Source organism: Bactrocera neohumeralis, chromosome 3, assembly GCF_024586455.1.
Source record: "Bactrocera neohumeralis isolate Rockhampton chromosome 3, APGP_CSIRO_Bneo_wtdbg2-racon-allhic-juicebox.fasta_v2, whole genome shotgun sequence".
NCBI classification, from domain to species: Eukaryota; Metazoa; Arthropoda; class Insecta; order Diptera; family Tephritidae; genus Bactrocera; species Bactrocera neohumeralis.
In genome coordinates, this window is record NC_065920.1 from 29,200,760 (window position 1) to 29,344,938 (window position 144,179).

The following is a 144,179-nucleotide window of genomic DNA, read 5'->3' on the forward strand; positions in this document are numbered from 1 at the left end:
CAATCTGCGCCAACTACCGCGGGATAAGCTTCCTCAACATCACACATAAGGTTCTATCGAGCGTACAATCTTCTATAAGAGTGTACAGCTGCTGACGTACGTCGAGGATATTGATATCGTTGGTCATAACCGCGTCGTTAGTTCTTTTTGCTCCAGGTTGGACAAAGAAACGAAGCAAATGGGTCAGGTAGTGAGCGAGGAAAAGACGAAATATCTTCTGACATCAAACAAACAGTCGTCGCATTCGACGACTCTTGTCAACACCTGCTACTTCGGACTGAGTAGGCAATTGAGAAGTGAAGTCCATTCTCGGCGAGCAAAGACCGAACTATACAAGTCAATCATCATCCCCGTCGTACTATATGGTGCAGAGGCATGGACGTTGACAACATCTGATAAGACGGATAAAATCAGGATAAAATTGATATATATGTACATATATGTGTGACGTAAAATATATACATATATACATATATGTTTTAATTTGTTGTTTTCTAAGACAGTGTTGACACTACCACTACCGAATTATAATCGGCTATGTAACTGCATTATTCATGGTTGTTGCGATCATGGTTCCCCTCAGAATCGTTCCGTAATATTTCTTAAGTCGCTGTCAAGTAAGGAAAAGCGAAAATTTCATAGGATCAAAGCCTAGGAAGTACTTTCAGGTGCTGATAGAACTTTATATTAAACAAATAGGAAATCGCTTGGGTGTAAATAAACAAAGCCTTAGGCATACTTTTAGGTGTTGGAACCTCTGTAGCACATCACTGTCATACAAACTGAACGATCAGAGTCAAGCGCGTGCATAGAAATACCTCTCATTTGACGAGATATCTTCACGAAATTCAGCATGGGTTATTGTTTAAGGCAATAATGTAATCTCCGAAAAAATTGTTCGGATTAATGTAGCATACATCAGCTATACAAACTGTACAGTCCGCATCAAGTTCTCGTAAGGAATTTTTTGTATCTGTGAAGGGCCTAGGGCTTCGATGCAACCGAAGGTACCGTTTTTTCTTGTTTATATAATATATTCACTCCAAATAATCGCGTCCGTTTCTATCTCGCTCTCAATTATGTTACTACAATGACAATAAACGACTCTTACCATGGCGTTACCATATTTATTTTCAAAAAGTCTCAATAACGCCAACAAAAATACCAAATAGCCATTCTTATTTCATTCTAAAACGACAACGGCAATAAGGACGATTATATGGACAAACATAAATAAATACTCACCGATCCAAACGGGCTTAGATCGCCGAAAAAACTGCCCTTGGCAGGAAAAATCCGGGTCAATTCCGGTGCGTAGAATCGGCTGTTGTGGGAATTGACATATCCAACATATGTCCTGCGTGCAGTGAGTTTCCGCATGACACTGGCCACCTCTTTGCATGCCGCGCCAACCCTACTCATCTGAAACCCTTTTCCCTTTGGTTCGACCTCGTCGAAACTGCACGTTTCCTGGGCCTCCCGCTAGATGACGTCGACGACAACTTAGATAATCCTTACCATCCTAACGGGGACTAGATAACCGTTAAAACAACAACAACAACAACGATATAAAACTCTACGTTCCTTTAAATTTATTTATTTTGATTTAGATGATTTTCTAGATATATGCAGAAGATATGCGACACTAAACAGGTTTGTACTAACGGGAAATTGATAGGGTGGCAAGAGAACTGTGAAGCATCATCCTACAAATAAACTCCGGAAAAGAGAGAATTCGTATGCCACTGGCTACTTGTAGACAGCTAATACATAAACATATTATAAATTTAACTCAGTCTCCGTTGAGTCAATCTCTGACTTGTTCAACAAGTATGCAAAGATGGCATGATTGTGTAGAAGCCCTGGATGGTTAGAAAGGAGCCTATATAGTGAGGGGACTTTAGTCCAGGTAGATAATAAATAAGGTTTGTACTGGGACTTAAGGTCTATTGTGCCCTCCTCTAAGTCACAACGACTTACATAGCCACTGCACATTGATGAATTCCAATATACTACATGAATCCAAGGACCGTAATCCTGCGTCTTCAGACTACTGTGTAGTCTATCAGGAGGTATTCGGGATTTCAGGCTCTATGTCGTAGAACCGGTAGTTTTCAGAAGAGGCTCGGTCCATGTTAAATAAGTGTTTCTTGAGTTTATAATGATCAGTGTTGCTTTATCTTTAAACTTCCTAGCGAAGTTAACGTCATTCTGTCCCTTGGGAGAAGAGCCACTGGTATTTAATCCTTTCTGCTGTCCTTTGAAGCAATGTATGTTTGGCTTGATTGATTACTAGGTAAAGCGGTGTGAGTTTCAGCATGACTTCAAGTGCTGCTATCGGGCAAGTACGCATTGCATCCTACGCGAATATATAATAATAATATGTAATAAACATCTACCTGATAATCTTGACTCGCAGTCCGAAGATTTCCCGGAAAGCCAATTACACTCCACCAGTGCTTTTGTACCACTTCAATTGTAGAATTCGTGTTAATCACGGGTGATCCTGGGAGTCCTTGACTGTATAAAATCCGAGTCGACGATAAAATCCAGACTTCTTTCGACAACGGTAAATGAAAATAGTTTAGCATAATTTTTATTGTCCTTTATTTAAAAGCAAGTATTACAAATGTGGGTGAATATAAAAAATACAAGTCATAAAATTGATGCTGATGTCATCTATACATTATATTCAGTCAAGATCAATAAAATATTACTAGCAATTTAACTTATAAAGATAAATAGAATTTCATGGAAATACAAATGAACACGCTAAGAAATACATAATGAAAACTGAACTTACATATTTAAATACAAATACTTATAAAATGTGTCGTACATAAGCACTCTTGTTAAAATATATCCACTCATCACTTTCAAAGCATTTCCAAATACTTAAGCTAATTTTGTCATAAAAGTCAACATATTTTGAAATGTATAAATTGTCTTTAACTAAAAATCGGTACTCTTGATTTATCGAATGCTTTGACGAAAAACGCTTTGCTTAGCTTTGCTTGCTGCCTTACTCGCTTTTTTCGCGGTATGTGGATCTGGGGCAAAACAATTCCACAAACGCAATGTTTCATCTGCACCTGCGCTTATTACTGTACTCCCGTCAGGTGACATGGCCATTTGCAAAACTCTCGAAGTGTGCCCACTTAATTCCGCTTGTTTTATCATTGATGGATACTTCCAAATCGTCAGCTGATTGTGTGCGAAACCGTGCGCCGAAATCAACTCCTTGTAATTTCGAGACCATAAAAGTGCACATACTTGAGATTTAGTATCGACCGAATTAACTAAAGAACCATTGTTTACATTCCAGAATTTTATACAACGATCCGCGGTACCACCACCACTAGCTAAGAGGTTTGGCTGCCAGGGGCACCAGGCTAATGCTCGTACCGCTGCTTGATGTTCGTTGAGTACGTGCAAAGGCTCGGTACCACTACCTGTACCACCACTTACTGCTGCCCATACATTAACCAAATTATCATTGCCACCACTAGCAAGATGTTTAAAATCAGTTGACCATTTCAGACCACACACTTCCTGTGTGTGTCCATTTAGGTTAGCTACTTTATGCTCACGCGCCCGTACGTCGTGATGTATGATGGAACCATCCCGACTGCCCGATGATACAAGGAATGAATTCCAAGCCAATGTGCCTACTCGAGCCGAGTGCCCATCCATGACACGAAGACGTTTACTTTTATTGCAGTCCCACAATTCTACTACACCAGTATTATTACCAATTGCTAATATTTGTCCGTCTTGTATCCAAGAGAGGGCGCAGGCATGATCTCCTTCCTCATACTCCACTAATTGATCTATATTTCCCGTTACGGCGTTCCATAAATAAACTGCATTACCCAAAGCTACTGTCACAATATTGTCAGCACTCCAATCCATTAAATTTAAATAATAATCATTTATTATGTCAGGTGCATCTAGAATGCGATCCGATGTGGTTGGTATAAAACGAGAGCCGCTCTTAGTCGATAAAGGTGTATTTATTGAATAAACCACTTTCAACGGATTTTGATGAGATTCTGGAGCCGCAGGTGCTTTATTTTGATAACATAAAATTCGAGTGCTTTTCGTATCACCAACTTGCAATGAATCCGATATAAGCTTTTGACGCTCAACCTTCGAAGGAGTCTTTTTATTAGCATTATTGCTGTTGTCATTATCATCGTTTTCCGATTTGTCCTGCTCTTGTTTTATCTATATTTGAACATATAAATAAAAATAATTTTATCTTCTTAATAAAAAAAAAATACATGTTTAACTTACCAAATAATGTCCAAGTTCGAAGTTGCTAGTTCCACGGTTTGGAATGAAACGATCACCACCACTTGGCGTCTTTGTACCTTTACTTGGTGTAGGTGTTTTCTTGCACTTTATATCTCCACTAACTTTCCTTGGGGTTCTTGCGGGTGGATTTACACCAGAAAAACTGGTATTGTAAGACATAGACAGTACGGAACGTGACGCATTTATACTGCCGTTAAGGCTGTTAGCCATTGCAGAAGCTTCCAATTTTTTTTGCCAGCGAGGTGCTGGTCCCCGTGTAATTTCCCCGTCCAATGTCATTGCACTGGTCAGTTCGTTCAAAAAATTAAATTGAGACATTACGATTAAAAGTGTTTATACTAATATTTACAAATTTGAAATTAAATTTTTATTAAACAGAAATTATTTTCCTTTATTAAAATTTTACGAAGTAATGAAAATGGCGGTTGCAGGTAAATTAAATTTTGCGCTAAGAATTAAAATATGAAAGCAAAACAATGCTGCCAAACTTAAAAAAATATGGTTGCCAGCAGTGTATATTAAACCTACTTGAAGGTTGTATATAGAAACTCAATTATTTGTGCAATCTTCCCTGACCGCAGCTTAAAATTTGCGGCATGGGATAAGGTTGGTAAGAAATTCCAAAAACTCGATTATTTGCATTTTCTAAGTGTATGGTCTTATAAATATTCTCCGAATATGTGAGGTTGATTTTCTAAATAGTGTGCGTCCAAACAGTGGTGATCACTGTAAATCAAAAACTTCTCGATTGATTTCAATGTAATCTATACAGCTTTTTGAAAACATGAAAAACTAGAGTTTGATCGATTTTTTTATTTATTTACTGTTTGGTATTTCCGGCTTCGATCAAGCATTAGGATAATAATAAAACTATGGATTGTTTTTTATGAATTTCCAAAGATAAGTGATGGTCACCGTATAGAGCTTCGTTTGGAACTGAATTAACAGTATATAAAATTGTAAAATTTTGTCTACCAAGTCAAGGTGAAAACGTTTGTACTTTTATCAAAAAAAAATCTATATGTATCGCATTACGTAGTAGGAAATTATCCTATTCTACTACTATTTTGTTTCTTGAACTAAAATTTTGTCTATTTATTTGACTTGGCATCCCTTTAGATCAGCTGTTAGTCGCACAGTGTTCTTTTCGTATTGTTATTTAACTTCTAATAGGGTCTTCAAGTTTTTTTACCGGTTTATTTAGCTATGGGGCTATTTGCAAAAGTTGAAGCCAAAGCAGAAAAGGAACCTTTGGTGGATGCTGCTAAAGAACCAATGGGTAACGCTGAGCAAACAAATGAAAATGGCAATTCAAATGGCTCCCAAACAAAAGAATGGGGTTATGATTTGTATCCAGAAAGAAAGGGTGAAACATATAAACCAAAGTGGTCGAAGATACTTTTGGGTATGGAGGGCCGTGAAAATATTGACAAGGTAAAATGTGAACGCAACGTGTACTGGTGTGTAAAAAACAGCCCCTTGGTCAAACTTATGATGGGAGCCCTTCGAAGTTCCGGCTGTCCAATCGATCTTCGACGCCATATATCTTGTGAAGTTTGTGATACCACCGTAACTGGTGGTTATGATCCTGTCATGAATCAAATAGTTGTGTGCCAAAACATGGCTCGCAATGAAGGCATGGTTCAAGGTGTACTTACACATGAAATGATACATATGTTCGATTATTGCAATAATGAGTTGGACTTTCGAAATATCGACCACTTAGCATGCACTGAAATTAGGGCGGCTAATTTGGCGCATTGCTCCTTTCTCAGCGCTATGATGCAAGGTGATGCTTCAATATTTGACATAAAACAGGCGCACCAGGTTTGTTGAGTATTCATTTATAATAACGATCTATAACACAGGCTTTATGAATTTAGAACTGTGTAAAAACAAAGGCTCTACAATCTGTGTTGGCGGTGCGTAATGTAACAAAACTTGAAGCTATTGAGGCGGTTGAACGTGTATTTCCAAAATGCTACGCAGACCTGGAACCAATCGGTCGGCGTATACGACGGAATTCACCCGATCAACATAGAGCCTACATGGAAGGTCCAATGTATGGCTATGATATTTAGCAGGTATGTATATTTTGATATATATAAAATTTTAAAATTTGCTAATATAAATTGCGTAAATTAGCCATGACCTCATTTTTCCATTTTAGTGAAATATTATTTTTTTTTTCATTAAAAAGCTTATTCACATAATTTATTAAATTACAGAATTTAATTTAAATGTTTAAGTTCTGAACATTCAATTAAATTACCGAATCGCTGCAAATACTTTAGCAGTTGAAGTGAGACTATAAATCCGGCAGCAGCTTCGTTTTAAATTTAGTATAAAAAATAAAATGGAAGATTGTGAATTTCTGCGTATAGTTTTTAGTTTTATAACTGATATGATTTTTCCATATAGTGAGTAATGGAATGAAGTAAAGATTTATATTTCATTTAAATTTTGTTTGGTTAAAGGGGCTAGGGTTAATTCGTGTAGAAATACCCATTTTTATGATTTGTTTTTTATAAAACTGTATTTTTTTTAACCAATGGTACATTAAAATATGTCATTTTAAAAATGTTGTGTTAAATTTTCATGGAGAAATATTAATAAATACGACAGTGACATCAATCACTCGGGACCGTTTTGGAAAAAAGTTGCATTGCAATGCTCTTGTTGTTGTCCTTGTAACGTTGAAAAATATTCCTGAATTAATTTGAAGTAAAGTGCCGAGTTGATAGTCCTTGACCACGACGATGCTCATAACTCGGTCCTCGATAATCGGTTTGCTCAGGTAGGGGGGGAACACTTTGAAGGAAAAAACGCAATATTTTGCAGAAACAATAGGTTAATTTTTTATTGTAAAATAAAAAATATAAACAAATTAAAAAAACTACAGCGTAAATTACTGGTCTAAATTTCAAAACGATCGGTGTAGTAGGTTTGACGTGATGAGGTTCACCGACTTTAAAAAGAAGAGTTGTCGTAAAAAAGCTTTGAACGCGTTTAAATGAAGCCATAATTTGTCAATTGTGATTTAATCGATTTGAAAATTTGACACAATATTTCTGAAGTATGCTTTAATCTAAGACAAAAAAAGTTCGAAAGTTTTAAAAACCAACCTCTTCTTTATTGGCGTAGACATCGTCGTTTTTTCTTTTTGCTACGTGGCGCCAATTGGATATTCCAAAGCCAGGTCCTTTTCCACCTGGTCCTTACAACGGAGTAGAGGTCTTCCTCTTCCTCTGCTTCTCCGGCAGGTAGTGCGTACTTCCAGAGCTGTTTTCGTTCATTCTGACAACATGACCTAGCCAGCAAAGCCGCTGTCTTTTAATTCGCTGAACTTTGTCAATGGCGTCGTATATCTCATTCAGCTCATCGTTCCATCGAATGCGATTTTTGTTCGTCGAGAGAGGACTTTACTTTTTAATTGCCTTCTCAGTCCGAATTACCACCTATTGGCAAGAGTTATCCTGCGTTGGATTTCCAGGCTGACATTGTTGGTGGTGTTTACATTGGTTCCAAGTTAGACGAAATTATCTACAACTTCGAAGTTAGACTGTCAACAGCGACGTGAAAGCCAAGTCGCGAGTGCGACGACCGTTTGTTTGATGACAGGAGATATATCGTCTTGCCCTCGCTCACTGCCAGACCCATTTGCTTTGCTTTCTTGTCCAGTCTTGAGAAAGCAGAACTATCGGCGTGGGTGTTGAGGCCGATGATATCAATATCAGAGGAGAGGTCCTTCCCGATCCTGACGGAGCTTTTGGTGTTGCTCAACGTCAGTTTACACAGCCGTATTAGTTTTGCGGGGATACCAAATTCAGACATCGCGGCATAAAGGCAGCTTCTTTTCGTGCTGTCGAAAGCAGCTTTGAAATCGACGAAGAGGTGGTGTGAGTCGATTCTCCTTTCACGGGTATTTTTCAAAATTTGGCGGATGGTGAATATCTGGTCGGTTGTTGATTTGCCAGGTCTAAAGCCACACTGATAAGGTCCAATCAGTTTGTTGACGGTGGGCTTTAATCTTTCACACAATACGCTCGATAGAAGCTTATACGCGATGTTGAGGAGGCTTATCCCACGGTAGTTGGCGAAAATTGTGGGGTCTCCCTTGTTGTGGACAGAGCACACTTAAATTCCAATCGTTGGGCGTACTTTCGTCCGACCATATTTTACAAAGAAGCTGATGCATGCTCTTTATCAGTTCTTCGCCGCCGTGGCTGAATAGCTCGGCCGGCAAACCATCGGCCCCCGCTGCTTTGTTGTTCTTCCGACAGGTAATTGCTATTCGAACTTCTTCATGGTCGAACAATGGAACGTCTGTTCCATCGTCATCGATTGGGGAATCGGCTTCGCCTTCTCCTGGCGTTGTACTTTCACTGCCATTCAGCAGGTTAGAGAAATGTTCCCTCCATAATTTTAGTATGCTATGGGCATCGGTCACTAGATCACTTTTGGGGGTTCTACAAGAGTTAAAAACCAACTCCTCCACCAAAAATAAAATTGTATTTGCGGCATAATGATTATTTTTCTCTGTATATATTAAATTACTTCCATTTAAAAGTTGCAAGATCATTAAAAATAATAGACCAACTATTTGCAGTAGGGTACTTGTTTCATCAAAACTGATGCTATGATTTAGTTTAGATTGGTAATCTGCAATGATTGGTAGCAATGTTTTTTGATTTTTTGCAAATTATATTCGATTTTATATCGGGATTGTTTTCTTTCGGTGAGCTGTACCTTTTGCAAGATAACAGAATTTATAATTTTCATTGTTTTTTTTAAGGTGGTGGTGACGATGATGACGATTCCGAGGAATCCTAAACTTTTTTTTTATATTTCAAAAAGATGGTGTAGATACATATATTTTTGTGTATAATCATTCAGTTTCAAATCAAATGTAATCGTAAATAATTGTGAATATTTGTAAGTTCATATGCTCTGTGACGACTCATCCGAATAATTACGGTTATTAGAATAAAATAATTACATGGCTCATTGAATGTATATCACTGAAACGTAAACTTATTCTGCGACACATGATCACTTAGTAATAGTTAGTTATCCAGTGCTTAAAGCTGACCAACGCATAAAATTTACTTCTATTTAATATATTAGACATGTTTTTTGATCTGTTAGGCGGCCTCTTTGAATTCATAATAGGTTTATTTTTTCCAAGTATTAAAAGAACATTAACATTTTTCTGGCGTAAAATTTATATTTCAATTTCCTTTATTTCAATACCTAGGCTCTGACGATGAACCGGACTCAGATGAAGTAGAGACGGTCGACGTAACAACGGCAGCGGATGCTGAAATTTTAACCTGAACTAGCCATGTACATACATATATATAAGTAAATTGCAGTTTTAATTCTTTAAAACGCAATACAAAAGTTCTTGTTAAATATTATTGTATTAATTTTTAATTATGAATAATTGAATAATACAATGTTTTTGTTTAAAACTTTAAAAATAAAGGGATGTGATTGATAACTTCAGTACCCAATGAAATTATGCGCACTGACTTATTTGTGGTTTTTGAATGAAGTTGACGTTTCAGTGCACAAAATCAGCAACTTTACAAAAAATATGTATGTATGTATATTTAAAAGAAGAAAAACATTAACTTCGGTTGTGTGGAAGTTAGAATACCCATCATAAACAAACAAATTTTATAAATGTAAAATATAGTAATATAGTAATAGCTTTGTTTTGGACAGCTTTTCGTGCCAAATTTCATGAAGATATCTTGTCAAATAAAAAAGTTTTCCATACAAGAATTCGATTTTGATCGTTCAGTTCGTATCACAGCGTATAAAAACACGGATGGACAAGGCTAAATAAACTCAACTCGTCACATTGATTATTTGCAAATATTGAAAATCTCGATCGAGAAACCCCCCGACTTTATTTCGTTACCCATTCCTACGGACGTAATCGCCGGCGAACGTCATCTCGGCTGGAAGAATTTGAACTCCACCCTAATTTCTCTGCAGACGCAGCTATTTTATCTCAATTTGAGGGTTTGGCAAATGATAAACCAACACAAGTGGATGAAATGAATATAGCACTTGAAGTACTGCACTCTCTCCGCCGGTATGAGTAAGCTTTTTACTACTGTCAAGGCTTTGTGTAATCCGAAGAGACATGGTGACCGAGTTGAAATTCAATTCAATAGCCGTGCCTCTTCGGACCCGAAGAAGTGCGCGAGCTATTTTAGACGGAAATTTACACTACACCCTTCGGTAGACAAAAACAAGCGATGTGTTAGATGTAAGGATGATGTCCATCCTTTACTTTAACCGATGAGGAGGTTCAGAGTGTCCTCAATAAGGCGAAAACGTCCAGATCCATTGGCCCTGATGAAATCAACATGCTAATTCTAAAGCATCTAGGCTTGACGGGAGTAGGTAAATACTCGATGTGTGGAAAGTCGGAAGAGTGGTCCCACTACTGAAACCTGGGAAAGTCGCCAATAGAGGGGAGCCCTAACGTTCGATAACTCTCCTCTTCCTAGTAGGGAAGACACTTGAGGCCTTGCTAGTCCTGACCTTCACTCACCACCCGAGTGTACAGTACCTACAGCACTTAGCGTCATAAACGCCCAGATGGTTCCTGGCCTTAACCAATAACCACCCAACCAAAAGCCTTTAACACAGTCAGTCACACTACGCTACTACAGGACATCGAAAGAACTACGCTCCATCCAGGACTGAAGAGATGGATCATGAACTATTTGAGCGGTCGTTTGTACTGTTTCGAGAAGATTCTAAATTGAGAAGAATTAAACAAGAGTTCAGCAGGGTGGTGTCCTCCCTCCGCTATTTTTTAACTTCCATAACCTCGTACGCTGATGATTGCACGATATTGACATCCGGCAATGGAATCGATGACATGTGTTCAAAGGTAAACGGCTATCTCTCCGACCTTTCTCGCATCCTCTCTGCACGCAACTTAACACTCCCCCCCACCAAATCCACAGCGACCATATATACAAACTGGACGAAGGAGTGCAGACCTTAATATTTCAGTTGATGACGTCAAGACTCCGACTGTCAATAATCCTAAGATATTAGGTGTAACTTTTAATAGTCTATGCTTCTTCACTCCTCATACGACTGCGATTATCGCCAAGTACAGAGCCGGTCGGTAGTTAACTACGCCGCACCAATATGGTCGCCTGGATGCAGTGAAACGAAGACGAGTAAGCTCCAGTCCTGTCAGAGTACTGTGCTCCGGATTACGACAGAATACCACTTGATGTCTTCTATCAAACATCTACATAGTGAGGCATAAGGCCCCAGTTAAAGAGTATAATGAACTCCTCTCTTCGGGCTTTGTAAGCTGACGTTGAGCAACACCAAAAGCTCCGTCAGGAACGGAAGGGTTCTCTTCCAGCCTTTCGATACCAAGCGAGGTTTCAGACAAGGATGCTCCCTGTCGGGTGACTTCTTTAATCTATTGCTGGAGAAAATAATACGAGCAGCAGATCTAAATAGAGAAGGTACAATCTTCATTAACAATGTACAGCTGCTGGCGAACGTCGATGATATTGATATCATTGGCCTCAACAACCGAACCGCTAGTTCTGCTTGATCTGCAAATGGGTCTGGTTGTGAACGAGGACAAGCAAAAATATCTCCTGTCATCAAACAAACATCTTGAAACCATCATCAACACCAACAACAATATCCGCCTTGACTAGCAGGACGGGAATGATGAGGGACTTCTTGAGTTTGGTCTTTGATCGCATTGGCAACGGCGAGTGCCGCAGTCGATGAGCTGTACGAGAAGAGGAAACAGCTGGGCTGGTTAGGTCATGTTGTCCGGATGAAAGAGAACACTCCAGCTTTGAAGGTTTTCAATTCAGTGCCCGTATTTTTAAAAGGAGGACTTCCATTTCAATGGAAAGACCAGGTGTAGAAGGACCTGGCTGCAGTTGGTATCTTTTTTTGGCTCCATATAGCGAAAGCAAGAAACGACTAGTCCGCTTTTGTTAACTTGGCTATAACCGGTTAAGCGAAGTCTACGCCAATCAAGAAGAAAGAAGCTCAATTCCGTATCTATAAATCTTAAAAATTTGTTAACACAAACCATAGTTACATATAGTATTTCAAGCGACAAATTTATTCCATAAAAACGTATTTACATTTACATAGGTTTATATAAGTATGTATGTAATTTTTCAGTACTACAAAAATTCAATTTGTAAATATATAGACATTTAAAATTAATTAGAAACGTAAGGTAAGTTATGCGTATGAAAACTTATTTTTTTATGTTTTCTTCATTCAATACTATTGTAGGGTACATATTTCTCATCGATTATAACAACAACTCAAATGGTTTTTGAGTAGATTCGGATAAGTGACTACACTCGGATTGCCTAAAATAGTTTATATTTTTTCTTCAATTCTTGTTTCTTCCAAACGGGTAGCTCATCGAATTCCCAGAAAGACATGTTGAAAAGCGAGACGAAGTCATCATGTGTTAAATGAACCTAAAATAAAGGCAAAGTATTATGTATATTATATTTTTGGGAGAAATGTATTCAGCAAGATTTTTTATTTATATAAAAAATAAAAATATAAATAATATAATAAACGCCTGTTTTAATTAAATATTAATAACTAACTGAAAATGGTTGCAAAAATATATTGTCCTTAGCTATATAAGTTATTTCCCTTTACGTGATGAAGTAAATATAAAGACTAGGTAAAGTTAATGAGCCTAACACTCTTCCCAACTACATCCACAGTACAAATTTCCGTCCACCCTATGTTTTTAGGCGTTATACCCGATCGTCTAAGCTCCTCTCCGCATACGGCACGATTATTGCTTAAGTGGTAGAGCCGAAACAAAATCCTCAAGTCGCAAGAGGGCAGCACTGGGAAAAGACAAATAAACGTTGTTGGCAACATACCATGCAATCGGCCGGTCGGTCATAAACTAAGCAACACCGATATGGTCCCTGGATGAAGTGAAAGCGGACAAAGAATCTTCAGAATTTCCAAATACTACACTCCGGAAGAATCTTCGCTTAAGGAACATAACGCATACCTCTCCAAACAGGTTCTGTTGGAATGTTTCCGCAAAACTTATCTTTGGAGTCGTCTGTTCGAAGCTGCGCCGCCTCCTAGGGGCATCAAGATGTCAATCCTTTATTAGGTTGACTATATTGAACAATTCACCGACTATACTAATTTCAGACACGCACTGCTTGCCAATTTCGTGTATGGCGCACTTGGAGTTACATAGGTTGCCTTTTATATTTCGGGATTTGGCAACACCAGTGTTGCAATCTGGAAACTCACAATTTTATTGTAAAGATTGACATTTTTGAGAGTATGCATACTCAGCATACGAGCGTTATTTGTGTTGTTTACAGTAACTTAAAATATTCTTCTCGAGCAAAAAATGGAATTAAATCGTGGATTAATTCGTCAAGAGTATATAGTTGAACTTAATTCAATTTTCGAGTTGAAGGTCTATCAAGGACCACTATCTATCGATGGTATGGTGAATTCAATCGAGGATCAGTTCAAGTCCCCCAAACCCGGAAACTTTGATGCTGTGCGTAAACTGATTTTGCAAGATCGTCAAGTAACCTATCGGGAGAGAAAAAATATGACAACGGTGCTTCGAAAAAGTCTATGATCCCACACAATTTATCGATCGCTCAAAAAAAGACTCTTGTCGATTGGTCGAGAGAAATGTTGAAAAAAAATATGCTTCGTCTATGACATCGTGACAGGTGAGGGATCGTGGATTTAGGCGTATGAGCCCGAAAGTAAACAGCAGTTAACTGTATTGGTGTTTTTAGTTGAGCCAAATCCAACAAAAGTTGCTCGCGCACGAATCACTTCCAAGCAAATTGTTGCCTACCAGCTGTCTTTCAAGAAATCAAGAAAACTAACCCCCAAAAACGGATAACACTTCACCACGACAATACTAGCTATCACAAATAGACTGAAACAACTTCAACAACATCGATTGGTTTTAGGGGTAACAAGAAACCGTTATTTCTTGCGTTAATATTTACCTCACGTTTAAGTGGATTCACCTCTGGCGGCAATAGATCGGTTTCCTGTTGTAGCGTGACTATTGGATATTTGTGATGGAGGTCGAAATCCTTCAGATGATTTTTCAACACAGATGGTATGATTCCATTGCCGTTTATACCATTCGTAATTGTATTATTGGTATTTGGCATATTTCCTTGTTTCATAAAAGCCTGTCGCTTGAGTTCATAGCTCACATAGTTCTACAAGGAGTGCAATATTAAACCACCATGGAAACTTCTCAACCAAATCTTAAATAAAAAATTCACTTACATTCCAAAGGTTATGATCCCAATTCTCGAACAGACCTTTAAAAGTATTAGGTTCGTCATCTTGACGAATTACAGCTACCGCTGTCGTTGGTCGACGTGCTATGGGCACCGATTCAAGGTAGAGCTGAGCTATTTTCATATACTTGTCCTTCTCATATGTAGACGCCTGTCTGCCTAGCCAAATATACGAAAGCAGACCTGTGTCAAGCACATATATCGATTCGGGTGAGAGATCACTTTGTTCGTAGCCAATGACTTCTCTCATGAAGAATTTACCACGCTGCAACCAAGCCAAAAAGAGTTGTGGCTGCAGACGCAACTTTGTAACATTATTATTATTGTTGTTGTACACAAAAGAACCATTCAATGGCGATGTGCTACTACCGTTACTGCTACCCGAACTAATGCTACCATTGATCAGCGGCTGTGACATGTACGTGGTAAGTGAACGCCAAAACTCCTTCGGCTCCTTGCCCTCCACCACTAAGGAACATTCGCCCAGGAGACTACCAATGTTCTTTGCCATTTCACGTGCATCGCCCGTCGAACTCTGACCGCACCATACCCAAATGTGACTTGTCTTCACCACATAACACTCTTTACCGCTCATCGTGTTCAAAGGGTACACTTCGGTAGCTTTTGCATTGTAACTCGTATCGCCGTAGACACGCAACACAAAATAGTCCCTATTCATTAACGACAACTCGTTGCTAATATAGTTAACGTTGTTGTTGTGATGCGACAACAAGGTTCGCTCACTCTGTAGTATAATTAGCTTTCCATCGAAAATCTGCAGAAAATGCGGAGTCTCATCATACTCACACATCTGTACAAACATAGCTTTCTTATGGAGTTTCTCGAAAGTGCTCAAAGCGAAGCGTTCACAGTTAGCAATGTCATCAGCATTGGCTTCTGAGCCATTCCATTGATAGATAATAGTGCTGACGCCCACATTTTGTGCATCAGCGAGATTTGTTGTCGGTAGCTGAATGATGAAAAATACCTTAATTCGAATTCGAGTTGTGCGACTGCAGTTAAAACACTCACCATTACCGTATATTCAACGACATAACAATGATTTGTTATAAATATAACTGTCTTCGATTGTGATTTCTCCATAATTTGATCTTTGGTTACATGATAGATCTTCCTCTCACCGGTACCGTCATCAATCAGTTGTGTGTCTGCCGCCATCTTTGGACGTTGGCTAAGCGTAAGTGCATCGAAGCGCTTGAATATGGTCGAGACCGGTTTGATGGCCATTATTGACTCAGTAGCGTCTTGCTGCCAGTTCGGAAATAGACGTATGAATTCTACTGGTTCATGGCCTTGCACCACACGTATAACGGGCGTTGAATAAGGGTACTTTTTCTGTATAAGTAAATAAATAAACAATTCTAAATACTTATGCGCATCTATTCAAGTGAAAATTAACTATTGACTTAGCTTTTTATACACACCTTTTTGACAAAAGCTCGACCATTGCCCATGGCGCTTATTTTATCCTGATGTGGTGCCATATTTCCAACCCACAGCCAGATACCTTGCAAGCAACCATCCAAAACATAAGCTGTGCTCGTGTCGCTCAGGTCTTCTTTGGTTGGTATGACCACATCAAGCTGATCCAAGTGTAAGCGCGTACCCCTATAACCACATTTATATATTTTGATTTTGTTGTTTTGCTGTCTGTCTGGTGTTGCCGAAACTTGACTGACGACACGCTGACTTAGCGGTAGAAAAGAATTCCACTGATTTTTCAGCTTTTCCGGCAACGACTGCTCATAACCATCGTCCACAACAACTACATTGGATGCATTCATGCCAAGTTTTGTAACCCAGTCAAGTGCACTGCGCCGTTCGGCTGTACTGCTCGAACGGCCGATCCAAATGAAAGCATTTGTTTCGGTTTTCAACAGCATAATGTAGTCGGAACCAAAGTAATCCCATGAGATACTGTCCATTTCTATGCAACGCAACCATTTACGACCATGCAGCTGATAGAGACGATTGCTGCTTTTAGTAGCAAGCAAGTTGCTCGAAAGTATGCTATAGTAATGCATATTAATAGGAAACTGTTTTTTCACAATCACCAAAGGAAATGTACTTACGTGAAACCCTTCTTGAAATAGGACAAAAAACGAGCGCTCTCATTGCCCTGTGTCTCACGATATTCGGTGGCAACATTGTTGAAGTAGGAATCGAGCTCTTGTATTTTGTGCGCGACATTAGAACGCTTCTGTTCGGAGACCTTCTCGCCCAGCCAGAAGTGTATGAAGCGTTCTAAGTAAGTTCCAGGCTTTGTTTCACGTGTCTACACAATTAATGGTAAAACATTTTAATGTCATACAATTTACTTAAGCTGATACTAAGCGTCACTTACTATAGTTTCCTGATTAACGTAGATTCCTTTTGGCGCAGCCGCGTAAATAATATATGCGCAGTCGTCGATAAAATTTCCGTACTGTGCTTTGGGCTCGGCTTCCAGACGATCCTCTTCAATTTTCCAAATATGGAAGCAAATTGCATTTTTTGCAATTTTTCGAAAGGACGCATCCACCTTCAAGTCGGATATGGAATTCGAACAGACTTCCTGAAATGTAAGGTAAATTTAAAGTGCACATTATATAATAGTTATGCGTATAAGGCATATTAAAGGAATTGTTGGTAAGTAATGTCTAACAAAAACTATAAGTAGAAGATGTCGTCAAAACAGTATATTTGCCCGCTTTATAAGTTCAATCCTTTACCATTTATGCATAACTAACGCACAGATATCTTCCCATTACAATTTAGTAAAATTTTGTTCAATATTATAATTTATAGACCAACTTATAGGAAATATATGTAGTAATGAATGAATGTAACATTGAGAAGGTAGGGCAGACCAACCCTCCTTATTAGAATTTTAGATTTATTGCTTAGGGAGTTTGCCTCCTGCCTCTGTAGCAACATAGTTTTGTTCACCTAACGGTTGTACGTATCACCTAAACTTAGTCGAGATAGATATAGGGTTATATAATGGGTTGTCAAAAAAGTCTTGCGGTATGTTTATTGATTTTTTTTATTGAAATTGAAATGAATTTTTGATGACTCATGCCCAGCTCTTGACCGATGCTACGGCTGCTATTATGCCGGTCTCTTTCGACCAACTCAGCGATTTTATCGCAATTTTCCACGTCAGGCCTTCCGGAGCGTGGCGGATCTTCGACCACCTCTACACCAGAACGAAAACGTTGAAACCATCGTTGTGCGGTGGAAATCGAAACTGTATCGGGCCCATAAACTGCACATATTTTATTGGCGGCTTGAGATGCATTTTTGCCTTTATCGTAGTAGTGCCGTAAAATATGCATTTTCTCTTTATTTTGCTCCATGTTAACTCACGAACGACTTAAAAGAAACGACAATCAATCAAACACGTGTTAGCGCGTGAAATGAGCTTTCCAAAAGGTATAGCATGACCCGATGCGACGAATAAAACTAGAACTAGCGCTTTCAGCGCCAACTAGCGAAAATACCGCAAGACTTTTTTGACAACCTATTATATATGTATATACATAGTAAATGATCAGGATGGTGAGAAAAGTTGAAATCTGGGTAACTTTCTGTCTGTCTGTCCATCGGTGCAAGCTGTAACTTGAGTAAAAATTGAGATATCTTGATTCAACTTGGTATGTACCACTGCCACGCCCACAAACCGCCATTAACCGAAAACACATAAAGTGCCAAACTAAGCACTAAATTAAGATATACAACTGGGGATTGATTGTAGCAAGGAGTACCTGAGGAAAAAAAACTTTAAAAAAGTGGGCATGGTCTCGTCCCCTAATAAGTTTAATGTGCATATATCCTAAAACAATAAAGCTAGAGCAACGAAATTCACCCAACACAAATAATATAAGAACTCCTGCCAACAGTGTGAAAATAACTCTCCATGCAACGGTACGGTTAAAAACTACTAAAAGAGCAACAAATTCAATAAGTACTATAAATAGACCAGAAATATTTAAGGGGCTATACCAGTGTGAGACTTTCAAAATTTTTTTTTTTTGCTTTTTCAATAGCTTATATTTCCAAAAATATCTTGTGAAATCGGCAAGGTCGTATCTTGAATAGATTTTGAATGGCAGCGCTTTACCGCTCGCAGGTACAAATCGCTAGTTGAAACTTTAAACGCGTTTTTCTCGAAACGACATTTTTCAAAATTGCTGACATCATAACTCAACGAGAAATTGACCGATTGAAAACTGAGTAATGTTAAATAAATTTACTATACAATGACGCACGATCGATTTGATTGGTTGAAAATTGTAAATTTGGCATTGAAAAAACGAAATTTTTTTATAATTCATACGGCCGGAATCATGTCAGCAGTTAGGGCACTTATTTTTTGGTACCTCCGAAGACAGCACATAAGTCCGTTATTTTTCAACATCTTTGTAAAAAAAAATCGTATAATATAGCTGAAAATATACTTTATTATGTCCAAAGAACTTCGATCGAGTACTTTCTTTAAAAAAATTCATGAAAATCGCCTAATTTTCCAGCGGTTACACTGGTATAGCCCTTTAACTTTACTTTTTGGTAAAATCCCATTTCTCAGGATCCGACGATTTCAACAAAATTTGGTACGTGGCATTCTTCTTATATTTTAATATTCTTCTTCTTCTTCTTAAAATAGACACCGCTTACGCGATTATCGCCGAGTAACAACAGCGCGCCAGTCGTTTCTCCTGCTACGTGGCGCCAATTTACAATAAATTGGTCCTTCCAACGGAGTGGAGGTCTTCCTCACCTCTGCTTCCCCCGGCGGCTATCGAAACTTTCAGAGCTGGAATCGAGCAACAATTATGACCTAATGCGTAGCCGCTGTCTTTTAATTCGCTGAACTATGTCAATGTCGTCGTATATCTCGTACAGCTCAATAAAATATTTGGCCAACGCGCAAAGGACCATAAATCTTTCGCAGAACAAAACTCGCAACGTCGACTCATCAGTTGTTGACAACGTCCAAGCCTCTGCACCATATAGCAGGACGGGAATTATGAGCGACTTATAGAGTTTGGCTTTTGTTCGTCGAGAGAGGACTTTACTTTTTTGCCTACTCAGTCCGAAGTAGCACCTGTTGGCAAGAATTATCCTGCGTTGGATTTCTAACATTGTTGGTGGTGTTTACGCTGGTTCCAAGATAGACGAAATTATCTACGACTTCAAAGTTATGACTGTCAACAGTGACGTGAGAGCCAAGTCGCGAGTGCGACGACTGTTTGCCCTCGTTCACTGCCAGACCCATTTTCTGTGCTTCCTTGTCCAGCCTGGAGAAAGCAGAACTAACGGCGCGGGTGTTGAGGCCGATGATATCAATATCGTCGGCATACGCCAGCAGCTCTACACTCTTATAGAAGATGGTACCTTCTCTGTTTAGTTCTGCAGCTCGTACTATTTTCTCCAGAAGCAGGTTGAAGAAGTCGCACGATAGGGAATCGCCTTGTCTGAAACCTCGTTTGGTATCGAACGGCTCGGAGAGGTCCTTCCCGATCCTGACGGAGCTTTTGGTGTTGCTCAACGTCAGTTTACACAGCCGTATTAGTTTTGCGGGGATACCAAATTCAGACATCGCGGCATAAAGGCAGCTCCTTTTCGTGCTGTCGAAAGCAGCTTTGAAATCGACGAAGAGGTGGTGTATGTCGATTTTTCTTTCTCGTCGGTTGTTGATTTGTCAGGCCTAAAGCCACACTGATAAGGTCCAATCAGTTTGTTGACAGTGGGCTTTAATCTTTCACACAATACGCTCGATAGAACCTTATATGCGATGTTGAGGAGGCTAATCCCACGGTACGCATATTGTGGGGTCTCCTAAATTTATGGATTGGGCATAGCACACTTAAATTCCAATCGTTGGGCATGCTTTCGTTCACCATTTTTACAAAGAAGCTGATGCATGCTTGCATGCTCGTTATCAGTTCTTCGCCGCTGTGTTTGAATAGCTGGCCGGTAATCCGTCGGCCCCTGCCGCTTTGTTGGGATTCAGGCGGGCAATTGCTATTCGAACTTCTTCAAATGGTATATATGTCAATTGGGGAAAATCTTCTCCTGGTGTTGTGCGTTCACTGCCATTCAGCAGGTTGGAGATTTTCCATAATTTAAGTATACTCTGGGCATCAGTGACTAGATCACCTTTGGGGGTTCTACAAGAGTATGCTCCGGTCTTGCAACCTTCTGTAAGCCGCCGCATTTTTTCGTAGAATTTTCGAGCATTACCCCTGTCGGCCAGCTTATCAAGCTCTTCATACTCACGCATTTCGGCCTCTTTCTTTTTCTGTCTGCAGATGCGTCTCGCTTCCTTCTTCAATTCTCGGTATCTATCCCATCCCGCACGTGTTGTGGTCGATCGTAACGTTGCGAGGTAGGCAGCCTGTTTTCTCTCCGCTGCGGCGCGGCACTCTTCGTACCTTCTTTTGCACTCAAAACCAAGTTGACTTTTGATCGAAAATATCGGTCAATGTGTGAGATATATAATTGAAATTCAGGTATAATCCAATGGTATGTGTGTATGTCAAAAATGTATTGTATTGGAGCAATACTTCCCTCAGCAACCATATATCTAATATAAAGTTTTTCGAACTTCCTGGTGACTTTGTACCGCATATATCGGCCAAATAATTATCTCAACCAATTGAGAGAACGTGTTTTACTCATAACGGTGAATGTTTGTGCCTAAAATAGATGAATTTGAGCAAACACTTGACCTAGCCCCTATATAACTCATATCAGGATTTTTGAAATTCCGGTTGACTTTACTCTATATGATTGGTTTTTTAGTATGTGGCATGTTAATTGTAGGTGGTATTGGGAAGCAAGATAAAATAGGGTCGTTACTACCCCAACTTCCATATATGTACTACATAAAGTGATTTTCGTTTTTCTAACAAATCTTTTGCCGAATTGACTGGTTGACGTTTTACACTTTAAGGTATTTCCCTGGCTTTGATTCTTGAAAGTTGCAAGAGTATAAAAAAAAATCCGAACTTAGCCTTTCCTTACTTGTTCTAAATTAGGAACATTACAACAAACTCCCTATCTTTGTGGTCGGCAGTTATTCAGAATTTATTTTAAATAAGTTTAACTTTGATGTAATATACATTATTTAATATATATTTTTCTGAAAGTCACATGAAAAAACTTGATGCTTCTGAATTCAAATCCTAGAAAGTTATCTAGTACGAAGTATTACACAATTCTTAACTTTTGTTGTAACTTAATGTTCCTCACATTCTCATATTGTTTTTGGGCAATCTTGCTGAGATAATATGCATTCAAAGATCGGCATCTGCGGTGCCGCCAATAATACAAAACACTTAGTTATTACCGGCAGATGTATTCTGCGAAGGTCGCTTTAAGAACCGGAGAAGCTGGCTATATAAAGAGGTCTAAACACGGCTACTCTGAAAATCTCTCCACCTTTAATTGTATTTTTGAAAACTTGGACCATTATGTCGCAGAAGCTACTTCTGTCGGCTGTTTCTCCAAGAAGTTGTAGCCGAAGAGACGCAGTGAGTTATTTCAGGAAAGGTCGGTGGGTGAGTGTTCTGTAAGGAGCACTCTGTCAAGTTCGGCTTTAAGCTACTGAACTACTGTAGTGTCTTTCAGGTAGAAGTGGCTGCTTTTAAAATAGCAGTAGACTTATTGGTCCGCAGTGCAGGATTGGATTGGATCACCACTGATTTCTTGCGTTCTAGCACTAGACTCTTGGACTTTGCGTGTGCTTAGCAGGCGTTGGTTGATGACTGGCCTTTGCGCGATTGCGTTATTCTTCAGGCCTACAGTAGAACGTAGGTGATCTACTGAAATACTTGCTCTCAATAAAGTTCATCCAGTCGCAAGTGTAGGAGTTCTTACCGGGTATAGTCAAATAGAATTTCATGTTGTTAGGCTATAATTCCAGTTGGACGAAAACTTTTCATTGAATGGAAGAAAGTGAAGTGGAAACCTCATGGCACATTCTCAACCATTGTGCAGCTTATGCAAGACTGAGGTTGAAACATCTCAGCAGTCATACCTTCTGCGAACCTGGAGACATAGCTGAAGTCAACAAAATTGTGATCGGCTAAAAACTCTTCATCGGGGTATGTAGGTCATTATGATCAATTTTACAGCAGTTTTAGGCAACACAAAGGAGCGGCGGTATTAAATATGTCTAAGTGAGATCACTGTTAGAATCGAATTTTTAACATAACCTATCCACTCGATTTATGTGCGTCTTTATGATCAGTTTTATAGGAGCCTTAGGCACCACAACGAACGGGCTATAAGCTGTCTAAGTGAGATCTCTGTTAGAATCGCACTTTTAACCTAACCTATTCTCCTGAGTCGACGAAGCCGAAGCAGAGGGAGAAGAAAGACCTCTCCGTTGGAAGGATCCAATTGGCGCCACGTAGCGAAAAGAAGAAACGACTGGCGCGCTGTTGTTAACTCGGCTATAATCGCGTAAGCGGTGTCTATGCCAATTAAGAAGAAGAAGAATTCTCCTGAGTTCAGAGTCCTTAGCCGGAAAAAACCGTGTCCGTTTCGTTTGCCTATGGTTGTATTCAACTGTTTGCTTGTATTTGTCTTACCAAGTATTTTTTGTATGAACTCATTTAATTTTCACTTTGGTCAATATAAAAAATAGAAACCGGCATACGTTCCAAAGTTAGACCACTGTACATTAACGACTGCGACCATTGTTAAATTCACATGCCATAAATATGCCACAATCTTGTGTCAATAACTTAATAAAGAGGATATAATTGCATTGAAAAGTAGGAATACTAAACGCAGCGGTTGAAAACTGGATTCGTTTGTAAATAAACCGTTAGATTTTGGTCAACACTGACGCACTGACAGATATCGATCAACGGGAACAGACAAGCGACAGGTGAGAGCAAATAGCAGAGCTTCGCGCTGTTTGTAGTAAAAGTGCGAGGAGCATGGAGCCGAACCAGTTTGATTTGCCCCGTTTTAATTGCAAACAATAACTAATAAAAACTAGCTGGTGAGTGAAGTTCGCTAAACTAACGGCCTACTACTCTCAATCTTGTGCATGTGTCCCGTGACGGGTTGGTGCAGCAGCAGCAATAATAATTACCATGTCTTTCGATGATATTTCCATGACTTGCATTGCGCTGCGCGATTGCTTTTGCTCGCTTTGCGATTGAGATTGTGCTATTATTTGGTCGCTTATCACGACAGCCTTGACTTAATTCGTTCAGCCGATTGCTGCCACACAACGGCTTGTGGCAAGGTGGCACAATTCAGTTCAAGTATAGTGATTGTAAAACTTGTTGCTCTTGTGTTTCTGTGGTGCTTTGGTGGAGAAATGCTCACGCGTATCAAAGTTTCAACTTGTGTCCGAAGTCGTTTCGCGCGACTAAGAGTGACCGGCAAAAGTTGCGAGTTGCGAGTTGCGCGTGTGTGTTTTACGGCGCACGATTTAATTTTCTTTGCTTTTCGGTTTGGATTTAATTCGTTTTTATTCCGTTATTCCCGTGCACTACGTGTGAAAGTGAAAATCCTTTCAAATAACGGCGATGAACAGCTGAGCAACAATATTGTTTACGGTAATACGCGATTAGCAGCAAATCGTTTTTATAATTTGGCAATTATTTGTTTAATTCAGTTTTTTGTAAGCAAATATTTTTTGCTGTGAGAAGTTGTCACTGAAAATTTTGAAATTGTTAAATATTTCAAAATTGAAGAAAAAAAAACACAAAACTTTAAAAAATGTTGGAACACAAAAACTACAGTATGTAGCTCGTTCAAATTTCAAAAAAACTGTTATTTTAATTATTCACTTTTGTTAATTGAATATTCCGTTAAGTGCACAAATAAAAATTATACACACTTTCGTTTTTATTAATGAGCCACTGTCTTGACTGCGCTTTGAGTTTGGTACAACACCTTTTTCACTTCTCACAATTATTAAGGCGAATTTTCTCTAACGAAGAAAGCAACCGTTGCGACCGTCAAGCGCGTTTCAGCTTCAAATGCAGACTGTCGTCCGCGAAGAGTTGCAAAGGTGTATATTACTAACCACTAAAGCCTACGCTAGCAACAAGTCTGCACTCGGCTGCCGCCGCTACTACCAACAAGCTGCCTGAAAGCACAATAACACAACGCGAAACTGTTGGGGTCTATCACAGCCGCTGAATGAAATAATCAGTTGACGGTGCGGAAAACTAAACGTAGTTGTACTATACATACATACATTAGTTGGGAGAAAGGCGGGAAAATGCGGTAGCAAGCAGCTGGAAAGTCGGTACAACAACTACATATACATAATGCTTCTTGGCCGCTTCGCATACACTCTGTAACCGTACATACATATGCATACTCGTGAATCATAACTAGGAATTGTGGTACAGTGTCATATTAGAGGTCATAAACCTCTTTTGTTTCTTATTAAATTTGTTGCCATTAAGTTTTAAAGTTCTAACAAAGTTTTAAGTTCAAAGTTCTCTCAAAAGACTCTTAAGCTTCTTCACTTAGCCTATTTTTACTTCCGTTTGGTCTTTGTTTATTTGGAGTACTTTAATTTTATCTAGCTCAAGATCATTTCATAAATGTTGTTTGTCGAGCTGAGCTAAATAGCCATATCCAAAGTCTTTTCTCCACAAGAATCTGCGTATTTGTCGGAATGCCGATATCGGTTCTTCTCCTTCTACTGGCGTAGACATCGCTCACGCGGTTATAGCTGAGGTAACAACAGTGCACCAATCGTTTCTTTTTTCGTTATTTGGTGCCAAAACGAGATACCGAGTGCGACCAGGTACTTCTCCAACTGGTTTTTCCAATGGAGTGGAGGTCTTCCTCTTCCTCGTATCCACCGGCGGCTACTGAATCGAAAACTTTTCTCTCGAGCACTCCTAAGGCCGACTCATCAGATGATGTCATTGTCCATGCCTCCGCACCATATAGCAGAACGGGAATGATCGGGGACTTATACAGTTTGGCTTTTGTTCTTCGAGAGAGGACTAATACCATCAGCGTACACCAGCCGCTGTACTCTCTTATAGAAAATTACACCTTCTCTATTTTGCTCTGCGGCTCGTATTATTTTTCTCTTGCAATAGGTTGAAGAAGCCTCATGATAGGGAGTCCCCTTGTCTGAAACCTCGCTTGGTATCGAACGGCTCGGAGAGGTTCTTCCCGATCCTGATGGAGCTTTTGGTGTTGCTCAATGTCAGCTTACACAGCCGTATTAGCTTTGCCGCGATACCAAGTTCAGAAATAGCGGTATAGAGGCAGTTCCTGTACTTGCTGCCGGAGACTGCTTTAAAATCGATGAAGATATCGCATCACTATAACATATATCTGCCATATAAATTGAACTATCAAATGTTATTGTATGGAAAACTTTTTTGTATTTAGGTAAATATCTTTACGAAATTTGGCTCGAATTATTACTCGTATTTACGCACACGGCACAACCTTTGAAGAAATTGTTCAGATCGAGTCACTGTAGCATATAACTGCCATACAAGCTCATCAAAAAAATCCAAACCTTGTATGGAAATTTTTTTTATTTGACAAGATATCTTGCGGAAATTTGGCATATATTATTCTCCAAGGCAATGTTGCAATTTCCAAAGAAATTGTTTAGATCGAACCACTATAGCATATAGCTGCCATACAAACTGACCGATAAAATTTAAGTGCTTGCAAGAAATTTTTTGTATTTGTGTAGGGTATTATAGTTTCGGTGCAAACAGAAATCAAATAATTCACACCTCCGAATATGGTCCAATAATTAAGTTAAATATTAAATTCCACTGTGATTGCCACGCTGCAGCCTAGTGTCTGCCATTTCCCCAGCAATTTTCTACACAAAGCTAAAACGTTGGTTGCGTTATTGGCTCATTGGCTTGTTGTTGGCTTAAATTGTTACGACTGGTCTATTTGTAGGCTGCTGCTCTTGCAATTCTTCTATTGACAAAAGTCGCTGGTGCAATCTCAACAAACCAAACACATGTTTGTACACATGTAGGTATAGACAAGGCGCTTATTGTTTGCTCTTCAAATGGTGAGCCATAAAAATTGCATGCCACAACTGTTGCACCAACAATGCAACGACATTCAGTTTTTCAAGGCAGACCGTTGGTAGACATACAAACACGTACAAGTGTATTTAAAATAATTTATGTATGTATGCGTGTACATAGGTGTGCTGTAATCAATCAAGCATTTCAAGTCACAAACATTAGCCATTGACGGTCAACTGTTGCATAGCTGCCACTTGATCTTTAAGACTGTGGCTGTTGCGCCGCTTCTTTGTTCCACCAAACGGTGAATTGCATTTCTCATAATTATTGCTTATCTTCTTCTTCGCTTACTTTATGTCACTTCGTGAGGTTTGCGTCTTTCACTATTTTGTGACATTTGGCTATTCAAATAGCATTCACGTGTGTCTGCGCCTGGGCAAATAAGCTTTGCAGCGCGACATTTGTATTTTTGAGCTGAAAAGAGCATGTTTTTTGCTTGCATTTATTGTCTGTCGTATTTATGTGACTTTTTGTTCGTGATTTGTGTGATTTGTGCATTTAACACTTTTACCTTTAACGCTATGCGCTTTTAGCATCATTTCCCCATCGCTTTTTGTTTATGATTTGTACTTGAGTTAAGTTTAACTTTTCACCGCGCATGTTTGTGCATGTCAAGACACAAACGATTGTGTGTTTGTGCTTTAAAGTAACAAAAGCAACGGAGTAGTCACATTCGTCTTGCATTTGAGCCATCCAAGACTGGGTGAGAGGCGCACATAAGCTTATAGTCAGCATAAAACAAGACGCCGGCAAAAGAAAAGTAAACGCGCCCAAAGCAGTTGGTTTTCAATGATTTTAGGAAAATATTACAATCCTTTTCATCCATTGCCGCATGTGGTTAGTATTTTTCCATGATTTAGCAACTCTCTATTTTGTTTTTGTTTTTTTAACTTGCATGTTTTGCATTTACTTTGTTTTTTTGCGAAATTAAACAATTTTCGCGATGTCCCTCATTATCTTCGGGCGCTAACATGTGATATTAATGGAACGCTTCGGCATTTGATCATATTTAGATATTGGTTTTTGTTCGCACGCCGGCATTTCGCTGAAGGTTTGTGGGTGTTTTTCAACTTTTTTTCAATTTTGATGACTAGTAAAATTGTTTGAGTAACTGGTAACCGAGTGCGACGCCAATATGCGCCTAAGCGCAGTTGAATTAGTACTTTAAGGAAATGTTTATATCGTGGAAATTTTATATTATTGCTTCTGGTATTGCATAACAACTCGGTTAGGAGTCTGTGGCATTTGCAATGCGCTGGCAATAATCATTGGTAATTTACATTGCTCATTGGTATGTCGCAAATGCAAATCCAATAATGAAATGATTTACTTGCCGATTTACATAAAGTAATACTAGTGTGGATACTGTATTATGCTTTAAATCTATCAGTTCTGCGTTTGTAGACGGATTATGTAATGCAAGATGGAAATTTAGTGGCGTGGTTCTGCGAACGTACTTCTACTTTTTTATGGGCGTGGACAGCACGTACGCAATTATAGCCGAGTTTGGCTCTAATTGGAGATTCCAAGTATAGCCAAGTTCTTCTCTACCTGGTCTTTCCAACGGAGTGAAGGTCGTCCTCTTCCTCTGCTTCCCCCGGCGAATACTGCTTTGAATATTTTCCCAGCTGGAGTGTTTTCGTCTTTTCGAACGACATGGCCTAGCCAGCGTAGCCGTGGTCTTTTGATTCACTGAACTATGTCAATGTCGTTATACATATATCTTGTACAGTTCATCGTTCTATCGAATGCGATACAGCATAAATCTTCCGCAGAACCTTTCCCTTGAAAACTCGTAACGTCGACTCAGCAGATGTTGTCAACGCCCATCTGTGCACCAAATAGCAGGGCGGGAATAATTAGTGATTTCTAGAGTTTGGACTTGGATCGTAAAGATAGGACTTCTCAATTGCCTACTAAGTCCGAAGTAGGCATCAAAACGTAGGTCTCTCATCCGCGGCTGTTGTTTCCTTCTTTGAGGGCGTTTTTTACTTGGCGGATGCCAAACCCAGCGCACAACCTAAGAAGGGATGGTTCACCTTCTCACTTTAGCATGCCTTAAGATGGATATCCTTTGGCTACGCAGAGAATATTTAGTTTAAGACCGGAAGTAGTGAGCTACTTGAGGCATATATAAAATAATCTTTTCTGGCACAAATGGCGTTCAAAGGACTTTCCTTACTTGCGTGAACTTGTACACATGACTCCTCTCCTCAAAAATATATCAGCAATTTAACCTATCTTAACCTAACTTTTCTTATAGTAGTCTTTATACAGTTTAATATCATGGTGGGAAAATTTCAAATCGACCTTCTAATATCAAATCCTACTAAATTGAAAACACACTGTATACTGTATTGAGGATCTTTCGAGAACTTCTGCAGTGACTTCAATGTCATGATGCGTGTGTAGCAAAGCCATTTAGTCCGTGGGGGTGGGAAATGCCCCCCATTTCCCCCCTCTGAATCCGCTACTGCTTAAGCTCTGTTATAAAATTTCTAAGATTTTAATAAACGAACTTAGTAATGATTTGACATATAGAGGGTGTTCAGACTAGAATGTGCAGATTGAGCTAAATAAATAATAAATTCCGATATCATACTTCGTCAGAAATACGAGGGCTGCTATATATATTCTGGCCTAGGGCAACACTAAGTGTTGCCAGGTGCAATCTGACATTTCCATTGGAAAGTTTGACATTTTTAGCATAACATCACTCAGAACGTTTTGTCATTTAGTCGTGAATTGTTTTATTTACAGGGAATTAAAAAATTCATCTCGGCAAAAAAATGGAATTAACTCGTGAACATTTTCGTGCGATCATTTTTCACAACTTTCGACGTGGATTATCACGACAAGAGTGCATCGATGTACTAAAATCTTTGTATGGCTATGAAGCACCATCCTATAGCACTGTGAAAAACTGGTACAACGAATTCAATCGTGGCCGACGCTCGCTCAAAGACGAATTCCGTGAAGGTCGTCCAAAAACAGCCGTTGTGCCAGAAAACATCGATGCCGTACGTGAACTGATAATGCAAGACCGTCATGTAACATACCTTCAGATAGAGGCATGCCTATGCATTTCTCCCACCAGCATACATTCGATATTGCATGAACACCTGGCCGTAAAAAAGGTTTGTTCTCGTTGGATCCCGCACAATTTGACAATCGCTCAAAAAAAGGCTCGTGTGGATTGGTGTAAAGAAATGCTGAAAAAATACTATCGCGGTGCTTCAAAAGACGTTTATAAGATCGTCACAAGTGACGAATCATGGATCTATGCGTATGAGCCCGAAACAAAACAGCAATCGACAAAAAAAAAAAAAAAAAAAAAAAAAAAAAAAAACATTTTCGTTGATAAATATGCCTATTTACATTATTAGGCCAAGAAATATATATATCAACCTACGTACATATGTTAGAAATAAGGGACAGACTAGAGTACATTAATTAAATTGATTTCCCTACTTTTCACTTATAGCGTAAATCACCGGTTAATTACACAACAACGCCACCAGAGATTGCTGTTAAAGTTCCTATAAGTTTCTTAAGACCCAATCGACAATTCTAACCGAAACTCTAGTGTACAAGTGATCATTCATTTTAGTCTTCCGCAAGGCCTTATGAGTTGCACTGTGTGTCTGTGACTTGCTACGTTAGTTACTCGTAATTAAGGAGGTAACTGTTTAAAGCCGTCAATAATATGGTACAAGCGAATGCATTTACGGCTATATATTTGACAGCATTTACGCATGCGTGCTTCGAATGGTTTCTTTTACTATAACATTTATTTTGCCTTGTTTCACATTCAACCAACATGGGGGATCGGAAGATAGAAGAATGACAAAGGCTCTCAGCAGATTGCTTGGTTTTTCTGTGCTTGCAAACTTGATTCAATTTACTTGTAATTGCGGTTAATTAAAACGGAATAACCCTACAAGAAAAATTACTATCATCGTGATAGTGTAACATAGCTTGGAAATTAGTCAAGCTCTATAGAAGATCATATTCGATCATCCAAACAATAAAATAATTAAATGCGTGGATTATTCTTTTTCTTCTTTACTGGCGTAGAAACCGCTTACGGGGTTATAGCCAAGTTAACAACTGCGCCCCAATCGTTTTTTCTTTTCGCAAGGTGATGCCAATTGTAGATTACAAGCGAAGCCAGGTCCCTCTCCACCTGGTATTTCCAACGGAGTGGAGGTCTTTACTTCTCAAGCACCTGTTGGCAAGAATTATTCTGGGTTGAATTTCGAGGATGACATTATTGTTGGTATTAATGCTGGTTCTAAGATGGACGAAGTTATCTACGACTTCGAAATTATGACTGTCAACAGTGACGTGGGTGCTTAGTCGCGAGTGCGACGTCTGTTTGTTTGATGGCAGGAGATATTTCGTTTGGTGCTCGTTCACAACCAGACTCATACGCTTCGCTTCCTTATCCATTCTGGAGAAAGCAAAACTAACGGCGTGAATGTTGAGGCCAATGATATCAATATCATCGGCGTACGCCAGCAGCTGTACACTCTTATAGAAGATGGTACCTCCTCTGTTTAGTTCTGCAGCTCGACTTATTTTATCCAAAAGTAGGTTGAAGAAGTCTCACGAAATGGAGTCGCCTTGTCATGGATTATTCAGACTAATAAAATAATTAATGATAGGTACTACTTAAAGAGTTTTCTGAGGGGTTTGGTATCAGCGGGTCTTGTAAGAACCCTACCGGAGAATTGTTTACCAAAAAAAAAGGATTCTGGTTGGCCATACTTAAAGGAAAATGATAACAAAATTGCGACCGCGAAACGGAGATCGATGAGGAATCAGACACAGCATTTTAATTCCCAGGAAAAAATAATGGATATAATTAGTCAGTTAGCCAGACCGAACTTGTGTGCATAACAGAAGGTGCCAATTGGGCTTCTGCTTTAACCAGCAAGTCCATAAACCTTACTGTGGATAGCCAAGCGGCAATAAAGGCTTTCCGTACAGCCAACACTCAGTCTATCAGTCTCAGTGCGTTAAGTTATGCAAGCAGGCAGGTAACTCGGTTATTGTAATCTTGGTATTGGAATACGTAGCGAGTTGGCTCAGAGACAGATGAAAACACAATTCCCTTAATCTACCCCAGACCATTCAGCTTCTGCAAGGGTTGTTAGAAGCAATGGATCCTAGACGAACACCTCAGGTCTTGGAACAGAAGCAGCAGAGGGCATACTACAAAGCTATTTAGGGTTGTGTTGATGGTGGATAGACCAAAAGCTCTATCGCAGCGCACCTATCCATGAAATCTCACCTTCAAAAAATGAGAAAAGTAGATTCGGCGGAATTCAGGCAGGGTCACTGAAACTATGAAACTATATTCTTTGCGAATGCCCTGAAGGCTTTCAGCCGGATAAGACGGGATATATTTCACGGTCTCCAATGCTACTACTTAGGATATATCATATTATTTCTTTTTCCGTTTAGTGGCAAAATACTCATACAGAGCTGGAGGTTTCCCTGCAGGGCAAATTGCATGCCTGCATGCCTATGTTTCTTGCGAGTACATAGTTGCTCAATAACAACGCAAAGACGCCAAGGTGTTTATCGTCTTCGCTATTCGCTGCATTTATCCAAATGCATACGGCTGCGCCTAACGGTTGTTGCGTCTCAGCAATTAAGCTTTTGTTGCGTTTCAAATTGAGATGTGGGCTCTGCTCCGTGTGCGGTGCACACGCAACCACCAGCGGCCGCAAGCAACAACAACATGCCTTATATTGGTTATGATGGCGTGTAATTGTTTCTTTCTTTTTGCTGTTTCTTGGTTTATCTTAACCGCAATATTGACGTGTTTTTGATGCGCTGAGCTCTGTGCTCAAACAAAATGCATACAACAACACCAAAAGAAACATCTCAACATCTCAGTGCGTTTCTGTATTGTTTGATTGCTTGTTGGTGTTCGTGGTTTCGTTTGTGCTCTTTGCATAAATCACAAATAAAACGCACAACTTGCCGCATTATTGCACGCAGCTTCATAAAAAGCGCACTTTCAATTTCGATTTTTTTTGTGAGCTGAGAAAGGCTGCGAGAAAAGCGGGCGCCTCGGCCGCGTTGGAATGGCGATATAAAGAAATTTCGAATGCGCGTTTTTCCTCTTTTGTATGCAAAATCATAAAGTGGCTATAGCCGATATGATTGTGCTATTTTTCTGTTTCATCCATCTATCCGTTGTGATAATTATGCGAAGAAATTGCTGGCGATATAATAACCCACCAAGATTTTGACTGAAGCGTGAGATGCCGCAGTGCTCCAACAGCATGGCAAGCTGTTGACAGCTGTGTTTAGAGTGCGCAATCGCCGTTTCGAGTTTATTGAACCTTTCGAAAAAGGCAAAACTTAATTGCAATAATTTGTATAATTTGTAATAGTTAAATCGAAAATTACCAACAAGAAACTGTGTAAATTTGTATGCATATCAGAAAATTATGTATATACGTACACTAGGTACTAATATCGGTTCATCGAAACTTGAGAAATTTAGTAGAGAGCAACTGTCTGTTGGCGGCGCAGAAGACTGCAGGAAATTTTTAGAGCTGGGCACCAGGGAAACAAGTGGAGCATCTCTTGTGCACTTGTCCCACTTTGGCAAGATTACGCTGTAAGCATCTGGAGTCCCCAAGGTATGATACATTGGAGGAGGTATCGATAGTGAGGCCGCAGAGTCTGTTAAAATTCACGTCAAGCGCAGGCATCCTAGAGGATCACTACCGGAACTGAACTCCATCTGGTATCGCAAAGGTCCAAAATTAGTCTATACGTGGCTTATTGGCCTACCAGTTTGACCTAACCTAATACACTTAACTCAAAATTTATAGTAGTTGACGAACTTGAATCCTTTCAGTAATTTCCCTTTGAGCAGCCTTATCGTATATTTGTATGCTTCTCGCGGGTGTTGACTGGGCCTTCGCTGCTGACACCATTAAGACTTGACATATGAATTAGCTTCTGGAGCAAACAAGAGGTACATCTATCAATCTCTTCCTCGCAATTTGCTATGCATACGGCACTTGAGGAGGGATGTGTATGTGATGTATGTGATCCGAAATTGTAAAACGAACAGAGGAAGATATTGAAACAAAAAGATAGTTGTCCTTTGATAGCGAAACAACTGGGCCGATAAAACAACGAAGAAAAGGGACTGCAAGGCCAAATGCCAAGCGCGATCCGCGGAAACCTTCAACCTCTAAGGTGACAGCAACGGCCAGCGAGATAGCTAAGAGGTACTTCATCGTAGCGCTCATAGAACGCAGCAAGCAGTCGCTCTTCGAAAGAATGGATGGAGCCTCGGGTACACCTATGCGAACTTTGCTGGCTTATTGGGGTAAAAATTCTAAAATGTAAACAAAATTCCTCGCTGGTGAGTGTAAAGGAAGTTATTGTGAAGCTTCGAGTCCTGTGAGACGTAACGGTATTTTTGCGTTCTCAAAAGACAAAACTGTGATGTGCAGACGGATATTGGAGGGTGCTGAAGGTCACTAACTCCGGCAAGGAGTATGACAGCTTCCTTCAAATAAACAAGTTGCCCGAGAATATTTTATAAGGAATATTCGGGAAGATGGCGTGTACCTTTGCTCCAATAAATGCAACCCGGCTGAAATTTGAACATTGAAAACACACTGGAGGAGCGACAGGTGAAGAAGAATCTAGGAGAGATCTTAGTTGCAAGACGTTAGTAATGGTGAGTCGAAGACTTAACCCAACTCCGAGAAGAAACCCGAAATTAACAATGAAGGTTCTTGGTAGATGCGGCTGATAAGGCGAAAAGATCCTTATGTTAGGCGCAGACGCTAATGCGCACCACACAGTATGGAGTAGCAGAGATACCAACGACAGAAGTGAGTCTTTACTAAACCAACATATATTGAAATTGCCTCTAAAAAACGTTCTCGGTGTAACACTGCGTACCAGCAAACATGTTTAAAATTTAGTTTTCCAGTTCTGACCATAAGTCTGTGGGATTTCAAGCAAAGTTTTCAGCCTCAATACAAATTAGAGCTTCAGAAACCCTAAGAACATTAAATGACATTTGTTGAGTAAGATATTATTGCGGAATTTAACTAGACTCGGGGAATATGATCAAATCTCTGAACTTGAGAAATTAACAGTCACACTCATAAACATTCTCAAAAAAGGATACTACATGGCGTGCTCTCTTGGTATATGAAAGTATGGTTCGAAGCCAAGCTTGCCAAGATAATGATGAGTCTTGCTGCAGGGAATATAAAGATGTACTAAAGGAGTATAAAAGGAGATTCGTAAAGCTAAGACATTTTGTAAAGCTATGAAAGGAGAGTCGTGATAGTTACGCATATTCCAGACTTAGTGTACATCCCCTCCGATATCGCAGAGTTGACATCGTCCATTTGAGGGTGTGGTTTCCTGACAAATTGCGGTGATTTCGGTGATGACGTTGTGGAAAAGTAAAATTTTTCAGTGGAAGTTTCTGCCGATAGATGTATTTTCCATGGTTTGAACATTTTCACTCCCTGTCGAAAAGTTACAAATCTAACCCTGACATTGGCCTATTTCTTTGGCATAATGAAATATGTATACACATAAGTATGTATGTGTAAGGTACATACGAGTATAATTTGACAATAACTTTGAATGAGCTCGTTAACGCGCTCGCAAAATCTAATTAAGTGGGCTGAAAAGCTTCAAGTTTAAATTGTTTAAATCTGTTTTTTTAAGTGAATTTCAACATTTGAATATTTCAGCTGAGGCAATCAAACTCATTAAAGTTGGCAGCAACTGTTTTCATTTTATTTACACTTCCCTTCCCACATAAAAAGTTAGTAGCACAGTTGAATGTAATTATACTTATGTACATATAGTTATTTATTCTCTGACATTCCAAGCCTTTACATATTTGTTGTTATTAGTATGTAAAGTAAACATTCAGGGGTCAAAACTGTTTTGGTTAGTTGCTGCTGACCCGCAGCATTTTTATCTGGCTCATTGTAAAAGTCTACAAGCAAATGCCTCTCCCCTCGAAGTCGAAGTCAATGGAAAAGTCAAGAGCAGCAGAGTTAGTGATCACATTAATAGTGGTATAGGTGGAGATGTTGTTGCCAAATTTCCATTGGCAAATTCAAAAAAACACGAAATATTTAATTTAGAGTTTGTATGAAAGGTGGCTGAAGTACTATATTAATCTAGGTATATACATATGTATATACATACAAGCATACACACATACGCAACTGTAGCTGCAACTTAAAGTGTTGAAGTCGTTTGCATTTAGAAATTTAGTGTAGAAAAAAGGTTTGCGAAAACATGAACTCATATTTGATATGTAATTAAGGTGCACTCAATCTATAATTTTATGTTTGGGAAACTCTGTACTTTCATTTAAGTTGTTTTTATATATTTTAGCAACGGTTTGTTACATTTTAAATTCCTTATTAACAAAAGTAAGGCGTAATTACAACTGTAATTTTGCGCAAAAATATGGCAAGGCTAATTATTATAATGAGCCCTTCTACAGAAAATGAAAGCTACATATATACTATTTATGCCCTGAACATGGTGAGTTAAGTTTGAGGCGAGGAAACGTCGTAGATCTTGTATATCAGTTTTCGAGATATTGATCTGAAATTTCGCACACGATCTTTTTCCCCAAAAAAGCTACTAATTTTCCTGAACCCCAGATATCGGACTACTATAGCGTATATAGTCACATTGTCACATGTCATACAGCGGAATTCAGTTATTTTATAGCATATACGTAGGTTGCTTTCTATATTTCGGAAATTGGCAACACTAGTAGAAAACTAGAAACTTATAATTTTATCATAAAGTTTCACATTTTTGATGGTATGCATACTCAGAATGCTTTGACATACGAGCGCTATTTGTGTTGTTAACAATCACTTAAAATATTCTTCTCGAGCAAAAATTTTACATAGAATTTACGGCGTGGATTAACTCATCAGGAGTGCATAGATGAATTTAATTCAATTTTTGACAATGGAAGTCCATCAAAGATCTCTGTTTATCGATTTGTGGTGAATTCAAACGAGGTGGTAGATCACTCCAAGTCGAATTTCAGGAAGGTCGTCCAAAATCAGTGGTTGTACTGGAAACTATCGATGCTGTGCGCAAATTGATATTACAAGATTGGCATGTGACCTATCGTTAGATTGAGATAACTATGGCTGTTAATGGAACTACTCTACATTCAATATTTCATGAACGTTTGACTCTGAAAAAAATTTGTTCACGTTCAGTCCCATACAATTTTTCAGTCACTTAAAGAAAAGGCTCCTGTCGATTGGTCGATATAAATGTTAACAATATGCGATAGCGAAACTTCGAAACACGTCTATGACATCGTGACAAGTAATAAATCGTAGATTTTCGCGCATGAACCCGAAAGTAAACAGCAGTCGAATGTATGGGTGTTTCAAGATGAGCCGAATCCAACAAAAGTTGTTCGCGCAAGAACCACTTTCAAGCAAATGGTTGCCCGTTTTTTTAAAAAAAACTGTAGATGTCGCAACCATACTACTGGAACAATACAGAATAGTAAACTGTGAGTGATATACAACCACTTTTTTGCCAGTTGTCGTTCGAGAAATCAGGAAAACCAACCGCCGAATACGGATAACTCTTAACCACGACAATGCTAGCTCTCACACATCGACTGAAACAACTGTATTTTTGAGCACTGCAAACATCTATTTGCCGAGTCATCCTCTGTAATAGTCCTGACTTGGCACCGTATGACTTCTTTTTATTCCCGTTCGTAAAAAATAAATTAAGAGGTCAACGTTCGACACCTAAAGAGGTGATTGATGCGTTCAAAAGGCAAGTTTTGGAGATACCTAAATTAGAGTGGCAAAAGTGCTTCGACAATTGGTTCAAACGCATGAAAAAGTGTATAGATCTAAATGAAGAATATTTTAAAAAATAATAAAGCGATTCTCGAATCCTAGTTGTCATATAAACTGATCGATCAAATTCAAGTCCTTTTTTATTTGACAACGTATCTTCACGAAATTCAATTTCCGAACATATTGTGCTGATTGGACCATTATAGATCGTATTATAGCTTCGGTGCAAATGAACGTTGAACGCTTTTCACAAAGCTCCAAAAGAGCATATTAAGATTATATGAGCAAAATAACTTTTTTAATGAAGACTTACTTAAATACGTGTGGACGGAAAAAATAGCCTCTCCACTGGTAATATAAAAAATAGATCACCTGTGGTAAAAACACGGTACATGGCCGGTGGTGAGTGATCACTACATGAATATTAATTGCGACAATAAAAACTCTGCATTGGGTTGCAAAGGGGTATTATAATAATCTCTGTATTCATCTAGGTTGTAAGTCCATTAGATATTACATAAAATAATTATCAGCCTTGGGTTTTTATCAATTTATCACACTGTATGTATAGTATAAGGCATTGTTGGAATATTCGTGAGTTCAATTCGTTTAAGCAGTTGCTTACGGTTCAGTGACTTTCTTTAGCCATAAACTTAGCTCACGCTGTTGGTAAAAGCATTACTTTCGTAGTCTTAAACCGAAAGTATATGTTTTCCTCTTAATTAACCACCAACTTAAAGACAATAATAAAATATATTATAAAAACGAATGTATTTAAAACTGTTGGAAAATATTTAAAAAGAGTTAAGAAAGAGCTTAATGTTTTTTGAAGACTCTCTTTTAAGCGCGCATTGTTTTATTTGTTGTGGTGAATAATGAAAAGTAAATATGTTGTTGGCTAGAGTTTTTAAAATGCTTAAACATATGCATAGCTATGTGCCAGTATAATTACGAAAAAATAAAATAATAACAGTTCGTATTTGGTGCAATCATCAAAACCCTAAGTTTAATCGTGAGATCTGTAGACTCTAAAATTTGCTTCCCCGGAATACTCCAATGCTGCGATGCATGCAAATTCTTATTCGAAAGACTCTAATACTCCAATGATGCATGCAAATTCTTATTCGAATCATGTTTGTACATTATCAAATGGTTTTCCATACAAGAACTATTCCGATCGGCGGTCCGATATTTTCTTCCATATGTCCAACAGTTTATGTTATAACTGAGGTTGTTTACAGGGTTTGTTCGGAATGTAATAGGACTGAGTCGATTTAAAACAAATTTATTGAACCAATCGTTACAATTCTTTAACAACATTTAAAATAGCCTCCTTCTGCGTCGATGCAGGGTTGCCAGCGCGATTTCCAAGCATTGAAGGCGTCACGGAGGGCATTCTCCGGAATATTCTTGAGAGCCGAGGTGCATGCTGCTTGGATCCCCTTTCATCGTCCTTTTCAGGCAAGGAAACAAAAAAAGTAGGGCAGCTGCGGAAGCGTTGAGATGCCGGCCTTCGTTAGGTAGCTGTTTACGAGAAAGGCGTTGTGAGCCGGGGCGTTGTTGGTACAACTTCCAAATCGGATCCTATTGACCCTTCGCTTGAGTTTCTTGCGGACTTCCACGTAAAATTTGGCGTTGACGGTTTGTCCAGGAGGAGAAAATTCATGGTGGACGATGCCTTTGATGTCAAAAAAGACAATGAGCATCATTTGTCGGTGTTTGTCGAAGTCGCAGGTCTCTTGCCGGCCCTCCAAAAAGGCTTGGTGCCACCGAAACTTTGAATTTTCGGCTTGAACCACTCACAAAAAAAACGTCGCGCGAAAATGTTTGTCCTGACTCTCCAGGTGTTCGGATACAACTGACCAGGCGCTCGTTCGTTAGCTAGGAACGCCCTCTACCGAGTGCAGTCGGTGCGCGCACGCTCTGAAGTAGAGCCGCGGCGGAAGAAAATCAGTTCTATTTACTTTCCGGAAAACCCCTGTTGTTTAATCAATATTTATAAATCCATTTAAGTAACTTTAGCAACGGAGACCTAACCTCAGACTGACTGACTGACCCCTACCATATTGTAATCAGATATTGGATCTGATTTTCCGGTCTTTCTTTATTACTGTACGTATTTAACTCGGTACCCAAGTGTTGTTCACTATGTTTCAAATTAAAACCACATTGAACGCCTCTCTGCATAGTCTAACACAATGAATCATTCCGATCACTTATTGTATGTAGGGTCTTTAGTCCCGCTTGCCTATAAAAATTTAAGTAAAATTGACAGAAGAGTTGACACGTTGTTTCAATTATGACGTTTCGTGTTGTTATCATTCTTCAGGTATATGACATTTCTGGTATTTTATATTATGTATATGCGAACTAGGCCCTGAGTGTTTGAGATATCGATCCGCAATTTGATACAAGTCTGTTTCTCTCCAAGAAGCTGTTTATTTATCGGAAGTGCCGATATCTCACCACTATAGCATACAGCTGCCATACAAACTGAACGATCGTAATAAAGTATTTGAATGGAAAGCTTTTTGAGGAGATATCATCAAGAAATATTGCATGATTTATTCTCCGAAAAAATTGTTCAGATCTGATCACTCTGGCATATAGTAGCCATACAAACTGATCTATCAAAATCACGATCATGTAAGAAATTTTTTATAAATTGTATTATAGCTTCGGTGCAACCGAAGTTAAGATTTTTCTTGTTCTATTATTCACCGATCTGCGTACATGTTCCCATTGATGTATATTTGCTACTGACCTAATTACGTCCACGAAAGCTAGGGATAGCTTGGCCACTGCACAATTGTTGAAGCGTACACATTCTTATTGTGGCTTCCAGATCGCTTGGCGCTCGCGGTTATTTCTGTGCACCACAGTAAATGCTCACATACATTTACTTGTATATGAATATGTATGAAGCTACCTGCCCCGAAGTGAGCTTGTGAGAACTTTGCTGACCAGCGCTGATTATTATTTGATTGCCGGAAGTACGGCGCAACGTCTCCAACTAGACAAAAGTTGCTTCGCATGTACTGCGTATATATACAGACATACATACATATATATATGTATGTATGCAAATATGTATTTTAAAACTACTTTTTGGTTATTTCTACACAGCTTTCTTTGGAAAAGTTTTGTTTACCGTTGCCTTAATTAAAGTTGTTCATCTTCGGTGTGTAGCGTTCTTCTCAGATTTGAGATAAATGCAAATAAATTTGCCCCTCACACTCATTAGTGAAATCATAGCAATTAGTCACGAACGTCTGTTCTTTTTATCTACATATATGTGTGTATGTATGTATTATATATATATATCATATGTACTATACATATATGTGCGTTATGTGTTATGTGCTTCGTTTGCTTGACTTTTATGTGCTTATTGTTTTGTATCGTAAATATTTCAATAAGCCTTGCAATATCATTGTCCTCATGCGGACATCCCTTACACTCTGCACTCCTCTCATGCCAAAAAGATGCGAATAATAATCATAAAAAACACCATCAATGGCGCTGATAAGCAAATTAATGTGTATCCGCACCCAAGACTTTTTATCAATGTCGGCACAATACTCGTATCAGCATGTGTAAATTGATAAAAAATAACAAATTAACTTTCCATTCAGATTGTTTTTACTTTCAGGTACGCAAATGCATTCACACAATTTTGGTCCCCGTATCTTCTATGTTGCATTGCCCCAATCATTTATCTAACTATTGATTTTTTGTTATGCCTCAGTGTTTTTGTTTTTGTTTCGACTCCAGCAATTGTAATTAACGGTTTCATTGATTTCTGACACATAATTCAATAGGAATGCGCGACATACATATTTACATACATTTACGAGTATATACATATGTATTACCGAACTTCATTGATAGTGAATGACGAAACACGATGTTGTTTTACGTGAGCCCTCATAATTATAAATTTACATATGTATGTGATTCATCCTATGATTCCCAAGGTTCATACATATAATGTTTAACCACAAGAGGTAACGTCCTAAAAAAGTGTTTTAATCAAAAGTTTACAATATGCGTGTATTTGAATGAATAGTTGCGACTTAGTAAAAACGTAACTGAAAACTATTTTGAAAATAATGCTCCCAGGATCTGATTGGATCTTCTTTTTCCTTATTGGCGTTGACACAGCTTACGCGGTTATAGCCGAGAAAGCAGTTGTTATGACCAATTATAACAATATCATCGGCGTACGCCAACAGTTGTACACTCTGTAGAAGATTGTACCTTCTCTATTCAGCTCTGCAGCTCGAACTATTTGCTCCACCAGTAGACTGAAGAAGTTGCAAGATAAGGCGTCGTCTCGTCTGAAACCTCGTTTGGTATCGAACGGCAGGGAGAGAGATCCTTCCCGGTCATAACGGAGCTTTTGGTATTACTCAACGTTAGTTTACACAGCCATATTAGTGTTTAGTTCGGCCGGAAATCCATCGGCACCCGCCGCTTTGTTGTTCTTCAGACGAGTAATTGCTATTCGAACTTCTTTATGGTCGGACAATGGAACGTCTGCTCCATCATCTGTGTGTATACTTTTGTATTTTATGGACTACATAATAATGTTTCATTGCTTCTTACACTTAAGATCAAATTTGAAACGGACAGGTCCATATAAACAGCGCGTCATAAACTGAATCGATAAAAAATCTTTTACTAGATTTGTGTAACATTTTTTTGTTCATCAGTTGTCCTCTCGTTCCAAACATGTGCTCAGATGAATCCCATATAAAAGTGCTAAGGCATAGATTGAGGAAAAAGTTTCATTCGAGAATTCCTGTTCTACCAAGTCATGAAAGTGCTTCTTGAAAAATGATACACATAACAGAGATCGTGTACATTATCTTTACCGATTATAAGTCGGTGTCGTTCTGGCTTATTGGTTTTCTTCAAATTAAACAAAAAGTACAATTAAAGGGTCTAAATGAGGTGCTGTGCGAACCAATAGATAAATTAATTTCCCTGAATGTATCTCAAAGCACTGAAACCGATAACTAAGTGAACTTCATAATTCAAAGTAATTCTATTCATTGTTTGTATTACCTAAAACTAATCGAGATAGATACAGGGTTATACATATAAGTTTATATAAATGTTTAGGCTGACGAGACGAGTTGAAATCCGGATGTCTGTCTGTACAAACTGTAACTTGAGAAAAATTTAAATATCGTAATGAAACTTGGTAAACGTGTTCCTTGACATAAAACGGGGGACGAGTTCGTAGATGGGAGTAATCGAACCAATGCCATGCCCACAAAACGCCATTAAACGAAAACCTATAAAGTGCCATAACTAAGCACTAAAATCTAATTGTTACTGGGATAGGGGATTGCAGGTACCAGTGGCACTTGTGGGCTAAAAAATTTAAAAAAAATGGGAGTGGCACCGCCCTCTAAGAGGTATTTCCTAAAGCATTCAAGCTATAATAACTAGATTCGTTCAATACGAGCGCTGCTATATATATTCTGGTCTAGGGCAACACTAAGTGTTGCCAGGTGCAATCTGACATTTCCATTGGAAAGTTTGACATTTTTTAGCATAACATCACTCAAAACGTTTTGTCATTTAATCGTGAATTGTTTTATTTACAGGGAATTAAAAAATTCATCTCGGCCAAAAAATGGAATTAACTCGTGAACATTTTCGTGCGATCATTTTTCACAACTTTCGACGTGGATTATCACGACAAGAGTGCATCGATGAACTAAAATCTTTGTATGGCTATGAAGCACCATCCTATAGCACTGTGAAAAACTGGTACAACGAATTCAATCGTGGCCGACGCTCGCTCAAAGACGAATTCCGTGAAGGTCGTCCAAAAACAGCCGTTGTGCCAGAAAACATCGATCATCGATCGATGCCGTACGTGAACTGATAATGCAAGACCGTCATGCAACATACCTTCAGATAGAGGCATGCCTATGCATTTCTCCCACCAGCATACATTCGATATTGCATGAACACCTGGCCGTAAAAAAGGTTTGTTCTCGTTGGATCTCGCACAATTTGAAAATCGCTCAAAACAAGGCTCGTGTGGCTTGGTGTCAAGAAATGCTGAAAAAAAATATGATAGCGGTGCTTCAAAAGACGTTTATAAGATCATCACAGGTGACGAATCATGGATCTATGCGTATGAGCCCGAAACAAAACAGCAAAACAAAAAAAAAAAAAAAAAAAAAAAAAAAAAAAAAAAAAAAAAAAAAAAACCATTTTCGTTGATAAATATGCCTATTTACATTATTAGGCCAGAAATATATATAGCAACCTACGACTAATCCCTTAAGTACCCCTACCTACAAAGATAAAAATTGTCAATATCAGACCATAATTGTACAAGCCTCTAGATACCGGAAATATGAACCCCTATGACTTGTATGACAGTTTTATTTAACCGAAAATATGTGAGATATATAATAGAATGTCTGTATGTTAAAAATGGGTTATATCGAGTTAATCTTTCCTTAACCACCAAATACCCAACAGGAATATTTTCAAACTTTCGGCTGACTTTATACCGCATATATCGGCAAATATATGTGTTATCTTACCAAAATTGAGAGAGGTTAAACAGCGCCACTACAACTCTATTGTATAGAATTGTCTGGAGTTTTCATTATTTTAATTTTAATTTTTAAGCAATTTTTCGAAATAAAGTTGTTATATGTAAAGATATTTGCTTACTTACCTGCCTGATGAAATTGAATTGCAGCATTGCTAATCGTTGATTCATCGCTTCGTTCTTACAAAAGTTACAGACTTTCCTTTTTAAGTATGTCACAGGAGGAAAAAATTATTTGATTTTTTAACACTGGAGAACAAAAACAAAACAATGAATACTTAATTATTATTTTGCAGCAAAACTGTGAAAATCCAACTGTTAATTATTAATAACAAGGAGTATGTACTTTATATACATATGTATATATATTCCACTGGTTTCATTATTTAAAATACGATTTCTCTAACATAAACTTAATGGTGTTTTGTTAAGCGAAACAAGAAAAAACGTTAACTTCAGCTGCACCGAAGCTAATATACCCTTCACAGATTACATTGGTGCCTTAGAAAATAATTTATACCAAATTTCGTAAATATATCTTGTCAAATGTGAAAGTTTTCCATATAAGAACTTGATTCCGATCGTTCAGTTTGTATGGTAGCTATATGCTATAGTTAACCGATCTGACCAATTTCTTCGGAGATAACATTGTTGCCTTAGAAAATAATCTATACCAAATTTGGAGAAGATACATTGTCAAATGTGAAAGTTTTCCATACAAGAACTTGATTCCGATCGTTCAGTTTATATGGCAGCTATATGTTATAGTGGTCCGATATCGGCCGTTCCGACAAATGAGCAGCCTCTTGAAGAGAAAATGACGTTTGCAAAATTTCAAAAGGATATCTTAAAAACTGAGGGACTAGTTCGTATATATACAGACAGACGGACGGACATGGCTAAATCGACTCAGCTCAACATACTGATCATTTATATATATACTTTATAGGGTCTCCGACGCTTCCTTCTGGGTGTTACAAACTTCGTGACAAACTTAATATACCCTGTTGAGGGTATAAAAATGGAGAAAAGTGTATTTTTACATCCACAACAGGGTGTTTGTAACAGCCAGAAGGAAACATTGGCACCTCAGAAAATATGCCAATAAATGATCAGCGTGGCGAGTTGAGTTTATTTAAACACGACCTTCTGTCTCTCTGTCTGTATATGCGCGAACAAGAGATTAATCGATATGAAAGTTTTACAAGTCAATTTCTCCCGAGAAGCTGCATATTTGTCTGAACCACCGATATCGGTAAATATAGTACTTGGCTATCATACAAAGTGACCGTTCAAACTCACGTCCTTATATGTTGATGTCTTTGATATGGATTTTTGCCCAAGATAATGCTTGCTTGACGATAGACCAGGGGATCCATTGTCTGCCCATGAAGAAGTTCGAATAACAATTACCCGTCTGAAGAACAACAAAGCGACGGCGGGCGATGGATTGCCGGTCCAACTATTCAAATATGGCGGTGAACAACTGATAAGGAACATGCATCAGCTTATGCGTAGAATATGATCAGACGAAAGCATGCCCAACGATTGGAATTTAAGTGTGCTCTGCCCAATCCACAAAAAGTGAGACTCCACAATTTGCGCCAACTACCGTAGGATAAACCTCAACATCGCATTTAAGGTTCTATCGAGCGTACTGTGTGAAAGATTTAAGCCCACCGTCAACAAACTGATTGGACCTTATCAGTGTGGCTTTACGCCTGGAAAATTAACAACTGACCGGATATTGACCATGTGCCAAGTCTTAGAAAAGAGCCGTGAAAAGAGGATCAACACACACCACCTCTTCGTCGATTTCAAAGCTGCTTTCGACAGCACGAAAAGGAGCTGCCTTTATGCCGTGATGTCTGCATTCCCCAAAAAACTAATACGGCTGTGTAAACTGAAGTGGAGCAATACCAAAAGTTCCGTCAAGATCGGAAAAGATCTCTCCGAGACGTTCGATACCAAACGATGTTTCAGAAAAGGCGACTCGTACGACTTCTTCAATCTGCTGCTGGAAAAAAATAATTCGAGTTGCAGAGCTAAACAGCGAAGATATCATCTTCCATAAGAGTGTACAGCTGTTGGCGTACGCCGATGATATTGGTATCAAAAACAAGGATAAGGCAGCTTCAGCTTCGAATCCGAGCTGTCGATTTCCTCGGTTAACTTCGGTTAACCCAAAGCTATAATACTCTATAAATAAAAAAAGAAAAGCAGCGAAGCAAATGGGTCTGGTAGTGAACGAGGACAAGACGAAATATCTCCTGTCATCAAACAAACAGTTATCGCACTCGCGACTGGGCACCCACGTCACTGTTGACAGTCATAACTCGAAGTTGTAGATTATTTCGTCTATCTTGGAACCAGCATCAACACCAACAACAATGTCAGCCTCGAAATCCAACGCAGTATATGTCTTGCTAACAGGTGCTACTTCGGACTAAGTAGGCAATTAAGAAGTAAAGTCCTCTCTCGACGAACAAAAACCAAACTCTATAAGTCACTCATCATCCCGTCCTGCTATATGGTGCAGAGGCATGGACGATGACAACAACTGATGACTCGACGTTACGACTTTTCGAGAGAAAGGTTCTGCGGAATATTTATGGTCCTTTGAGCGTTGGCCACGGCGAATATCGCATTCGATGGAACGATGAGTTATATGAGATATACGACGACATTGACATAGTTCAGCGAATTAAAAGACAGCGACTACGCTGGCTAGGTCTTGTCCTTCGAATGAACGAAAACTTCAGAACTTCACAAAATTTGTTAATATTATTGTCCCAGGCATCGCTATAATATCCGAAGAAGATAGGACCACTTTGGCATAAAATATAAAGCAAAATCAAAATCTTTTTTATACCCTTTTACCCTATAAGAAATACATCTATAAAAGGTATTGCAAGCGCCTATGCTAGTAAATGTATATTATATAATATGTATATTAAATCCCTAGAGTTTTGTTGCCGAAGTAAAACAAATGTTTAATTAGTGCAGGTGGTTTTCCTTATGCGCAATTCTGGCAAAGCATCTGCACTGCTTTAAATATTATTAGCTGAAAGTTTTTTATAATTTTTGTTTTTCAAATTATTTTTTAATATCCATATACATATGTATGTATGTAATTAGTGAAGCTTTCTTTGCATTTTTCACGAGTTTACTTTAAATCTTCTTTCATCTATAATCGATCACTGTCACCGTCAAACACGACATTCGTTGCACTTCATTAACACACCGTTACCGTTTTTATAATTTCTCTCAAATTTCAACTCTAACGAATATTCACCTGCTGCTGTCCTAACTTCGAAGTCCTAAAACATGATTTTTCAGAAATTATTGTATTTTGCCCTTTCGGCCAGCGAAACCGTGGAATTAATGCACAAGCCACTTTATAATAAAACAGGCGTAATTTTTTCGGTTTTGGTTTTAAATTTAAATTAGTGTAATGGTGCGTTTATGCGAGTCCGGCGATGAGTGCGTGAAATCAGAAAATTCATAACTGAGTGCCCGACGAGCAGCGCGCGAACTTTAATTACATATCTGCATATGTTTTTCAAACTCCACTAAACCTAAACAACAATGTGCCATTACGAACAACAACAATTGCAACAAAAAAGTTTTAGAGACCTTTAATGTCCGAAATGAAATGGTTTTGTTATTGTTTATGTTGTTTTTGCTACTGTTATTAAGAGCTAAGTTTTATGATTTTATTGTTGTAATCTTTAAAGCATTTTTCCATTGTTTTGGTGAGCAGAAAAACTGTGTGCTGCTGGTTGCTGGTAGACATTTAGAAATGGAGCTGAAAAAGCGAAGAGTTAGTAAATGTTTTGTTTTTATTGTTGTTGTGGCAGTCACTTTTTGTGGATAATTATTTCGAAACATACACACATACATACATATATACTTATGTATATTTCGTGAAGTGTTGCGTTAAATTTTAGATATACATATGTATATAATTCAAAAAGTATTCGGGTGACCTCTACAAGGACACGTTTTATGACTATTAAAAATATATGTATATACGAAGTTCAGTTTCCTTAAATTTTTGATAAAAATATTTTTTAATATTTGTGTAATGTTTGTATACACATTTTGATGTAAATCAATTTTTTTACAAAATCTAAAAATTAAAATTAATTCTAATAGGAAAATCAAATATTCCCAATTTAATACAATATGACGTAATTGCACTAGCAAGTACAAATCCATGGCTTAGAGGTTACACATAAACATGTTCATACAGTTGGATCCATACGCAAACATGCCGCCATGCGATGCCGTTGAACGCATTTGCCATTGCCCTAGTAGCTGACTAAGCATTCCCCCTTTTGTTCTTTAATTTTATTCTACACACTTATTTTTGGTTATAATCACAGTATTGTGTACTCTTATTATGAATATGTATGTACATATGTATGTAGAAAAACACATAATAGAGAACATTTTAAACTCCCCATAACCTGCATAATTTCTCTCACCTGTTCTGTTGGTCTACCTGTGCACATGCGTTGTTTCAAAGCTTAAAAAAGAGGTCTTTGGTTAAAGGCGCTCATGCGTAGATCCGCCAGCACAGAGTGTGGTTGAACCGTGTATACACATATATACATAAATATACATATGTATATAGTGTGACAACTCTAATCGGTCGAAGGGTTGCTGTTTATTTGCTAGTCGATGTAAATATGCTGTTATATACAAACATACATATGGGTCTATATAAAGTATGTTTGCTTGTACTACCACATATAAATGTATGTACATATGTATGGTGGAACGAACACAATAAACGTATTATTATTTTTGAAATTTATGGAATTGTGAATATTTATTTTTGTTCATATTTCTATAAATTTAAATTTGAAATTTAGCACTGACTAAGTTTAAAACAACAATTCATGGATTATATAACATTACAGATTCGCAAGCATACGGCATTAATTGCTTATTTCAGCCTGTTCCAACCGCTCATTTTTTGTTGCCTCCCCGCATTCGTATCGCTGATAATCGATGATTGTCACGTTATTTTCCTTTAGGACTTCGTTTACTGTGCGATCGGGGTCTAGCAAGTACTCTTGGTGTATGAGACATGTCTCGTCATCTTTATTAGCCACTGGTTTATCCTTTCCTTCTTCGCCAATCTTCACGGGGTTTAGACCAACAATATGCTGGCAAAGATTTTTCTGAAGTTCATCATCGACTTCAGAACCACGGAAAGCCACAATTGTTCCATATTTGCCGATTTGCGTAGTGTTCTCGGCTGCAGCCACATTCGTGGCTGTCGGGTGAGCATACCCGGCTAACTGCAAATCATTGCTGGTCTTAAAGCATATCGCACGTTTAATTGAAGCATTTTCTCCCACAGTACCAATGAGTAATGCCAGGTGGTCCCCTAGTGTTTTGCCATCTGCCATCCGGAGGTTCTTCAGCGCTTCAGCTTCGAATCCGAGCTGTCGGTTAAAAAAAAAATTAAATAATGAAATTAGTAACGATATTGAATTATGTAGTGCTTAATTTAAAGAATCAAAAAATATAAAACTTATGTTTTGTGTACAGAAAACATATTTATAATTTCAGACAGAACCAACTTTAAATAATAAATTTCTTGTGTTAACTTCGGTTGTCAACATCAAAGCTATAATACCCTCAATAATAAAAAGAAACTAAAAAGATTCCATACAACTGTATGCTATAGTGGTCCGATCTGAACAACTTCTTCGGGAATTTAACTGATGCTTTGGACAATAACAGCAAATTTCGGCAAGATACAAGGGCATAATTTTGATAGTTCAGTTTTTATGGCAGCTATATGACATAGTGCTTTGACATCGGCGGATCCGACAAATGAGCAGTTTCTTGAAGAGAAAAGGACGTGCGCAAATTTCCGAATCGATATCTTAAAAATTTATATATTTTTATATATCGATGATATATTTACTATTATATAATATAATTACAGAGGTATTTAAAGCAAAATGAAAAGTGCTTTAATTATATGATCTTAAAAATCTTACTTTAAGCCAGCACCAATAAGCTTTTTGGAAACCCCTTTACCAAAAAACTTAGCCAAAAATTCGAGTTCATTGGCGCCGTGATCTAATTGTGTGGAGGGATTTAGGAGGTGTTATAAAATAATAAAGTTATATGTTGTTGATACTGACGCTGTACTCATTCGACTTCATGGTAAAAATATTACGGTTTCAAAAAAATTAACAACAACAACAACATTTGACGATAAAACAGTACCGCCTAAACACCTATTAAGTGTATAATTAAATTTCGAAAGAACGATGCGGTTATTTTCTATATCTGCTATATTATTTTCAGGAGAACCTGCATTATCCTATATCCTCTAGCAACCCATACCCATATTAACCCCGAATGAGACTGTAACGCCAAATTAATTTCATACGTGCCAAAACTTATACTAGCCCATCATTAAGCTACTCTTTCCATACCTTCCATAAATCTCCATCGAAATCTGTAGTTTCAGTGTACTTGGCACAAATGCGTGACACGTGATCGACAAAATTCTTGAAATGCTCGTTGCGTGCAACAAAGTCGGTTTCACAGTTGACTTCCACCATAGCACCGATGTTGCCATGAATAAGTACACCTACTAAACCCTGAGCTGTTGTTCTTTCAGCAAGTTTTGTGGCTTTTGACCAACCCATACTTTGGGCTTGTTCGTTCAACCATTTTTCAGCCTGTAAATACAAAAATTTCGTAAATAAAGCACTTATAAATTAGTAGCTCATTTATTACTTACTGCATTGATGTCGTTATTATGTTTTTCCAGTGCTTTCTTGCAATTGGCGAATGTGTAGCCGGTCTTCTTGCGCAGCGTGGCCAAAGCACTCTTCTCAACACCGGCTAAGGCTATACGTGTGGTGTGGAATGCGCGGGTGAATTGTTGCAGCAACATCTTTATTTCACTTAAATAATTTAGCTTCCTTATGAGAATATAAACAACTAACTGCACTGCTTCAAACTTGTTGCCTGCCTACTGGAACGACACGTGCAAGAGAGCTGCCAAGGAAACCAAAAGTTACATTGTTTCAATGTTTATTCATAGAAAACAAATGCAAATACAATAAGCAACTAAGAGCCGAAGTGAGTGCATTTTTTGAGTGAATTCGAAAAAATATCATTTGAAATAAACTACACATAATAAAAACACGCAATTTAGTTAGAAATCCAATTTGTTAAAACTGCTATATCCTTAATCAACGAATCACTTGTAAATTTGTTAAAACATTTATCATGATATATTAAGTGGAATTGGTGTGGATACACAAGAACTTTTGAATAAAGTAAATTCAGCCACCGGTAAGGTTCTTGTTATTTTATTTTTATTACTTGTTGTAAAATAGTATAAAATAGCCGGTAATTACATTTTTGCAGTTTTCCAGTTTTTTTGATTGCACAATGAAATGTGTGCGATTATGGCTGTCAAATTGACATTTGTTGTTGTTTTAACACATCGCATTTTATCAGCTGTTTAATTAGCGAAGGCAGAGAACGTAGAATTCTACGTTAAATAAAAAATCAACAAACAGATGTCGCGATTTGGCAGATAGCGGTTTTGGTGAGATTCATACTTTCTAAATTTGGCGGTATTGTTAAAATTCTTAAAGTGGTGAAGTGTATACATTGTGTGGGGTGAATTATTCACTTGCTTTCAGTTCATTCACAAAGCTTTTGAAATAATTTCTGTGCCGATCACAACGTCTATTTGTAGAAAATTTATTTTCTGAAATTTATTGAATTGAACAAAGAAAATATTTTTTTAAATAACAGCTATTACAACATGTCTCAACCGTCTACTTCTACCGGAGCCGTTAAGCGGCCCTGCTCCAATTTGAAATTAGTCTACAATCGTCCCAAACCGGATGTCCTAAACAGCATTTTAAAATCTCGCGCTAATCCGCGCTACCGATCACGACGCCTTTGGTACGAGCTGAATATGCCCGAGTGTACGTCTGCAATATTCGATGGCCGAATGATTTCCACGTCTCTGCCGGATAGTCTCTTGTGCCATACACGAGAAATGCGCTCGAAGAATAAGCAGAAAGTTAGGAAGAAAGAACGTAAGTAAATGTGTTCATTTTGGAAATGGCTTCTAACTCTGATACTTATCCGCTTCACAGGAGTTCGCACTTACATGGAGATGCGCTTGGAACGTGAGAACTTTCGCAAGAAATTAGTGGAACTAATTGCCTGCGAAGACGAGGACGTCGAGATGACACCAAGCGAAGGCGATGATAAGTTTCCGAATAAAGAAGAAAAACAAATGTTGCGTTACTACTATTACATCAAGCATGGCATTGACACAATCCACGTGGCCCCGATGGGCAAACGTTTGCTGAATAGGTGGGTGCTTCTGTGGAATCAATATCTTAAACCGTATCATAAAAATAAATAATATCCTTTTTTAAGAATTACAATGCTCATAAGACCGGAGTTAAATAAATGGCGTACCGAACTCAATGAAACGATTAGTGAAATTAAAGCGGACTACACTTTCGCTATGAAAAAAGCTGTTATTGATTTTGTTTTGAATAATTCATTGCCGAGCTTACGCAAAGGTCAAGAGCTAGCTTTGACGCCAGAAAGGAAGGAAATCAAAATAATGATGAATCGTTGGAGATATCGGTGAGTTTCAAAGTCGATTTTTTTCTTCTAATTTTTAGTGACTAGCATCATAATTCAGCTGTTACTTAAAAATCTTACTTAAACGTTCAACTCGTAATCGAAGTACGCGGCCGTCTTTTATGTACCGTTGTTGTTGTTGGAACGGTTATCTAGCCTCCGTTAGGATGGTAAGGTTCAGATAAGTTGTCATCTAGGTCATACAACGATAGGCCCAAGATCCGTCTTGTTTCGAGGGGGTCAGGCCATAGGGAGAGGGGTGTCAGCTGTGTAGGTTAGCTGTGCATGCAAAGAGGGAGTCTCGTTGAAGGTTGGTTATATATTTGATATGCAGGGATCGATTCTGGATAAGTAGGAGTTTAACCTGCTGCAGTATTCAGAACTCAAGGGGTTTGACTCCAAGTATGCCATTTACTGGGAGGGAGTCGGTGAAGATGTTTATTGAAGTGCATGTCTGAAGTTAGTTGTGTCTGGCCGGCGTATTGTCTTATGTCATCGACGTAGTTGAGGAAAGACCTCTTGATGCTCCTTGGTTCCGCTTCAGGCAAGTGACTGCATGGATGGTTCATACCAAAACAAACACTGTGTAACATCACTGTGTAGGTGTTTGATAGTAGACATCAAGAGGCATCCTGTTATAGTTCGGAGCGCAGTGTTCTGGCATGTACTCTTCTTTAATAATGTGTTATACGAATAATGTAAAGATTTTGCTTTGATTATTAAGGAAGAGTATGGGCTCTCTTCTCTGTCGTTATCACTTCTGCTTTCTAACTGTGCTGTTTATACGGTTCTTTAATTTGAATTGAAAGAGAGTACCTTGTAATCAAAGAACATCAACTCAAGTGACCTTTTGCTAGAATCATGATTAATATTGAAGTCAATGATAAATGTTTTTTTTTAGCGTTTCTTTTTCTAAATTTAAAAAAAAATTGCAAACTTTGGACTTTAGCAAACTCCAATAAAACTAATATTATCGGTTTTTTCCAAAATAGACATAATTGTACTTATAAGAAATAAAAGTGGTTACGGGTAATAGTCAACAGGGATATCGCTGTTCTCTCTTTCTCTCTATCTTTGCTAGTATATTGCGCCACTAGGGTGATGATGAATAATTCAACCTTTAAGAATTTAATAACTTTTTTAAAACAATTAGTACTAAATGTTACCCTACGTTAGGTTGGGTTAGGTCGTCGCATAGATAAAAATTCGATGGATCTGACTTGAACAGCTTACCAATAAATTTCTAAAAGTGGATCACCAGAACCTCATAGCTTGATACGTCTACCGACATATTTTAATCTCAGTCTGGTAAAAGACGAGCAATGGAGGAGAAAGTGACAAAATGAATCCACGCCGTTTTCCTCCATATAGCTGTGGCAAAATGGGCCCCACAAAATGAACCTATTGGATAGTGTCCAGTTCAGTCAGAACACTTAACACTAGTAGTTTGGTGATTAAAGTTGTTATTGTTTACCAGCGCTTGTTCAGCTCACTAGAGGTTCATAAGTCCAACGCCAGAACGCAAACCGATTTTTTCGACCTTTTCAGTCGGATGAAAATAAGGAAAGAGTAGGAAGCTCATCGATTTTGCAGTTTCCAGAGCCCAGCAGTGAACGGGCTCCATTCAAATCTAATAAGGAGAAGCTTGAAGTAAAATTGAGAGCAGATGCGATTTTTGGGAATTGTTGAAAACACCTGTCAATTTTCTCCCGACTCACGGCACTCGTTAACGAGCGAAATTCATGTATTTTTTTTTGTTTTCGGATCATTGTACTCGCTATCGGATACCCACTTTCGAAATTTGATATCTCTTCATTCGATAACGTGTTCTCGTTTGTACGAAATAATCGCAATGTCACTCGTTAGCTATTTGAGAAAAGTTATAGTACGAATTAAAAACCAAAAGTTTTCAATAAATCAGTTACAAATAATCGGAAGCACAGTGTAAGTTATTTTTCTAAGTTATGGGATCCATTGAAACTAAAACTTAACGCTGCCGTGCCATCGATGAAAGATGCTAAAACTTGGCGAAAAGAACCATAAATAACAATAATTAAATACATAAAATAACAAAGAGGTATTTGCTGATCAAAAGCACCATATATTTAAAAGGATAATTTAATTAAACAAAGCTTCGAAGCAAAAGACTGGCGGTGGTCCGTACAAGGAAAAACTCTTAACTGTAGAAGACGAGCAACATCTCCAAGCTAAGGGGATAGATGTTGCAGTAGAAGGGTTGACAACAGTTAAATCTTTTGCAATGTAGTGCCAAAAGAAGGTATAAATGAGTCAGTAGAGATGATCATTAACAGCGTGAAAGAAGATGAAAATCCGACACCATACACCAGTCGCAGTGATACAAAATCAACTAAAACGAAGCCCAGTGTCGAAAGCGAAAAGCTTTCTCTTTTAAAATTAAATTTACGCCCATAAGAAGAAACGCAAACCCATATCAATAAAAATTTTGAGAAATTAATTGCTTTAAAGGAGAGATCCTGCAAATAAGAGAAGAGGAATATAAAGCAGATATGCAAATAAATGCTGCGCAGTAGCAGATTAAAACTCATCAGCTTGATCTTTTAAAGAGAAGAGTTCAGAAATAAGCATCAATATTTCCGACATGTTAATTCCAAGTTCTTGTTTTTATTGAAAATATATTTATTAAAACAAAATATGAATTCAAGATGTTCTTCTACTAAATCAGCTGAACTTGTATAAAAAAACATGTCTGGTTAATTTTTTTGAAGTTTAAAAATCATTATATTAGATATATGAGAGCTAGATGTCATCCATTTTTAGCATCAGGATGTACAATTTCCTTAAGATATCAAATCACAAATATCTTTAGACTTGACATACATCAGAGACATAATTTGTGCTTAGATTTAGGTTGGGTTAGTCTGATAGGCTAATAAGCAACGCATAGATCAGTTTTTGTATTTATTGATGCAAGATGGAGTGCCGTTACGTAGTACGTACTTCCATATTGAGTTTAAAAATGGTGCGCTCTACTCCTCGTGGTATCTAGCATATTAGCTGTTGTATTCTCTAATTCACTTCCTTCTGAGATTGCATATAAACCAGTCCACCATAATGGGGTGAATGGGAAAATACACCAGCCTTCGCTGGATGGCGCCTTCTTGCACTGTCAAGTCTCAGCCAGCCCAGAGGCAGCTTAAGATCACGGCAGCGACAACCAATGCCCAGTCGGCACTGATGACGGTGAATGGCCGTTCCCATAACAGTCGGATTTACGTAATTGGACCCGTATTTTTATATGGCCAAGGAGTGAAGGATATATGAACTACATTAGAGTGATTCAAAAAAATTTTTTTTTTTTTCATTTGGTACTCGGAAAAATAGGTTCCTAGACACCTGTACGAAAGCCTCTCCAAACATGAGTTTTTAATTGTAACGGGAAGGTCCTTCTACAAACAGTTTTCTATTTTTTCTTATTATCAGATAGAAAAATTTATATCTCGCTTCCAACTACTTGAAAAAATATCTTGTTTCTTAGATTTTGTAGTAAATTGAATGCTCTACAAAAAAGGTCTATTATGATTTTTTCGTAAACCCAAACGATTAAAAGATATTAACAGTTAAAGTTTGATTATTTTTGGGAAAATTTTTTATTTCTTATGAATTTTATAATTCAATGAAAAAAATTATTATGTATGATTTTTGAAAATTTTACAATTTTTTTTTAAATAAATAAAAAAAATCGGCCCACTCCGGGATTAGCAGGGATAGTTGTCAAATTAATTGAAGTTTTTTTGAAGAAAAACCAAAAAAAAAATGGAGATCTTCCAAAAAATGACGATTTTACTTAAAAAACCAATTATTTTATATAATTGATCGTGTAAAATTTGTTTCGTGTATTTTTTCGAAAAGTTCATTCAAAAACCAAAATTTAAAAAAAAGGTCCCCAAAAGTAAATTTCTACAAAAGTTATGGCTATTTGAAAATAAAAAAGCCTTTTTTTGAAAAATTCATAACTTTTTTTGAAGTTGGACAAAAAATTTTGAAAAAATTCTCAAAAATGTTTTTCAAAGGGTAGAAAAGGATGGATAAGTTTCAGCAAAATCTAAAGGGGTCGGGTTAAAAAGTGGTCGATTTGGTATGGAATACCCCATATATAGCTAAATGAGTTTTTGCCGATTTCTCTGCTTAGTTTTATACCGATTTTTCTTTGGTGCTTAATTTATCTATAATAACGTAAAAAAAGAAGTCCTGAAAATGTTGCCATGTGGAACGTAATCCGATTTCGCTCATTTTCAAACTCGATGAAGGAGTTTTTTTTATCTGATTTTAGGTGTTACAAGCAACTGTTAGGTGAAGAAAACTATTATACTTGGTCCAAAATGGTGGCAGTGTACAAAAATAAAATCAAAATTAATATTATTTAGCATTTGAAATAAGTAAGTCGTAAAATATGTACGCGTTTAAATTTCCGTCACGATTTCAAACCTTTAACATTTTCCACTGATCGCTGACTAAACCGATTGACTTCATATCTCAAGAATGTGTGAGCCGCGTCGCGAAAACTTATTTAAAGCAGTCGCCAGTAAATCGCTTGTCTAGTCAACTCTTCAAGTCGTGAAGTTCAAATCATAGTCGAAAAGCCAACTATTTAAAAACAAAATGTTGAAATTGAAAGCCGTCATTAAAATAGCCTTGACATTTGGTAAATATTGCATAAATTCAGCCTACTAAAATGTAAAAAGTTTTGAATTTTAGTTGTTGCCGTTATGTTCTTAAGCGTAGGTGCTTATGCCATAAATCGGAAAGCATTGCTAACGGATGGAAAATGAAGCCGAAATGATCATAAACTAAACGGATATTCGTTGATAGACGACTGCAATAAACGAAGGTTATGAGGAACACACATATAGTATCATATTTATATATCGTACTTACAAATATACATACATACATATATACATACCGACATGCTTTTCGCATATTTAGATATAATTTATTTGACCCTGGTTGTTAGGGTTGTTTAAAAATAATATTTGAGCGGATATTAAAAAGTTACAAATTAGCATATATATGTAGATACATATACTATATACATACATACATACAGTCATGGACGGAGGAATAGATTGGTTGCTATTATTATTGTAATAAAACGACTCTTATTATTATATTATATAAACGAAAAACAAATTGATTTTTTTAATTTTTTTCTTTATTGGCGTAGACACCGCTTACCCGGTTATAGCCGAGTTTACAACAGTGCGTCGTTTTCCTTTTCGTTGTTTGGCGCAAATTGGAGATTCCAATTGTAGCCAAGTTCTTCTTCACTTAGTTTTTTCAACGGAGTGGAGGACTTCCTCTGCTTCCTCCGGCGGGTGCTGCGCCGAATACTTTCAGAGCTCAGTCCAAAGTAACACCTGTTAGCAAAGCAACCAAGTTGGCCCATTTGCTTCGCTTCCTTATCCAGTCTTGAGAAAGCAGAACTATAGATTGAAAAAATCGCACGATACGGAGTCGCCTTGTCTGAAAGCTCGTTTCATATCGAACGGCGCTGTTTTTTTTCATTGGTAATGTTTTTTACGTGGCGGGTCCCAAACCCAGCGCACAACCCTGAGGAGAGGATGTCTCGCCTTCTCACTTCAGCTTGCTTTCCAACAGATGCGTTTTGGCTACCCAGAGGGTAATTGGCTTAAGACCGGAAGTCATGAGCTGCTTGAGTCATATGTAAAAGAATCGTTTCTGGCCACTCCTAATGAAAGGTATTAAAAAAACTTTCCTCACTTGCGTGAACTTCTCATACACACATGACTCCATCCGGGAGGAATTTTTTTATTTATTAGCATAGCAAAAATTGAGTAGTATGATATGTACAAAAAATTAACAAGATTTATTCATGTCCTAACCAGTGCATTCGTTGGATTTTTATGCGCTTAACTATATCTACATATGTCGCCGTAGAGCTCACACAGTTCCTGGTTCCATCTTTTTTGATATTCATCGCACACGTGGACGGCTCTAAAGATCTTGTGAAGAACGGCTCACTTGCATGCTCCAAATGCTTTCTCATCTCGGTTTCTTATCGTCAATGTTTCTGCGCCGTGTTATAGAGCGGATATAATAAGAGACTTGTAGAGTATAATGTTTGTTTGTCGAGAGAGGGATACATATGCTTCTCGATTTAGATTATTGCTGGAATTTATGCTGGTTCCGTGATATACAAAGTCCCTAACTTTCTCAAACTTATAGCTGCCAACACTGACGTAGCTCTCAAGACGCGAGGAATCTTTGTGTGTGGCTTCCATGTACTTTGTATTGGCCTGGAAGAGGCTTGACGGCTCTGTTGTTAAGGCCTATGATGTCAATAACATCTATATTATATTTTTAGAGTAGACCCGGTCACTACGGTTCAGATTATCGGCACATATCACAGCATTATATCACCTTACATAATCACCCTGTATAAACCTGGCTAGTATAGAACAGCGGGAAATCCTTCCTGATTTTGTTGGATGATCCATTTCGAGCTTCTTACTTTTTTTAAAGAAAAAATACAGAAACTTCAAATGGTGACCAATCGACCAGCCCGAAAATATGAAGTTAACTGCTCACTCAACTGTGTGGGAAGTGGCGTCGTCTTGCTGAAACCAAATGTGGCCGAAATCACGAGCTTCAATTTTAGATATCAAATAGATGGTTATCATGGCGCGATAACGATCACCACTGACGGTTACGTTCTCACCGGCACATTTTTTCAAGAAATATGGACCGACAAAACCACCGGCCCACAAACCACACCAAACCGTTGTGTTTTCTAAATGAAATGGTAGCTCTTGAATCTCTTTAGGATGTTCTTCGTCTCAAATGCGGCAATTTTGTTTGTTTAAATACCCATTGAGTCAGAAATGAGTCTTTTCGCATATTTTGGCTCAAAAACGTCGGATCTTCTTGGAGCTTTTCCGAAGCCCTTAAAGCAAAGCGATGTCGTTTAGGAAGATCGAGCGGCTTCAGTGCTTGCACAAGCTGCATTTTATTCGCTTTCAACTTAAGATCTCGACGTAAAATGCGACCAGTTCCCAACGGCGCCGAGACGACTCTTCACAGTCTTCGTGTGCATTCTCAGCTACGGCTGCTACATTTTCTTCACTGCTTGCTGGACGTGGTCTATTCGGTCGAATATTAGCCAATAATGAATGCTAGGTCTCAAGATGATGGTGTTGCGAATAGTACGCTCAGTAGGCCGATTATGTTGACCATAAGTTGAGCGAAGCGCGCAAAACACATTCTTTACAGAACGTTAATTTTCGTAATAATATTGAACGATTTATAAACTTTGTTCAGGCGTAAGCGACGTTTCTTTCTTTGTGTTTTAAACTTCATGTCAAACTTATTGTATGTAACCCTTGTAGAATAGATGTAGAAGTACAAAAATATGAAATTTATATTTGTTTGCTTTGTCCTTGCAGATATGACGATAATCGTTGTCGCATTAAGAAGACACTATTTTGCATTCACCGTAGTGTTGCCAGCATTCTTGATTTATGGAGCACCAAATATAAAGATATGCTTTTTGTAGACATTAAAGAGTTGGCACAGGCGAAGACACCTTATGAACTGTACGATTTCACGGTAAGTAATAAAAAAATTCTTCCAAATTATACTTAACTATAATATTTTTGACATTTTACACTTAGTATTTATGTGGACGTCAAATCGACACCGCCAAGGGCTTGCTCGAGAACGAATGGTATGGTGAGATACATCAGATTTTATTGCGTGCCAGTAGACGTGGGCTTCTGCCGAATGTGAGACGTATGAAATTGTTGCAACGCTTTTACAACTGTGTGGCAGCATTGATGACGCAACAACTGGAAGATATCTGCATACGTAGTTTGACGTCTTACGCCAATTTTATTTGCGATTATGGAGTAAGTTAATCATTAATTTGCCATTGATTGCCCCTGTGTAGGGTCTACATTTTCATTATCTACATACATATATGCTATTTCGCTAGACTTACATGGCTTAATGCCACTAAAAACTCCATACATCAACTGTTAAAATTATTCTGTAATTCAGAGATCTATTGGTTCATTTCTGAAGCCGATCTATATACATATGTAAAGCGTTTTTCAATAAGGACGCTACAAAAGTAGACCGATAAGGATAGCAAAGGACGAAATATTTTTTCCGCTCTTTTGACATTTCTCTTCAGTAAGGTTTGTCATTTCATCGTGAAAAGATATACGATCCAATAACGAGTCGAAATTATTAAAATTTACTACCGAAATTCGGAGGTAGTGGCCTCAACTTTAAGAGCTCTACGTTCAATTTATGGTCTTCGTAATCGTCCTGGGGGGTAATTGCAAAGCTGATGAGCTAGCAAGGAAAGGTACCCTAGCGTCACTATCGGTAGAATGGCAACGAGTCGGCTCTCCGGTGTCCTCTTGTGCCCTACTACTGGAAAGCTGGGCCTCGCGGATGCTTGGTCAACGCTGGGCCAGCACTGGTACTTGAGCGGTCGCAAAAGCATTCTGGCCCACGATAGATCACAGAAGATCTAACGATCTCTTCGCCCTCAGTAAGGCAAGCCTCTCTTTAGTAGTGGGGCTCTTGACAGACCATTGCCTTATTGGCACGCATGCTGTAAGACTGAGCAATCAACCGCGAAAAGCTGATCCAGAAGAAGATGCACGAAACTAAGCACTTCATCTTCACTGTCGATTCGGGAGGTTAAGACTTAGATACTGGCTAATACCTGGACATCCTTCGTCAAAATATCAAGCGCATTTGCACATTTACTCCATAAACGTTTTGCCATTGCATTCCGAAAACGGGAGTTCTATTTTCTATGGCATCAGGTTTATGGGTCCACGTGCGATCTTGATCGGCCATCCAACCTTTTTCGTCCTGTGATAATCAATTGAGCGTCTAGTGGAAAAATTTGAATACACAGGCACAGTACAAAATGTTCCCGTGCCAGTGAGACAAAGAAGTGCTCGTAATGTCAGAATATATTGTTGCCAAATTGTCGATGATATGGACGTCGTTGTGAAAATTTGTGGTTTGGGTTGAGCAACAACTCGAAAATGATCCAGATTTTCATCGAAAAATCATCTTCAGCAATGAGGCTCCTTTCTGGCTGAATGGCTTCGTCAAAAAGCAAATCGACACGTACTCCAGGAGTCACAATTGCATTCCGAACAAATTACGTTTTGGTGAGGTTTATGGGTCGGCGGAGTCATTGGGCCGTACTTTTTCCGTGATAATTAAGACCGGCACGATACTGTAAATGGTAATCGCTACCGCTTAATGATAACAGAATATATTTGGCCCAAATTGGATGATATAGACTTGGAAAATATGTGGTTGCAACAAGTAGGCGCCACAAGTCAAACAGTGAACGTGTCAACGTGTAATTTCACGAAATGGCCGAGTCAATTGGCCGTATCGGCCGAGTTATGCGCCGTTGAAAACTACTTTGAAACGTTGGCTTCGTCAAACGTCTGGACTTCTACAAACGTGCCCGTGATGGCCATCCAAAAGAAGCCGAGTTCTATACATAATGCATTGAATGTACTTTCACAAAAATAAATAAATTCATTGATATCCCAAGCCGTTTTTGTTTATAAAAACCTTTGGTAGCGCTCTTATTGAAAGTTATGTCTGGATCTAGTTTATATGAATATTATGAACATATTTGTTACTGACATGCATTTCGTCCAGAAAAAAAACTACGTATACGCATTACTTTAGTATAGATATTATATTTTCCTTTTCTTCTTTCTTTGAACAGAAAAGTAATCCCGGGCTTAAAGTTAGCCTTGTTCTTGAAGAAGAAGATACGATTGCTTTTAATCCGAACTTCCCCAAAGTGCAGCACGAGCTTTTGCGCATTATCGAGTCCATTGTAATGTCTGTCGACCAGATGCCCCGAATTGAAAATAAACTCTACACCGAGCTCAAAATCTCGGATCAATACCATTTGAAACCAACAATACCAGAGTCGATTATAGCTAATGCTCGTAATCGCATATGCGTCATGTTGGAGGATCAACGAATCGGTCCTGAATTGCGCCTGCAAGACTTCGATCAATATATAGACTTGATGAACGGTGTTGATGCAGAGCGTATATCGAAGTTCATCGCATCTGAGCCCACATTTGAGCAGTATTGTGAAATGGTATTGCAGTATCGTCGTAAAGAGGAGCAGATCATTCAAGATATTTGGGGTGAATTACGTATGGGGCTCTACGAGTTCCATCGTGAGAATTTCATAACTAATCTGGAACAGTTAGCACGCTACATGCAACAGGAATTGCTGGAAAAAATGGTTGCCGATCAGCAGTCACAAATTTCTAAATTGGGTAAGGAGTATGAGGGTATAGCCAAGAAGGCGATGACGGTGCCACAAACAACGGCCGAGTTAATGGCGCTCAAAGAATTTGTGATCAATGCGGAGGAAACTGTAATACCGGAAATGGAACAACGCTTGAAAGTGGTGAGTATGAACAAAATGGCGAACTAAAATAAAATACAATATGTAAGTCTAAAAATAAACTCAACTTATTTTAGAATATGAACCATATTTTATGGCTGATGGATAATATAATCTACTCGCCATTGGATATAAAAAATAACAGCAACACATTCCAATGGTATTTGAAAATGCCTTCCGTTTTCGAAGAACACCGCTTGATCATTGCTGATAAAACAATTGAGTATCAGGAACGACTTAAAAAGCGCATTGAAGCGTTCCGACGTGAGCTACAGACATATTATGAACAGGTGCAAGACTACGAGAATTGGGGTGATATTAAGCATTTGGCACGTTATAAGGTAGGGAACACATGTTTCACGAATATCGCATCAAATAATGTAAGAATTTATGAATTTTCTTAACATTTCAGCGTCGAGCAACAGTTTTGGATAGCCGCCTAGTTGCGGCTATGGACACCATCGATCGTATCAATGAAGAGGAGACAGCTTATGGTTGGGACCTCACCCAGTATCCTATACGTAAGAAGACACACGATCAGCTGAAACCATTCAAAACTTTGTTCGACACTGGACAGGAGTTTATGGAAAAGCACGATGCATGGATGCATTCACAAGTTGGCACCTACGATCCAGATGAAATCGAAACAGATCTGGCAAATATATATCGCGTGATTCAGAAGTTGGAAAAGCAGCTGAGCGATAAACCAGCAACTGCACAATTGATTAAAGATGTAAGTGAACATAAGTAGTAATTTATAAAAATATTTATGGGAAGTTAAAATCCTTTACGTTTCCGAACACATCTTTACGGAGAATAAAATAGAATAAGCAATCCGCTCATTCGACCAAAACAAATTTCCCGGTACGGACGGAATCATTCCAGAAATGCTGCAGAATGCGCTCTATCTATTCGTGCCGTGGCTAAAGACGATTTTTAGGGGATATATGAAGTTCAGATATGTACCACATTCTTGGAGAAAGGCTAGGGGTAGTTTTCGTCCCGAAGGCAGGTAGAAACTACCCAACTTACTCAAAAGAATTTAGGCCTATAAGCTTAACTTCCTTTCTGCTGAAAATGCGCATATATGAGGCACAGATCAGTAAGGACTGCACTCCATACACTGTTATTTAATACCGAAAAAGCTCTTGAATATAAGGGATATGCTATTGGAGCATTCCTGGAAATTTCTGGAGCGTTCAACAACGTCTCTACGCAATCTATTCTGAATAGTATCCAGTCAATATGCTGAACGCTTAATCAGAAGCATTTTGAAGGAAGTATGTAGAGGTACTCCGCTTCTATAGACATTAGTGGTGAATTAACTGCTAAAGAACTTGGACGGCAAAGCGCCTAAGAAAATGGCATAACGGGTAGGTTTCTACAGACCATTAGCAGTATTATGACCACCACTCTCAATACAGTCCAGAGAAAACGGATCTGCTCACAAGAAAGCACACGACTCCTCAATGGAGGTCTTTGCTATTGCGAAAGCCGCGGAGCTGGCCTCTAATGCATCTGCGGGCAATTCCAGAGTCAACATCTACGTAGACGCCAAGCAGCAATCAAGGCAGTAACCTCGTATCGCTTATCGGCCTGAAGTGCCTTGAGAAGCAGGGCAGCATTGGAAAGTTTTGCCAGAAGCAAGCAACCTCACTTCTACTGGGTTCCAGGTCACAAAGACACGCGAAACCGTGATTGTCTATACGACTATCTGGGCAGAAGCAGTTTAACGAAAATCAAAACCCGATGAAAAGAGCTACCCGGGTGCAAAACTGTAAAAGTCAAGTGCAAAACGGTAGATCGGAAGTATACAAAATTGGCACTCGATAGAAGAGACTGTAGGAACATGATTGGAATACTATCTGGTTACTGTCTGTTGGCGGCAGAATGGTGCTGACAGATCGAGAAGACTGCAGAAAATGTCTAAAAGGAAACAATGGAGCATCTTTTGCGCACTTGTCACGTATTGGCAAGACTACGCTGTAAACATCTGGTGTTCCCACAATATGATACAAAGGAAGAGGTATCGATAGTGAAGCCGCAGAGTCAGTTCAAATTTGCGTCTAAAGGATGACTACTTTTCATGGACCTAGCAACTGAACTCCATCGGGTATCACAAAGGACCAAAACTGATCTATGCGTGGCTTATTGGCCTACCAGATTAACCTAACCTAACCTTAAATCCTTTATTAATCCGATAATTTTCAAAAGCAAAATTTTGATGAGCTTGATTTAGCAAATTCCTAACTTCGCTTAATTAAAGTCTGACTATCATATCTACAGTACATACAACTGGTTATTATATTAACTGAATTCCCCAGATCGCTTTAATTTATATTTATTGAGGTTCTAAGATATATGTCTGTTTAACTTATCAATAGGTTAGAGAACAAATTGAGGAGCTACGCACACATATGCCTATAATAAGCACGCTCGGCAATCCCGGCATGAAAGCGCGTCACTGGGAGCAAGTATCAGAGATTATTGGTTTCCCTATCAAAGTATCGCCAGAATTGACTTTGGAAAAGATCATTGAGTACGGCTTGGAAGAATATGTGCCTAAATTTGAAGCGATCTCAGAGAGTGCAACCAAAGAGAACAATTTGGAGCGCGCAATGGCGAAAATGGTAGCTGAGTGGCAAGATATGGCATTCACCATTTCGCCATACAGGTTTGAAAAGCAATACGCCGACTATAAGTTAAATAATAAAACAAGCTTTAATTCCATTTGTAACCAGGGATTCCGGCACATTTAAACTTTCTGCAGTGGATGATATACAGATCCTATTAGACGATCAGATAATCAAGACACAGACAATGAAGAGCTCGCCGTACATTAAACCATTTGAGGAGGACATATTGTGAGTACAGACAGCGGCGTAAAAGTGGTAAAACGAAAGTTTTTTAAAATTTTGAAATATTTTCAGAAAATGGGAAGCGAAACTGATGCTGTTGCAAGACATTTTGGATGAGTGGCTGCGTGTGCAAGCGACATGGATGTATTTGGAGCCAATTTTCTCCAGTCCCGATATTCAGCAACAAATGCCAGAAGAAGGACGTAGATTCGCTGCTGTGGATAAGGTGTGTTGAAATACTATGAGGAACCAGAAATGTAAACCACTTATAATTGACCTTTGACCTTCTTCGTAGATATGGAAAGAACTCATGAAGCAGGTGAATTCAGATCCGCGAGTAATGGTTGTGGTTGAGATCGACAAGATGAATGAGAAACTGAAGAAAGCGTACGCACTTCTGGAGATAATACAGAAAGGACTCAATGCCGTATGTATTTCAGGCAAAAGATTTTTTGTTATTCATGTCACATTTTTTTTTTCTTTTTAAGTACTTGGAGAAGAAACGTCTCTACTTCCCACGCTTCTTCTTCCTGTCAAACGATGAACTGCTTGAAATACTGTCCGAAACTAAAGATCCCACGCGCGTACAACCACACTTGAAGAAATGTTTCGAAGGTATTGCCACATTGAACTTCACCGAAGAGTTGGAAGTAACTGCAATGCGTTCATCGGAACGTGAAGAGGTAACCCTTGTCGATATCATTTCCACTGCGAAGGCACGCGGTCAGGTGGAGAAGTGGCTGTTGGAGCTGGAGATTGATATGAAGAAGAGCGTACATTTGAAGATAAGTGAGTCATTCTATAGCTACCGGCAGATGGTACGCGAAACTTGGGTACTCTCTTGGCCTGGCCAGTGTGTACAATCGATTTCGCTTACTTACTGGACACTGGAGATCACTGAGTGCTTCTTTTCGGACGCGCCCGTACCCAATTTGCGCAAGTATTTGACACTTTGCAAATCACAGGTAAGTTATCTGAGGCTACTTTATAGCATTTTACACTTTACTGACACTAATATATTTACATACATATCCGCAGATTGCTAAAATTGTTGATCTTGTGCGAGGTCATTTGAATGCGCAGAATAGGATCACGCTCGGAGCTTTGGTGGTATTAGATGTGCACGCGCGCGATGTGCTGGCCGAAATTGTAGAAAACGAAGTTTCAGACGCTAATGATTTCCAATGGCTATCCCAAGTGAGACGCTTTCTCCTACAGTTTTTATTACATAAAGTCTTCTATATCTTTCCCTGTTTACAGCTTCGCTACTACTGGGAAGACAATAACTTGGACACACGCATGATCAACAGTTCTCTCAAATATGGCTATGAGTACTTGGGGAATACGACACGACTCGTAGTTACACCGCTCACAGATCGCTGTTACCGTACGCTCTTTAGTGCGCTGAATTTGCATTTGGGTGGAGCACCCGAAGGACCTGCGGGTACAGGCAAAACCGAGACCACCAAAGATTTGGCTAAAGCTGTGGCCAAGCAGTGTGTAGTTTTTAACTGTTCTGATGGATTAGATTATCTTGCGCTGGGCAAGTTCTTCAAAGGGTTGGCTTCATGTGGCGCATGGTCGTGCTTTGATGAATTCAATCGTATTGATCTGGAAGTGCTATCCGTTGTGGCCCAACAGATACTCACCATACAACGTGGCATTAATTCGGGCAGCCCTACTTTGGTGTTTGAGGGCACAACACTGACATTGGACCCTACATGTGCGGTCTTTATTACCATGAATCCCGGCTATGCAGGACGTTCAGAATTGCCGGATAATTTGAAGGTAGTTATAAATGTACAGCGTTGCTTTTCACCGTAAACCGTCGTTGAAATGGAATGAATATCATTTTCCTTATACTAAGCTTTAGAAAAGGATATTTATTACAATAGTGATTTTCAACGCAACGACGAACTCTCGCAAAATGTTGCTACAGTTTTGCTTACCTGGAGCTAATAGATATAGGGGTTTGTCATCAGGGTGATAAGACAAGTCTGGGTGACTCTCTAATCGCCCGTCCGCGCGATCGTAGCAATAGTGAGTTTGAACAGTTTTAAAAACGGAGTGTAGTCATGACCTGTAGTATGTTAGGATTAATGAACATATGTCAAAAGCTTTTAAGGCTAAGAATCCTTTCAGTACTACCTTATACGGTGTGAAAGTGAATAAAATCTGATAGTAACCACGCCGACTTAAGATGAAAACTATTAAAAGTGTTATAACTCAATAAATAACTGCGTAAGAGACATTAAATTTTTCACCCGACATGGTACGGAAAGATTTCATCGGAGCCGATTTCAAAATATGACAATGGGCATGGTACCATCTATCTGTGGAATCGGTCCATGAATTACCCCAGCTTATGTATACTGCAACTACCCGTCTAAAATGCAACAAAGTATGCATCACTTTATTTGTAGTGTGATATGTCCAATTCACGAAAAGGGAACCCATAATCTGAGCCAACTACCGTGGGATAAGCCTCTTCAACATCGCATATAAGGTTCTATCGAACGTACTGTGTGACAGATTAAAGCTCACCGTCAACAAACTGATTGGATCTTATCAGTGCGGCTTGAGGCTTGGAAAATCAACAACTGACCATATATTTTCCATCCGCCAAACTTTGAAAAAGACTCGGTGGAAAGATGATCGACACACACCACCTCCTCGTCGATTTTAAAGCTGATTTTGAAAGCACGAATAGGAGCTGCCGTTATATCGCTATGTCTTTATTTGGTATCCCCGCAAAACTAATACGGTACACAGCCCGACTGACGTTGAGAAATACCATAAGCTTCGTCAGAATTGCGACGAACCTCTCCAAGCCGTTCGATAAAAAACATCTGATGAGTCGGCGTTACGAGTTTTCGAGAGAAAGGTTCTGAGGAAGATGTATGATCCTTTGCGTGTTGGCAACAGCGAATACCGCAGTCGATGGAATGATAAGCTGTACGAGATATACATACGATGACCTTAACATAGTTCAGCGAATTAAGAGACAGTGGCTGCGGTCATGTCGTCCGAATTGATGAAAACACTCCAGCTCTGAAAGTATTCGATCCGCCCTGGGGAAGCGGAGGAAGAAGAAGATCTCTACTCCGTTGGAAAGACCAAGTGGAGAACATGGTTACAATTGGCGCCAAAAAGCGAAAAGGAAGAACGACTGGCGCGCTGTTGTAAACTCGGCTATTATCGCGTAAGCGGTGTCTACGACATTAAAGAAAAAGATATACATCTAGTATATTATAGCGAATATATCAGTAAAGGTTTAAGTTATCTTTCTAACATTTTTGGAAGCATGTTCTCGAGTATACTTGAGTAATGCCAAAAGTTATTGGAATTACATTCAATAATACTTTAAACTCTTAGCATTAGTCACGATGAAACTAAGTGTGTCTATAACCGATGATATACATGGAAAGCATACCAAATGTAATTGTAGCCCATTCACGGTTTCGGCCTTACCTTGCTTGTTTTTAGTTAATTTGAAAATGTTTTGATTTCCATCATACACTCTCATCATTTTCATTTCTTGTAGGCACTATTCCGATCTGTTGCCATGATGGTGCCCGATTATGCTCTTATCTCCGAGATAGAATTGTATTCGTATGGCTTCCTCACCGCTAAACCGCTGAGTGTTAAAATAGTGGCCACTTATCGCTTATGTTCAGAGCAATTGAGTACACAATGCCATTACGATTACGGCATGCGTGCTGTTAAATCCGTACTGAAAGCAGCGGGAGCTCTCAAGCTACGTTATCGTGATGAAAATGAAGACATACTAGTGTTGCGTTCTATTAAGGATGTTAATTTACCAAAGTTTCTCAATCAAGATGTGCCGCTGTTTCAAGGTATCACCTCCGATCTGTTTCCTGGTACAGTATTGCCTGAAGCAGATTACGTCGTATTCAACGAATGTACGCGAGAAGCTTGCGAAAAGAATAATAAACAATGTACGGACTTCTTTTTGGAAAAAGTTCAACAGGTGAGTGCTCTTCAAATTAATAGTCCCACTATATTTGAATCTTATTTCCAACCAGCTATATGAAATGATTTGCGTGCGTCACGGACTGATGATTGTAGGCTTGCCTTTCGGTGGCAAGACGACTACATATCGTATACTGGCAGAGGCTTTGGAGGGCATGGAGAAAAGGGTAAGTAGCGCACAGTTAAGGTCATTAACACTTACATTATTGATACCGCGTCCATAGGACGGCAGCGAGAACCGTGCCATATACTCCGTAATGAATCCCAAAGCAATTACAATGGGACAGCTCTATGGACAATTTGATGCCGTATCGCACGAGTGGAGTGATGGCGTATTGGCGGTAAATTATCGCCAGTTCGCTATTTCTGATACGCCCGACCGCAAGTGGTTGATTTTTGATGGCCCCGTAGACGCTATATGGATTGAAAACATGAATACTGTACTAGATGACAATAAGAAGCTTTGTCTCATGTCTGGTGAAATTATACAACTTTCACCGACTACCAACTTAGTATTCGAGCCAATGGACTTGGAAGTCGCCTCGCCCGCAACAGTATCGCGTTGCGGCATGATTTATATGGAACCTAGTTCATTGGGTTGGGAGCCACTCGTCACTTCATGGAAGAACAGCTTACCACCCTCCTTCCACGTTGTGAGTAAACAACTAATCTCTGCGCTTATAATGCGATTTTGCCCGCTTCTGCTGTACATTGTACGCAAGGGTGGTTTAGTTGAAATCGCACCGACATCTGATACCAATCTCATCGTCTCCATGATGAACATTTTCGAATGTTTCATTGATGACTTCAAAGATGAAAAATATGTTACGAACTTATCGGATTTAGATTTTCGCGCGCAGATTGAAGGGGTTTTCGTTTTCTCATGCATTTGGTCGCTAGGCGGCGCCTTGGATTCACGTAGCCGAGAGAAATTTAATGTAGTTTTTCGAGCGTTGATGGAGAAGAATTTCCCAGAGCAATTGTATACAGATTTCGGCGTACCAGAAGAATTGTTTGTGTCTGTGTTGACCAAACCATTCATATTTCCAATACCGAAATCAGGGTCTGTTTTCGATTATCGCTTCATTAAAGAGGGCAAAGGCAAATGGAAGGCATGGCAAGACGATGTCAACAGCGCACCACCGATACCACGTGACATACCCGTCAATCAAATACTCATTACGACTAATGAAAGTGTACGTGTTACTGCGGTGTTAGATCTTTTAGTGCGTCATGGAAAGCCTATAATGCTGGTGGGTCCTACCGGCACGGGCAAAAGCTGTTATGCCTTGGACTACATGCTGAAGCGTATGGATGTGAACACTTACAAGCCATTACTAATCAGTTTCTCAGCGCAAACTTCAGCAAATCAGACACAAGATATTATCATGTCAAAGTTAGATAAACGACGAAAGGGTGTCTTTGGACCGCCTTTGAATAAAAAGTTTCTTATATTTGTGGATGATGTATCAATGCCACTGAAGGAAACCTACGGTGCGCAACCGCCCATAGAGTTGTTACGTATGATGTTAGATCATTGGATGTGGTATGATCGCAAAAATATTGTGCCTATGAAATTGATTGACCTACAGATGATAACCGCGATGGGACCACCTTCTACGGGCAATACAGTTACACCACGTTTTCAGCGGCATTTCAATGTGATCGCTATCGATGAGTTCAACAATGAGATTCTCAACACGATCTTCAGTAAAATAGTGCTCTGGCATTTGGATACTCGGTAGGTAGCGTTGGGCTTTTAAAATATTAAAAACGGGGTCGCATATTTCAAAGTTATTAGATGATGACAGGAACAGGCCCTCTGTATATTAAGTTATAACTTAACTCAATATTTAGTTATCGTAACACAATTAAGTACACTTGCTCCTCGGCATTCTGACAATATTGTTACTGCATAAGGGCGCAATGGAACCGTTACAGATCCTGTGTGAAATTGAGGGGAATCGGTCCACTTAAATACAAACTTTTTGCTTTCTAATATATATACATATATAAATGATCAGGATGACGCGAGGAGTTCAAGTCCGGGTGATTGTCCGTCTGTCCATCCGTATGTTCGTCCGTCTGTGCACGCTGTAACTTGCGTAAAAATTAAGATATCTTGTTGAAACTTGGTACACATGTTCCTTGGCAAAAGAGAAAGGCAGAGTTCGTAGTTGGAGACATTAAATTTTACCCCCGAGGTGGTATGAGAGTGTTTTAAAGGAGTCGTGGTCAAAATTGGACGAGGGTCGTGGCCCTTTGGTATCACCAAATATAAAAATTTTCGAACTTCCGGTGACTTAATACCGGATATATTGGCTAATGTCTGAGTTATCTTATTAAACTTGATAAGCTTTATGTACCTGAAAGTATTTCCCTGGCACCCCTTGCAGGTTGCAAGAGTTTAAAACGTTGGGTTGTACTCGAACTTAGCTCATCCTTACTTGTTTAATATAAAGTTTTACCAGCGTCTGAAGTACTTTCCAGTGGTGTGATTCTTGCGAGTTGCAAGAGTATAAAAATTCGGATAGACCCGAACTTAGTCCTTCCTTACTTGTTCTTAATAAAGTTTTTCAGACTCTCGATATTCAGACTTTTTGATATTCGTACAAATTGCGAGAGTATGGAATATTCGCATACGACCGAACTTAGCACTTCCTTAACTCTTCTTTTCAATTCGCAGTGGTTTCTCCAAGGAGTTTGATCCCTGTATTGATGAAATCGTCACAGCTACTTTGAATATTTACAATGAAGCAAAGAAGAATTTGTTGCCGACGCCTGCTAAATCACATTATCTCTTTAATTTGCGCGATTTCTCGCGTGTTGTACAAGGTGTACTGCTCTCTGTGCCCGAAGCCACGGAAGATTTGGATTCCATGCGTCGTCTGTGGGTACATGAAGTGATGCGTGTTTATGGCGATCGTTTAGTGGAGGATAGTGATCGTCATTGGCTATTCGGTGCTATTTGTGATAAAATCAACAGACATATGAATAGTACACCAGAGATGCTATTTGAGCGACTTATACCAAAGGACAAAAGATTGACCGAGTCAGATCTACGACGTTTAATCTATTGTGATTTCGCCAATCCAAAGGCGGATAATAAAAATTATATTGAGGTTTTAGATCTTGAAAATTTGCGCAACGTAGTGGAAGCGTACTTGGTTGAGTATAATAATATGTCGAAAAAACCGATGAACCTAGTACTCTTCCGCTTCGCGATTGAACACTTATCGAGAATATGTCGCATAATAAAGCAGCCACGTAGTCATGCTCTACTCATCGGAGTCGGTGGCTCCGGACGTCAGAGCTTAACTCGTTTGGCTTCGCATATATGCGACTATGAACTCTTTCAAGTCGAAATTACGCGCTTATATGGACCCAACGAATGGCATGAGGATATTAAGAATATCTTGCGGAGAGTTGGCGCATCGGAGATGCATGCTGTATTCTTGTTCACCGATGTACAGGTGGGCGCATTTAAATATGACTTATAATACAAGTTTGTTTTCTTCGAAATAATGTTCGTTTTTGGGAAAACCATTTTTACTCCGTAGATAAAAGACGAATCCTTCTTGGAGGACGTAAATAATTTGCTGAATTCTGGTGAAGTGCCAAATTTGTTCTCTAATGAGGAAAAGATTGAAGTGGTTGAAAAAATGGCTCAGATCGACAAGCAACGTGACAAGTCTATGCAAACCGACGGAAGTCCAGTGGCACTTTTCAACTTCTTCGTTACGGTAACTGCAATATCGTCAAATTTATACACAAAAACACTTTCTTATTATAACAATTTCTTTTGTGTGTTTGTAGACCTGTCGCGATCAGCTGCACATTGTGCTCGCAATGTCTCCCATTGGTGATGCTTTACGCATGCGCATACGCAAGTTTCCTTCCATCGTCAATTGTTGCACAATCGATTGGTTCCAACCTTGGCCGGAAGATGCTCTATTGGCTGTGTCGACGCGGTTTTTGGCCAGCGAAGACCTCTCCGATTTGGAACGCAAGACGGCTATTGATATGTGTATGGAATTCCACACTTCAACGCAGAATTTGTCAGAAGTATTTGCACTACGTTTAAAACGTTACAACTATGTAACGCCTACATCCTATCTAGAGTTAATACAAACCTTTAAGGCGTTGCTGAATCAAAAGAGAACGTAAGTGAATGTTCAATGTAAATGTTTTTTGGTTTGGAACCCTATTCTATTAGTAATGTTTACTGTCTTTTTTGTCACTCCGCCACGGAACTTATTCCCAGCGGCATCTTCTCAGCGCACATACCACCGAGGGATATATAGGTGGGGCGGATTCGCTGGAAAAAAGGTGCAGTGAGAAGCTAGAGGGGAATATTGGAGGGAGAGTCTTCTGTTGGAAGTTCTCAATAAACTTTTTTCAGACTGCTAGACCACTGTAGTGTCTTTCAGAAGTGGCAGCCACCAAGGTCACAACAGAAGTACTTATCTGAAGTGCGGCTACTTTTAGGGAAGTGTGCATCCACTCCGATAGCAGAGCTGCTAAACAGGCCTTAAACTGATAGTGAGCTTTAAGCTAGTAAGAGAGTGCATAACCTTCCTAGCATTAGCATCAAGCTACTACCATTTCAATCTATGGGTCTCGCTCAGCAAGCGTTGGTCTTGGCAACCAGTCCTTGTAGGGTTGCGAAAGCCTTTTGCCCCCGAGTGGAATGTAAAAGGTCCATGAAACTGCTAGCGTTTAGCAATGTTCACACCACCTTAAAGATAAGCGTCCTAACTGGGAAGTGTGCCATTGGCACTCTCGGTGAGAGAAAATATTTCAGAGGACGCATCTTGTCTCAAAGTTGCAAGGAGAAAACATCTAGATACTTTCTCCTTCACTGTCCAGCTTTCGTCAGACTAAGGTTTGTCATGCTTTTTACGAACCCGGCTTAGTCTACTGACTAAGGTTTATGATCCTGAGCGTATTCGTGGCCGGAGGCCGGAGACAAATCAAAACACCGACAAATCAAAATACCGACAAATCACAATACCGACAAATTAAGAAAAGGTGGCGTTGTTCGTTCGAGGCTCTGTGGCTCAGCACGCTCAGGATCATAACCCTTAGTCAGTAGAATTCTCTTTCTGTGCTTCGATAGAAATAAGGGCGGACAAGGTAAAATATTTTTCACATGTCGGCTTTTTGATTTGTCGGTATTTTGATTTGTTGGTATTTCGACTGTCGGAATTCTAAATTTCGAGATTTTAATTGTCGGCATTACGTTATACACCCACAAGGGACATGTGTCTCTAGCTGGCTAAGTGGGATTATTCGTAGATTCACGATAAATTTTTCTATTTACTTTACCTAACAAAATGACAATAAATTTTATCTCTTGAAGTTTTAAAGTTGAGACATTTGGCAATTCATTCATCGGTTTGAGATCGTAACTTAGCCTATTCGAAATGGAATGAAGAGTAAGAACAGTTAGCTTAAAGGAAATTTGCTCATTTCTGCTTGAAGTACTCAGGTTGCATGGAAAGAGTGAAATGCAAAGTAGAACGTTCATTTCACATGCTATCTATGATTTAAAAATTTCGTTGAGTTCTTCAACTCCGACCCTCAAGCTGATCCCGGCTTATTTCAATTTTATTTGATTTGATTTCTGTTTCTTTACACAGCACCATTTTGACCAATAAAAATCGATATTTAACTGGGATATCTCAGCTTGACATCGCAGCTCAGCAAGTCGGGGTGATGCAAGAAGAGCTGCAAGCCTTGGAACCCAAACTGAAGGAAGCTTCAGAGATAGTAAGTGAAACTTCTAGTTGTAAATGGTTACAGCTTACCAAAGGTCAATCTTTCCTTTTCTTAGGTCGCTGTACAAGTGGCAAAAGTAACCGCCGATAGCAAGATTGCCGCTGAACAGCGTGAACTAGTGAAGGAGGATGAAAAGGTGGCCACTGAGCAAGCAGGCAAAGCGCAAGCGATCAAAGACGAATGTGACGCTAAATTGAGTGAAGCACTACCGATATTGAATGCAGCCTTAGCTGCTCTAAACACCCTAACCACCGCCGACATTGCTGTGGTGAAGACTATGAAGAGTCCGCCGATTGGTGTGCGCATTGTCATGGAGGCTGTCTGTATATTGAAGGAAGTGAAACCTGATAAGGTGCCAAATCCGTCGGGTTTAGGAACGATAGAAGATTACTGGGGCGCATCGAAACGTGTTCTGAGCGACATTAAATTCCTCGACAGTTTAATCAATTTCGATAAAGACAATATACCACCGCAGGTAATGCAAAAATTGGCGCAGCGTGTGTTGAGTAATGAAGCTTTCGATCCGGATAAAGTCAAATCGGCATCCACAGCTTGCGAGGGTCTATGCCGTTGGGTAATTGCATTGACCAAGTACGATGTGGTAGCGAAAGTGGTGGCACCGAAAAAAATCGCTTTGGCAGCAGCCGAAGCGGAGTATAATGTAAGTTCGTCTTGTTTTCACACGGCTCTATAGTAAAAGAGTGAATAATGTTCATTCCGCTTTCATTTATGTTACACGCAGGCCGCCATGAAGTTACTGAATGAAAAATTGGCGCAATTGGCACGTGTTGAAGCCAATTTGGCAGCCATTCAAAAGAAGCTAGACGAAGAGTTGGCGCAATATGCGTAAGTAATCATTTTCTGTGCAGAAAAAAGACCACAAGACTTGCAATGAGCGATTTTAATAGGAATTTATTAACTTTATATGTGCAGCATACTTCAAGGCCAACATGAAGCTTGTACCAAAAAGTTGCAACGTGCGCAAGAATTGATTTCTGGTTTGGGTGGCGAACGCACCCGTTGGTTGGATACGGCCAGAAACTTGGGTCGCGTATACAATTCTTTAACTGGCGATGTGCTGATAGCATCTGGTGTCGTTGCCTATCTGGGCCCCTTCACCATTGACTACCGCGTTGGACAGATTCACAAATGGGTGAATAAGGTTGCCTCGTATGGTGTGGTATGCAGCGCAGATTTCTCCTTGGCCGTCGTTTTGGGCGAAGCTGTTGAGATACGTGAATGGAATATTTGTGGATTGCCCACCGATGCCTTTTCTGTGGAGAGCGCCATCATTTTGAAGTAAGTTCCAATTAAAAATATATGTATGTATATAGCCCAAGTTATTAGAAGGTTAATGTTATAATCGTTATGACTTAAATATTTCAAAAGCCGGATTCATGGCTGTGAAAGTTTTAAACGAACTTTTGATATTTGGTAACTTGTAATTGATGTCTTAACTCTATCTTAAGCCCTATCTAAGTAGGAAGTAAGTTACAATACTTTGAGTATGAAGTACACGTCTCTTAGTGTAATCCCCTGTATTTAACGGAGCGCACGTCTAAACTGAAATGCACAGTACACATGGCTTGGAATTTGCTGTATTCCATGAAAAAGCCTTTATAATGGTTGTTTTTTTAGACGTGTCGTCTTTAATGAAGCAATACTTTTTCGAGGTTGGTCTTTTGACGGCTGTTACTTTATTTATACTCAGTTTGATTTGACCTTTAATATAGACAAGACTTACTCCGGAAAAACATTTATAAATCGTGCAAATTTGTTACCCAAATAATGGTTAGGTTCGCTCGATGCATCGCGCGCTGCGTTTGATATTTGATCTAGTACTCGTACATGATCGTCAGCAAAGTCGGTAACGCGAGCAACCACGTTTACTCTAGTGCATAATGTGTATAACAGTGCGTGCCGAAAAAGCTATTGCTACTATAAAGCAGAGTCTCCAAAGAATACCCGAGTGAGTCCATCCGCCATCTCGCATAACAAATGGAGCTGTGCTCATCCATTTTATGAAGAATTTTGCGGAAGGATCTTGGTTTGCGCGCCTACAAAATCCAACTTGAGCAAGAATTTAAGTCCAGCGACCACCAAGCGCGTCGTACATTATGTCAAAGGGCTCCAAATTTTGTTAAGCTCACTTTTAGTCTAAAAAAAATCCTTTAATCTATCCAAACCCATTTATTTTAAGTTTTACCGGTAATCCATTCTCGAAAAGCCATTAATTTCTTACATAATTTTTTTTTTTTTACAATAGTCTTAAGCTAGTTTATTCTGGTTTTTATTGGTCTCCATTCTTTTTGCTTTCACAATCCAAGTTAATGACCAAATCAGTGTGAGCTGGTTGACTACCATCAACGGGCCAGTCGCAAGGTACTTCTGAACTAGGGTATATCGGTAGAGGTCTAGGTCTAGGTCTTCGCTCTCAGCAAGGTCCACCCTTCAATTACTGTAGGAATTCTAAATGGACACTGTCTTTGAATAATCTACCTTTACAGAATGAGGCAGAAACATCTGGGTTCTCATACTCTTAGACATCCAGGTGAAATAGCGGAAATAGGAAGGAACACCTGATTAAATTTTGTTATAGGTTCAGGGCGTTTTTGCCGATAGCTGAAATCCAACTACACGAGTTCTTCCTTTGGAATCACAAAGCACTGTACATAACAGTTTCCTTCTTTTATCGATGGAAATGTTGCCTCATAATATACATACTCAGTTCGTTTTGACATCCGACCGCTATTTGAGTTGCTTACAGTAACTTGAAATATTTATCTCGGCCAAAAATATAATTAAAACGCGAACATTTTTGAGCGATTATTTGTTACAACTTTCGAGTTGATTAACTCAACAACAGTGCATCGATGAACTGAATTCAGTTTTTATCGATGGTATAGTGAATTCATCCACTATTTGACTGTAAAAAAAAATTGTTCACTTTGGATCACACACAATTTTCAGTCAAGTTTCAGTCGGGAGATAGCTGTGCTTGTTTCGAAGTCTATCAAATCGTGAGAGATGATGAAACGTGAATTTACGGGTATGCGCCCGATAGTAAAGATCAGTCGACTCATTTGGTGTTTCAAGATGAGCCGAATCCAATAAAAGTTGTTCGCTTACGAAGCACTTCCAAGCAAATGGTTGCCTGTTTTTTTGGAAGAACTGAAAATATTGCAACCAAACGTCTAGGGGAACGCAGAGTCTGAGTTATATGAACACTCTGTTGCCAATTGTCTTTCAAGAAATCAAGAAAATCAACTGCCGAAGACGGATAACACTTTATAAAAGATAAACTAATAGGTCACTAATAGATACTTGAAAAGGCGGTTGATGGGTTCAGTGCGCGTTTTTTTGAGATACCTCAATCAGACTGGCAAAAGTGCTTCGAAAATTGATTCAAACGCTTGCAAAAGTATATAAATCTTAATGGAGAATATTTTTAAAAACAATAGAGCGAACGGAATATCTTTCAATAACTAATACCCTCATTTCAATCTATGGCCTTAGAATTTGGAATAATTTTGCTCTCGACGTCCAATCGATCCAATAATCCAATTTAATCATTAATTGTTTTGCCAAGTTTGATGTTGTCAATGAAAATAATTCTACGTGAATCCTGAGAAATATTGCCTAAAACTTTACCAAACGAAAGTTCTGTTTTCGGGTGCTTTGGATAACTTTCACCGGGCAACAATCAGCGTGTTTCTGATTGGATCTAGATGCTTACTCCATGATTCAATTGAACAGTGCCAGATTGTAATTTGATCGTTTGTCTTCGTGATTGAGGTATCCATTGTCTTCAAAACTTATTGATTTATAAAAACATCGTGATTTACTAGGCAATGTTTTGAGAGTCCAATGATGTTAACAAACTCACTCAGTTAAATTTTCCTGGCGCTACTGCCTCTCGCGACCTTCCTGAGCAGGCTGGATCATTTGAGCTGCTCTGAACACCGCATAATTTAGTAAACCAGTACTTGGTCGTTGAATTTGCCGGGACAGATTTGATTTAACAGTTATACAGCTATTTGGTTTGCATCAACGGTGTATTTTCCCCTAAGCGAACAGAAGGAAACAATGTTTTCTCAAAATACGAAATTTTCCTTTCTTTCCTCCTCCTCTTTTTCTACAGTGAACAAGGATATTTGTTTATAGGTAGTGTACAATTTACATACATACAAGTACATACACTCAAATATACACACATATATTTCTGCATGAAAAATGAGGAATTTTATTGAAAATCTTATGGCCAAATACGTGTGTTTTAATGAAATTTTCCTTCCTTTCCAAATTCCAAATTCGAATGAGAAAAGTAATGCGTGTGCTTAATAAAACCGCTTTAATCTAGCGAGACGCATTAATCAATTCGTTTTTGCTGCTACACAAGAACACAATAAATGTGCTACTGCAGAACCTTCGTTTCATATAACTATGCCAGACCGAAGTAAATGAATGAATGTACAAATTCGAGTGGTAATGTCTGGCAGAAGTGTTTAGCCTTACCTACAGCCACTGTAACCACACAGAATCGCTGGGCCTGCTGAACCGTGCTGTCTCGACAATCGCCACCTTACTTCACGAATTATAGGGGAAAGAACGGCATATCCAGCAGATGCGTGGCACGGAAGGAAACATGCGAATTGTGCCACAGGCAATGTGCCTGTGCCTGTTTGTTGCACGCAAGCAGCATCCTCCGAATGCTGAACACATGAATATACAATCCTCACCGTAGCTACACACATTTATGTATTAATATCGACTTTGTTGTAATGCCGGTGCGTTAGCAACCCCCACCAAGTAACCACGCTGCCGCTTCCATTTAGAGCCGCAGCCGTCGAGCGCACGGTTGATGTATCCTAATATGCGTGAACTTTTGTATTGTGTGTTTTGTAATTAGAAAACGCTAGGCAGGAGAAAGAGGCCATATGACGATGTTTTGCAATTACTGAAATAACTGTGTAACTACGAAATCTTCAAGCATGGCAGCTTACATACAGACAATCATGCATATTCTCATTAGTAATTGTTATGTATTCCTATTTGTGTTTCGGCACGAAATTTCCACAGAAGTTTTGAAAAAATTCCCGATCGAGAAAATCGCCATAACGAAGGAAGGAGATATTACGAAAATTCGTTGAGTTCGGTTGAGTTTTCTTTCTAGCAAAACAGCTATACAGTGTAGAGTTGCCAATTAAAATTGTTTTGTAATGTTACCCCTTGCAAATAGTAGTAAATGTGCTGATCAATTGAATTGACGAGTTCAAAATTTATGCAATTTGAAGGTATGCAAACAACACCTTACAAACCTTCTTACGTTGCGGCCTGACCTAATAATGCCTACCAGGGCCTTTGATAAGCGTCTTTTCCAGTCTCACCTTTTTCGCTAGAGTGTTATTATTATTTTGCTCACTAGCTCATTCTCATTCACGTTCCTGCTGATAGCAGTATTACGTTCTGTGCCCCCTGATGAACACCTGCTCTGCGTCAAATAATCTCCATGGCCTGAAACCTCGCCTGGTTCGGAGAGGTTAGTTCTATCTTGATGTCATCGCGGTTGTTGCTTAGCTTCGTTCTGGAAATGCCTTCTAATTTCCAGGTATACAAATCAGAAAATGAGTCATAGACATAATACCTTGTAATCAACGAATAGATGGAAGGTGTCCATTTCATATTCTCGAAGTTTTCCAGGGTTTGGTGCTGTATGTAGTTGTTCAAGCTGTACTGATAGGATCCAATCAGTTTGTGGGGAAGTGGCTTTAATTTTTATACATCTGCGCGAAGGGCACAAGATGGATCTCCCGGTAGTTGGCTCACATAATAGTGTCGCATTTCTCCAAGACAGGACACAGTGTAGTGATGTTCCAATCTTTGGCTTTCGTCTACTAATTTTTTGCAGGTGAGCTGATGTATATTCCCTATCCACATATCACCACCAGCTTAAACAGTGCCGGAAGAAGATCATGGTTCGAGCTTGGTCATGACTATGCAGGTATTGGTACATTAATGCCATCGTTTTTGATTCTTAGCTCTGAGTTCAAAGGTCACATTTCGAACACCTTGGTGACCGTAAATTTTATTTTTTACACACTATCACACGAGATTTTATTGTACAATAGTTTTGTAGACTCTTGCAACATGTTGCAGCAGAGAACAATAGTTTCGTTTACGTAACGGTTGTTTGTATCGCCTGAAAATACTCGAGTTAGATATAGGGTTATATATGTATGTGTAAATGATCAGGATAAGGAAACGTGTTGAAATTCGAGTGACTGTCCTTCCGTCCGTCTGTCCTTGTAAGCTGTAAGCTGTAACTAGAGGTAAATTGAGATATTGTAGTTAAACTTGGTACACGTAATCGGAGGAGGAGTTGACTTTTTGGCAAAACGATCACATATAAGGATAGGAATTTCCACGGCTTTGATGCTGGCAAGTTGCTAGAGTATGAAATGTTTGGTTACACTCAAACTTAGCCTTAGCCCTTGCTTATTTGTTGTATTTCTATTACTTGCACTTCTTCTGTACTGGCGTAGACACCGCTTATACGGCTATAGCCGAGTTAACAACGGCGCGCCATTTAAATCATAGTCCTAATTACGTTTGTTGTGGTCGTCATCAAAAGTGGGGTTTTTCATTCGACGCTGTTATTCGTTTTTCATTGGGAGTGGTTTCTATGTGGCGGGTCTCAAACAAAGCGCACAACCTCGCTAGACGAGTAGTATAGAGTTTTACACACATTTATGTAACGAACCGCTTATTTCAAGACCGATGTTTACACACATTTATATAACGAATGTTGGAGTGTCCGCTTATTTTTAGCACCCCAGACTTCCACACGGGTTATCGCTTCCACAAGGGTTTCCGTTTCCAGAGTGCGCGGCGTGGACCCAAGACTGTAACTGCTTACCCAGAAGCATGACCATACCTCATTACACTCCAATACTACATGCGACAAATAATCGAAATTAATTTATTTTTCATGGTACTAAAATGTGATATCATTTTTGTCATTTTTTTAGGAACTCTCGACGCTGGCCGCTAATGATCGATCCTCAGGGTCAAGCCAACAAATGGGTGAAAAACTTGGAGAAAGGCAATCGTCTCTGTGTAATACGACTTAACCAGCCCGACTACACACGCGTGCTTGAAAACGCGATACAATTTGGTCTTCCAGTCCTTTTGGAAAATGTAGGTGAAGAATTGGATCCATTGCTAGAGGCGATACTGCTTAAACAACTCTTCAAGCAAGGCGGCACACTGTGCATAAAATTGGGTGATTCAGTGATTGAATACAACCATGCCTTTAAGTGCGTAATATCCACACTGAATGTTTGATGTATTTAGGCTTATATCTGTACCATTTATCTTGTTCTCCATTCTCTATTCTCAATTTTCATAGATTTTATATTTCAACAAAGTTGCGTAATCCACATTACCTACCAGAGGTCGCAGTTAAAGTGACGGTTTTGAATTTCATGATCACCACACAAGGCTTGCAAGATCAGCTGTTGGGCATAACAGTTGCGCGCGAGCGTCCCGATTTGGAGGCGGAGAAGAATACGCTTATCGTACAAGGTGCTGAGAATAAGCGTATGCTGAAGGAAACAGAAGATAAAATTCTGGAAGTACTTTCGTCCGCGGAAAATATATTGGAGGACGAAACAGCCGTGCAAATATTGAGTTCATCGAAAGCATTAGCCAACGATATAAATGAAAAGCAAATTGTTACTGAAGCCACGGAACGGCAGATCGATATAGCGCGACTGAGTTATGTACCTATTGCAGCACATTCTACTATACTCTTCTTTACCATAGGTGAGTAGTGATTTATTTCCCGGTATAATATGGTTTGGTTTTTCTCTGCATTTTCGGGAGTACCTGTAAAGGTGAATAAGATTTTTTTTAAACGTCATCATTCTTTGGCATTTATTTTTTGAAGATTATCTCTTTCAAATATCCGTTATGTTAATGTCGACTGGGAACTGGCGACTGACACGCGTATGGACTTTAGACTTTACATATCCCCACAGGTAAAAGTCTACCGGTGTAATATCACACGATCTTGGTGGCCAATCGACCGGCCCAAAACGTGAAAATATCTGCTCACCCATTGATTGATGTGATGTGTGGGAAGTAGCGCCGTCTTTTTGAAACCAAATGTCGCCGAAATCAGGAGCTTCAATGTCACGCATCAAATATGTAGTCTGTTAAAGTCACGACGTAAAATGCACAAAGTCGTTCCGTACGTCAGTCCGAGTTGCTGCGAACGGCGCCGAATTGACTCGCCACAGCTTTCGTGTACATTCTCAGCAACATCTGCTATATTTTCTTCACTCCGTGTTGGACGTGCTTTATTCGGTTGAATATTATTCAAAAACAAGTAAGGAAGGGCTAAGTTCGGGTGTCACCGAACATTTTATACTCTCGCATGATAAAGTGATAATCGAGATTTCATTATCCGTCATTTACATATTTTTCAAATGCCGCATTTGTGTAAAGTTTTATTCCGCTATCATCATTGGTTCCTAATGTATATATTATACAGAGAAGGCATCAGATGGGATTCAAAATAGCGTTATATTGGAAGAAGGCGTGGTTGTGAACCGATTTCACCCATATTTCGTACATGTCATCAGGGTGTCAAGAAAATATTATATACCGAATTTCATTGAAATCGGTCTAGTAGTTCCTGAGGTATGGTTTTTGGTCCATAAGTGGGCGACGCCACACCCATTTTCAATTTTTAAAAAAAGCCTGGGTGCAGCTTCCTTATGCCATTTCTTCCGTAAAATTTAGAGTTTATGACGTTTTTTGTTAGTCGGTTAACACCCTTTTAGTGATTTTCAACATAACCTTTGTATGGGAGGTGGGCGTGGTTATTATCCGATTTCTTCCATTTTTGAACTGTATGTGGAAATGTCTGAAGGAAACGACTCTATAGAGTTTGGTTCACATAGCTATAATAGTTTCCGAGATATGTACAAAAAACTTAGTAGGGGCGGGGCCACGCCCAATTTTCCAAAAACATTACGTCCACATATGCCCCTCCCTAATACGATCCTTTGTGCGAAATAACACTTTAATATCTTTATTTATGGCTTAGTTATGACACTTTATAGTTTTTCGGTTTTCGCCATTTTGTGGGCGTGGCAGTGTGCCGATTTTGCCCATCTTCGAGCTTAGCCTTCTTATGGAGCCAAGGAATACGTGTACCAAGTTTCATCATGATATCTCAATTTTACTCAAGTTACAGTCTGACTCTTTTAGTTTTAGGACTTACAAACAACCGTTATGTGAACAAAACTATAATACTCTCCTTAGCAACTTGTTGCGAGAGTATAATGAATGCTAGGGTTCAAGAAATGTGATAGTGTTGCGAATAGTACGTTCGTAGGTCGCTTTTATGTTGACTTGCAAGTTGAGCGAAGCGCGCGAAGTACATTCTTTACAGAACGTGAATTTTCGTAATAAAGTTGAACAATTTGTAAACGTTGTTCAGGCGTAAGTTTTGATATATGTATATATTAAGTTTGCCACGATTTTTGTAATCCAGAAAAGGAAACGTCGGAGATCTTATAAAATATATATATATGCGAACATACATATGAATTAATCATGTCTCTCTCTATGTACACTCGAACTAGTCCCATAGTTCTTGAGATAACGATTTGAAGTTTTGCACACACCTTTTTCACACCAAGACTCTGCTCATTTGTTGGAATCGCCGATGTCGGGCCACTATAGCATCTAGCTGCCACCAAATTGAAGGGTCAAATATATGTCCTTGTCTGGAAAACCTTTGTATTTGAGAAGATAATGTCACAAAATTTGGCATAACTTGTTATACATGACAATGCTATAATCTCCGAACAAATTGTTCAGATCGGACTACTATTGAATATAGTTGCTGTAAAAATTGACCGATTACACTCAAGTTCTTGTATGGAAAACTTTTTTATTTGTCCAGATATCTTCACGAAATTTGGCGAGTTGAACGAGTTTTTATATATCTACTTTACTTTATAGTCAAGTCAAGTGCATACAACTGAAATACAAGGTCTGTCGCAAAAGAAACAGAACTTTTTAAATATAACTGTTTTTGGTGGCGCCACCTATTGGTGGGTATATGAAATAAAAAGTTTGATCTCTTGTTGACATTTTGTAAAAATTTTAAGACAATTGGATAACTACAATCGATGTTATCGATCAAAAAGTGACAGCAGCTTTTGGTAATCGGTCGTAAAATGCATTTTGAACAAAGAGCAAATATTAAATTTTGTTTTAAACTTGGGAAAACGTTTACTGAAACATTTCAAATGATGAAAAAAGTTTATGGTGATCAGTGCCTATCCCGTAGTAATGTGCATGAGTGGTTTAAGCGATTCCAATAAGGTCGTGAGGACCTCTGTGACGATCAGAAGTCGGTCGTCTTTAGAAGTCAAAAATAAAGAAAATGCTGATTTGTTTTTATGATTCCGAGCGTATTGTATACCGAGAGTTCGTGCCACCTGGCCAAACGATTAATGCTGGCAACCTTTGTGTTATGAAGCGTCTTTTGCCACGCATTCGTCGTGCTCGACCACAATACCGTGAGGCAGGGTCCTGGCGCCTGTTGCACGATAATGCGTCGTTTTCGGTCGACGCTTGTCACTGATTTTTTGACAAAAAACTCCATATTAACCATTAATCACTCACCCTACTCACCTGATCTGGCACCCTGTGATTTTTACATATTTGGAAAACTTCATTTGCCCATGAAAGGACACTGGTTTCAGGACATTTCAGCTATCCAAAAGGCGGCGACCGATATTCTCAAGAGCATTCCGAAAAATGACCTTAAACACCCGGGCTAAACGCTGTATCGAAGCACAAGGAAACTTCTTCTTAATTGGCGTAGACACCGCTTACGCGATTATAGCCAAGTTAACAACAGCGCGCCAGTCGTTTCTTCTTTTCGCTACGTGGCGCCAGTTGGATATTCCAAGCGAAGCCAGGTCCTTCTCCACTTGGTCTTTCCAACGGAGTGGAGGTCTTCCTCTTCCTCTGCTTTCCCCGGCGGGTACTGCGTCAAATACTTTCAGAGCTGGAGTGTTTTCATCCATCCGGACAACATGACCTAGCCAGCGTAGCCGCTGCCTTTTAATTCGCTGAACTATGTCAATGTCGTCGTATATCTCGTACAGCTCATCGTTCCATCGAATGCGATATTCGCCGTGGCCAATGCGCAAAGGACCATAAATCTTTCGCAGAATTTTTCTCTCAAAAACCCGTAACGTCGACTCATCGGTTGCTGTCATCGCCCAAGCCTCTGCACCATATAGCAGGACGGGAATTATGAGCGACTCGAGAGAGGACTTTACTTTTCAATTGCCTACTCATTAGCACCTGTTGGCAAGAGCAATCCTGCGTTGGATTTCCAGGCTGACATTATTGGTGGTGTTAATGCTGGTTCCTAAATAGACGAAATTATCTACAACTTCAAAGTTATGACTGTCAACAGTGACGTGAGAGCGAAGTCGCGAGTGCGACGACTGTTTGTTTGATGACAGGAGATATTTCGTTTTGCCCTCGTTCACTACCAGACCCATTTTCTGTGCTTCCTTGTCCAGCCTAGAGAAAGCAGAACTAACGGCGCGGGTGTTGAGGCCGATGATATCAATATCGTCAGCATACGCCAGCAGCTGTACACTCTTATAGAAGATGGTACCTTCTCTGTTTAGTTCTGCAGCTCGTACTATTTTCTCCAGAAGCAGGTTGAAGAAGTCGCACGATAGGGAGTCGCCTTGTATGAAACCTCGTTTGGTATCGAACGGCTCGGAGAGGTCCTTCCCGATCCTGACGGAGCTTTTCGTATTTCTCAATGCCAGTTTACACAGCTGTACTAGTTTTGCGGGGATACCAAATTCAGACATCACGGCATAAAGGCAGCTCCTTTTCGTGCTGTCGAAAGCAGCTTTGAAATCGACGAAGAGGTGGTGTGTGTCGATTCTCCTTTCACGGGTCTTTTCCAAGATTTGGCGCATGGTGAATATCTGGTCGGTTGTTGATTTTCCAGGTCTGAAGCCACACTGATAAGGTCCAATCAGTTTGTTGACGGTGGGCTTTAATCTTTCACACAATACGCTCGATAGAACCTTATATGCGATGTTGAGGAGGCTGATCCCACGGTAGTTGGCGCAGATTGTGGGGTCACAAGGAAACTACTTTGAATAAAAAAATATCACTTTTGAAAAATATTATTTTTTTGTTGTTTTTTTTAACAGTCCTGTTTCTTTTGCGACAGACCTTGTACATGCCTACATTTTCTGTTGTCAATAACGTTCGACAACAAAGGATAACACTCTGATTTTCTCTACAACTTTCAAATTGTCTTGAGCATGTGTATCACTGTTAATTGAAAATTAAATTAATGACCCAAAAGCTGTTTTCTAAAGTTTAAAAGCATTTAATTAGTTAATGGATGCCATTTACTTTGTGATTTAACTTGGCGAAGTAGTCTTTAGGAATATATTGTATATGTACGACTATTTGTTTGAGCTTTGAGTGGTTTTGTTTTACTAGATTACTGACCGCCATACCATGGCACAGTGGCCAAAATGTGACACTCATTTTGTTTGTTTACGGTAATATCTATAACATTATTATCTTCCAATGTGTCTCCTAAATCTTGTGTGATACATATTTAAATATATATATATGTATATATGTATATATCGACGTGTAACAATATTATAATTAATTTGTAATTTACTTCTCATTTCATTGCAGTCGAATTGGCAAACATTGATCCCATGTATCAGTACAGTCTCCTGTGGTTTGTCTCTCTCTTTACGGCGTCGATTGACAATACCGATAAAGTGGATGACATTGAAGAGCGTTTAAAAGATTTACGTATACACTTTACGTATAGCCTCTATGTAAATATTTGCCGTAGTCTATTTGAACGGGTGAGTGAAATGTATTTTTTAGTACTCACTAAATAGAATTGATTTTACTTGTATTATATTAAGGTCCGCACATGGTTAGTTATTTAGTTATTGTTGTTGGTTGGCAATGCCGGTTGAACTATTTTGCAGAATTTGTTTTTTCACTACTTGTAATATAAATGTGTTAGTTATGTTCAGCTAATTGTTGCTTGTAACACCTTAAAATAAATGAATGATATGAAAGTATAATCGGTATAACTGGACAAACTGATTTCTATCTATCCATCAGTAAAATGATTAAGTCGCTACACTACTACACACGGCTCACTATATGCTATGTTCTCACAATTTCTTACAAAAGTTGGTGCTCTCGTTCTAGATTTCTAGTTCTAGACTACTGTAATCAAAATGTAAGGCAGAATTGTCATTTAAAAATCCCGGGCGTCAGGAAGGCAGGTAAACTTGTTATCCTAGGGTGCCTGGTGTCAAAACTGCAAAAGTCATGTGCAAAACAGTAAATCGGAAATACACAAAATGGGGCTGACAGATCGAGAAGACCGCAGGAAATGTCTAGAGCAAGGGTCATCTCTTGTGCACTTGTACCACATTGGCAAGTCTGCGCTGTAAGAATCTGGGATCCCCCACGTTATGATACACTGGAGGAGGTATCGATCGTGAGCCCACAGAGTCTGTTAAAATATGTGTCAAACGCAAGCATCCAAAAGATGACTACGTCTCATGAACCTAGTAACTGATATGCGTGGCTTATTGACCTACCAGATTAACCTAACCTAATCTAACAATACTTGATTTTGTTGAGCATCAACTTTTTTGCGAAACGAGTATTTTTGTGCGGACACGAGAACACCTCTATCGACGAGAGCCATGTCCAAAAAATCAAAAATTTGATGCCTGAAATTCTTCAGTTGATAATAAGAGACCTCGAAGATCGAGTTGAAATATGATTTATAGGGTTTATAGGGTTAATATTCTCCGCCACTTAGTCGTCCCTTTTTTGTAACGATCATTACTAGTTTGGCATTATTAAACATTGGTTCGAAAATATCTTATATTTGTATTCATATATGTATACACTTGAATATTATAGATACATACATATGTATATGTACATACATAAAATATGTATATGTAAATTGTATATAATTAAATGAATACATAATCCTATTAACTTAATCCCATACTAAAATAATATACACTAAATACTACATATTCTTCAAGATTTGTTTCATTACAACAAGCCTATCAGCGAATCGCTCTATAAATCTTCTTTTACTTCCATATTGCCAAGGCGAACCAACAGAAACGCATGTGTGCAATTGCTCATAAATTACCCTGCAGAGAAATGCATTAGCTCTTAACTGTTTTCAAATTAATTCGTACTGATTCGATAAGCAATTATGGTATTGTGTTAGCCCTTGCAACTCATATATAGAAAAGATTGACCGTTTTGACTGACGTGAGCTAATTGTGTTGTTTACAGTAACTTAAAATATTCATCTCGGCCAAAAAAATCGACTTTCGACGTGGATTAACTAAGCAACAGTGCATTGATGAACTTAATCTAATTTTACGTTGAAGTTTCATCAAAGAATTCAATTGAGACCGCGGATTACACCAAGAGGGATGTCGTGAAGGTCGTAACTGTGCGCAAACTAATATTGCCAGATCGTCATGTGACCTATAGTGTGATTGGTGAGACCAGCCTGCTTTCAGTATTGTTGAATATTTGACTCTGAAAATATTTGTTCACGTTGGATCCCACATAATTTGCTAAAAAATTACTTGTGTCGATATGTTGAGAGAAATGTTAAAAAATAGCATATCGGTAATACGTCTCTGACATCGACACAGATGATGAATCTTGGATTTATGCGTATAAGACCGAAAGTAAACAGCAAACGACTGTATGGGTGTTTCTAGATGAGCAGAATTCAACAAAAGTTGTTCGCGCACGAAGCATTGGACATGTTCCAAGCGTATCACTAGAACAACTCTTGTAAAGTCCTGACTTGGCACAGAATGACTTCTATTTATTCCCGTGCGTTAAGAACAAACTAAGAGGTTAACATTTTTGGTCACTGTAGAAGTGCATGCACAAGTCTATAGATCTTAAAGTAGAATATTCTGAATAAAAATAATCTCCTGAGTGGTTGGTGTGGTGAATTGAAGTATGACAGTGTTGTGACTTTGTGTAGAGCTGTGTTGATGTGGCGGCTCTAGGGGAAGGCTCTTCTCATTTAGCCAATAATTAATATTTGTTTATGTTCTCTAATCTCAAAATATAAAAGACAACCCTCATATTTCATGATCGTTTTCATATTGTTTTCCATAAGCTAATATTACACACCCCCAAATTGTACACATTTTTAATAAAAACCACATTTGTTTTCTTTTCATACTGTTGCTTTGAGAGATAAGTTGACGTTTCCCAAGTCCGTTTGTTTAATTCTTCAAATCTTCTATAAAATAAATCTTTTGGTTACATAATTTATAAATTACTGCGGCTTCTATGGTACATGGCTCGATCTGTGTTTGGACTAACTCCATATTTTTTAATATACATGTCTCTTCGGTAGACAATTGCCAAATTCAGAGAAAGCGTTCATCGCACACGCGAAGAAATGTTAAATTTTCTGGACAGATATTCCCTATAGGGTACATTATCTTACTTATTCACTCCGTGGTTGGTAGTTTTCCTTATTTATTTATATTTTCTTGGTGAAATGTATCTCATTAATTTTCTGCTCTTTATCGACTCGTGCTACATCGGTCTTTGCTGTGCCATTACAATCCATTATCTCGGCCAATGGCGGGGGATATGTTTGGAGGCCTTTGAACTGTTTGTTACTTGATATCATTAGTGTCAGATTGTGCGTAAACAGCAGCCGACAGCATAAGGTGGTGAATGTGTATGTATGGAGACAAATATATATACATCCAAGTATTTATATACATAAATATGTGTCTTTATGGTGCAATTTGACAATTGACTTAACTCTAAGCTTATATGCGTGTACGTACATACATACATACATATGTATACATACGTATTCAGCTCGGTATTTTCTTCTGTATTGTGTTATCTCATATGTACATCTTGTGAACTTAATCAATATTTAATATCCTAAGTACTTCCATATATTTTAAACGAGGCATGTACGCTTATTACTTTGAAAAACTTCCGTTGTATGTACCATACACTCTTCACTCTTTTTATCGCTCTCCGTCTCTTTCGTTTCAATTTATTTCAGGATAAGCTGCTGTTTTCATTGATTTTGAACATAAACCTTATGAAAGCTGAAAACTTGATTGACAATGCGGAATGGATGTTCCTGCTAACTGGTGGAATTGGCTTGGATAATCCCCATGCAAACCCCGCACGCTGGTTAGGCGTTAATAGTTGGAATGAAATTTGCCGCCTCTCGGAATTACCCAATTTCAAGGGATTACGTGAACATGTCACTAGCAATTTAAGTGATTGGAAACTATTCTTTGACTCGAAAACGCCACAAGACAATGCCGCGATACCACAGCCATGGACGGCTAAATTGACTTTGTTCCAGAAGTTACTGTTATTACGCGTCTTCCGCTCGGATAAATTGGTTCCAGCAGTAATGAAATTTGTTGGTGGTAAGTGTTGAGAATATAAAATACAACTGTTTATTGAATATATGTAGTATATGTATAGGTAAATAAGTTTGAAACTTACTAATATTAACATATTTATAAGCTTAATTTGTTGTCCGTAAAGTCCACAATTGACTATAAATATGGACAGATCTTCTTCTTATTTATTGGCGTAAAGACCGCTTTCCCGGTTGTAGCCGAGTTTACAACAGCACCCGGCTTGGCGCCAACTGCAGGTTCCAAATGTAGCCAGGTCCTTCTCCACCTGATCTCTCCAACGGAGTGGAGGTCTTTCTCTTACTCTGCTTCCCGAGGGTACTGCATCGAATACTTTCAGAGCTGGAGTGTTTTCGTTCATTCGGACGACATGACGTAGCCAGCGTAGCGCTGTCTTTTAATTCGCTGAACTATATCAATATCAATACCTCATACAGTTCAGATATTTTGCCTTGCCTTCGTTCACTACCAGACCTATTTGCTTCGCTTCCTTATCCAATCTGGATAAACCAATGGCGTGGTTGTTGAGGCCAATGATATCAATATCATCGGCGTACGCCAGCAGCTGTATACTCTTATAGAAGATGGAGAAGGTACGAGTTCTCTATTTAGTTCGGCAGCTCGAATTAATATTTGTTTTTAAGAGTAAATTAAAGAAGTCGCCGTAAGGGCGACGTCTCAAATCTCGTTTGGTATCGAACAGCAGGAGAGGTCTTTCCCGATCTTAACGCAGCTTTTGGTATTGCTCAACGTCAGTTTACAGAGATTAGTTTTGCGGGGATACCAAGTTCAGATATAGTGGCCATAAAGCCACTTCCTATTCGTGCTGTCAAAAGCAGCTTTGAAATCGACGAATAAATGATGCGTGTCGATTCTCTTTTCACGGCTCTGTTCCAAAATTTGGTGCATAGCTAATATATAGTCAGTTGTTGATTTTCCTGGCCTAAAGCCACACTAATAAGATCCAATCAGTTTGTTGACGGTGGGCTGTAATCTTTCACACAATACGCTCGATAGTTGAGGAGACTTATCCCACGGTAGTTTGCGCAGATTGTGGGGTCCCCGTGTTTGTGGATTGGGCAGAGCACACTTAAATTCCAATTGTCGGACATGCTTTCGTTCGACCATATTCTATAAAGAAGCTGATGCATGCTCCTTATCTTTCTTCGCCGCCGTATTTGAATAGCTGGACCGGCAATTCATCGACCGCCGTCGCTTTGTTGTTCTTCAGACGGGTAATTGTTATTCGAAGTTAATCACGGTCGGGCAATGGAAGTCTGCTCCATCGTCATCGATCTTCTTCACCATCTCCTGGTGTTATGCTTTCAGCAGGCTGGAGAAGTGTTCCCTCCATAATTTTAGTATGCTCTGGATATCAGTCACTAGATCAACTCTGGGGCTTCTACAATTGTATGCTTGAAAATAAAGCTCATGTCTCTGTCAGTTCTACAATTTCAACTTGGTAAAAAGTGTTAAAATTGATTATTTTTAGATATTTATATGAACGCAAACACCTGAATTTAGTTTATGCAACCAAAAAAAGAAAACAACTAAAAAATTTATTTATGTGATATCTCTCTGTTTATTTCAGAACAATTGGGCCTTGAATTCGTCGATCCACCGCAATTTGACCTGATGGCCTCTTTTTCGGATTCTCATTGTTGCATACCACTTATTTTCATCTTAACTCCTGGCTCGGACCCCACAGCGACACTTTTAAAGTTCGCTGACGAACAAGGATTTGGTACAAATCGCTTGTTTTCGCTCTCCCTTGGACAGGGACAGGGGCCTATTGCGACAAAAATGATAGACGACGGAATTAAACTCGGCAATTGGGTAGTGCTACAGAATTGTCATTTGGCCAAGAGTTTTATGCCAACACTGGAAAAAGTGTGCGAAAATTTGGTGCCCGATGCTACACATCCCGACTTTCGTCTCTGGCTCACCTCATACCCAGCCGATCATTTCCCAGTTGTTGTGCTGCAAAACGGCATTAAAATGACCAATGAGCCGCCAAAAGGTTTACGTTCGAATATAACGCGTTCGCTCTTAAGCGATCCCATTAGTGATCCAGAGTGGTTCGAGTCATGTAAACAGACACAGACCTTCAAACAATTGATATATTCGTTGTGCTTCTTCCACGCTGTCATACAAGAGCGACGCTACTTTGGTCCTATCGGCTGGAATATTCCTTATGAATTCAACGAGACCGATTTGCGTATAAGCTTAATGCAGTTGAAAATGTTTCTGGATCAATATGAGGGTGTGAATTATGACGCTTTGCGTTATTTGACCGGCGAATGTAACTACGGTGGACGTGTCACCGATGATTGGGACAGAAGAACCTTGAAAACCATATTGAATATCTATTATAGTCCTATAGTATTGGACTTAGAAAATCGTCATTATTTTGACGATGAAAAAATATACTGTATACCAGTTTTTAAGGAGTTAGAATTGTATTTGAATTATACGCGCGAGTTACCTATACAAACCGCACCGGGTATATTCGGTTTCCATGCAAATGCCGACATAATGAAGGACCAACATGAGACGGATATGCTGCTGAGTCATACGCTGCTGACCCAGGTGAGTCTATAAGAGATTAGATCAGTGAATATCCTATAAGTTATTTGTTTGGTATATTAGTAAGTTTAAGTATTTTTTGTTGTTTCGAAATTTTCAAAAACTTCATTTTTATTGAAACTAAATGCCTTCCCAGGATCGTTTGGTAAGTACATTAATTTCTATTTACTATATTTTCATGAGTTTACACTAAGCTTATAACTGTAACAGGATTTCTATCAGCGTCGTGTAAGTATACTATTTCGGCTGTTATCTTAGTTTTGAAATTCAAAATTAAAATTGTTGCTCTCTTTAATATAGATTTTAGAAAAGTCGCATAGTTTCTTTGTTGAAACCTTATCCAAACGTTACCCTGAGAACCTTTTCCTACCCACTGTCCCAACCGATCCTTATATCCCCCCTTTTTTTATTAAGGACACAAGCGCCTCGTCAACTGGCGATGAAGGTGAAGGCAAGAAAGCTTTAACGCCAGAAGAAGTGGTAACGAACGTTGCCACCGACATTCTCAATAAATTACCGAAAGACTTTGATCGCGACGCAGCCATATCCCGCTATCCGACAAGCTATCATCAGAGTATGAATACGGTGCTTGTGCAGGAGATGACACGTTTCAATGTCTTACTCGGCACCATTCGAACTAGTTTGATAACACTGCGAAAAGGAATAAAGGGTAAGTAAGGAGGAAATACCTTCCAAAACTTTATATTAAATATGAAACAAGTAAGGAAGAACCAAGTTGGGATGCAGCCCAACTTTTTATCTCGCAATTTGATAAGATCTAATCTCGCAAAATGATAAGAGTCGAGGAAATACTTTCAGGACTCAGGCACCGAAGCTAGACTATTTTAAATAACTGACATATTGATTGATCTGTTGTAAATTCAACCCGAATTCCAATCTTTTCGGAATGTTGGGGATTGGGGAAGTATTGGCCCAATCTTACCACATTTTTGATACAAGTCTCACATTGTTTTCAGAAAAATATTCTCTCTGAATGTCAATAACATTACTCACAGATTGGCGGATATTTTCGAGAAAAGTCAACCGTAGGAATCGATTTTTTCGGTGTCTGGGAGTTTGAGAAGTTAACTGCAAAGTTTCATCCCGACATTTTCATTGGTGCTTGATTTGTACTGTGAAGTGAATTTATGGAATTGAAACTTGTGTAATGTGGGAGGAAGACGTAGTTGTGGTCCGATATCTTAATTGCTGCTGGATTTACAAATGGTAATGTGAAAGAATCAGATTAATGATGGTGCAGCACCCATTCTGTACTTTTAATACCGATGCGAGGGTACAAAAAGTATCTTACGGTATCACTGAATGACAGTCACTTTATCTAAGAGAAACAAGTAGGTGTTAAGGAAATAATTGAAAATATATTTTTATTTGTAGAGAATATTCATAAAAATCGTGCTATATCTGTAAAAAATATATAACAAATATGAATGTAATAATTGATTAACTGCGCTGTTCGTCAGCCTCTGGCTTGTCTTCGGCTTGAAAGATTTCCTGACTGATACGAACATGAGCAGACTCACGCGTTCCTGCCGGTTTTTCAACACTTATCTGCGAGGGTGATTTTTTAAACTCAGCTATTTCCGACTTCTCACTGATCCGTACGCGTGACGGGACATTAGCATTTTCACGTTGACTACGTAGAGAGGATTTCTTGCTTATATCACTGCTTCGCCATGAATGCTTTTCTGAGTGCGCTTCTTCTTCTAATTTCATTGCTTCCTCTGGTTGTGCTAATAATTCCGACAACTCTTCTATTGATGGTGTTTTAGAAGCGTCTTCTATGACTTTACTCAAGGGGAACTCGAGCTCATGCATTGACGGTTCTTCAGTACTCTCCCCAGCTGATTGGAAGGAAAATCGTTCACTTGATTGGTCAGTGATTAGCTCAAGTGGTAGTGATTTTTGATAGATATCAGCGATTTCATCCTCCTCTGTTTTAATTGGTGCACGCATGGATACTTCTGAAGATATGGAACGTTCTACAGTCTCAATAGCTTCACTTTCGTTTTCAAGTATTGATATTTTTCTAAACACTTCATCCATTATACTTCGCAAGCCACCAGCACTGCTTTTACGACTTTGACTGCTTCTGCTGGTACTCTGCCTATCTTCAGCTTGCTCCATATCATCGCTTTCATCCTCAGGTCCAATGAAATGTAAAAGTTCTTTGTAGATTTCAGTTAAGAATTTTGCTGGTAATTTATCTGGTTCAGAGTCGGCAGTCTCGGATGGATCATAGTAAAACTAGAAAGGTATGTGTAAATAAGTATCAGAGCTAATATCAATAATGTACGAATCCTATATTCAAGCTACTTACGGCTTCCGGCATATATTGAAAGACAGTTGATATGTCCTCCTTATTTTTAGCAATAGATGAAAATTCACTTTCCGACCAAAATCGTTCATGTTCTGCATGTACATGCACACCAGTTAAAAAGTTAATAGAAGTTGACGAAGAAGTCGTGGATGAAGGAGCTTTTAGGCCGTTGGTGGAGGGATGACGCAAATCCATATGTGAAGGAGATAACTGTAATTTACAAAACCGAGTCAAGCTATCACTTTCGAATATTGATCCTCTGGTATTGGTGACTGCAACCACATCTTTGATCAAATCAACTAGCAATTCTTTGACTGTGCGTTCGAGTGGTGTTTTCCACCGTCGACCAGGCACAGCGCGTCGTATCAATTTTCGTAACAGAGCTCTTATTTCACGTTCATTCTCTCCACATTCGCAAGCGAGACAGGAACAATTTGAAGTTTCTTCTGAACTAAAGTAGTACAAATCGAGATCGATGAGACGATCGACCAGTTCTCTCACCAAGAATGTACATATATCGTAAGGTTCCAAAGCTGTGAAAACTTTATCGAAGAGCACTTCTTCAATAATATCATGTAACATCTGTTTAATCTCTATTTGCTTCAAGATTTCATTCAGATCAGGAAACATTATCTTCTTGAGTTTATAGCGTAGGGAATTATAATTTAGTGGATTTTGTATGTCGTGCAGTGAATCTAACCAGCGTTGTATGTCTATGTCGATGATTCGTGCCATATCTAAGACTTCATCTTCTGCCTTATGATGGGCAATATTCGGTATGTCTGTATCTAAAATCGTATTCAGATATTTGCGGCCAATAAGACAAACATCCATGGTTTCCTTGTAAACTTCTTCGTATATTTTACGCATATTATTTTCTTTCTGTCGCAGCCCAGCTTCGGCCGCTTCACGCCGCCAACGCTCCTTTTGTGCTAACATTGTGATGAAATGCAGTAGGCGTTGCTCTTGCAAGCGACCCATTTCTTCTGACAAGAAACGCATAATCCACCCTATTGTACAACCTTCATACTCTTGAACCATGCCTTCGACTTCCTCATTATAAAGTTCCTGCAAAAGATATTGTGCTCGTTGCTTTTTATCTTCTACAGATTGTCGGAATTTCCGGTCTTCTATGCGTTTAAGCTCACCTTCGCTGGCTTTCTTTTCTGCGGTCTCGTGAACTTCAACGTTTTCTTCGACTTTGGTTTCCATACTGTACTCTGATCTGGATATAACTTTATTTATTAAAACTGGCTTGGTCTTCTGGATGAGACATTTTGGTATGATCTTTTGCTTTACAGCTTTTTTACGTAAACTCTAAAAATAAAGAGCATAAATTTCAAAAAAACATTACTCCTTAAATAAAAATACTTTTACTTACCGTTAGGGTTTCATACATTTTCTGGAGATTCTCATCCGAGCAGAAATTCTGTTCGATTTCCAAAAGACGTTGCTTGGGCTTAGCCCATTCTTTAAGTTTTGCAAACGGACATACCAGCTTTGTAAATTTAACTGCACGCTTTTCTAAATCATCCATACGCGCTTCGAATTCTTTACGACCACCAACAAAGTGTCTGCGTGCCGGATTAACACCGTAGCGCAATTGTGGGCCATAAAACTCCGAGCTCGGACTACCGAGCTGGCTGACAATATTCTCTTTACGCCAACACTTTGGCACACGGCGTCGTTTGATCTCCAGTTGGCGAATCCCTCTTTCATACTCCACCTGATTCTTGTGCAACGAAGCATCACGGCGTGCGAGTATTTCTTCGTAGCTGCGCTCAATGCGTACTTTTGAGGTGGCATGCATTTTCTCTTCCCGTTTATTGAACATGCCAATGAGTATTTCGAGTCGTAACATCTGGCATTCTTGTATATACTCTTCGCGCTCTATCCAATGTTCCCATTCGAAAGCTTGTAATACAACACTATCGCCCGACAGTTTGGCTTGTTGCTTCACTTCTTCGATTTGACGTCTCAGATTTTCTTTCAGTGCTCGAGCGAAAGCCCAACGCTTACGCGCTCGTTCAAGTACTTCGACTTGATATAAACCGGGTGGACCATCACCAGGCAAAATGGTGGGTAATTTGAAAAGCTCTATTTGCTCTAAATCACGCTCGTTATTCGAAACTTCAGGGAGGTAAGGCAAAGTTTGAGCGGACGATTCACTGGAGAGAAAGTGAGACAAATACTCTTTATAATGGAAATTTACGAACTCAAATACATGTGCTTACCGATATAATGATTGCGTTCCTCGAGTTTTGACCTTTCTCTCCTTAATCTCTTCAAAATATTTACAATAAGCATACTTTTGTGCAGGACTATTCTCTGCTTCGGCAGAAAGATTCAACTTCATTTCGAGAACATTGACTTTCGTGTCTGGTGTAAAGTGATCTAAGCCCAGTGCTTTGGATTTACATTCGCTGGGTGCAGTAACAATATTCATCACACGCCGTTCGGCCGGGTTGTTGACGCCTAAGGAAAACAGTTTAACAAAAATATTTTCTAAGCAAAATGATAACAACAAAATACCTCCTCGCAAGCGCGTTGAAATCCGATTGTAGGAATGACTTATTGAATCGGTTGAACCAGATGTTAGCGAGTTACGGTCGTGGTCGCTCGGTGTAACTGTTAACTCCTTACGGTATGCGTAGTTCTCCAGACCAGGTTCGTTCGAGAACTCGTGTCTTGCATACATTTTAGCGGTTGTAGCCTTATTCCGCGCGTTCTTAAACGTCTTCAGATCGCTTTTTTCATCAGCTGTCGCGCATTCCGCGTTGTAAACGCTTTTAAACACGCGTTTCGCAAGCTTTTGATGGCTGGGTTGCGCCATAGTTTGGCTGATTTTATTTGTAGTTTTATTTTTGATTGCTTAAAAATTTTTAAAAATATTTTTTATGTCAAATTAGAAGTTCGAAAATTAGTGAACTTCATGTACAAAAATCGATAATTTGTATCTCACTCGCATTCGTGCGATAACCGATTTTTATTTATTTACTTAAGTCGCCGCTTTTGCGTCCAAAGTACCTACAAAATTCGCACACTTATTTGCTATCACAAATATACGCCAAATTGTTTATTATTTGCTTGAACCTTCTTTATTTCTTTCGTTTTATAAAGTATTTTTTATAATTTTTATTTTGTCACAGGTCTCGTTGTGATGTCTGCTGCCATGGAGGCTGTTTACCGTAGCGTACTGATAAGCAAAATACCAGCGATGTGGGCTGGCAAGTCGTATCCAAGCTTAAAACCACTAGGAAGCTACATCAATGATTTTCTGCAACGTTTGAGCTTTTTGCAGGTAAGAATTCCTGGGCTAACACAGCTAACTAGTTTGCGTTGCCAAGCAATGTCATTGTAAACGTTTGATGTGAATTCATACAAAATACAGTATTTCCCGTTTAAAAGCACTAAGCTGCTTTTCTTAACTTAAGTAGGTCAAATTCCGTATTGCCTATTTAAAACCTACTTTAATTATCCGGTTTAGTTGATGTTGCGAAGATTAAGTAGTCGATTAGGTATCGCGCGGACAGAAGGTTAACATTTTTCTGAAGAGACCAAAAGAATCGACCTTGACTGTAGTAGCATGGACTTAGGTTGAGGCCTTGTGAATTTGCTCTAAAAATTTTCTTCTACCCACCTCTTCCCTCCTAATAATCATCTAGTATAGGATCATCTTCAGTGTTAGTCAATTGAGCGAGATTAATTGACACACTAAGTCAATTAAACGTAGTATTCGTTAATTCATATTTGGGAGTGGAGTTAGGCGTGGAGTACTGTATATATGTATGTGTATTTAGGGGTTTAGTAAAATAGGTCATTGATTAAATATTTTCCTACTCTGTTTCTTAAAAAGATTAAAATAAGTTAACCATTTAGCTCGCCAGTGATATTCCTAGGATAGTTCGCAGAAAACAAAAGCTTTCATTCAAGAAATTATTTTTTAACCCTTCAGTGGTCCCCTAAAAATTGTGGTACTGCAGATTCTGTTCGTTGTATGCCTTTCCATTTTGAACATACCTTTAGTACCATTTTAAACATAGTGACCGGAAGGTGTATGGCTGCGGAAGTGGCTATAGGAGTCAAAAAATCTGGATTCTTAAAAGAATACATATCTGAACACTTGGACATCTTCACACACTTCGACTTCATACTGGATCACTTAAATCATGGAGTCGCTGAACCGAACTCTGGCGGCTTCTTCTCTGCCCATATACCGATGAGGGAGCTATGGTGGGAAGAAGCCGTTGGAGGAGAGGGGCAGTGAGCTTCCTTACGGAGGGATCAAGGCTTTGGGGGAAGGTTGATGGAGAGATTTACTGTCAGGAGCTCTATATATCAACTACAGCTTCAGACTTCCTGACTATTGCAGTGTCTTCCAACCCGAGGTTGCAGCCATTAAGGTAGCAGTAGATTTGCTGCTCCGGACTGCAGCCTCCTTTAGAGAAGTGACCATTTACTCAGATAGCAGAGCGGCGATACTAGCCGTTAACTCATTTACAGTGCATTCAGGAGTGGTCAGTGAGTGCTTAACCTCGCTATCAATAGCATCCAGTGAATTTGTGATAAGACTGGTATGGGTGGCGGGCCAATGTGGGATCGCAGGATTATAAAGTTGATGAGCCATCATGAAAAGGCACCCTAGAATTGCTATCGGTAGAATGAGAGCGGGTCGGTGCTCCCCCATCCTCTTGTGTTCTACTACTAGATAGTTGGGCTTCGCTGAAGCTTGATTAGCGCTGGACCACCATTGGTACATGCGCTGTCGCAAAAGCCTTTTGGCCCAAGATTGATCTCAGAAGATCCAGTGATCTCTTTGCCTTAGTAAGGCTAGCCTCTCCTTAGTTGTAGGGCTTTTAACAGCCCATTGCCCTAAGGGCGTCCATGCTGTAAGGTTGGAAATCAGAAATTGTAAGGAAGAAGATGTGGGGCAACAACTCAACACTTCCTTCTTGACAGTCCCACGTTTGAGAGGTCAAAACTTAAACACTTTAATTTATAAGTTCGAACACAGGAGTTCTTCTTTTCTTTGACCACTGGACTGGACTGGACGATCCCTTCTACTTGTGCTAATTTTGGAGATAATTTTTCTTATTAAAAAAAAACAGAAAAATTTAAAAAAAACATCGGGAGACGCAGTACAAATAAAAGGGGTCTTCTTTTCATTACAAATGAACCAGGTTTTCCCCGAGAATATGACAGTTGCTTTTTGGAGTTTTCGCTGGTAGTTCCAGACCGTTTGCGATCAGATCTCCGTTGTACATTAAACATGTTTGAAGGATTGGAGTTATCTGGGCATTTGGATGAAATATACTACAAGGCCTAAGATCATTGAAGTTGGAATAAAGAAACGCTAAACACCAATTCTGGTTTTTAGTAGGAGTACCAACTGTATTTAATGCTTAAAAACTATATTTCAAAATTAGAAAACTAAAACTTCTATATTATGCATTACAGTTATTATACAACACAGCAAAAGTTACAAAATTATTTCACTTTTTAGAAATGGTTCGATGATGGTCCACCGTCAACATTTTGGCTCTCTGGCTTCTTCTTCACCCAGGCTTTTCTCACCGGTGCTCAGCAGAATTTCGCTCGTAAGTATATTATACCAATCGATTTGTTGGTATTCGACTATGAGGTGCTGCGCTTGGAGGAAGATGAAACAAAAGGCATAACACCGCCGGCCGATGGTGTGTTTGTATACGGTGTCTTCCTAGAAGGTGCTTGCTGGGATCGTAGCGGTAATTGGCTAGCAGAATCACGGCCACGCGAATTATTCGACCGCATGCCATTGATTTGGATGAAACCAGTTAAGCGTAGCGATCTCAAAGAGCGTCACGTCTACCTTTGCCCGCTGTATAAAACTGCTGAACGTCGCGGTGTACTCTCTACCACTGGGCACAGTACTAATTTTGTCGTGGCCATGCTGCTGGAGTGCAATCCCAACACCAATCCATCACATTGGATCGAGCGAGGCACGGCGCTACTCTGTCAGTTGAGCTTCTGATTCAAGCGCTCCATTTTCTATATCTACGCAGTTTATATTATAATATTCTCTTATACATACTTATTTGTATATAATTTTACATAACCTCACAACTATGTACTCTTATACACACCTATTAAGATTGCGTTCAGTCGCATGAACTTTATTTGGAATGATTATTTTTACAAAATAAATACAGCACGTTAATATTTACTGCAATGTGCGTAGGAGCATTTTATCACCCGGGAGTACTAAGCAAGACATTTTAAGAAACTGCAAAAGTCATCAATTTCAATTTATTAAATATGGGTTTCAAGTCGTGCCAACCAAACTCCACAAAAGGGTTATGGGGAGAGTTAAATGTAACTGTAAGAGATAAACTGTGTCAGATAAATGATGCATTACGGCAACGCGAATGTGAAGGGTAAAAGGATAATAAATTTAATAAAAATGGATTTGAACGTGCGTGAAAACGAGCGAAATTCTTAAGTGAATTTATATCCGCTTAGGTACAGATGGTCAATCGATAGTACATCGAACTAAAGCTGCTTCCAAATTATATATATAAATTTAGTTATTGTGTTTATAGCAGATATATTATTGTTTTTTCCAAAAGAGTACATTTCGGACTAAACGACAAGCCCGAAACTGTGGGCAAAAAATAGTAAGATTTTTTGAATTGAATTCGTCCAGATGATGAAAGTTTATTAACATCACAACAATCATTAGTATTTAGTAGGGCTTGTCTTTGTGAAGGACATAAAGTGTATTCGGCGATTTTTACGATAAGTGAAGTTATTAAGAAGTTCCATCAACTTTTGTGTGCAAACTCAAATTTCTAGTGCCCAAGTGTTCAAAATGTTGAAAAAGACATTCGGTGATAATTGTTTGTCGCGAGCAAGCGCTATTGATTGGAAGAAATAATTCAAAGAGGATCAAGAACGTGTTGACGACGAACCACTTCCAGGATGGCAACATCAACTTATTATCAACACGTAAAATAAATAAATTGGTGCTTGAGAATCGACGATTAACAGTCAGAGATCTTACTGGCATCGTTGGAATATCGAAAGGATCAGTGAAAACCATTTTGAAAGATCATTTGGACCTAAAAAAGTGAATTCACGGTTGGTTCCAAAATCATTAAATTTTTTCGAAAAACAGCCGTCTGTGAAACAATGCTTTCCGACTACCAGGATGTCATGAAACGTATTATTACTGTTGAGGAGGATTGGATCGATGCTTACGACCCGGAAACAGACGATCAATCAGGCGAATATCGTGGCAAAGGTGAACCGAAGCCAAAAAAATAAGTCAAAGCAGATAATGTTGATAGTTTTTTATCGAGATGCGGTGCACTCAGAATTCTTTCCGACCGACAAACTGTCAACAACGATTACTATTTGAATATTATGCGTCGTTTTCGCGACGCTATTCGTAGGCCGGAAGTATGGGCCGACAGCTCTTGGTTTTTGCATTATGATAAAGCACCGAGGCATACTGTATTGATTCTTCGTGAGTTTTTCGACAAATGTTCAACCCATATCGTACCGCAGGTACCGTATTTGCCTGATTTAGCTCCGTGTAACCTCTTCTTATTCAGCAAACTCAAACAACCGTTTCGGGGAAACCGTTTTGAGTCAATTGAAGGCATTAAGCATTGAAGGCTATTTCCGGAAATTGACTTTAAAAACTGTTTCGAGGATTGAAAAAAACGATGTCACAAGTGCTTCAAGGTACTTTTTTTATAACATAAAAGGGTATAAAAGATCTTTATTCTCATTTGGATCGGTCAGTTGTTTGATCCCAACGGCACTTTCGAAGATTATAATGTACTTTGTCAAATAAAAGTTTTCCATACAAAGACTTGAGTTTGAGTGGTATGACAGCTATATGCTACGGATTTCTTTGGATTGTTGTACAGACCGAATTGTGAAAACAGTTTATATTTTTGTTTCAAAGTAAAGTGTCTGCATAACAAAAATTGTCTTATTGTGTACAAATCCCTAAATGAAATTCTTATAGACATGGTGGAAGTTGAGTTGAAGTAATGTGACGAAATTGTTCGGCTTTAACTGCCCAAAGACTCCAAAATTTACTTAGTTTTGTTGATTATTTTTACTCTGCTTTAGATCCATAAACCGTTGTAAACAGTAGCAACAAAGACCCTGATTAATATGTCAATCTCTCCCTCACAGTGGCAACGACCCTTTTCAATACAAGCCATTAATGGCTTTCTATAGCTTTTTACGACTTTTATTGTAAATTTTATGATGCAATCAGTTTCAGTGAAAGCTTTTATGGCGTCAAGCAAAAAATGTAAGCTTTTGTAACGCTAAGCTTACTAACTCTTATTAAATAAATATTTATTCGAAGTTTATGCTCACATCTATGTACATTCTTAAAGGCAAGCATATGCAGGATTCGTAAATAGACTTAATTTTATTATTATAAGTATTTATTAAAAGCTGCAAGTTTGAATTATAGTTTAATAGCGTGAAATACTCTTCTGTTAGGGAGAACTACACACTTGCTTTACAAGCATGTTTATTTCATTCCATGGTGCTTTGGTACAAGGGTTAACCGTTAGAAATATTGCGAAGAATGTAACCATTCTAAAGAATAATGTTGCGTAGGATTTTAATGGTTTTATAAACGCCTTAACATAAATGGGATATATGTAATGCAACTGTTTATATCCGGTAGTGATTAAATATTGTAAAGCTGGAGGAACACTTCAAATATTAATATAATAGCTGTCTGCCGTTTGCTAAATGTTAGAGGGTGGTGAATCGAACACATTATACTAGTTGTGCAAATAGACGTGAATCGCTAAAAAATACTTCCCGAAAATGATATATATTTGGTCACACTGAATCTATTATTTGGCAAATTATGTTATAAATAGAATCTTTACCAGGAGTACCGGTATGAAACGAACTTTTTTTTGGATATGAAATACTAATTTTGAATGGAAAAGTAAAAAAAAACAAAATTCAATCATGCTAGTAGAAATGTTGGTCTTTTGAAACAAACCAATCAAACACCCATTTTCGACTTCTGCGTAGGAGTCGTAGTGCTGTTCTGCCAATGTGTCCCCATCGATGAAAAAAAATGATAATCGGAAGGGATCAAGTCAGTGAGTGGATAGCAACTCTTGATCGTATCATGAACCGATTTTGCTTAGGTGCATTGCCGTGTAACAATATTACTTTGTCGTGTTTTCAGGTCCATTCTAGTAGTTTTTCTATTATGCCAACAAATTTTCCAGTCATCATCTTCTTTTCTGAATAGCCAGAAGTTACACGAAGGTAAATCAGGCGAATGCGGTGGTTGCGGCACGATATTATTTGAAAATGGGGCAAAATGATCACTAATAAAAAATGCAGTATGAGATGGTGCATTATCGCACTTCTTTGTTCAATAAATTCAGACGTAGTAAGAATCGAAGAATTCACATTAAGAATTCACATTCATTACGACGCGTATCTCAAGTACTAATGAATATTTTTAAATGAAATTTAGCATAGATTATACTAACAGTACTACTAATTTACAGCAAAAAAATTTACTGATTCGAAAAGCACGCGAAGTACATATATGTAAATTAAAAATTCATATTTCAATTTGATCAAAGTACTATAAATGATCAGCATAACGAGCTGAGTAAATTTCTTAATTAATTCTTCAAAATCTCTGTCGTCCCCCTGAAAGTAATCCCCCTTGGCCCCAATACACTTGTGCCAACGTTTTTTCCAATTCTCAAAACAGCTGTTAAAGTCAATTTCCGGAAAGAGCCTTCAATGCGCATAGTGGTTCAAGCGGTCGTTTGAGTTTGTGAAACGGTTATTGTGGTATGATTCCTGGTTGAAAATTTGGCGAAAACTGACGAAGAATCAATGCAGTATGCGAAGGTGTATTATCGTGGAGCGAAATCCAAGAGGCCTCTTTTTACGAATAGCTTCGCGGAAATGACAATCGGAAGGATTTCGGAGTGCACCATATCTCGATAATCGAAGAAAACTGTCAACATACTCTTGATTTCTGATTTGTCGAGGCTTTTTCGGCTTCTGCTCACCTTTTCTATGATATTCGGCCTATTGAACGTCTGTCTCCGGGTCGTAAGCATAGTTTCAAGACTTATCCCCAGTAAGTAGTACTCGGAAAGCATTGTATCACAGAAGTTTACCCGGCGCTGATTTTCGAAAAAAATTTATTGATTTTGGATTCAATTGCGCTTTCAGATTTCTTAGGTCCAAATGATCTTTTAAAATAGTTTTCACTGATTCTTTCGAAATTTCAATGCTGTTAGTAAGATCTCTGACTATTAATCGTCGATTCTCAAGCACCAATTTCTTTATTTTCACCGAAGGCCTTATTTTGCTTCGGTGCAACCGAAGTTAACATTTTTTTTTTTGCTTTACGTGTAAAATTTTTGACAAGAGATAAACGCCCAATGAAAATTATTGAGATTACTGCTAATAAAAGTTTAGTTTGAAAATTGGAATGTAGGCTTGAAAGGGTCTCTTTTTTCGAATGATTTTCAATGTCGTTCTAATTGTTTTTCCTGTTTCTCGGGTGGAAATTATTAATAATCGGCATAGCTTGACTAAATAAATAATTACTAAGTCACATAACAATCCTGTTTATTATTGTCTCCAAATTACCAGAATGTTTTATAATACTATCCGGTTTTCTTTATATAACGTTTAATAAATAATCCTGCCATAGTTTGAACTACTTTATATTAATATTTTTATGCAATTGTTGAGAACAATTAATGTGGTAAAATAAAGCGGGTTGGCTGCTAAGGAATTTTTAGAAATGATTTAGTGAGGTTTGTGCTTTGCATATCCATAATTCTTAATTAACCTGAAATGACTTATATTCATTAAAAATCGCTGCTATGCTAATAATTACGGTATTTTCTTGCTCATAACTCGTCATTTATCATTCCAAGTGGAATTTGTCTCATTTTACTTGACGTTTGTGGCAGAGCGTTGCAGATTACGGTACTCAATCATTCCTGTTGGCTGTAGATGACACTGCTTAATTAACCTGTTACAAAAGAACGGTAATTATGTATGTAAGTATATTTGTAAGTGAATTCATAATCTTAACACCGTTGATGAGGAGCATCTAAATTTGTACGTAGACTTGTAAGCAAGAATTCATTGAAATTCCATAGCCTCGATGGTGGAATTAATTTGCTTTCTCCGCCGACATCCATGCCGCAATTGAAAGTACTCCATTTCGCTCGCTTGAGATATGCCTAAATTGGATGGAATGATTTCACGAAACGGTGTATTCAATTAGTTGTTGCTTTCATGTACAAAAGCGGCTAAATAGGAAGGTTCGCACCAAACTTTTTACTCACACCCCTGCAATTATGGTACTTATAAATACAAATATATATACTCGTACATATAGTGTTGCAAGCTAAAATGTAAGATAAAGCTCACGTACATAGTAGAAGCCTCCGGGGGACGTACGCAATTATTTTCATTGAAGCCTTGCTATTTCAGCTATCGAAGGTGAAATCTAATTAAAATACTCCCACTCCCACCGCGTATTCAGCTTATAATAGAGCAGCAATGTTTATAAAAAAATTACAAAGCATTGCAGAGTCAAGGGTCGAAAAGGAGGCAAACGTTTATATAGGCAATAAATCTTGCGGACTAAATTTTGTTATTTTTGGGCGATAAATATTTTAAGGTATAAGCAATATCGCAGAAAAGTTTTGAGACGTCTACAATGACCTCTGTTCTGCCTCCATATCCAGTATACATCACTTACTAAACGACTTAATTCTAAAAAAATTATATTATTCTGCTTTAGAGATCTAACAGCTCTTGTTGATAAAAATAGTTCACGAAAATTTTGTACGCTCTTGTTTTTATTGTAGATAAGCAACAAATGTTCGTCGATTAAATGCAGCGTTGAGTGGCAACATCGCTCGCAGCGCTGTGAATGAATGCCGTTATTTTTTTATTGTTGACTCATTATTATTGTATTGCACTCATTGGAATTAGTAGTTCGAGTAATTTCCGGAAGTTTATCGAAATCAGTTAGAACCAATTATCGACAGGAAAGTTAAGGCATGCTTTAAGAGGTTCTCGAATTTATGTGGTTCTACATTCAATAAGTTTTCATATACAAAGTCTGTTCCAAAGTAAACAGGACTTTTTGAATCTAGCGCCATCGACTGGTGCGTTAGAATCTATCTTTATCGATTGTCCAGTGAGAATTTCATGATATTTCATAGATTGGAAGTGAAATTATTGCGTTTTAAGTGTCAGTATGTTTGTGTTATCGGTGCGAAAATGAGCTTCGAACAAAGAGCCAACATTAAATTTTGTTTTAAAATTGATAAAACTTTTACCGAAACGTTTCAATTGATGAAACAAGTTTATGGCGATGATTGCCTATCCCGTAGCAGAGTGCACGAGTGGTTTCAACGTTTTCAAAGTGGTCGTGAGGACATAAACGACGATCAACATGTGGGCCAATCAAAATCTGTGATCACCGGAAATTCCATCGAAACTGTGCGTGAATTCATCAAAAATCAGTCGAAATCATCATTTAAATTCATGGAAATAGAATTGAACATCTCCAAAACATCGATTTATCGCATTTTGACCGAATATTTGGGCTTACGAAAGGTGTGTACACGGTTTGTTCCGCACAAATTGATTGTCGACCAAAAATTGCTCAGAATCCAACATTCGAAGGACAGCATTAAAGAGGTCAAAAAGGACAAAAACTTCCTTTACAATATTGTGACTGGCGACGAAACGTGATGCTTCCAATATGATCTGGAAGCGAAACGCCAGAGTGCTGAATGGAAGGCACCAGACGAGCCGAAACCCAAAAAATCGCGCATGGAGAAGTCAAAAGTGAAGACAATGCTGATTTGTTTTTATGATTCCAAGGATATTGTCTATAAAGAATTTGTTTCACCTGGCCAAAACGTTAATGCGGTATTCTACCTTGGAGTTTTGAAGCGTTTGGTACGCTGTATTTGACGTGTTCGGCCCGAATATCGCGAAGTTGAAAGTTGCCGTTTGAAGATAATGATTTAACCATTAACCACTTACCGTGTTCACCTGATATGGCACTGTGCGACTTCTTCCTATTCGGAAAAATGCATTTGCCTATGAAAGGAAAGCGTTATGCAGACGTAGAGGCCATTCAAAAGGCTTGCACCGGCATACTGGCGGCCATACCGGCCAACGAGCTAAAACACTCGTTCGACATGCTTTTGGACCGTGCAAAAAGCTGTATTGAAGCAGAAGGAGACCATTTTGAATAAAATAAATTGATTTTGTCGAATAAATCATTTGTTCTGTTTTTTTTAAGACCTGTTTACTTTGGAAAGCACCTTGTACAATAGGGGCGGTTAGTCTATGTATTCAATTTGCAGTCTTAGAAGATTTTAACTGTGAAACATAAGTATTAAAGACGTGTAAAGTGTTGCCAAGTCAACGAAGTGATGGAAAACCGGGTTCCTTGAGCAAAATATGTGTATGTATATTATGGACTGCAAAATAATTCGACTTTGTCATCTATTGGGCAACTTTGGTTCAAATACAATAAATTGATAAAATAGATTGTGTCAAAATTTGGAGCTTCTACGTTCTTGAAAGGGGAAATGAGTCAGTCATCGAAAATATTTTGTACGATCTTAGTATGGTGTATCTGGCTTTATGAAAAACAAGAAAAATCTTCGGCTACACCGAAGCTTTAATACCCTTCATAAGTGCATATTAGGAGGCGCGGACCAAAACTGATGTCATGCTTCGGACATATTGTTTTTTTCGTGATATCGTAATTGTTTATTAATTCTTTATAATAATTGAAATGTCACTGCTTATACTAAAATTAGATAAGTATATGCTTTTGTCCGCCTAGTAAACACCCATTCAACACCATTTTCCATAGGAACTATTGATCTAGTAAAACATTTTTGGCCACCTTTTTATTTTCTGGTGTATTTAAAATAGGCCAGGGAGGAACAGTTTTGAAAGTGATAAAAATCATAGTAGAATGAAACCCATTGGGAACGAAAGATAACATAACATAAAATATATATACCGAAAAAATAAAAGATATGGTTTTTTGGTCCATAAGTGATCGAGGCCACTGAGGTCGGGAATCGGTTAACGCACTTTTAGTGATTTTCAACATTTTGTATGGGAGGTGGGCTTCTTCTTTCCTTTCCTTCTTCTGAACCCTATAGAAAGAAAGTATATGGCAGAGTTGTGGGTAATTAAAATATTTATAACTTTTGTATGTACACCTCTTTCAAGTAATTTCAAAATTTATGTAATGAATTCAAATACCTAAGTTTTTGTGTTTCTTATTTTTATCTTGTACAAAAAAAAATCTTTTACTAAACTTTACAAACTAAACTTACATTCTTATGTTCAAACTGCAATTGTGTGTAATTTTTATATCCTGAACAAAGTATGTTAAGTTTGCCACGAAGTTTCTAACACACAGAAGGAACGATGGGAGGCCCTATAAAATCCATTCAGTATGTCTGTCTTTCTATATACATACATATATCACTGAGTTTTTGAGATATCGATCACGAAATTTTGCAAATGTCCTTTTCTCACCAAGAAGTTATTCATTTATCATATCGGACCAGAACAGTATAAGTTAGCACCTCATACATTTAAAAAGTATCATATGATGCATTAATATCTTATGATACAAAGCAATATAATATGACATCACTAAATCGCTGAGAGTGCGACACGTGTAGTGGCAACTCGTGGGAAGCGCAACGTCAGCGAAGTGCCAACCTGTGGGAAGCGCAGCGTCAGCAAACTCCATACCCGTTGCAGCGGCAAACGTAGGTTTAGAGTTAAGCGTAAATAATTGTAAAATTCAGTTCTTGCACAGAATTCAATAATGGAGCATAGCTCCCAAATAAAGGGGCATTGCTCCCAAAAAAAAGGAGCATAGCTCCCAGAAAACATTTTTTTTTGTAAAAATAACTAAACGTTTTTTAACTTATATACTAGCTGCAATACAAACGGAACAATCGGAATCTGGTCCTTGCATAGAAAATTTTTTCATTCGTCAGGATATTTTCACGAAATTTGGCATGAGCTATTGTCAATGGGCAGTGATGCAATATCCGAAGAAATTGTTCAGAACGGTTAGCATATTACTGTACATACTATATGCTTGTTTATAAAAAAAGCCCATTTCGCCATTTCCGTAATTTTTTTTTATCGAAACGAACTAATCACAAAAAGTTGGTGTACAGAGAAATACAAACCCTGAGGGCAGGATTTAGCAACTATTAAGTTACAATACCAGAATTGAGAACGTTCAAACAATATGTAAAGCATGGATTGTGTCATTCCTGGAGGCTCTAACTTATGCGTGTATTTCGTGAATTAAATTTTTCTTTAACTGCAATTGTGTGTCGGAGTTGTGGCTGTAGTTCTTTGCATGGAACGTCCTAAATTTGTATATTTCTCGTTTTGGCAACCAACTTACTCATATATGCTATCTACATTCGTAAGTTGGCGTTAAAATGCTTTTTCTAAATAAAATAGTTTGCTACTGCAAGCAATTATTTTATCGTCATCTTTTGGCTAAAGTTCATCGAAAGGCCATCCTGCGTACATTTGTTAAGACGTGTCCATAAACACATACACATATGTATATAAAAATAAGCTAGCAAGCTATAAATTACAAGTTTATTTGGCTTTGCTTTTACACATTGCTTTCCATTCTATAGACTTTCTATTGCGATTGGTCTCAATCAACTTTTCACCTTTGCAATCAAAGCGCTATCATATACAGGGTATATCATCCGTTATTGTGCAAACCTTGAATAAGTTTGAAAAAGGAATTAAGTTTAAAATTTCATATGAGTTCGGCCAAATTAGACACTTACAGTGACTTAACTTTACAACAAGCTGAAAGGTGGTGAATATGTTCAAACTTAAAAACTTGAAAAGAAAAACTCTTTGTTCCGATATGTGAAAAAAGAATACTCAAGGCTGAAAATCAAAAAATCCAAAAGAGCATATTATTCCGGAAATTTCAATGAAACGGTAAAAAGGATTCGGTTAGCCGAGTGTAGCCCTTTACACTATTGCTTATAGATAATTTTATGAGCCATAATTTGAGTCTAGTAAAATTTTTTGATATACTTTTCCAAAAACCATTTTTTTTCCAACATATCGGAATGACGGAATGAAAACTTCAACATTGTTGTCTGACTAAATTGGCCTTTTACAAATCATATATCTTATCAGTCACTTTTTGACTATACAAAGGTATTTGCTTATTATTATCGAGCATACTGTATGAAAGATTAAAACACACCGTTAACAAATTGATTAGAACTTATCAGTGTGGCTTTAGGCCTGGAAAATCTACAACCGACCAGATATTCATCATGCGCCAAATCTTGGAAAAGACCCGTGAAAGGAGAATCGACACACACCACCTCTTCGTCGATTTCAAAGCTGAAAGACAGCTCGAAAAAGAGCTGCCTCTATGTCGCTATGCCTGAATTTGATATCCCTGCAAAGCTAATACTGTTGTGTAAGCTGACAATCAGCAATACCAAAAGCTCCATCAGGATAGGGAAGGACCTCTCCGAGCCGTTCGATACCAAACGAGTTTTCAGGTAGGGCGACTCCTTATCGTGGGACTTCTTCAATCTACTCCTGGAAAAAATAATTCGAGCTGCAGAGCTTCTATACGAGTATATATCCGCTGGTGTACGCCGATGATATTGATATCATTGAACTCAACAACCGCTCCGTTAGTTTTGCCACTCCAGACTGTATGGATCTGGTAAGGAACGAGGGCAAGACAAAATATCTCCTGTCATCAAACAAACAATCGTCGCACTCGCGACTTGACTCCCACCTCACAGTTGAACGTCATAACTTCGAAGTCGTGGATATTTTCGTCTATCTTGGAACCAGTATTAACACCAACAGCAACGATAGCGTCGAAATCCAATGCAGAATAACAGATGCTATTTCGGACTGATTAGGTAATTAAGAAATGAGGACCTCTCTCGACGAAGAAAGACCAAACTCTACAAGTCACTTATCATCATGACAACATCTGATGAGTCGGCGTTTTGAGTTTTCGAGAGAAAAGTTCTTCGGTGATCCTTTGCGCATTGGCAACGGCAACTACGGCGGTAAATGGAACGATGAGCTGAACGAAATAAACGACGACTTTGACATAGTTCAGCGCATTAAAAAACAGCGGCTAAGCTGACTGGGTCATGTCGTCGAAATGGATGAAAACAGTTCAGCTCAGAGTAGTTGACGCAGTACTCGCAGGGAAGAAGATCTCCGTTGCAAAGACCAGGTGGAGAAGGACCTGGCTACACTGGGATTCCCAAACTTGGTGCCAAAGAGGAAAATGGAAGAACGACTGGCGCGCTGTTGTAGAACCATGTATTTTCCTTAAAATCCCAATCGCTTTTGTTAAAAACATATTCAAGTTTTTCCTATACAAAGTTTTATACTAAAGTCTTATGTTAGTGAAAATTGTAGCACTAAACTATGTCTAAGGTTGTTGTTGTAGCTTCAGAAAACATCCCTGACGTAATTTGGGGGAATGCTGCCGAGGTAACAGTTCTTGGCTGGACAATAATTCGAGTCCGTTCCGGTTACGTAGACCCGACTGTCGTGGATACGGACCATGTTTAATGTCGTCCACCTGATTTTCGTGTTTTTACTTCACCTTTTGGGAGTCCAAGTAAATCGACGATCATTGGTAATGCGAATCTGGATCGATAAATTCGTTTATAGCCGACTATAAATATGGTTTTTTGTAAAAATTCGACTCTGGCCTCGCATATCGGATTCACCATTGGCTTTGCTTTGGGTGTATGAAGAGCTTTATTTACTTAAGTATCGATTTTCATTGCATACATATACATATATACGTATGTATATATAAACTGACTCACAATCTTATTCATTTTCACAAACTATTCACAGGAAAGTGTTCATATGTGTGGCTGTGTGTGTATATAATATGTATGACCAAATGCAAAATGTTGTGAGTTTGCAATTTCGATTTGCTGGCGACCACAAAGCTTGATAAACGTTCATTAGGCTTTCAAACAATTTTATAGATCAGATGGTAGTGCACGTGTGTCTGTATTTATTTGTGTAACTTAACGAGGAGAACCGTAAACGTGCGGAAGATTTGCCTACTGTAAATGTGAAGTGTAGCGAAGGCGGATGCGGAAACGAATATTATGGCAAATTGAATGGAAAGAGCAAAGTAGTTCGCCATTTTGAAACACATCCTTGCTAACGGGAATAGCTTGGATATTTTATGTAGATACATATGGAAATTTATATAAATATGAAGGTATGTGTTTTTGTGTGGCCATTTGGATGTCGATTCGTTAAATCATTCATGTGTTCAATTTATGCTTTTGAATGTGTTTTCAACGTTGAAATTCAACAAAAAGGGAACGGAACATTGTAAGCCTTGGTTCACATATACATAAAAGCAAAGATACTAATGCAAATACATATTTGCAGTTATTTAAGCATATTTTGCATTATAATGGGTATGTAGAGTTGTAACGGGTGATGCTTTGAGCTCATGGTCAAAATAAATTTATTCGTATTCTTGTTTTTTGCTTTAAAGCTAAAGAACAATCGTATATAGTTATGAATAAGCAAAATATAAATTAAAATATGTGCACATTTATACCTGAAAATATTCAAATTCTGGTTTTCTTTACGGTACAAAGTTCGGTTGCATTGGGACATATCGGCGCTTTTGGCTAAGTACTGTGGTATTTTTTTCACATATACATATAGTAACGAAAGCTTGAACTCTCTTTTAGTTTGTAACGAGAAACCGAACTAAACCTCCAACCGTCATGCACCGATCCCCGCGGTAACGCCGACAAGTATAACGCTGGGAAGTTTTCTGAGTCAAGCTCATGCCTTTGGAATGGTTTGGATGCATTTTACATTTATTTGGCCCCATCTCGTTGCCCTTGAACAGATCCGTTCAATGTTTGTTCCCCTTCCCATATGCACATTTTGCTATGCGTTTTTCTCAAGACTTTGTTTTTCAATCACTCCTCCATCGCATCTCAAAGACGGCTTTACCGAAAGACTTGAAATTTGTAGGGTACACTTAATAGATTAGTATTATTAATCAAATATTCTCGTTTTTTATATCAAAATACAAGTAAGAAATGCAAAATTCCTAACATTTTTTGGTCAAATATTGACCAAAAGTACAATTTTTCATATATTCAATTGATAATAGTCTATTCCGTCGTATCAGTCACTAAAATACAGGCCGTCACAGGGAATGACCTCCTTAATTTAAAACGTGCCTCGTTACATGGTCATTTTAGCCATTGTCTTTGACGACTTTGCTCGAGCATTTTCTTTTTGGTTTCTGAGTGGGAAGTCCTTTTTGATCTCTTTGGTTAAGTAATTTAATGAAAGTAAGCCCGCGATTACAAGACCAACATCTTGCGATATTGTTCGAATTACCGAGCCTACTCTGAATGCATGAATGACATAATAATAGGTTGTCAAAAAAGTCTTGCGGTATTTTCGCTAGTTGGCGCTGAAAGTGCGTAGTTCTAGTTTAATTCGTCGCATCGGGTCATGCTATACCTTTTTGGAAAGCTCATTTCACGCGCTAACACGTGTTTGATTGATTGTCGTTTCTTTTAAGTCGTTCGTGAGTTATAGCGTCGCAAACATGGAGCAAAATAAAGAGAAAATACGGCATATTTTACAGTACTACTACGATAAAGGCAAAAATGCATCTCAAGCCGCCAATAAAATTTGTGCAGTTTATGGACCCGATACAGTTTCCATTTCCACCGCACAACGATGGTTTCAACGTTTTCGTTCTGGTGTAGAGGTGATCGAAGATGCGCCACGCTCCGGAAGGCCTGTCGTCGAAAATTGCGATAAAATCGCTGAATTGGTCGAAAGAGACCGGCATAGTAGCAGCCGTAGCATCGGTCAAGAGCTGGGCATGAGTCATCAAAAATTCATTTCAATTTCAATAAAAAAAAAAAAATCAATAAAATAACCGCAAGACTTTTTTTGACAACCCATTATAAAAGATATTGCCAAGATTTTATTTCGAGTGGTTTCTCCCATACTTCAACGCCACAAAGAGCGATAGATTGCAACACTCCAGCTAGAAGTTTATTCATAATTTGCTTTGGTTCACGATTATCGAGTATCAATCGGGTTAAAGCTTCGCATATTTTTGACGCTTTTTCACATGTGTAGAGAAGTATTCCTTAAAGAACATTCTTGCATCAGGGAAAATTCCCAAATATTTAAAGGCTGATGGTTTTCATCCTTCTTTTAATCATATTTACTTTCCGCTGTATATAACACGGGATTTTTCGATGTTTTGAACTAGAGAAGTAAATCTAAAACCTTTAAAAGCTGATATTCTAGTTCTAAATTTCCGCTCTACAAAAAAGCGTACTAAACCTTGCTTTCATATAAACATTCTTTTAAAAGTTATGCGCTATTAAATTTTACCTTAAATGATCTGAGCATTCATACAAATGTTTTATAGATTGTGGGTTGCTCATACGACATGGTGTACTATACGTAGGTTGCTATATATATTTCTGGCCTAATAATGTAAATAGGCATATTTATCAACGAAAATGGGTTTTTTTATTTTTTTTTTTTTTTTTTTTTTGTCGATTGCTGTTTTGTTTCGCGCTCATACGCTTAGATCCATGATTCGTCACCTGTGACGATCTTATAAACGTCTTTTGAAGCACCGCGATCGTATTTTTTCAGCATTTCTTGACACCAATCCACACGAGCCTTGTTTTGAGCGATTGTCAAATTGTGCGGGATCCAACGAGAACAAACCTTTTTTACGGCCAGGTGCTCATGCAATATCGAATGTATGCTGGTGGGAGAAATGCATAGGCATGCCTCTATCTGAAGGTATGTTACATGACGGTCTTGCATTATCAGTTCACGTACGGCATCGATGTTTTCTGGCACAACGGCTGTTTTTGGACGACCTTCACGGAATTCGTTTTTGAGCGAGCGTCGGCCACGATTGAATTCGTTGTACCAGTTTTTCACAGTGCTATAGGATGGTGCTTCATAGCCATACAAAGATTTTAGTTCACCGATGCACTCTTGTCGTGATAATCCACGTCGAAAGTTGTGAAAAATGATCGCACGAAAATGTTCACGAGTTAATTCCATTTTTGGCCGGGATGAATTTTTTAATTCCCTGTAAATAAAACAATTCACGATTAAATGACAAAACGTTCTGAGTGATGTTATGCTAAAAAATGTCAAACTTTCCGATGGAAATGTCAGATTGCACCTGGCAACACTTAGTGTTGCCTTAGGCCAGAATATATATAGCAGCCCTCGTATAAGTACAGTACATTTGATGTACAACTTTAACTCCGCTTAACTTTTAAAGCAATGTTTGTAAAAAATAAAAATATTTTGTGAAACGGAAATTTCTTGATTCAATTATTGCTTTTCCGAAGTTGGAAATTTATTTTCACTGCAGATAAACCTTAATTGTAAATGATCAAAATATCCCATATAATTCAATTATATGCAAAAATTAAAGTGACTTGGACCCATTTTAAACAGAGAATAAATAGGTTATATTGACTCTTTCTTAATAGGTCTAAAACTTAAATTTTAATGAGCGTTCATAAAAAAAATGAAGTTGGGAAATACATATATACATTCTTATAAAACAAAAATAGATATTTCTCATAAATATATAAATACACATCCATAAGTTCCTACATGGATGCGCAATAATTTTTGTGAGCTGACAAATATAGTTATTCTGCAAAAAAGAGAAAAATCATTTAAAAGCGTTATGAAAATACCAAAATAAATATTGGAGCTCAAAATTGAGTGGTTACAAATTCCTTTTAGTCCTTTTTTGCTTGTGCTATTGAAAATAAGAAATTCTTGCGCTGACACTGCTAGGGCTGTCACAGTGCTGGTGCTGTGCTTTGTGTGGTTTACTGCAAACTGCTTTCCAATTGCTGTGCTGATTACGGAAGACTTGTGGTTCATTGTATGTGGGTGACGTTTTCAAGAGTCCACACTTGCGTTGGTTGTAGATTCTGTGGGGATTTCGGGCAAATGGGAGAATTACAAAAATAAGTCGTACAAAGGAAAATAATTGTGTAACAGGTAGGGCCACCATAAACATTTGACATACATTTAATCTGCACTCGGCTGAAAGAAATTCAATGCAAAATATATACAGATATTCCATTGAATATGACTGTCTCTTACCGTTGAACGGTATTCGATATTCGCTCGTGTATGAAATATACCTATGCTCACACATAACTGCTTAAGGGAGGTTTCTACCTTGTTGTTCCTAAGGCCAACCGTTTTTTTTTTTTTGGAATTTTTTCTCGGAAAGTGTAATAAGTAAAAGGATGAAACTTGCACAGTTGTCGGAAAAAGTTTATTGAAGCTTTATACAATTTTTTGGAAAAGGAGTGAAGGGAAACAACAATAAAAACCAGCATCCAACTCCAAAGCAGGCATGAGGACCAGCCAAAGTACATTGGCTGCTAGAGGAGAAAAAAAGGCTAAAAGAAACGTAAAAACTTCTTGGGTCAAGTAAGGAAAAGCCAATACCAGAAAGTAGTCTTTTCTCTAGGTAAGATTGCCAAGAATCAGGCTTCCGGCACTTCAGTGGATGTAGAGGACGTAAAGAGCCAAAAGAAGATAGTGGAGGATTATGAGCGTTTTCTGAAAAGGAAACAAACAGAACCTTCCGTCGAAATCAGCCAATTGGTATATTCCCAGAAAAGGAACGACTCGCAGATTGAAGCGACGAAAAAAAAGCCAAAAACGAGCAGAAAAACGCAACAAAAACAAAGCACTTCAGTGATGTGGTCAGAGAGATTTGATGGGAACTCCTCCTCACCGAGTACCATCCATGATCCACAATCCGGCGAGTACCTATCCAGAGATTGACTCCTCGGAAACTATCAGGAGCTACAGAGTTATCAAGTGCACGGATCAGGCAGCGAAGGATTTTCTTACGGGTAGCATGGGTATGATAAGGATGCTTTTATAGGCCTCAAACTGAGGCTTATACTCACTAAGGACATCCCAAGGAGGCCTCATGCTCGGATTTGGCTGCCCCCTCTAGAAGGGCCGGCGAAAATCTGCTGAGGTATATCAGCTGCAAAATAAATCTATACTTGGTATAGACGAATGACAGCTGATCAAGGAGAAGAACTCCAATAAAGAAAGTAAGCCATTAGGGGTTCTATCGAAAGCTGAGAAGAAACTTAGCTTCGGCACTTGCAAGGACAGGTTAAAAATTTTCCATGGCGACAGAAGTGGAAAACACAAAAGGCAAGTCTCGCAAGTCTGTTTGTGGATGGTGCAGATTAATCTGCAGCACTCGAAAAGTACAGCGAATCTGACAACTCTTTATATGAGAGAGGGATCAAACGGTATAGCAGTAACTACAACAAACTAAACGAAAGTAAACCAAGGGTTCTTCTTCTTCTTCTTAATTGGCGTAGACACCGCTTATGCGATTATAGCTGAGTTAACAACAGCGCGCCAGTCGTTTCTTCTTTTCGCTGCGTGGCGCCAGTTGGATATTCCAAGCGAAGCCAGGTCCTTCTCCACTTGGTCCTTCCAACGGAGTGGAGGTCTTCCTCTTCCTCTTCTTCCCCCGGCGGGTACTGCGTCGAATACTTTCAGAGCTGGAGTGTTTTCATCCATCCGGACAACATGACCTAGCCAGCGTAGCCGCTGTCTTTTAATTCGCTGAACTATGTCAATGTCGTCATATATCTCGTACAGCTCATCGTTCCATCGGATGCGAAATTCGCCGTGGCCAATGCGCAAAGGACCATAAATCTTTCGCAGAATTTTTCTCTCGAAAACTCGTAACGTCGACTCATCGGTTGCTGTCATCGCCCAAGCCTCTGCACCATATAGCAGGACGGGAATTATGAGCGACTTATAGAGTTTAGCTTTTGTTCGTCGAGAGAGGACTTTACTTTTCAATTGCCTACTCAGTCCGAAGTAGCACCTGTTGGCAATAGCAATCCTGCGTTGGATTTCCAGGCTGACATTATTAGTGGTGTTAATGCTGGTTCCTAAATAGACGAAATTATCTACAACTTCAAAGTTATGACTGTCAACAGTGACGTAAGAGCCAAGTCGCGAGTGCGACGACTGTTTGTTTGATGACAGGAGATATTTCGTTTTGCCCTCGTTCACTACCAGACCCATTTTCTGTGCTTCCTTGTCCAGCCTAGAGAAAGCAGAACTAACGGCGCGGGTGTTGAGGCCGATGATATCAATATCGTCGGCATACGCCAGCAGCTGTACACTCTTATAGAAGATGGTACCTTCTCTGTTTAGTTCTGCAGCTCGAACTATTTTCTCCAGGAGCAGGTTGAAGAAGTCGCACGATAGGGAGTCGCCTTGTCTGAAACCTCGTTTGGTATCGAACGGCTCGGAGAGGTCCTTCCCGATCCTGACGGAGCTTTTCGTGTTGTTCAACGTCAGTTTACACAGCCGTATTAGTTTTGCGGGGATACCAAATTCAGACATCGCGGCATAAAGGCAGCTCCTTTTCGTGCTTTCGAAAGCAGCTTTGAAATCGACGAAGAGGTGGTGTGTGTCGATTCTCCTTTCACGGGTCTTTTCCAAGATTTGGCGCATGGTGAATATCTGGTCGGTTGTTGATTTTCCAGGTCTGAAGCCACACTGATAAGGTCCAATCAGTTTGTTGACGGTGGGCTTTAATCTTTCACACAATACGCTCGATAGAACCTTATATGCGATGTTGAGGAGGCTAATCCCACGGTAGTTGGCGCAGATTGTGGGGTCTCCTTTTTTATGGATTGGGCATAGCACACTTAAATTCCATCGTCATCGGTTAGCATTATCAAAAAACAGGTATGAACGCATTTCTTTGTTCTTTCTATCGAACAGCAGATACCAAAGTAAAAGTGGAGGAAGAAAGAGGTAACTTCTTTCTGGTCTATTGCTTCATGGCTCACGACAAGGATGTAACACTAATATCTATATCAAGATTGACAGCAAGGAGCACATTCTAATAGGGTGTGACGCCAACGCGAGACACACCATATAGGGAAGCTCTAACACAAACACCAGAGGTTAGTCACTCTTACAATATAAGCTAAATAGCAATTCAAAAATTTTTAATAGGAACGATATGCCAATTTTCATTTTCCTAAGCTCGGTAAACTTTTCGGGTAGGGTGGAAATCTTGGACTTAACACTATTAACGGAAACAGATAGCCTGGTCCTAGATGTCTGAAGAGTATTCGAGGAACCATCCATGTCGGGTCAATCCTGGATTCTCTCAAGCGTGGAGCATACTCCAATGATCTCGAAATCTCTATTTCTATCCGCCTACCAAACTCAGCCAGCATATTTTAATGGGAAGTAATAGGTATAGAGAAGGCCTGCGAAGTTCCATTGCGGGAGGACACAGAAGCAACCATATATACGGTGAGCCAGGTGGTTTTCTTGCCTTGTCGCACCACACATTAATTCAAACTAATTTAAACTTAGTCAACAACTGCAGAAAGGTTTTAAGATCGTTGGTAGGTCAACTCCCCTTATACATAATTTGGGATCTCGATCACAGGAACATTTTTGGCACAGAAAAAGCGGACAAGTTGTCAAAGCTAGGAACCTCTTTAGATGAGTCCGAAGCGTAAGCAGTACTATGCTCGCTGTGAACGATCAAAAGGAGCTTGATAAGCATTTTGAACAAATCTTACAGAACAGATGGAACACAACAACAAGTTGCTAGATAACAAAACAAATATTGCCAAAATATGACAGGAATAAAACAAACTTGCTATATAAGACTAGAAATACAATATAAAAAGTTATTATTGAGAGCACCAAATGGTTAGAGCACAACAAAGGAACAGAATAGTAGGGTTATAAGGTCCTACGACAGTGCATCAAAATGGCGCATGCAGCGCTAATTGAGCCACTGCTTGCGGCACTCCTACTTACCTACCTTCCTACATACTGTACCAGGTGTCCGATGTTTTCTTTTGGGTGTTACAAAAATCCTGACAAACTCAGTATACCCTAAACTATGAATGAAACATAACTACATCATACCGGAATCGAAACTACGATTAACCGAGTAACTGCACGCGATGAACCAGAGCGTGATAATACGCAACAGCAATCAACTGTCGATGGCTAACATAGCCAGTTCCTTCTCTACCCGGTCTTTCCAACGGAGCGGAGGCCTTCCTCCTGTACTGCGACGATTACTCTCAGAGCTGGAGAGGTTACCCTCTAATGTGATATGAACGGAAAAGAGGTTTAGCAGAAGACGAGGGTAGAAGCGGTGGTATATTAAAAAGAACATGGATTCTCTCTCTCTCTCTATGCGACTGCCGAACTCAGCCAGCATTTTTCAAGCGGAAATATTAGATATAGAAAAGACCTGTGGAATTCTGTTGAATTACAACTCGGTGATACAGAAAGCAATTATAAACACGGATATCCAGGCGACGGTGATGGGCTTGTCGACGCCAGAGGTTAATTGCAGCGTAGTCAACAATTGCTCACTGGCAGGTTAACTTTGCATGTCCATTATTTGGGTTCTCGGTCACAGAAACATTTTCTGCAACGAAAAACCAGACAAGCCCAGCTAGGAGCTTCTTTAGACGAAGCCAATGCCGAATTAATATCATGCTCGCTGGAAATAGTCAAAAAAGACCTTTTTACGCATTTCGAACAAATAACTCAGAACAGATGGAAATCAATAACAAAATACAAAATATTGAAACAGGTATGGTCCACGTACTTATGAAAATACTAGAACCAAGACTTATGAAATGGATCTAAAAATAGTACATAGATTAGATTATTACATGAGGATTGCACCGCGACCTTAGGTCTATTGTGCCCTCTCCCAAATCACAAATACTCTCATAGCCCCAGCATATTGATAAAGTCCAATATTCTGCTGGGTGCTAGCGAAGCCACGTGATCTCTATTTGAAAACACGTATTCAAGGGCCTTAAACCTCTGTAAACCAGACTACTGTGCACTCGATTAGCAGGTGTTCTGGTGTTTCAGGCTCCTGTCGCAGAACCGGAAATTTACGCCTGATGCTAGACTTATGTTATGTAAATGCTTCTTCAGCTTGCAGAGGCTTTTGTAAAGTGCGGTCAGTAGTCTGAGTTCATCCCTAGGAAGGTTAATTGCATATTTAAACCCGCTGAGATTGTACCCGCCCATTAGCAACTTGGTATGCCACATGCCATGTAGTTGTTACCAATGCCTCTCCTTGCCTACTCCCTCTCCCCTAAGGAGCAACTCCTTTATGGTATGGAGACCCACTCCAGTGAATGGTTCAGATCCTACCATGTTAGTGGAAGCTGCGGAGCGGGCGAGAACTCATCAGCGACTCATCAGCGAGCTCATCAGCCAGTTCGTTACCGACTGTACCTTTGTGACCGAGCAAATATTACATACAGACTTACAGCTACTTTAACGGGCACTGGTCTTTTGAAGAGCCTGCGTTAAAAATCGGTTTGCCTTATAACAAGTTAACTGCAAACTAGGAGGGAATACGGAAAACACTTTATCTGTGAACACCCAGCTCTATCACAAATCCGACACAGAATACTTCTTACCCATCAGGCACGAAACCTTGAACGGGTATCTACAAAAAGTTTACAAAAACAAAACGAGATAGCAAAATTCTAAGTTCTTATCTAATTGGGTCCAGGGTGGCAGCACTCCTTCCTACCTACTACAAGTAAATTAAAACAATGTCAAATGCATTGATACAATTTATTTTTTGAGTGTGGACCCAGTCACATTTTCCTACATACTGATCTCAAGGGAATGCTCGCTGGAGATAAATTTTGAGACACTATAAAAGCAACCGGAGATTTTGAATTTTACATTGAAGCAAAATATAACCATACAACTCAACATTCCCATTAGTTTCATTAATGTATCTAAAGATTATCCTTTCTGTAAATTTTAAGTTGCTGATCAATCGGTTGATCTTAAAATCTGCTTTGCGGACAGGGCATTACTAGCGGTGTTTTGGATTTGTACATATGAAATCTTATCGACCGCTAGAAAAATGTTAGTTTCTCAGTTTTCCCTTTCCGTGACATTTTATATTCTTAGCTGCATTTTTTTCATTTTGGCAATTCGTTGGCGAATTAATTCCCCAACTGCTTAAAATATGTATTTTTATTACAAGGCGTTGCTATATTTAATCTTGTTTCATTTGATCCTTTGCAAACTCTTTAGTTCTTGCTTGTTTCACCATCAGCTGCAAAGCAAATACATATATTATTACAGAGAATTGCTTATACTATTACGCTTGGCCCTCTTAAGAGGGTTTTTGAGTGCAAGTGTAGCACTTGCGAAGTAAATCAGCTTACGATTGTAGATGAAGCAGAATGACGAAGAAGGACAAACCGTACTAAAAGCTAAAGTCAATGCCAGAGCTGTGCAGCGCCAGCTGAGCTGTGGCAACAAAAGGCGCCAAAGACGTAGAAAAATTTCGAATTCTCTTAGTCATATTAGTGTATCTGATGCTTGTCTGTTACAAGTATTTATTGAGCACTTTTCCATCTTCCTTGCACTGCTGTCCATGCTATGTAGTTGTGTATTTAGAAAGTTATTCTTCTCTACTTATAGCACTTCAACGCTCTCTCCATAAGTGTAAGTGTGAGCATGTGTGCGAAAAATTGTTATTTTTCATATTTCAGCAATTGCGGTGTACAGTTAGGGTGTCGAAGTTTCAGTTAGTATAGTCGAATTGCTATATTTTTATAGTTTTTGGTAGGTACATACCAGAGTTATTCTTCGGCAGGGGTGGTCATAAGATTTATGCTATAACAACACATACATTGTGACAAAAAGTACACGGAAATTTTAAATAAAACGAAAAATATTTAATAATTAATCAATATGTATTTTGTCGCCTTCAAAGTAATCCCGACCAGATATGATTAATAAACTTACGCCAGCGATTTTTCCAGTCTTCAACGCACTTTTTGGGATGGATGATGACGCAGCTCCTTCAGCGAATTTTGTTTTATCTCTTCGATCGACTGAAAACGGGCTCCACGGAGTGGCTATTTCAGTTTGGGACAGAAGAAAAAAATCACAGGTAACCAAATCTGGTGAATACGGTGGTTGATCGATGGTATTCATTGCATTTTGTCTTTAAATTCGGTCACAATAGTGGCTCGATGCGATTGTGCATTAAAATCTGGTAAAATCCATGATTTGTTTTTCCACAATTCCGACCGTTTTCGACGCTTGATCTCACGTAAACGCCTTCATACGGTCAAAGAGAACTTCTTATTGACCGTATGTCCCTCCGGAACAAATTCATGATGCACCCAATCACATACATATATTGAGAAAACAAGTAGCGTCAAATTGATTTTTGTGCGGCTTTGGCGTGGTTATTTATGGTTTCGGCTCGTTTTTTCCCTCCATTCCGATGATTGTTGATTTGTTTGCATGTCAAACTCATAATCCCATCTCTCATCGGCAGTTATAATGCTCTCCTTGAAAGTGGGCTCGGTATTCACACGATCAAGCAAGACCTCTTTACGGTACCTTTTTGAAAAAAAATCAGCATTATTGGGACGAGGCGAGCAAAAACGCGTTTCATACCCAAAATCTTCACCAAAATCATTTGAAACGACTCGCGAAAGATGTCGAGCTCTTTTCATTCGACAGTCTGGCCATGTTTCGGGAAAATTCTGTGGAAACTAATAATCTCACACAAACTTGGCTTTCTTTGATCATTGACTTAAATATAATTTCTAAATTTTCTCAGAATTTTACATAAGCATAACCCTCTGCTTTGTAAAAAACAGTTTTTCCTTTTCAATTAAGACTTTCATTTGTGACTGTAAATTAATAAATTTTCGCAGTAACTTCAAAGAAAACATTTGCTTGTTGCATTACTTTCCAGCTGGTGCACCCGCCATATTATAATACATTCGCCATTTGCAATATTTATGACTACCATTTGCAGCAGCAGCAGCAGCAGTTCCATTTGCTTCAAATATGATTGCATACTTTTCAATTGGTTGCTAATTATTGCCATTTCTTTGGCTCAGCATTATTACGTCGTGCTTTCTCACTTCATTCTACTCATTTATGTCAGTGTTAAGTGGAAAGCAGCAACTTGAAGAAAAAAGACGCTTAGCAAAGCTGCTTACTCAACCAAGTGGAAGTAATGTAAAAAGAACAAATAAGCACTAAATAAGGAAGAATGATGAAAGGGTGAGACGGAAATTAATATGCTACTAAAAATATTTCAGTTGTCTCTTCACATGTATAAGTACTCTTATATGAATTCTGTTTACTTAAATTTAGACCCAGTGTTCTTGCCTCGAAATTCTACCACGATGGAAGTTAGTTAATTGTAATTCGTCGAGTTTGGATTAATATCGCTAAATACCAGGTTGTTCAATAAGTTTTGTCGTTTGATAAGAAAAACACAATTTTATGATCCAAAATATACTTTAGTATTAAACGATTCTCCAATCTGTGGATCCCATTCCTGAAGTGAGAATCCAAAAGGTCAGCAAAATACGCTTCAATAGCCGTTATAAATTTTTTGAGTTCTGGAAATAAATGGAAGTCGCTGGGGGCCAAATCTGGTGAATATGGTGGATGCTCCAACAATTCGAACTTTAATTCATGGATTTTAGCCATTGTCAAAATGCTCTTGTGACACGGTGCATTGTCCTGATGAAAAAGTATTTTTTTCTTCTGCAAACCGACACTTTTTTCCACGAATTTTTTCCTTCAACTGGTCCCAAATGTTGCAATAATATTCAGAATTATTTCTTTTAGCAGTTTGCAAGTAATCCACAAACAAAATTCCGCTCGCATCCCAAAAAACTGATGCCATACTTCGGTGGCCGATTTCCGGACACGAACTCGTTTCGAAACCGAACAAGTAGATCTATACCACTCTTTAGCCTCTTGTTTTGATTCAGGTTCATGGTGGTAGACCCAAGTCTCATCCATAGTGATGAATCGATGCACAAAGTCCACTTTCTTCTTCTTCTTAATTGGCGTAGACACCGCTTACGCGATTATAGCCGAGTTAACAACAGCGCGCCAGTCGTTTCTTCTTTTCGCTACGTGGCGCCAATTGGATATTCCAAGCGAAGTCAGGTCCTTCTCCACTTGGTCCTTTCAACGGAGTGGTGGTCTTCCTCTTCCTCTGCTTCCCCCGGCGGGTACTGCGTCGTATACTTTCAGAGCTGGAGTGTTTTCATCCATCTGGACAACATGACCTAGCCAGCGTAGCTGCTGTCTTTTAATTCGCTGAACTATGTCAATATCGTCGTATATCTCGTACAGCTCATCGTTCCATCGAATGCGATATTCGCCGTGGCCAATGCGCAAAGGACCATAAATCTTTCGCAGAATTTTTCTCTCGAAAACTCGTAACGTCGACTCATCGGTTGTTGTCATCGCCCAAGCCTCTGCACCATACAGCAGGACTGGAATTATGAGCGACTTATAGAGTTTAGCTTTTGTTCGTCGAAAGAGGACTTTACTATTCAATTGCCCACTCAGTCCGAAGTAGTACCTGTTGGCAGGAGTTATTCTGCGTTGGTTTTCCAGGCTGACATTGTTGGTGGTGTTAATGCTGGTTCCTAAATAGACGAAATTATCTACAACTTCAAAGTTATGACTGTCAACAGTGACCTGAGAGCCAAGTCGCGAGTGCGACGACTGTTTGTTTGATGACAGGAGATATTTCGTTTTGCCCTCGTTCACTGCCAGACCCATTTTCTGTGCAAAGTCCACTTTATCCCTTTTAAAATGCTCCAAATGTTGCCGAGAAAGCCGTATCCTGTATTGTGGACGTCCTTCACGTGGGTCGTCTTCAAGGCTTGTACGACCACGTTTAAATTCAGCAACCCATCTTTTTACTATTCTAATTGTAGGTGAGCAATCATTATATACTTTTAACATTCGTTCGTGAATTTCTTTTGGTGCTACACTTTCCAAAAATAAGAATTTTATCACTGCACGCTATTAAATTTTTTCTATTGTAAAAAAATGCTGTGACACGGCGTCACTAAATGGCTTGTAAACAAAGAATGAATTGATAGATTGAAATGAAACTTCACATATGTACGTTCAAATGAAGAGTGTACCAACAAAACCAAAAAATTTCAAGCTAATAGCAACGGCCTCTCTTATCGAACGACAAAACTTATTGAATAACCTGGTAGGTGAGTGGATTCCTGATGACTACTTATGTTGATAATAAAATCCATGGGTACCTTTGTTGTGTGGTGGAAAAGAGAAAAGAATTGTCAAACTTTCAATTAAATTCTTCGTTCTTTACGTCTCCCACAAGCTAATTTTACAGTCAACGGCACTGCAAAAATTAACGGAATGAAACATACCATTCAAATATCGGGTGATTTTTTTGAGGTTAGGATTTTCATGCATTAGTATTTGACAGATCACGTGGGATTTCAGACATGGTGTCAAAGAGAAAGATGCTCAGTATGCTTTGACATTTCATCATGAATAGACTTACTAACGAGCAACGCTTGCAAATCATTGAATTTTATTACCAAAAAATCAGTGTTCGGTTCGAAATATGTTTCGCGCTTTACTTAAATTTAAATTTTGTTCAGCGATGAGGCTCATTTCTGGTTGAATGGCTACGTAAATAAGCAAAATTGCCGCATTTGGGGTGAAGAGCAAAGAAGCCGTTCAAGAACTTTCCCGAAAAATGTACGCTGGTGGAATCTGGACCGTATTTTTCAAAGATTGTTGGACGCAACGTTACGGTGAATGGCGATCGCTATCGTTCGATGCTAACAAACTTTTTGCCAAAAATGGAAGAACTGAACTTGGTTGACATGTGGTTTCAACAAGATGGCGCTACATGCCACACAGCTTTTATGGTCATTTTGAGGAAAACTTCGGAGAACAATTCATCTCAAGAAATGGACCCGTAAGTTGGCCACCAAGATCATGATTTAACGCCTTTAGACTATTTTTTGTGGGGCTACGTCAAGCAACTATTCCAGCTTTGGAAGACAACATTTCCGAAGAAATTCGGGCTATTCCGGCCGAAATGCTCGAAAAAGTTGCCCAAAATTGGACTTTCCGAATGGACCACCTAAGACGCAGCCGCGGTCAACATTTAAATGAAATTATCTTCAAAAGTAAATGTCATGAACCAATCTAACGTTTCAAATAAAGAACCGATGAGATTTTGCAAATTTTATGCGTTTTTTTTTAAAAAAGTTATCAAGCTCTTAAAAAATCACCCGATATATATTGCTCCTTGAGTAAAACCATGATCCAATCGTTGGTCTTTTCATCAAGTAGGGCTTTTCAGTATACTGAACATTTTGGCGCTTTATAATTTTATGGACAAGATTTTTGCTTTATAATAAAGACAAGTGTGATTTCCATAGGCTTTAGAAATGATTTCGAGCAAGTCACCGTCTTGAAGGCTCGAATTAATTCTAACCAAGAGGCCCAAATTTTGCGGTGATTGCAGCCGTAGGCCAGCAGTTACGCGCTAAATATTTTTCTCCAAGATAAAAATTGTCTCGGGCTTCACATAACTTCAAAAAAATTAGTCCAGCGATGTGACATCTCACGATCTTTTAGGTCACGCTAACGGCCCACGCTCGAGACAAAACGCTCACCAAAAGTTTCTTTCAATACGTGGTTACCTTTTGTTTTTCGAAATATGGAAACCCTAGTATTGAAATCTGGCAATACACAACTTTATCGTTTGACATATTTGAAGTTATACATACTTAGAATGTTTTGACATGCGAATGCTATTTGTATTGTTTACAGTAACTTAAAATATTCATCTCGGCAAAAAAAATATCGAATAAAATCGTGAACATTCTCGCGCTCTAATTTTTCACAACGTTCGACGTGGATTAACTCAGAAGCTATGCATCGATGAGCTTGATTACAGCATACCCTCTGAACATAGAACACACTTCTGAACAATGGTTTGTGGATTATCATCACTTCCAACGCGACACTTTTGTTTATTGATCAAAAATAAGCTTCATCACTAAACAAAAATTTCGTGCAAAAATCGGAATCGATTTCCTTCTCGTTTTGGGCACTTTCATTGAACGTGTTACGCGCTTTATGGTCGTTTAGCTTCAATTCTTGAACGAGTTGGACTTTGTAAGCCCGCAAAATCCTCCATAATGTGGATGTGCTCAGCTTCAATGAGCGCTTTCTTCCAAAGTAAGTCTGTTCATTATGAAATGATTAAACAACTGAGTACAAATCAAGTAACAGCCGACCAACTCCGAAAAAAGTATTGCCTAATTGAGAACTACACGTTAAAAGAAAGCATTCGTGTTATAATACCCATACAATTTGTTGGTTGCGGGTACAAAAAACAATACCAGCTAATAGTTTTCTTTTGCTTGTAGCGCTTGCTTGGCAGTTGGGTAGCTTCTGTAAGAAAAACTCAAGATTATTTGTACTACTTAATTAGTGTTTTTCTTAGCTGATTACTTCTCCGCTTGCTTGTTTGCTGTTTGCGCAATGTATTCGCGGGAGGAGAAGTGCCGCTAACTTTGTGCAAAGATGTTCTACGAAGTTCTTTCGAAGGAATTTGGTGCAATATTGCAGAACAAATTTTTCATTAAAAGCGAGAAATGCTATTATTTTTAGTGGACAGAGTGACGCAGTGCAGTGACCGATATGAAAGTAAATCTTCTTTTTAATTACGTACTGGCATGTGGATCGCATAGCTGTAGATATTCGAGTATACTTTCGGGTGACGTGAACACTTCGGCCACAGTGCACAATTTATGCGGTATGAGATGTTTAAGAGGCTTAAAAAGATAGAAAATTAATGGTTAAGCTGGCGTGATTGGCAGTGGCATGTGTTTGACTATATTTTAGACCGAAGCTGGTTTTTTATGTTCTAGATTTACTGTAACTCAGTGAAAATTTGGCAAACTGCCGTCATTTTTAAAAACTAATACCTTCGGCTCCACACTTATTGTTTGAGGAAAGTTCCTGTACGAGTTGACCATATCTCAGTGCCGTAACAAACTGGGAAATGGGAAGTGGTCTCACCATCAAGCCAAGTAAAACACCAGATGGTTTTATTTACTACAAGATATAAGATCTCGGATGTGCCGCATAACAAAGTGGGCAATGGCCGTAAGTGGTCTCACCATCAAGCCAAGTAAAACACCAGATGGTTTTATTTACTACAAGATATAAGATCCCTGATGTGGTGCCACCGCATATGGTAGGCATCCGTCTGCAACCGGGGCATACAATGAAATATCTTGGGCTTATCCGGGATAGGAAACTTTCATGGAAGCTGAATATCGAAGAGATAGAAAAAAAGGCAGTAATTGCCTTATACTGCTGCGAAGAAAGTGAGGCCTCACCGAAAGTGGTCCTCTGGTTCCACGACGTCATAGTCAAGCCCATTATGTTCTATGGAGTCTTTATGTGGTGGAGAGCTGTAGAAAAGACCACACTTGCAAAGAAACTCGAGAGTGTGGTGCATTAAGGTCCACTCCAACCATGGCTGCGAAAGTTGCTGTTCGACTCACAGAATTTGGGTCCTTAAAAGAACACGTATCTGAACACTCGGATTTCCTCACATGCTTTGACTTCTTACCAGATTACTTAGATCATGGCGTCGCAAAATCGAACTCTGGTGGCTCTTCACTCCCCTTATACCGACGAGGGAGTTGTAGTTGGGAAAAAGCCGTTGGTGGAGAGGGGCAGTGAGCTTCTTTAGGGATGAGTCAAAGCTTGGGGGAAGGTTGGTGGAGAGGTTCATTGTTAGGAGTTCTCCATCAACTCCAGCTTCAGGGTTCCTAGTATTGCAGTGTCTTTCAAGCAGTGCATTCGGAGTGCATTCTTCTTCTGAGAAGCCACTATTTACTCAGATAGCTGAACGGCGATACTAACCTTGAACTTATTAGCAGTGCGTCCAAGGGTGGTCGAGTGGTGCCTAACTTCGCTATACATAACACCGAGTATCTTTGGAATAAGGCTGCTAAATTGCAAAACTAATGAGCTGGTAAGGAAAGGCACCCTAGAACTGCTATCGGTAGAATGAGAGTGGGTCGGTGCTCCCGTATCCTCTTATGTTCTAAAGAGCTAAAGGCGTTCCCAAGAATAGAGTTTGAGAAGTATATCGACGATTGGAGAACTTTTTATTTACATATATGCAACTTTATGAAAGAAATCGTTTGAAATGAGTTTCTAAAACTAAGTAAGGGAACATTTTTCAGTTATATTTGCAACTTTGATGTCATTTTCGTTGTGGAGTCTAATCCTGTCACAAAAACATTGTATACAAGTGTTTGAAATTTATATGTAAATCACTTAATACATCAGCCAACTAATGGAAACCCATATAAGAAATGCTTACAAAATTCTATAATTCTCTCTCACCAGCTTTCAACAAAAAGAAAAACTTGAAGAAACTTTTCTATGTACAGCCAAATTCCCACAGCTTTCTACTTTAGAACACGCAAACAAAATAAATATATGAATGTTCGCTTACCAAATTCAATGGTAACTTTGTTTTCCAAATCGCATTAATGCGTTCCGCGTAAAATCCGGTTTTTCTATATTAATAAAGAAACAAAAGTATAAATATACATACAAACATGGGTCGAGTTGTCAGACTGGCCTCCTTCATCATTTAAAACGAAAAAAATAACAACGGCATTAACATAGACAGGACACAACCCCCTTTCAGTGAATGCTGGTAACCATGGCAATGTGTCAATTCGGATTGTTTCAATTCTACGACGGACAAGTACAGTTGTCTTTCGATATATGCGCTTGTTGCATGACAATTCGTCCTTATAAATGTTGGTTGTTCTAGAATGAGCAAATAAAAGAAAGATGTATTCAGCGAGAAGTGACGAATAGAACGAACGAATCGCAGAAATTAATGAGAGAGACAAAGAGTGTATTGAATACAATAGGATGACTCTATTACTAGTACAACAAAAAATACTTCGGTTGCAGTGATGCTATAAAACTCTGTAAAGCTTCATTTCTTACAGCATCTTGATTTTGATTGGGCAGTTTGAAGGCCAGCTATATGCTATATTAGTCTCATGTGAACAACCAAGTTGACATAGCTTGTTATACTGATCATTTATATATATGTATATATATAAATCTATATAGACAGGATTAGACTTATACTACTGTGCCCAAAAAATAAGGTGACATTTGAATTTAAACTGCGCGCCTCGAAGGTTTTGGAAATTGTGTTTTTTTTTTTGGTTGGTAGTACTGTCAGTCACATTTATGTCAAATTTCATGTCAAAATATTCATTAGTGTTTGAGATACGTGTCGTTTTGTGAGCTGCTAAAAGTGAGATTTCGTTTTTTGCGATGTCGAAATTTGAAGAGCAAAGAATTTGCATTAAATTTTGTTTACGGAATCAATTTTCTGCTGCGGATACGTTGAGGATGGTGCAGAAAGCCTTTGGTGATGAGGCTATGTCTAAAAAAAATGTTTACAAGTGGTATAGTGAGTTCCAAGCCGGCCATGAACGTGTCGAAGACGAAGAGCGTTCAGGGCGACCATCAACCTCAACCGACGAAGCTCACATTCAACAAATCAAAGATTTGGTGTTGAAAAACCGTCGATTAACAATTAAAGACCTTGCTGATGAAGTTGGCATATCGAAAAGCTCAGCCAATACCATTTTGAAGGATGTTTTGGGCCTCAAGCGCGTCAAATCTCGACTGGTACCAAAAACATTGAATTTTTTGGAAAAAAGGCGTCGCGTTGAAGTGTGTGAAACGATGCTTTCCGACTACCAGGGTGTCATGAAACGCATTATAACTGGCGATGAGACTTGGATCTATGCTCACGACCTCGAAACAACTGATCAATCGAGCGAATATCGTGCCAAAAGAGCCGAGACCAAAAAAATCGCGCCAAAGTCGCTCAAAAATCAAGGTCATGTTGACTGTTTTCTTCGATTATCGTGGTGTTGTGCATTATGAATTCCTTCCAATCGGTCAAACAGTCAACAAGGAATATTATTTGAACGTTATGCGTCGTTTGCGTAACGCTATTCGCCTAAAAAGGCCGGAATTGTGGAAAGACAATTCTTGGTTTTTACAAAACGATAATGCACCATCCCATACTGCCCTCGTAATTCGTGATCATTTCGCCAAAAACTCAAACCATATCGTTCCGCAACCACCGTATTCACCTGATCTGGCGCCGTGCGACTTCTGGCTGTTCACCAAGCTCAAAAGACCGCTTCGGGGACACCGTTTTTATACGATAGAGGAGATTCAAGCCGCAGCGAAGACGGAACTGAAGGCCATACCGAAAAGTGACTACAACCAGTGTTTCGAAGATTGGAAAATCCGTTGGCATAAGTGCATTGCATCGGGAGGGGATTACTTTGAAGGGGATGCAATTGATTTGAAAGAATAAGTAAAGAATTTTCAAAATAAATACAATGTCACCTCATTTTTTGAGCACAGTAGTATATTTTAATTTATATTCTTTAGAGTTTCCGACGTTTCCTTCTGGGTGTTTCAAGCCTTGTTGAAAATTTAACATACGCTTTTGTGGGCGTAAATATTGTTTAAACTTTAATTCCACGTGCCATTGTTACATATATCTAGGGCTTACTGTACTAAATACACTGTAATGAGGGTGAATAGAAATGTATGCTAAAATAAGCAGAACTTAAATTTGAAATCCCACTGAATGCTAATAACAATTGTGACAGTTGCGAATGGCCCAGTGCTTATATAATATATACGAATATGTACATACGTATATGCAAGTGTATGAATGAGAACGACTTTTGTATGTATATATAAATATACAAATGTATTTATGAGTGACAGATTTTGTATTTGTTATTTAATTTGAAAACTTTATATTTGTTTCAGATGTTAAGTTTTCTTTGCTTCTTTGCGCCGCTTCGGCATGCAAGAATCATGAAAGCACCAACGCTAGCACAGTAGACAGGGCTGTACCAGCTGTTCTCTGCTGTTTCATTTGCCACGCTCTGAACGCGTGCCTAATACTCAGCTCTCATTGTGTTTTAAAATATGTACATACACACGTAAATTAAGGGAGTTCACAAGTTGTGATTTCTGTCGCATTTTAATTATCCGTTTACAGTTACAGAGTGGAAGACATATTTTTTATAAGATAGCTACAAAAGAACACTCAGTACTCGGTTATTATACCACCGTATACCAGGTGTTTTACAACACTTACAGCCGAGAGTCAGAGAGAGATCGACAACTTAAATATTGTGGATGGCTCGGACAAAAATTAAAAATTTTGACATTGTGGAATACAAGTATAAAGAGTATATGAGCGAATAAAGATAATTAATGAACTCTTGTAGATTGTGTCAAGTGGGCTTGAGAATCGCAATCCTTCAAATATAAAAATATGAAGTGCGTAGTGTTGGCGTATGCCGATGATATTGATATCAATGGCCTCAATACCCGCGTCGTTAGTTCTGTTTTCTCCAGACTGGATAAGGAAGCAAAGCAGATGGGTCTGGTCATAATTTCGAAGTCGTCGATAATTTCGTCTATCTTGGAACCATCACTTTCTCTTGCTAAGAGACCTGGCTTTGAAATCTCTAATTGGCGCCAAAGACGACTGGAGGCTAACTCGGCTTGAAAGCGAGTCTCCAATTGGCAATACAAACAGAATAAAATTGAGATAACGACTAGAAAATTTCAGTATAATCAGACCAGCGCTTTTGTGTGATGACCTTGATGAACTCTTATTCTAAAAGTCAAAGACATCTACCAACATAAGCGGTTTCTACGCCAGTAAAGAAGAAGAAGTGATGCCTTTTTAGGATCTTTCAATACTGTAACTTGAATAAAATTGAGATATATGTATTGACAAAAATTTCAGTATAATCAGACCACACGCGTCCCGATTTTGCTTTACTAAGTTATGGAAGGTGTGTGATGACCTTGACAATATTCCTTAGTTGTCTTATTCCTAAAAGTCGAAGACATCAATTATTAACATTAACCATTTTCTGTTGGATCACGTGGGAGTCGTGAAAAGCTGTCACGTTATTTTTGTAGAGTATTGTTTGGCATTCTCAACTTATGGTCAATATAATCGATCTACTGAGCGTACTGTTCGCAACACCATCAGCTATCATTGGGACCCACCATTAATTATTAGATAATTTTCGACTGAATAGACCGCGTTCAGCACTCAGTTAAGAAGATATAGCAGCCGTAGCTGAGAGTATAGACGAAGACCGTTGTGAGTCGATTCGGTGCCATTCGCAGCATTTCGGACTAACGTATGGAACGACTTGGCGCATTTTACATCGAGACCTTCCTACGCGATATCGCTACGCTCTATGAGCTCTTGCGAATTTCCAAGAAGATCCGAGGGTTTCGAGCCAAATTTTGTTCAGCGATGAGACCCATTTCCGGCGCAATGGGTATGTAAACAAGCGAAATTGTCGCATTTGGGTCAAAGAGCAATCTAAAGACATTGCAGAAATGCCATTTCATCCAGAAAAAACAACGTTTTACTGTCGATTGTGGGCCGGTGAAATAACTGGTCCATATTTCTTCAAAAATGATGCCGGTGAGAACGTAACCGTTAATGGCGACCTGCGCCATGATAACTGTCTATTCTTTGCCTGAAATTGAAGCCTGTGATCTTGGCGACATTTGGTTTCAACAAAACGGCATCACTTTCCACACATCGCATCAATCAGTGAATTTATTAAAAGAACAGCTCGGTAAGCAAATTATTTCGAGTTTTGGTCTGGTCGATTGGCCACCAAGATCGTGTGATATCGCGCCATTAGACTTTTTCATGTGAGAATGTCTACAGTCTATGAGGACAATCCCGCTTCGGTTCAGGCCTTGGAGCAAAACAGCAATTGTGTCATTCACTAGTTACCAGTTGAAATGTTCGAACGAGTCGTCGAAAGTTGGACTCAACGGAGGGATCATCTAGAGGTCTTACTCTTAGACTTACGAAGTAAACATTCACTGGACCTAACTGATTGAATGATCTACTTTATTTCCGTTTATGTATTTTATGATATGTTTAGGTTCTAATAAATACAAGAAAATCGGATATCCATATTGATAACATCTTCGGTAACAATTCCTACTTGAACAAATCTTTGGCCTAATTTTGTTTGAACATGTGAATTTCAGGCTCCTTGAAACCGCTCATTAAATTTTAGCTTTGATTGAATCCTCTATCCTATTGGTCATAGTTACGCACCAAATACTAGTACCTACAGTTTGTATGTACTTGTTTACTATACATTATATAATACAAGTATATTGACATTTTGATTTGAGTTTTTGCTGCTACAAGCAATTATGAATAATAGCAGTTTTTGCATTTACTTCGGAGGTACATGCATGTAAACAAATGTTATATGTAAATATTCATTGCATTTAAATTGAAAATTAAATTTTTCACAACAATACCTTTTGAATGTCACTCGCAGCTTAAAAACTAGCATATAAATCCTTTTTAATTTAGCTTAAAGGGGATAAGGTTAATTCATAAAAAAACAGCGATGCTTTTGTGCATTGTTTTGTGGCGATAAAGTTTAAATCTCTTTACTAAAATCAATTAAATATTAAAGTTTAATATTCGAATAAAGTTGTACAAAATTTTCAAGGAGAAATAGTTTAAAAAATATGTTTGAGACGCCCCTTATAACTACAGGGTTTGTCCGCAAAGTAATAGGACTGAGTCGATTTAAAAAAACTTATTAACCAACCTTCAAAATTATTTAAAAACTTTCAAAACAGCCTCCTTCTGCGTTGATGCAGCGCTGTCAGCGCGATTTCTAAGCTTTGAATCCGTCACGGAAGACATTCTTCGGAATACTATTGAGAGCCGAGGTGCATGCTGCTTGGACCCCCCTCTGTCGTCTCAAAATGCCTGCTTTTCATCTGGCTTTTCAGGCAAGAAAACAAAAAAATCTCAGGAGCATTCTCAAAGATACAAGTCTCGGCACCTGTGATTACGTTATTCAAAAATTGGGGGTCACTTTCACACATGTTAAAATTCTCTTTGCACACTTCCGCTCACCGCAATTTCTGGTCATCAGTGAGCCCTTCTGTGCATGTTCAAGTGCTTCGTCACAATGTCATGAACCACAGATTTTGATTAATTTAATATCTGGGCAAACGAATACTTAGTCGATGGACTGAGTTCTAAACTTTGCGCATACGAGTCACATTGTCGGTGTTTGTCGAAGTCGCTGGTCTCCCAGGACGGTTTTCATCGGCGACCCCTTCCTGACCTTTTAAAAAGACCTGGTACCACCAAACACACCATTTCTTGCTAAAGCAACATCTGGGCAAGCCTGCTTGATCTTATCAAACTTCTCTGTCGCAGATTTACCGAGTTTCACACAGATTTGATTGCGTACCTCTGCACTAACGAATGCTGCATTTTCGGCTTGCATCACCCACAGAAACACGTTGCGCTAAAATGTTTGTCTAACAGATGCTCGGAGACAACTGACCAGCCGCTCGTTCGTTAGCTGCAACGCCCTCTACTGAACCCAGTCGATGCGCACACCCTCCGAAGTACAGTCGCGGGGGAAGAAATTAAGTCCTATTACTTTCCGGTCAAACCCTGTAATTGCTGTCATAATGGTAAATTTGTCAATTTGACACAATAGTTTTGAAATATTATAATTGAATCCTTTTCTACCAAAGATGTGAAACCGCCGATATCGGACCACTGTGTGAATGGATGGACCATTGTAAGCATCGACTACATGATCCCATATTTCAATGGGGAAAGAAAATACAGAGTAAACTTAGAAAGAGAGGGTTTGCGTAAAGTTATGGTAACTGCATGCAAACGTTTATTCTAATGGTTCGGAGGAGGACGGAGTAGGTGCGTGGTTGTACTGTCCAGTATAGTAGCTTTACTATTGATAAAGCTGCAGAGCTAGCTTCTAATGCGCAGCCAAGCAGCAATCAAGGCAATAATCTCATTTCGTTTATCGGCCAGAAGTATCTTGGATAGCAAGACTGCAGCGGATAGTGTTGCCATTGAAAAGCAACTTCCGTTCTACTGAGTGTCAGGTCACAAAGCCATCGAAGCTAACGAGGCAGTGGACGAGATTACCAAAATTGTCGTATCATCAGATACGTGATCGATAAACCCATGCATTCTCTATATGACAATCTGGACAGATGGATTACAGGGTAGTTCAAAACGCGATGAACGATCTACCGGTTGTTGATCAGGAGTACACGAAGTTCCTAAAGGCACATACATAAGACTGTAGTAACATGTATGAAATGCTCACTGGTCAAGGTCTTGTGGCGGCGCACTTCCATAGCGTGGGGCTGACAGATCTAAAAGACTGCAGAATATCTCAAGAGCAAGACACCAGGGGAACACCTATTGTGCACTTGTCCTGCATTGGCAAGGGAACGTTTCAAGGTATAAGACATTGGAAGATTACCACACTAACCTGTGCTTGAGAATGTGCTTGTACATTACGACGGTGTGTTATCCCTTACACTACCGAGGGAGGTTCAGATCATCGGATACGCAGATGACATCGCAGCAAAAGTGGTAGCAAAAGAACGGGATTAAATTCAGAACCTTTGTAATCCGACGGCATCGAAGATCAAGGAGTGGCTCATGTAACAAAGCTTCAGCTTTACTGGACAAAAAACTGAAGCAGTGCTGCTCACGAGTAGGAAGAAGTTTGAAGGCATTACCAGGAATATCGACTTCTTTAGTATCACCACTAAGCATGGGGACCAGCACTGCTGAATAAAACATAAGTTAAAAAAGCGAAATCGATATTTCGGAACCATTAGAGTCACCTGCGCATTTCACGCAGTACTTCTTCAGGTAGATATGATTATAGCCAGCATCACACCACGGAAATAATGGCCATGGAAATCAAAACAATTCACGGCTTATACAAGAGTATGGGACAGCAGTTCCATGGGCCGTGCACAAACAATGATCATGGAGTTAAGGGTTTCGCTCGTAGGCGCTTTGTTCCGCAAGTCTGGATGGACGTGATCTCGAACAGGTGTAAAATTGTTGAAAATTCCCTCTCCTATACAAAACAATAAAGGAGACCAAATCGTTTTATAATATTCGAAAGCTTTACTTTAAAGTAATCGAGAGATATCGCTGTTTAAAAAACGCATCTGATTTTTCACTTTTCTGTATATGTATAGTAAATATCAAGCACTATTGAGTAAATTCGGAAAAAACTTTGCACAAAAGGTGCCTTTGAGGTGTGCCATCCTAAATTTAAAATTTTTTTAATCAGACTGTTCAAGCCCCTATAAACCGAATATACAAGGTCTGTCGCAAAAGAAAGAGAACTTTTTAAATACTCGTATAACTGTTTCTGGTGGCGCCACCTATTGGTGGGTATATGAAATAAAATGTTTGATCTCTTGTTGACATTTCGTAAAAATTTTAAGACAATTGGATAACTACAATCGATGTTATCGATCAAAAAGTGACAGCAGCTTTTGGTCATCGGTCGTAAAATGCAAAGAGCAAATATTAAATTTTGTTTCAAACTTGGGAAAACGTTTACTGAAACATTTGAAATGATGGAAAAAGTTTATGGTGATCAGTGCATATCCCGTAGTAATGTGCATGAGTGGTTTAAGCGATTCCAAGAAGGTCGTGAGGATCTCTGTGACGATCAGAAGTCGGTCGTCTTCAGAAGTCAAAAATAAAGACAATGCTGATTTGTTTTTACGATTCCGAGGCTATTGTACACCGAGAGTTCGTCCCACCTGGCCAAACGATTAATGCTGTGTTTTACCTTGGTGTTATGAAGCGTCTTTTGTCACGCATTCGTCGTGCACGACCACAATGCCGTGAGGCAGGGTCCTGGCGCCTGTTGCACGATAATGCGCCGTGTCATCGGTCGACGCTTGTCACTGATTTTTTGACAAAAAACTCCATATTAACCATTAATCACTCACCCTACTCACCTGATCTGGCACCCTGTGATTTTTACCTATTTGGAAAACTTCATTTTCCCATGAAAGGACACTGGTTTCAGGACATTTCAGCTATCCAAAAGGCAACGACCGATATTCTCAAGAGCATTCCGAAAAATGACCTTAAACACTCATTTGAAATGCTAATTCACCGGGCGACAGACCTTGTATGTACCCCAGAGCCTGTTGCTAACTTTTTACTAGAAATATCGGACACTCTCTGTGACTTACTATATATAAGTCCCTTAAGGGGGTACTCTCATGTGAACGCATACATTTTACCACTTTTTAGGAAATTTTTTTTTATGCGTCGACAAAATTCAATCATTTTAATTTTTTAATATATTTTTATTTGTATTTTGAAATGTACAACAAAATTTTCTTTTTCGTTTCTTACATTTTTAATACTCGTATATTTTTTTTAACTGGTCATGGTGATAGCGGCTGTTCATGTTGTCTGAAATAAAAAAAAAACAAAGGGATTATTGTTCAATATATAACCAATTTCAATAAAAAAAACAAAATGTGGAACTTCAAAAAAAAGTCACGAGAATCTTGTAGAAAACAAAAAACTTCGTTAAAAATCGTTTAAAAAAAATATGAAAATATTTTCGAAAATAAACAATTCTGTTAGGGACGATAACTATAAATGAGTAGAAGAACATATGTAAATTTTAAAGCAATCGGTTGAATACTTTTTTTTTAGGACCATGACAGTTTCAGAAAATGATGATTCGAGAAAAATGCGTTTAGAAACGTAGGAGTTGCAGACTTGTCATGGCGCCTGGTAGACAGTCGCTTACGACACGTCGGCGACTATGAGCTGTAGCTTGTTAAATACTATGAAATTCGGTCTGAATTTTTCACAGCATGTTTTCAATAGGTTTTATTGTCAAAAAAAATCGATTTTTTGAAGTGATTACATGAGAATACCCCCTTAACCCCATATAACTAAAGAACGTTTTTCGAACTTCCGGCTGACTTTCTATCGGCAAATATGTGAGTTCTCTTCATACTACTGAGGGAGCGTCTAATAATAGTGTATTTTTGTGCTTAAAATTGATAAAATCGGGCGGAAGCTTGCACTAAACCACATACAAGTATAACTAACAAACCGTATACATCTGAAGGCATTTTCACGAACTCGATCCTGACAAGTTGTAAGAGTATAAAATGCTCAGTTATCGATTATGAAAACCAGAAATTATAGCAGCCGCAGCAGAATTTCGATACGAAATAATGGGTTCAAAACTTCTCTAGAAATATCACCACCCAACAATGCTGATTACATTCAACAGTAAACTACCTGTGGAACTATCAGTAATATATTAAACTTAAGTTAAAGCTACGAAAAAGCTTAAATTTAAATATCCTCTTTTGTCTATGCCATAAAATTCATCTCTGTGATAATTTAAATCAATTTGATCAACGTGAAAATCGGCTAAGCACTATATTTTTATTTTTACACCAGTCATTAATTTGGTGATTCTTGTATAAATATGCATGTGTGTGTGTAATATTATATTCACTTTTAGTAGGTGTTCTTATGATTTTCAGAATCGCCTTACGCCTAATTTAACCTTCAAGCTTATGGCTTATCGTACTCGTAAAGTCC

General features: G+C 38.8%; 6 protein-coding genes and 1 long non-coding RNA gene across 10 annotated transcripts; 3 read left to right on the top strand and 4 right to left on the bottom strand.

The window, feature by feature from the left end:
- Positions 1 to 2,590: 2,590 nt before the first annotated feature.
- LOC126752907 (cell division cycle protein 20 homolog) lies at positions 2,591 to 4,672 on the bottom strand. The gene is made up of 2 exons (XM_050463944.1): positions 4,297 to 4,672; positions 2,591 to 4,227 (listed from the first exon to the last, which is right to left on the bottom strand). Exons 1-2 carry the CDS (start codon positions 4,633 to 4,635, stop codon positions 2,974 to 2,976), a joined length of 1,593 nt encoding a protein of 530 aa, XP_050319901.1. The 5' UTR covers positions 4,636 to 4,672; the 3' UTR covers positions 2,591 to 2,973.
- A 774-nt stretch (positions 4,673 to 5,446) lies between these two features.
- LOC126752910 (mitochondrial inner membrane protease ATP23 homolog) lies at positions 5,447 to 12,722 on the top strand. Of its 3 annotated transcripts, none has more exons than XM_050463948.1 (3): positions 5,447 to 6,144; positions 6,201 to 6,401; positions 12,634 to 12,722. In XM_050463948.1, exons 1-2 carry the CDS (start codon positions 5,524 to 5,526, stop codon positions 6,396 to 6,398), a joined length of 819 nt encoding a protein of 272 aa, XP_050319905.1. In that variant the 5' UTR covers positions 5,447 to 5,523; the 3' UTR covers positions 6,399 to 6,401; positions 12,634 to 12,722. The 3 variants fall into 3 exon arrangements, 2 of the variants coding, with proteins under 2 accessions (XP_050319905.1, XP_050319904.1); XM_050463947.1 differs by lacking the exon at positions 12,634 to 12,722 and adding an exon at positions 9,575 to 9,838 and having other exon boundaries at positions 5,448 to 6,144; XR_007666053.1 differs by lacking the exons at positions 5,447 to 6,144; positions 6,201 to 6,401; positions 12,634 to 12,722 and adding exons at positions 9,259 to 9,504; positions 9,575 to 9,838.
- LOC126752903 (villin-like protein quail) lies at positions 12,434 to 47,705 on the bottom strand. 2 transcript variants are annotated; one of them, XM_050463938.1, is made up of 9 exons: positions 47,499 to 47,705; positions 44,330 to 44,452; positions 17,041 to 17,250; positions 16,769 to 16,971; positions 16,121 to 16,706; positions 15,708 to 16,031; positions 14,662 to 15,645; positions 14,370 to 14,591; positions 12,434 to 12,827 (listed from the first exon to the last, which is right to left on the bottom strand). In XM_050463938.1, exons 2-9 carry the CDS (start codon positions 44,372 to 44,374, stop codon positions 12,714 to 12,716), a joined length of 2,688 nt encoding a protein of 895 aa, XP_050319895.1. In that variant the 5' UTR covers positions 44,375 to 44,452; positions 47,499 to 47,705; the 3' UTR covers positions 12,434 to 12,713. The 2 variants fall into 2 exon arrangements, with proteins under 2 accessions (XP_050319895.1, XP_050319896.1); XM_050463939.1 differs by lacking the exons at positions 44,330 to 44,452; positions 47,499 to 47,705 and adding an exon at positions 23,788 to 24,416.
- A 1,301-nt stretch (positions 47,706 to 49,006) lies between these two features.
- On the bottom strand, positions 49,007 to 51,668 carry LOC126752909 (elongation factor Ts, mitochondrial). Its single transcript, XM_050463946.1, has 4 exons — positions 51,572 to 51,668; positions 50,982 to 51,241; positions 50,671 to 50,919; positions 49,007 to 49,662 (listed from the first exon to the last, which is right to left on the bottom strand). Exons 2-4 carry the CDS (start codon positions 51,135 to 51,137, stop codon positions 49,150 to 49,152), a joined length of 918 nt encoding a protein of 305 aa, XP_050319903.1. The 5' UTR covers positions 51,138 to 51,241; positions 51,572 to 51,668; the 3' UTR covers positions 49,007 to 49,149.
- Positions 51,669 to 52,022: 354 nt separating this feature from the next.
- Positions 52,023 to 103,653, top strand: LOC126752899 (dynein axonemal heavy chain 7). The gene is made up of 35 exons (XM_050463924.1): positions 52,023 to 52,302; positions 52,363 to 52,585; positions 52,652 to 52,867; positions 60,310 to 60,472; positions 60,538 to 60,771; positions 62,640 to 63,344; positions 63,419 to 63,682; positions 63,754 to 64,074; positions 65,726 to 66,015; positions 66,083 to 66,205; positions 66,272 to 66,425; positions 66,495 to 66,626; positions 66,688 to 67,164; positions 67,238 to 67,396; positions 67,460 to 67,987; positions 69,744 to 70,190; positions 70,246 to 70,359; positions 70,417 to 71,933; positions 72,879 to 73,665; positions 73,753 to 73,935; positions 74,009 to 74,355; positions 75,835 to 75,964; positions 76,029 to 76,634; positions 76,716 to 76,819; positions 76,907 to 77,272; positions 83,002 to 83,289; positions 83,382 to 83,797; positions 88,751 to 88,929; positions 92,181 to 92,559; positions 94,145 to 95,142; positions 95,276 to 95,284; positions 95,350 to 95,367; positions 95,440 to 95,809; positions 100,627 to 100,778; positions 102,981 to 103,653. Exons 1-35 carry the CDS (start codon positions 52,023 to 52,025, stop codon positions 103,485 to 103,487), a joined length of 12,186 nt encoding a protein of 4,061 aa, XP_050319881.1. The 3' UTR covers positions 103,488 to 103,653.
- Positions 57,453 to 58,040, top strand: LOC126752918 (uncharacterized). Its single transcript, XR_007666054.1, has 2 exons — positions 57,453 to 57,548; positions 57,602 to 58,040. It is a non-coding gene; the product is annotated as an uncharacterized LOC126752918 (long non-coding RNA).
- LOC126752902 (uncharacterized) lies at positions 96,499 to 100,657 on the bottom strand. The gene is made up of 5 exons (XM_050463937.1): positions 100,010 to 100,657; positions 99,712 to 99,952; positions 98,859 to 99,645; positions 97,478 to 98,794; positions 96,499 to 97,404 (listed from the first exon to the last, which is right to left on the bottom strand). Exons 1-5 carry the CDS (start codon positions 100,308 to 100,310, stop codon positions 96,601 to 96,603), a joined length of 3,450 nt encoding a protein of 1,149 aa, XP_050319894.1. The 5' UTR covers positions 100,311 to 100,657; the 3' UTR covers positions 96,499 to 96,600.
- Positions 103,654 to 144,179: the final 40,526 nt, after the last annotated feature.

Excerpts from the sequence above, each read along its gene's own strand:
- LOC126752909 (XM_050463946.1), bottom strand. The coding sequence starts at position 51,137 with ATGTTGCTGCAACAATTCACCCGCGCATTCCACACCACACGTATAGCC. Across the intron at positions 50,920-50,981 it reads ATAATAACGACATCAATGCA|GCTGAAAAATGGTTGAACGA; the intron begins GTAAGTAATAAA and ends TTGTATTTACAG. Across the intron at positions 49,663-50,670 it reads TCGATGGAGATTTATGGAAG|CTCGGATTCGAAGCTGAAGC; the intron begins GTATGGAAAGAG and ends TTTAACCGACAG.
- LOC126752903 (XM_050463938.1), bottom strand. The coding sequence starts at position 44,374 with ATGAATCAACGATTAGCAATGCTGCAATTCAATTTCATCAGGCAG. Across the intron at positions 17,251-44,329 it reads AATTCAATTTCATCAGGCAG|GAAGTCTGTTCGAATTCCAT; the intron begins GTAAGTAAGCAA and ends CTTACATTTCAG. Across the intron at positions 16,707-16,768 it reads TATTTCAAGAAGGGTTTCAC|CATACTTTCGAGCAACTTGC; the intron begins GTAAGTACATTT and ends GCATTACTATAG.
- LOC126752899 (XM_050463924.1), top strand. The coding sequence starts at position 52,023 with ATGTCTCAACCGTCTACTTCTACCGGAGCCGTTAAGCGGCCCTGCTCC. Across the intron at positions 70,191-70,245 it reads TTTTGGAAAAAGTTCAACAG|CTATATGAAATGATTTGCGT; the intron begins GTGAGTGCTCTT and ends ATTTCCAACCAG. Across the intron at positions 83,798-88,750 it reads TATACTCTTCTTTACCATAG|TCGAATTGGCAAACATTGAT; the intron begins GTGAGTAGTGAT and ends ATTTCATTGCAG.
- LOC126752910 (XM_050463948.1), top strand. The coding sequence starts at position 5,524 with ATGGGGCTATTTGCAAAAGTTGAAGCCAAAGCAGAAAAGGAACCTTTG. Across the intron at positions 6,145-6,200 it reads ACATAAAACAGGCGCACCAG|AACTGTGTAAAAACAAAGGC; the intron begins GTTTGTTGAGTA and ends TTATGAATTTAG.
- LOC126752907 (XM_050463944.1), bottom strand. The coding sequence starts at position 4,635 with ATGTCTCAATTTAATTTTTTGAACGAACTGACCAGTGCAATGACATTG. Across the intron at positions 4,228-4,296 it reads TCGAACTTGGACATTATTTG|ATAAAACAAGAGCAGGACAA; the intron begins GTAAGTTAAACA and ends GTTCAAATATAG.
- LOC126752902 (XM_050463937.1), bottom strand. The coding sequence starts at position 100,310 with ATGGCGCAACCCAGCCATCAAAAGCTTGCGAAACGCGTGTTTAAAAGC. Across the intron at positions 99,646-99,711 it reads GGAACGCAATCATTATATCG|TGAATCGTCCGCTCAAACTT; the intron begins GTAAGCACATGT and ends CTTTCTCTCCAG. Across the intron at positions 98,795-98,858 it reads AAATGTATGAAACCCTAACG|AGTTTACGTAAAAAAGCTGT; the intron begins GTAAGTAAAAGT and ends CTTTATTTTTAG.